General features: G+C 44.7%; 6 protein-coding genes and 1 non-coding gene across 8 annotated transcripts in view; 4 read left to right on the forward strand and 3 right to left on the reverse strand.

The window, feature by feature from the left end:
- The window catches only part of snw1 (SNW domain containing 1), a 14,019-nt gene extending 6,495 nt beyond the window's left edge, over positions 1-7,524 (forward strand). The window contains exons 8-13 of the mRNA XM_036976210.1: positions 103-219; positions 425-569; positions 1,757-1,859; positions 2,423-2,540; positions 3,561-3,724; positions 6,593-7,524. Coding sequence (XP_036832105.1) covers positions 103-219; positions 425-569; positions 1,757-1,859; positions 2,423-2,540; positions 3,561-3,724; positions 6,593-6,785 — 840 coding nt within the window. The 3' untranslated portion in view covers positions 6,786-7,524. The remainder of the gene's footprint in view (positions 1-102; positions 220-424; positions 570-1,756; positions 1,860-2,422; positions 2,541-3,560; positions 3,725-6,592) is intronic.
- A 20,967-nt stretch (positions 7,525-28,491) lies between these two features.
- Positions 28,492-66,755, forward strand: LOC110517371 (serine palmitoyltransferase 2-like). Its single transcript, XM_036976211.1, has 12 exons — positions 28,492-28,757; positions 35,205-35,399; positions 36,874-37,028; positions 37,776-37,924; positions 38,609-38,733; positions 49,021-49,114; positions 49,596-49,701; positions 51,373-51,592; positions 52,219-52,345; positions 58,660-58,795; positions 59,066-59,195; positions 62,716-66,755. The coding sequence occupies exons 1-12, from the start codon at positions 28,599-28,601 to the stop codon at positions 62,866-62,868; spliced, it is 1,749 nt and encodes a 582-aa protein (XP_036832106.1). The 5' UTR covers positions 28,492-28,598; the 3' UTR covers positions 62,869-66,755.
- A 7,876-nt stretch (positions 66,756-74,631) lies between these two features.
- On the reverse strand, positions 74,632-85,762 carry LOC110521093 (isthmin-2-like). The gene is made up of 4 exons (XM_036976479.1): positions 85,736-85,762; positions 85,186-85,480; positions 77,030-77,239; positions 74,632-75,743 (listed from the first exon to the last, which is right to left on the reverse strand). Exons 1-4 carry the CDS (start codon positions 85,760-85,762, stop codon positions 75,226-75,228), a joined length of 1,050 nt encoding a protein of 349 aa, XP_036832374.1. The 3' UTR covers positions 74,632-75,225.
- Positions 85,763-88,968: 3,206 nt separating this feature from the next.
- Positions 88,969-95,089, reverse strand: LOC110521094 (isthmin-2-like). The gene is made up of 2 exons (XM_021598515.2): positions 94,524-95,089; positions 88,969-89,229 (listed from the first exon to the last, which is right to left on the reverse strand). The coding sequence occupies exons 1-2, from the start codon at positions 94,653-94,655 to the stop codon at positions 88,969-88,971; spliced, it is 393 nt and encodes a 130-aa protein (XP_021454190.2). The 5' UTR covers positions 94,656-95,089.
- A 16,553-nt stretch (positions 95,090-111,642) lies between these two features.
- trnat-ugu lies at positions 111,643-111,714 on the reverse strand. The gene has a single exon. It is a non-coding gene; the product is annotated as a tRNA-Thr (tRNA).
- LOC110522567 (cholesterol 24-hydroxylase) lies at positions 111,655-123,964 on the forward strand. Its single transcript, XM_021601024.2, has 15 exons — positions 111,655-112,207; positions 112,453-112,527; positions 112,646-112,727; positions 112,911-112,984; positions 113,240-113,326; positions 113,636-113,774; positions 114,113-114,226; positions 115,727-115,889; positions 116,128-116,193; positions 116,288-116,360; positions 118,883-118,967; positions 121,405-121,515; positions 122,496-122,584; positions 122,662-122,728; positions 122,839-123,964. The coding sequence occupies exons 1-15, from the start codon at positions 112,059-112,061 to the stop codon at positions 122,992-122,994; spliced, it is 1,530 nt and encodes a 509-aa protein (XP_021456699.2). The 5' UTR covers positions 111,655-112,058; the 3' UTR covers positions 122,995-123,964.
- A 778-nt stretch (positions 123,965-124,742) lies between these two features.
- The window catches only part of LOC110522568 (coiled-coil domain-containing protein 85C-A), a 117,763-nt gene continuing 98,326 nt past the window's right edge, over positions 124,743-144,179 (forward strand). The window contains exon 1 of one of the 2 annotated variants that reach the window (XM_021601026.2): positions 124,743-126,322. In XM_021601026.2, coding sequence (XP_021456701.2) covers positions 125,584-126,322 — 739 coding nt within the window. In that variant the 5' untranslated portion in view covers positions 124,743-125,583. The remainder of the gene's footprint in view (positions 126,323-144,179) is intronic. The other variant, XM_021601025.2, reaches the window with a different exon arrangement.

Raw genomic sequence — 144,179 nt, forward strand, 5'->3', positions numbered from 1 at the left:
CTGGAGGCACTGGTGAATTCAAGAGACATTTATCTTTGTTTGGGGCCCAGAGCGATAACGTTGGAAGCCCATCTCCTTGCGTTCTGTGATTGGTCTCCCTAGGGTTACACCATCCCACTGGACAAGCGTCTGGCTGCGGATGGTAGAGGACTGCAGACCGTTCACATCAACGAGAACTTTGCCAAACTGGCCGAGGCGCTCTACATTGCTGACAGAAAGGTAAACAGTCTGTGGGTTTGGATCTTGGTGTTCGTCCTGTGCCGTAGCAACTTCTCAGAGCCTCTCTGAAATAATGTTTTGGTTGTGAATGGTCTTCTTTTTGTCCATTTCAAATCCAACTACAGTTCTGTGTGATATGGATTTCCGAGTGATTCTGTCGCCATGAAAATCCTATTCTGTGTTCTCTCTTTGTTGTTGTGTTTAGGCCAGAGAGGCTGTGGAAATGAGAGCCCAGGTGGAGAAGAAGATGGCCCAGAAAGAGAAGGAGAAGAAGGAGGAGAAGCTCAGAGAGCTGGCTCAAATGGCCCGAGACCGCAGGGCAGGGATCAAAGGTCACGGAGGGGACAAAGGTCAGTTCACCACCCTCTTCCTTCTTTAATTCTACCCTAACCACAGATCTAGGATCAGATCATCTGTTTATGATTTCATGTTTTCCTGTACAAGGACTGTAATGAGTTGCAAAGTATCAAAGTTTTGGTTATCATGGTCACAAATCCCTGATAAGTACATTTGAAATGAAATATACTGACGGTGTTTAACCAAATGCAGCATTTAGAAACACTGAGTCTTGACCAAGTAGCTCTGTGCATGCAGAGGGAGGACTAGACTCAGCTGTCGTTTATGAGTGAGCCTCCTGGTAACCCCCTTGCTCCCTCTCTCCCCTGCACTGTCCCACTCTCTCGTTCCCTGTTTCTTCTCTATCTCTCCTCCTGGTACTGTCCCACTCTCTCATTCCCTGTTTCTTCTCCCTCTCTCCTCCTGCACTGTCCCACTCTCATTCCCTGTTTCTTCTCCCTCTCTCCTCCTGCACTGTCCCACTGTCTCATTCCCTGTTTCTTCTCTCTCTCTCCTCCTGCACTGTCCCACTCTCTCATTCCCTGTTTCTTCTCTATCTCTCCTCCTGTACTGTCCCACTCTCTCATTCCCTGTTTCTTCTCCCTCTCTCCTCCTGTACTGTCCCACTCTCTCATTCCCTGTTTATTCTCCCTCTCTCCTCCTGTACTGTCCCACTCTCTCCTCCTGTACTGTCCCACTCTCTCATTCCCTGTTTCTTCTCCCTCTCTCCTCCTGCACTGTCCCACTCTCTCATTCCCTGTTTCTTCTCCCCCTCTCCTCCTGCACTGTCCCACTCTCTCATTCCCTGTTTCTTCTCCTTCTCTCATTCCCTGTTTCTTCTCCATCTGTCCTCCTGCACTATCCCACTCTCTCATTCCCTGTTTCTTCTCCTTCTCTCATTCCCTGTTTCTTCTCCCTCTCTCCTCCTGCACTGTCCCACTCTCTCATTCCCTGTTTCTTCTCCTTCTCTCATTCCCTGTTTCTTCTCCCTCTCTCCTCCTGTACTGTCCCACTCTCTCATTCCCTGTTTCTTCTCCATATCTCCTCCTGGTACTGTCCCACTCTCTCATTCCCTGTTTCTTCTCCTTCTCTCATTCTCTGTTTCTTCTCCTTCTCTCCCTCTGCACTGTCCCACTCTCTCCATCCCCTGTACATTCTCCATCTGTATTTCTCCCTCCTCCCTCCGTCTCTCCTGTGGCAGGTGGAGAGGACGGTGAGGCCAGAGAGCGTGACGAGATCCGTCATGACAGGAGGAAAGAGAGACAGCACGACAGGAACATCTCCAGAGCTGCCCCTGATAAGAGGTACAATCATTTTTAACAACGCAACACACAAACATACACACACCATTACATACACACACCATTGCTCCAGTCACACACCATTACATACACACGCCATTACATACACACACCAGTACTACAGTCACACACCATTGCTCTAGCCACACACCCGACACACTGACTTTACACACACACAGCGGAATCATTCATGTTGTGTAAGAAACGTTGAATGAATGCAGCTCACCACAGCAGAACCCAGCCCTGACCCCTTGTCTGTCTGCTACGACTGCAGGGAAACAACGAGGGGGGGGGGGGGAGACACCAACAGCGACTACTTAACCTTGCCGGCGCGTCTGCTGGACGTGATTATCTGCAGATTTGTAGAGATTGGGGATGATGAAGTTATGATACCGTAATGTGCCCTGGTGTTATAGTGTGTGTGGTTTGGAGCAGAGACTAATTCCACACAAAGCTACAGAGGTTGGGTGCGCTAGTTTTTAGCTCGCAGGCTACCTTCCATTGTAGTACTTTTAAATGAATGTCTCCTTCTTCCTCAACTGTCTCTGGTGTGTTTCCATCGTCAGGTCGAAGCTGCAGAGAGACCAGGACAGAGATGTCAGTGAGCTGATCGCTCTGGGCCAGCCCAACCCTAGAGCCTCCAGCGAGGCTCAGTACGACCAGAGACTGTTTAACCAGAGCAAGGTGAGATGGAGCGCACACACACACACACTAGTGATGCGCAGGTTGACCCATAACCTGCCGTCCCCATGGTTATATCCACAGGCGGGTGGGGTTAGGGTCCTGAAATATTGTATGGCTGAAGGAAGGTAGAATGAAGACAAAACAATACCGTAACAAATTCATTCATCTATAATTCTTGTGCAATTTATATCTATAGGCTACATTGAGGTTTTTCTTTCATTATTTTAGTCTGTCTGACGTTAGTGTGTAATCCTAGGCTTTAGGGCCTAACTGGACTTGTGCCAAATACGCACAAATGCTTTTGGGAACGAGCAGAAAAAGCTTTAGTCGAACCACGGGGGGGGGGTGGGGGGAAGCAATATTTGAGTTTTAAGTTTTATTCAATAAGAGGAAACTGAAATGGAGAGTTGAAAATAAAGAGAAGAGAGGTGCAGAAAAGTAATGTCTGTGAAACATTAGGTGAAGTGGTAACACAGGATGATGGCAGTGCTGGCTAGGTTATAACTAGGTTATGTGTGATGATTGTGAGGCGCTATACAAATTGGACAGTCACCAGATGGGCACTTCAAACAGGCCCATGACACATCAAGAGAACTGTAGCCTACTGTTCAGATGGGTTGAATGGAAACTGAAATCTGGACACTGACTGTAGCTCTGTAAACTCTCACATAGCCTCAACATCAACTCCTGCTGAATTAAGCATTTCATGCAGTAAAATGATACACCAAATGTGGGCTACATTTTGACTGGGGAACAGGATGGAGAAATATGGTTTACTTCTTGAGAAAAAGTGAATGTGCAGTTAGGGACCGTCTGTAAAAGTTGATCTTTATCAGCATCATAAAAGCTATTTTAGTATTTAAACCACTTAAAATATGGATCCAAGCAGAACAGAAATGTTATCATAAACAAGTTGGGTTGTTTTCACTGGTTTTTATTTCCTTACAGCCGGTCAAACTAATTTAGTTTGGACATTTTTCACAGAAAATCTTACATACTTTCTCCCCCCCCCTCCCCCAGGGTATGGACAGTGGTTTTGCAGGTGGGGAGGATGAGATGTACAACGTGTACGACCAGCCGTTCAGGAGAGGCAGCGATATGGCCCAGAACATCTACAGGCCCACCAAGAGCTCTGACAAGGACATGTATGGAGACGACCTGGACACACTCATGCAGAGCAGCAAGTACGCAAGGCCATCTGTTATGTTACCCCTCTGTATTTATGATATACTGTTAGATATATATATTTTTTTATATTTATTTATTTAACTAGGCAAGTCAGTTGAGGACAAATTCTTATTTTCAATAATGATGGCCTTGGAACTGTGGGTTAACTGCCTGTTCAGGGGCAGAACGACAGATTTGTACCATGTCAACCTTCCGGTTACTAGTCCAACGCTCTAACCACTAGGCTACCCTGCCGCCATATACACACACACACACACACACGTACAAGGACATGTCTTGAAATGACTGGGACATCTAGCTGGGCGATATGGAGAAGAAAATCCATATCGCGGTAAATGACCTGAATTGATAAGTTCAACATTTAGGTTTTATTAGGCACCAGTGGTGACATCTAGTGTTACTGGAGTCCAACACCATAACCTAACAGACATTACAGACTAAATACAATTACATACAATTAAAAACATGAACATGTCGTGTGTTTTTGCATCTATCAGTTCCACATACACATCAGTACAGACGCACAACAAGTAGATCACACAACAAGTAGGTCACACTTCAGTACAGACACAAACCAAGTAGGTCACACGTCAGTACAGACACAAAACCAGTAGGTCACATGTCAGTACAGACACACAATGAGTAGATCACACGTCAGTACAGACACACAACCAGTAGGTCACATGGGGGAGAGGAATTGTGCCGTGGGGTGTTGCTTTATTTGTTTTTTAAACCAGGTTTGCTGTTCATTTGCGCTACATAAGATGGACTCATGGCTCTGGGTAACACTGTATGTTTCCTTGAATTTGTTCTGGACCTGGGGACTGGTGGTGGCATGTCTGGTGGGCTGTGTGTGTGTCAGCGCTGTTGACTAATGCAAACCATTTGGAATTTCCAACACATTAATGTTTCTTATTCAAATAAGTCATGCAGTCAGTCTATTCTCAACTCCGAGCCAAGAGAGTCGGTCTCTTCTCAACTCCGAGCCAAGAGAGTCGGTCTCTTCTCAACTCCGAGCCAAGAGAGTCGGTCTCTTCTCAACTCCGAGCCAAGAGAGTCGGTCTCTTCTCAACTCCGAGCCAAGAGAGTCGGTCTCTTCTCAACTCCGAGCCAAGAGAGTCGGTCTCTTCTCAACTCCGAGCCAAGAGAGTCGGTCTCTTCTCAACTCCGAGCCAAGAGAGTCGGTCTCTTCTCAACTCCGAGCCAAGAGAGTCGGTCTCTTCTCAACTCCGAGCCAAGAGAGTCGGTCTCTTCTCAACTCCGAGCCAAGAGAGTCGGTCTCTTCTCAACTCCGAGCCAAGAGAGTCGGTCTCTTCTCAACTCCGAGCCAAGAGAGTCGGTCTCTTCTCAACTCCGAGCCAAGAGAGTCGGTCTCTTCTCAACTCCGAGCCAAGAGAGTCGGTCTCTTCTCAACTCCGAGCCAAGAGAGTCGGTCTCTTCTCAACTCCGAGCCAAGAGAGTCGGTCTCTTCTCAACTCCGAGCCAAGAGAGTCGGTCTCTTCTCAACTCCGAGCCAAGAGAGTCGGTCTCTTCTCAACTCCGAGCCAAGAGAGTCGGTCTCTTCTCAACTCCGAGCCAAGAGAGTCGGTCTCTTCTCAACTCCGAGCCAAGAGAGCCGGTCTCTTCTCAACTCCGAGCCAAGAGAGTCGGTCTCTTCTCAACTCCGAGCCAAGAGAGTCGGTCTCTTCTCAACTCCGAGCCAAGAGAGTCGGTCTCTTCTCAACTCCGAGCCAAGAGAGTCGGTCTCTTCTCAACTCCGAGCCAAGAGAGTCGGTCTCTTCTCAACTCCGAGCCAAGAGAGTCGGTCTCTTCTCAACTCCGAGCCAAGAGAGTCGGTCTCTTCTCAACTCCGAGCCAAGAGAGTCGGTCTCTTCTCAACTCCGAGCCAAGAGAGCCGGTCTCTTCTCAACTCCGAGCCAAGAGAGCCGGTCTCTTCTCAACTCCGAGCCAAGAGAGCCGGTCTCTTCTCAACTCCGAGCCAAGAGAGCCGGTCTCTTCTCAACTCCGAGCCAAGAGAGCCGGTCGCTTCTCAACTCCGAGCCAAGAGAGCCGGTCGCTTCTCAACTCCGAGCCAAGAGAGACTGGCTGCATAGTATTTCTATCAGCCCTCTGGTTACAATGAAGAGCAAAACGTGTCGGGGAAGGTGCTGCTTCCTCTCTGGGAGAGACGTATGGAGAGAGACACAGTCCACTGCTGATAGATATAAACACACTGCCAGAACGCTCCAGTCTGTAGGTACTATAGTGATCTTTCCCTAAGTGGAGTGTGCAGTTCTTACCAGAGGTCGACCGTATAGTGTGTATACCAGAGCAGAATGTCTGTACTTCATCTGCACCATCCCTACCCTGATGTCCACAGCGTCTCCTCAGACAGTCTACCATAGTTTCACTGGCTGCTTTATGTGATTGGTTTCTTTACTGGGCTACAGATAACAGGTCACTTTTAACAGGGACTGATGGTGGAATGTGATACGAGCTATAGGTTGATAAACCCTATGGAACAGTCTATCAGTGGTAAATTCAACCTGCCCTTATTATGTTTGAAATGTGGAGACATTAGACCTTTGAAAGTTAAATGGAAATCACTTCAAAGGATGAATTGTTTAATGCATTTATTTTCTCAGCACTGCACTTCATATGGGTCATACCAAGTCCTCTGTACTTACCAGAATTCAACAACCAACCATGTTTGAGTAATGTTTTTGAGTGAACACGATCTATTTCCAAATGATTCAACTTCCCTTACCTCTGTCCCCTCCCGTCTACACCCCAGGGTTGTAGGGAACTAAAGGAACTTATAATCCTTCTCGACGAGAGCACGTTTTTTTGCCCAGCACTAATGCAACTGATTCCTCCCCTTCCAGGTTTGTTCCGGACCGTGAGTTCTCTGGTACGGACCACGGTCCTCGTCGTGACGGCCCTGTCCAGTTTGAGGAGGATCCGTTCGGTCTGGACAAGTTTTTAGAGGAGGCGAAGCAACACGGCGGCTCCAAGAGACCCTCCACCAGTAGAGGCTCCAAGGACTACGACCACGACAAGAAACGCAGGAAGGAGTGAGAGCACGGAGCAAGATACCCAGTCTGGTGGCATGGGAGGGTAGCGTTCAGTAGGCACAAAAATGGCTGCGACTGTTTTTGAAACAAGTTTCCACCTGAGACGACAAGTCTGATAATGGGGTAGCGTTCATTTGGCACAAAATCTCCAAAAACATTTGAAAAGTAGGAGTTGCCATTTTAGCGTGTTTTAGTTCATTTTCCTTTGTTTTAAACTTTGACACAGTGTTCTGCTTTTGTGCCCACTGAATGCGACCCAGGGTTTTGGGTTTTGGGGGGGGGGGGGTTTGGCTGGGACAGTACAGATATCCGTTTGTCTCGTCTGTTTGGCTGAAACCCCAAGGAACTAGCAGGGATTGTTCTTCACATCTATGTTGATGATGACTTTTTTTTTCTATTTTCTTTACACCATCCCTTAATCTTTACATGGAACAGAGTCTCGCCTGTGAAGTGTTTTTAAAGTAAAGCCCCCATAGTTGTATTAAGCAATGTTATTATGACTTGTTTTGTTAAATTCTCTTTGATCTAGCAGCATTCCTGTGCTTTGAGTTTGAATCCCGATCTTAAGTGATCTAGTCTATTGTATCTTGATAATAATTACACAAACTCTGTTACGGCTGGAATAGTGTAACCCTACTCTGTTAACACTGAATACACTTCAACTAGTGGATTGAAAGTGTCTCGTATTTTTTTTTTTTTTTTTAGGTTTGTGCTAATAAACATAAAACCAGTGTGATTCTACAGTGCTATCCAATTTTATTTTGTCACATGCTTTGTAAAAGCACAGGTGTAGACTAACAGTGAAAATGCTTACTTTCAGACCCTTCTCAACAATGTAGAGAGAAATATTTAAAGATTTAATAACACAATGAATAAATACACAGGGTACCAGTACTGAGTCAATGTGCAGAGGTACGAGGTAATGGAGGTAGATACAGTGCCTTCAAAAATATTCATCCCCCTTGTCATTTTTCCTGTTTTGATGCATTACAACCTAATTTAAACAGATTTTTATTTCGATTTCATGTAATGGACATACACAAAATAGTCAAAATGGGTGAAGTAAAATGAAAAAAATGACTTGTTTAAATGTTTTTTTAAAAAGGAGAAGTGGTGTGTGCATATCTAGTCACCCCCTTTGCTATGAAACCCCTAAATAAGATCTGGTGCCACCAATTACCTTCAGAAGTCACATAATTAGTTAGATTGAACACAGGTGGACTTTATTTAAGTGTCACATGATCTCAATATACACCTGTTCTGAAAAGCCCCAGAGTCTACAACACCACAAAGCAAGGGGCATCATGAAGACCAAGGAGCTCTTGAAACAGGTCTGGGACGAAGTTGTGAAGTACATACAGTTGAAGTCGGATGTTTACAAACACCTTAGCCAAATACATTTAAACTCTGTTTTTCACAATTCCTGACATTTAAACCTAGTAAAAAAAAAAAAAATCCCTGTTTTAGGTCAGTTAGGATCACCACTTTTGTTTTCAGAATGTGAAATGTCAGAATACAAGTAGAGTTATTTCAGCTTTTATTCACATTCACATTTTTTTTCACATTCCCAGTGGGTCAGAAGTTTACATACACTCAATTAGTATTTGGTAGCATTGCTTTTAAATTGTTTAACTTGGGTCAAATGTTTTGGGTAGCTTCCCACAATAAGTTGGGTGAATTTTGGCCCATTCTTCCTGACAGAGCTGGTGTAACTGAGTCAGGTTTGTAGGCCTCCTTGCTCGCGCACACTTTTTCAGTTCTGTCCACAAATGTTCTATGTGACTGAGGTCAGCGCTTTGTGATTTCCACTCCAAAACCTTGACTTTGTTGACGTTAAGCCATTTTTACCAGAAGTTTGGAAGTATGCTTTGGGTCATTGTCCATTTGGAAGACCCATTTGCGACCAAGCTTTAACTAACAGACCCATGTCTTGATGTTGCTTCAATATATCCACGTAATTTTCCTTCCTCTTGATGCATCTATTTTGTGAAGTGCACCAGTCCCTCCTGCAGCAAAGCACCCACACAACATGATGCTGCCACCCCTGTGCTTCACAGTTGGGATGGTGTTCTCAGGCTTGCAAGCCTCCCCCTTTTTCCTTCAAACATAACGATGGTCATTATGGCCAAACAGTTCTATTTTTGTTTCATCAGACAAGAGGACATTCCTCCAAAAAGAGCGATCTTTGTCCCTATGTGCAGTTGCAAACCATAGTCTGGCTTTTTTATGGTGGTTTTAGAGTAGTGGCTTCATCCTTGCTGAGCAGCCTTTCAGGTTATGAAGATTTAGGACACGCTTTACTGTGGATATTGATACTTTTGTGCCCGTTTCCTCCAGCATCTTCACAAGGTCCTTTTCTGTTGTTCTGTGATTAATTTGCACTTTTCGCACCAAAGTACATTCATCTCTAGGAGACAGAACACGTCTCCTTCCTGTGCGGTATGACGGCTGCCTGGTCCCATGGTGTTTATACTTCCGTACTATTGTTTGTACAGATGAACGTGGTACCTTCAGGCATTTGGAATGAACCAGACTTGTGGAGGGCTACAATTTTTTTTCATGAGGTCTTGGTTTCTTTTGATTTTCCCCATGATGTCAAGCAAAGAGGCACTGAATAGACCTCCAATTGACTCAAATGATGTCGATTAGCCTATCAGAAGCTTCTAAAGCCATGTCATAATTTTCTGGAATTTTCCAAGCTGTTTAAAGGCACAGTCAACTTAGTGTACTTAGTGTAACTTCTGACCCACTGGAATTGAAATACGGTGAGTTATAAGTGAAATAACCAGTCTGTAAACAATTATTGGAAAAATTACTTGTGTCAACGCACAAAGTAGATGTCCTAACCGAATTGCCAAAACTATAGTTTGTTAACAAGAAATTTGTGGAGTGGTTGAAAAACTAGTTTTAATGACTCCAATCTAAGTGTATGTAAACTTCCAACTTCAACTGTGTCAGGGTTTGGTTCTAAAAAAATATCAGAAGCTTTGAACATCCCATGGAGCACCATTAAATCCTTTATTAAAAAATGGAAAGAACATGGGACCACAACAAACCTGCCAAGAGAGGGCTGCCCACCAAAACTCATGCAAGGAGGATATTAATCAGAGGCAACAAAGAGACCAAAGATAACCCTGAAGGAGCTGCAAAGCTCCACAGCGGAGATTGGAGTATCTATCCATAGGACCACTTTAGCCGTACACTACACAGAGCTGGGAATTACAGAAGAGTGTCCAGAAAAAAGCCATTGCTTACAGAAAAAAAATCTGCAAACACGTTTGGTGTTCACCAAACGGCATGTGGGAGACTCCCCAAACATATGGAAGAAGGTACTCTGGTCAGATGAGAGTAAAACTGAGATTTTTGGCCATCAAGGGAAACGCTATATCTGGTGCAAACCCAACACCTCACATCACCCCGAGAACACCATCCCCACAGTGAAGCATGGTGGTGGCAATATCATGCTGTGGGGATGTTTTTCATCGGCAGGGACTGGGAAACTAGTCAGAATTGAAGGAATGATGGATGGCGCTAAATACAGGGAAATTCTTGAGGCAAACCTGTTTCAGTCTTCCAGAGATTTGAGACTGGGACGGAGGTTCACCATTCCGCAGAACAATGACCCTAAGCATACTGCTAAAGCAACACACGAGTGGTTTAAGGGGAAACATTTAAATGTCTTGGAATGGCCTAGTCAAATCCCAGACCTCAATCCAGTTGAGAATATGTAGTATGACTTAAAGATTACTGTGCACCAGCAGAACCCATCCAACTTGAAGGAGCTGGAGCAGTTTTGCCTTGAAGAATGGGCGAAAATCCCAGTGGCTAGATGTGCCAAGTTTATAGAGACATACCCCAAGAGACTTGCAGCTGTAATTGCGGCAAAAGGTGGCTCTACACATTATTGACTTTGGGGGGTGAATAGCTAGCTATACATGTTCAAGTTCTGTTTTTTTTGTGTTTTTTTTTTCAAGGTAAAAAATGTTTTGCATCGTCAAAGTGGTAGACATGTTGTGTAAATCAAATGAAACAATACCCAAAAAAGACATTTTAATTCCAGGTTGTAAGGCAGCATTTTTCCTATTTTGTTAAGGGGGTGAATACTTTTGCAAGCCACTGTATGTACATATAGGTAGGGGTGAAGTGACTCGGCTTCAGTTCAAATAATATACCAGCAGCAGTGTATGTGATGATTCAAAATAGTTTAGGGCTGACCCTAATTAGTTGATTGTTTGGTCGATAGGCTGTTGGTCGACCAAGATTTCTTTAGTTGAGCAGTAGCAGATGTAAAAGACACCTGTCTGATTGGCTCCTGTCTGAGTGGACTGATCCGTTGTGGAGGCCGTGGGAATGGCACAGTCCATCACTCTAAGACGTGCTACTGAAATTGTTGTTATAACAGTTGTTATTTGTAGGGCCAAGTACCCCAAGACAGTTGTTATTTGTAAGGACATGTACCTCAAGACAGTTGTTGTTTGTAAGGACATGTACCTCAAGACAGTTGTTGTTTGTAAGGTCATGTACCTCAAGACAGTTGTTATTTGTCAGGACATGTACCTCAAGAGAGTTGTTATTTGTAAGGACATGTACCTCAAGGGAGTTGTTATTTGTAAGGACATGTACCTCAAGAGAGTTGTTATTTGTAAGGACATGTACCTCAAGCTTTTGCACCATGTCTTTCTCATAACCTTGGTAGGCTTCACTTTTTGTTTTCTACCTGCATTGTCAATCTCTTAGGAACAAAACACACATAGTTCAACTACCATCACTTCAATCTGGCCCCTCGAGTTCCTACTCTGACAGAGCGAGAAACAAACACTTAATTCTGGCCCCTAGAGTTCCTACTCCGACAGAGCGAGAAACAAACACTTCAATCTGGCCCCTCGAGTTCCTACTCTGACAGAGAGAGAAACAAACACTTCAATTGGGCCCCAGGAGTTCCTACTCCGACAGAGAGAGAAACAAACACTTCATTCTGGCCCCTAGAGTTCCTACTCCGACAGAGAGAGAAACAAACACTTCATTCTGGCCCCTAGAGTTCCTACTCCGACAGAGCGAGAAACAAACACTTCAATCTGGCCCCTAGAGTTCCTACTCCAACAGAGAGAGAAACAAACACTTCAATCTGGCCCCTAGAGTTCCTACTCCGACAGAGCGAGAAACAAACACTTCAATCTGGCCACTAGAGTTCCTACTCCGACAGAGCGAGAAACAAACACTTCAATCTGGCCCCTCGAGTTCCTACTCTGACAGAGAGAGAAACAAACACTTCAATTGGGCCCCAGGAGTTCCTACTCCGACAGAGCGAGAAACAAACACTTCAATCTGGCCCCTCGAGTTCCTACTCTGACAGAGAGAGAAACAAACACTTCAAATGGGCCCCTCGAGTTCCTACTCTGACAGAGAGAGAAACAAACACTTCAATTGGGCCCCAGGAGTTCCTACTCCGACAGAGAGAGAAACAAACACTTCATTCTGGCCCCTAGAGTTCCTACTCCGACAGAGAGAGAAACAAACACTTCATTCTGGCCCCTAGAGTTCCTACTCCGACAGAGCGAGAAACAAACACTTCAATCTGGCCCCTAGAGTTCCTACTCCGACAGAGAGAGAAACAAACACTTCAATCTGGCCACTAGAGTTCCTACTCTGACAGAGTGAGAAACAAACACTTCATTCTGGCCCCTAGAGTTCCTACTCCGACAGAGCGAGAAACAAACACTTCAATCTGGCCCCTAGAGTTCCTACTCCGACAGAGAGAGAAACAAACACTTCAATCTGGCCCCTAGAGTTCCTACTCCGACAGAGCGAGAAACAAACACTTCAATCTGGCCACTAGAGTTCCTACTCCGACAAGGAGAGAAACAAACACTTCAATCTGGCCCCTCGAGTTCCTACTCTGACAGAGAGAGAAACAAACACTTCAATTGGGCCCCAAGAGTTCCTACTCTGACAGGGAGAGAAACAAACACTTAAATTGGGCCCCAGGAGTTCCTACTCCGACAGAGCGAGAAACAAACACTTCAATCTGGCCCCTCGAGTTCCTACTCCGACAGAGCGAGAAACAAACACTTCAATCTGGCCCCTCGAGTTCCTACTCCGACAGAGAGAGAAACAAACACTTCAATCTTGCCCCTAGAGTTCCTACTCCGACAGAGCGAGAAACAAACACTTCAATCTGGCCACTAGAGTTCCTACTCCGACAGAGCGAAACACCTGATAGAGGTAATAGTGACAGGATGCCAGGTATACTGGCCTTGCCTCAGTGGTAGACTATTCTTTTCTGGAGTCCCTTTATTATGGGCCCCATGCCGATTCTCTGATAGACAGTTTTCACACTCCACTCCACACTGTGCCTCTTCAAGGCTTCACCGCCTATCTCTAGTCATAGCTGTTATGTTGCCATCAGAATTAATTTCCCTCCCACAGTGAGAGGTCAGGCTAAATGGGAAGCACATACACACACACACTCCCTGTCAACCCATGAAGCCTTTCAAGCAAAGTGTGTGCGTGTGTGTGCGCGTGCGTGTGTGCGCGCGCGTGTGTGTGTGTGCGCGCGTGTGTGAGTGCGTGCGTGTTAGCTTGTCCACACAGCCCCTCGGGCACTGGAGAACAATGAAGCTTGACTCGCTCCATAGGAAAATGCTGTTTTATTTTGCATTGACCTTTGTCATGTGGAGAGGAGTGAAGCCGGTGATTGTAATCCAATAGCATCTCAGCAGGAGGTGCTTTTCAGATCGTGGTGGAGACTCACTGTAATGGTGTCAGACGAGCAGTGGCGTGAGAGAATCAATCCACAGTATGACGAATCAATATCTGTTGTTACTGGTCTGATGCAAGACTGCATCTTTTAGTCATTCAGTGTTGTCTCTGTAGTCTGTAGTCTGTAGTGTCTAGTCTGTAGTGTGTAATCTGTAGTCGGTAGTGTGTAGTATGTAGTGTCTAGTTGGAGTGTGTAGTCTGTAGTGTGTAGTATGTAGTGTGTTATCTGTAGTGTGTAGTGTGTAATCTGTAGTGTCTAGTCTGTAGTGTGTAGTATCTAGTCTGTAGTGTGTAATCTGTAGTGTGTAGTCTGTAGTGTCTAGTGTGTAATCTGTAGTGTGTAGTGTCTAGTGTGTAATCTGTAGTGTGTAGTATGTAGTGTGTAATCTGTAGTATAGTCTGTAGTGTGTAATATGTAGTGTGTAGTCTGTATTGTCTAGTGTGTAATCTGTAGTGTGTAGTGTCTAGTGTGTAATCTGTAGTGTCAAGTGTAATCTGTAGTGTGTAGTATGTAGTGTGTAGTGTGTAATCTGTAGTGTGTAGTGTTTAGTAAATAGTGTGTAATCTGTAGTGTGTAGTGTTTAGTAAATAGTGTGTAATCTGTAGTGTCTAGTCTGTAGTGTGTGATCTGTACTGTCTAGTGTGTAGTATGTAGTGTGTAATCTGTAGTGTCTAGGGTGTAGAGTGTGGTATGTAGTCTGTAGTGTCTAGTCAGTAGTATGTAGTGTGTGGCATGTAGTCTGTAGTGTGTAGTCTGTAGTGTGTAATCTGTAGTCTGTAGTGTGTAATCTGTAGCATGTAGTCTAGTGTGCAGTGTGTGTACTCTTTGTAGTGTACACTCTGTAGTCTGCAGAGCGTGGTCTGCAGTGTGTAGTCTGTAGTGTGTAATCTGTAGCATGTAGTCTAGTGTGCAGTGTGTGTACTCTTTGTAGTGTACACTCTGTAGTCTGCAGAGCGTGGTCTGCAGTGTGTGGTCTGCAGTGTGTAGTCTGCAGTGTGTGGTCTGCAGTGTGTGGTCTGCAGTGTGTAGTCTGCAGTGTGTAGTCTGCAGTGTGTAGTCTGTAGTGTGTGGTCTGCAGTGTGTAGTCTGTAGTGTGTAATCTGTAGCATGTAGTCTAGTGTGTAGTATGTAGTGTGCAGTGTGTGTACTCTTCAGTGTGTAGTCTGCAGTGTGTGGTCTGCAGTGTGTAGTCTGCAGTGTGTTGTCTGTGCGGTCCGTAGTCTGTAGTGTGTAGTATGTGTAGTCTGCAGTGTGTAGTCTGTGCGGTCTGTAGTCTGCAGTGTGTGGTCTGCAGTGTGTGGTCTGCAGTGTGTGGTCTGCAGTGTGTAGTCTGCAGTGTGTAGTCTGCAGTGTGTAGTCTGTAGTGTGTGGTCTGCAGTGTGTAGTCTGTAGTGTGTAATCTGTAGCATGTAGTCTAGTGTGTAGTATGTAGTGTGCAGTGTGTGTGTACTCTTCAGTGTGTAGTCTGCAGTGTGTGGTCTGCAGTGTGTAGTCTGCAGTGTGTTGTCTGTGCGGTCCGTAGTCTGTAGTGTGTAGTATGTGTAGTCTGCAGTGTGTAGTCTGTGCGGTCTGTAGTCTGCAGTGTGTGGTCTGCAGTGTGTGGTCTGCAGTGTGTGGTCTGCAGTGTGTAGTCTGCAGTGTGTAGTCTGTAGTGTGTGGTCTGCAGTGTGTAGTCTGTAGCATGTAGTCTAGTGTGTAGTATGTAGTGTGCAGTGTGTGTGTACTCTTCAGTGTGTAGTCTGCAGTGTGTGGTCTGCAGTGTGTAGTCTGCAGTGTGTTGTCTGTGCGGTCCGTAGTCTGTAGTGTGTAGTATGTGTGGTCTGCAGTGTGTAGTCTGCAGAGTGTGGTCTGCAGTGTGTAGTCTGCAGTGTGTTGTCTGTAGTGTGTAGTATGTTTACTCTTCAGTGTGTAGTCTGCAGAGTGTGGTCTGCAGTGTGTAGTCTGCAGTGTGTTGTCTGTGCGGTCTGTAGTGTGTAGTATGTTTACTCTTCAGTGTGTAGTCTGCAGTGTGTAGTCTGCAGAGTGTGGTCTGCAGTGTGTAGTCTGCAGTGTGTTGTCTGTGCGGTCCGTAGTCTGTAGTGTGTAGTATGTGTGGTCTGCAGTGTGTAGTCTGCAGTGTGTTGTCTGTGCGGTCTGTAGTCTGTAGTGTGTAGTATGTGCGGTCTATAGTGTGTAGTCTGCAGTGTGTAGTATGTGCGGTCTATAGTGTGTAGTCTGCAGTGTGTAGTATGTGCGGTCTATAGTGTGTAGTCTGCAGTGTGTAGTATGTGCGGTCTATAGTGTGTAGTGTGTAGTGTGTGGTGTGTAGTCTGCAGTCTGTAGTGTGTAGTGTCTAATATTGCTCGTATGGTCTCTTTGGAGGTTTTGGTTGTTTGAACTGATAGAACCGAGAGCTTTACTGACAAAGTACCTGACTTTCGGGGTGAGGGCCCAGAGTTTTTTTGGGGGGGTCAAGCCATACGGTAGGGAAAGACTCCTGGCCCTAAGTAAACACGTTTTTTAACTTCCGGAGCACCCCATTCTGTATGATGCTGTAGTCTGCAAATTCAATTGAGCTTTTAGAAGCATAACCCTACCACAGCCACCCTCAACGTATTCTTTCAGTTCTCAGTTGAGCTTTGACCATTATTGTTGAGACCGTGAGGTGTATTTAATTTTCTCGGACAGCTTGATAATGGCTCTTCACTAGTCTGTTGTTCTGGCTGTGAATGTGGAACAGTGGAAGATGAATGAGTTTCTTAAGAAAAGGAAATTGGTTCTTTGGTCCAGCTTTTGTGTGGCTTTGAACACAAACAGCTAAACACTATTGTGTCCTTCCATAATGGAATCTTCAGTGTGCAGACGGAACACGATTGATAGGTGTTTATCTCCGTTGCAGAATGGAACAACCCCCGGACAGAAACAATATTGCGTTGTACAGAAAATCTATCTTTCACACTTTTCAATTCATGGGGCGTTTTTCTAGTTATTTGTTATTATCTATGTGTTTTTGTGATATTTTCCTTCCCTGTCAGGAAAGACAAAGCAATGAGTCTCAGTGATGAATGGGTGTGCTCTGTGCCCCTTTTACCTGTTGAAAGTTCTGGACAAAGATCCCAGCAGACTGATGGCTTGTTGTTCCACTGCTTATAAGGTTGTGCTGTACTTATAAGGTCATGCTGAGTCACTCTTTATTTTTATAGAACTGCCTACTCTTATGAGTCAGTCTGAGTATTTTGATTCTGATGTGAGTGACGCAGGCAAATCCAGATTTAGGCATCTGTTCAAAATACTCTGTGAGAATCTCAATTGCGTACTCCTCGTATCCTCTCTCCTTGCCTCCTTCTCAAACCCCAGTGTATGAGAAAGCCAGAGTTTCCAGCCCCTCTGACCTTCTCCTCCAATGGGGTTTGAGAAGGAGGCAAGGAGAGAGGACACGAGGAACATGCAATTGAGATTCTCCCCATCATGCCAATCTAATATTCCTCACCCATTCACTATTCCAGGTTACCTGTCTTGCATCGTTTCCTCATCACAACAGACTGGTGGAGTCTGGGGGTCTTGACTTGACACTCATTTGGTAGTCATTCCAGACCAACATTCATATATCTTGAGATTTGTCTATGGCTCGTGAGAATACTCATTGGATGACTGAGCAGTCCCGTCAGTGGGTGTGTAGCAGACGCAGAGGCTAGCCTCTGAATCCTGGAGAGCTGCAGACACACAGTAGTCTCCTCTCCTCAGCAGCTGCCCACTGTGTTTTTCCACTGAGGAAAAGCCTAATCATTATGCAAGACAAGTTTACTCATCACGCAAGCATGGTTCTCAAACCACATCTGCTGCACTGAGGCTAGCCTCTGAATCCCGGAGAGCTGTTCTCCTGTTCTTTCCCTCTCCTCTCTCCTCAGTCGTGGCTCCCCTTCCCAAGTATGACAGAGAGCTCAGAGTATAATCCATTATAAGAAGGTTTAGACAGGCGTAAAAACTCCCTAATGGTTGTGTCAGTCAGAGACCGGCCCCCGCCTAGCAGTCACACACACACACACACACACACACATAGTTGCTGAGAGAGGCATGGCTTCCTGGAATTCAATGTTTAGCACACTGACAGCTCTGGAATGTGTTGTGATGTGTGATTGAGTGACAGCTGGGACAAAGTCTTAATTTAATAAAAGACCAAGTGTCTTAGTGTGTGGCCAAATGGCTCATAGTAGTTTCCTGTGGTTGTTGCTGTTCTGGTGGTTGATCTTGTCTAGGTGTCTAGGTTGATCATTTCTCCCTTTTGCTTTCCCTCCCTCTGTTTTCTTTCTCTCACACACACACGTTCACACAGAGAGGTCAATCATAATAGGTTATGACTCGGCAGTGTCCTGTCTTCATTATACCATTTACCACGCACATATTGTGATGTCATATTGTGCTAGAGCTAAATAATAGGTTGTTTCTGTCCAAGACCTGAGATTTCTCTGGATTTTTATTTTTATTTTATCTCAACCTTCTAAAACTATAACGTTGAGATATTATGCATCTATCTCATTATTGGGAGTCACCTTGGCCATCAGGGTGATTGGTGTTACTTAGGATCAGGGGCTCAACTTTCACTGGGGACGGGGACGAGGGACATGAAATTGCATTTTTGTCCCCCCCGCCAGTTTTATCATTGGAATGTGATACAAAATGAGGCAACGGTGTGCTTTAGGACCATGTGGACGCCTCCGAGCGGGTCGGGTCGACTGTTTGGAGTGTTTGATCCGACTGGATAAAATAAAAGTTATGTTCCCCCCCCCTACCCCCCACTTCTAAAATCAAATTTGCGCCCCTGTTTAGGATTATAAATAAACAGTGAACCTAGTCATTTTTTACTAATCAGACTGCATTATAGATCTCAGTTCATCATTTTGTTAAGGACATGGCTTGGTCTGTAGTATGGCAAATGTTTAGTTTATTAATTCGACCATTTCAACAACAAAATAACAAGCACACATAAAACTTGAAAAAAACCATACATGCACATGAATAAAATCATGGAGGATAACACACAATGCATTCTGGGACTTATTTCCATTGTTAAATCATGGAGGATAACACACAATACAGTCTGGGACTTATTTCCATTGTTAAATCGTGGAGGATAACACACAATACAGTCTGGGACTTATTAGCAGTAGTGTAAAGTACTTACAGTTGAAGTCGGAAGTTTACATACACCTTAGCCAAATACATTTAAACTCTATTTTTCACAATTCCTGACATTTAATACAGGTAAAAATTCATTGTCTTAGGTCAGTTAGGATCACCACTTTATTTTAAGAATGTGAAATGTCAGAATAATAGTAGAGAGTGATTTAATTCAGCTTTTAATTATTTCATTACATTCCCAGTGGGTCAGAAGTTTACATACACTCAATTAGTATTTGGTAGCGTTCCCTTTAAATTGTTTAACTTGGGAAATATGTTTTGGGTATCCCTTCACAAGCTTCCCACAATAAATTGGGTGAATTTTGGCCCATTCCTCCTGACGCTCTGTCAGGACGCTCTGTGGTGTAACTGAGTCAGGTTTGTAGGCTTCATTGCTCGCACACACTTTTTCATTTCTTCCCACAAATGTGCTATAGGATGGAGGTCAGGGCTTTGTGATGGCCACTCCAATACCTTGACTTTGTTGTCCTTAAGCCATTTTGCCACAACTTTGGAAGTATATTTGTGGTCATTGTCCAATTGGAAGACCCATTTGCGACCAAGCTTTAACTTCCTGACTGATGTCTTGAGCTGTTGCTTCAATATATCCACATAATTTTCTTGCCTCGTGATGCCATCTATTTTGTGAAGTGCACCAGTCCCTCTTGCAGCAAAGCACCCCCACAACATGATGCTGCCACCCCCGTGCTTCATGGTTGGGATGGGGTCTTCGGCTTGCAAGCCTCCCCCTTTTTCCTCCAAACATAACGATGGTCATTATGGCCAAACAGTTCTATTTTTGTTTCATCAGACCAGAGGACATTTCTCCAAAAAGTATGATCTTTGTCCCCATGTGCAGTTGCAAACCGTAGTCTGGCTTTTTTATGGTGGTTTTGGAGCAGTGGCTTCTTCCTTGCTGAGCGGCCTTTCAGGTTATGTCGATATAAGACTTGTTTTACTGTGGATGTAGATACTTTTGTACCTGTTTCCTTCAGCTTCTTCACAAGGTCCTTTGCTGTTGTTCTGGGATTGATTTGCACTTTTCTCACCAAAGTACGTTCATCTCTAGGAGACAGAACACGTTACCTTCCTGAACGGTATGACGGCTGCGTGGTCCCATGGTGTTTATACTTGCATACTGTTGTTTGTAGAGATGAACGTGGTACCTTCAAGTGTTTGGAAATCCCAAGGATGAACCAGACTTGTGGAGGTCTACATTTTTTTTCATGAGGTCTTGGCTGATTAATTTAGATTTTCCCATGATGTCAAGCAAAGAGGTACTGAGTTTGAAGGTAGGCCTTGAAATACATCCACAGGTACACCTCCAATTGACTCAAATTATTTCAATTAGCCTATCAGAAGCTTCTAAAGCCATGTCATAATTTTCTTGAATTTTCCAAGCTGTTTAAAGGCACAGTCAACTTAGTGTGTGTAAACTTCTGACCCACTGGAATTGTGATACAGTGAGTTATAAGTGAAATAATTTGTCTGTAAACAATTGTTGGAAAAATTACTTGTGTTTTGCACAAAGTAGATGTCCTAACCGACTTTCCAAAACTATAAATTGTTAACAAGAAATTTGTGGAGTGGTTGAAAAACTCGTTTTAATGATTCCAACCTAGGTGTATGTAAACTTCCGACTTCATCTGTAAGTAAGAATACTTTCAATTACTACTTATGTAGTTTTGGGGGGTATCTGTACTTTACTATTTATATTTTTGATAACTTTTACTTCACTACATTCTGAAAGAAAATATTGTACATTTTAAAAACAAGAAAATGGTGCCATCTGCTTTGCTTCAAATAAGGAATTTGAAATGATTTATTTAAGTATATTTTTAGCAATTCCATTTACTTTTGATACTTAACTATACTTAACTATATTTAAAACCAACCACTGTTTCCACCACTGTGTGTGTGTGTTGTTTAAAAACACTGTTTCCACCACTGTGTGTGCGTGTGTTGTTTAAAAACACTGTTTCCCAACAGGCTGTCTGGGGTGTATAGGGAGAGATTGATGCCCCAGGATGATTTCATTAGATCACATCTACAGTAGTGAAACAACTACACAGGCTGTGAATACATCATCTGGAGAAGGGGAGGAAAGGGGAGCCATCAATTGAATGTAACTCACAGGCAACACCATTCAATACAATTCCAACGATGTGTTTACCTGTCAGAGGAGACACACAATAATTCAGTTGTTGTTCCTATATGGGTATTTAATATGAGTTGATGCATTTTCACGATTACAGACACATCTGTCCATGTCATATTGTGGAGATTGGTTTGCAGGGATTTAACTTTGCAGGAAATGATTGTGATGTACCCTGAGTGTACAAAACATTAAGAACACGTGCTCTGAATTCAGACTATCCAGGTGAAAGCTATGATCCCTTATTGATCTCACTTGTTAAATCCACTTCAATCAGTGTAGATGAAGGGGGGAGGAGACAGGTTAAAGATGAAGGGGAGGAGACAGGTTAAATATGAAGGGGAGGAGACAGGTTAAAGATGAAGGGGATGAGACAGGTTAAAGATGAAGGGGAGGAGACAGGTTAAAGATGAAGGGGAGGAGACAGGTTAAAGATGAAGGGGAGGAGACAGGTTAAAGATGAAGGGGAGGAGACAGGTTAAAGATGAAGGGGAGGAGACAGGTTAAAGATGAAGGGGATGAGACAGGTTAAAGATGAAGGAGATGAGACAGGGTTAAAGATGAAGGGGAGGAGACAGGTTAAAAATGAAGGGGAGGAGACAGGTTAAAAATGAAGGGGAGGAGACAGGTTAAAAATGAAGGGGAGGAGACAGGTTAAAAATGAAGGGGAGGAGACAGGTTAAAAATGAAGGGGAGGAGTCAGGTTAAAGATGAAGGGGAGGAGACAGGTTAAAGATGAAGGGGAGGAGTCAGGTTAAAGAATACTTTTTAAGCCTTGAGACAGTTGAGACATGGCTTCTGTATGTGCCATTCAGAGGGTGAATCGGCAGGATATTTAAGTCCCTTAGAACAGGGTATGGTAGTAGGTGCCAGGCGCACCGGTTTGTGTCAAGAACTTTAACGCTACTGGGTATTTCAGGCTCAAAAGTGTCCCGTGTGTATCAAGAATGGTCCTCCACCCAAGGGACATTCAGCCAACTTGACACGTCCGTGGAAACTATTGGAGTCAACATGGGCCAGCATCCCTGTGCAATGCTTTCGACACCTTGTAGAGTCGATGCCCCGATGAATTGAGGCTCGTCTGAGGAAAAAAGGGGTGTCGGTGCAACTCAATATTAGGAAGGTGTTCTTACCTAAGTGGCTCGTCTGCAACAACGACATTGGCTACCTGTATCTATGTATCTATGTATTCAATTGTATAGAGATAACAGATACATGAAAGTGTTTTACCACAGGCAAAATCAATCTATGCTGTTACAGTACTGGTTGTTTTGGCTGTGTCTGCAGTACATCTGATCACAAAAACTATTACAGCAAATGCATACCTCTGTGGGGAAAAAAAGTAACAAGTAATTGAACGATGTGTGTTGTGATTTCATATGTCATTTTTTTCTTCCAATAAATAATCTGCCCGGAGAAGATAATATTGTTCAGAAACACAATATCAATTCAATCAGATTTGATTCAATAACCAATCAGGTCAGGTCTAAATCTATTTGGTGAAACAACCTTGTGACTTACAATGTGTCATCCATTAGATCCCTTGCCTTCTCCCACTTAACCCTGTCCTAGATCCTATTAAAGCTTTACAGTCTGCTATTAAGAAAAGATCTAAGGCTGTTGACCAAAATGGCACCCTATTCCCTTGACAGTGCACTCCTTCTTTAAACAGGGCCAGCTCATAGGGCTCTGGTCAATGGTAGTACCATTTTGAGACGCCCACTATTCATCTTAACAACCTCTATGCACGTTGGCAGAGCTAGTGGACATAACACAGTGAAGGTATATAACCTTGAATAGGGTACAGAAGCATAAAAGTCTCCCGTTGAAAATCGATTGGACAGAGAATCAATTGGTTTGATGTTGTCAGGATATAAATGTCTTGATCTCAGAGTTCACATTGAGTTAGGTCAGAACATTGCTGTTGTACATTGAGGTATACTGTATAACCAACAGCGGTATTAAACCAAAGAGCTTAATATTTGGCGATATGATCTTCTCCGCTGTTTCTATGGTCCCACAGCGCCATCTAGGAGGGTGAGAGGAGTAGTGAAACACCTATACACAACCCTGTTCAATCAAACTTGGATGTATTGATATTCTCCAAACACAGTTACTAGTTCTATTGCCCCCACAGGTTAGTGTTGTGTTCTATTTAGCCTGTGGCTAACCTCATAGTCCACTTGAGAGAGTATCCTGTGCCAAGAAAGCAAGTGTGTGTTTCTAACGTTTAATAATACTGCAGGGTGAAGACTCATGTCGCTCTACACTGAGTGTACAAAACATTAAGAACACCTTCTCTTTCCATTGACATAGACTGACCAGGTGAAAGTTCTGATCCCTTATTGATGTCACCTGTTAAATCCGCTTCAATCAATGTAGATGAAGGGCAGGAGACAGCATAGCTGCGGGAAGTAGTTTGGGGGTTGGGTAGGCGGTGGTGCTGAAAAGTTGTTTTGCCCACTGTACAGATGGCTATGTCGGCCCGCTAAAACAGGACTGGTAAAGGCCTAGTGCACTAGTTTTGTCGCAAAAAATTATAAAAAGAAAAATGTTTTGTTTGTTTCTTCCGATTTTTCAGGGGGTTCTGTGTCTTTTATACTGATAAGTTCAACAGGTGCCATTAATACAGGTAACGAGTGGAGGACAGAGGAGCCTCTTAAAGAAGAAGTTACAGGTCTGTGAGAGACAGAAATCATGCTTGTTTGTAGGTGACCAAACACTTATTTTCCACCATAATTTGCAAATAAATTCATTAAAAATCCTACAATGTGATTTTCTGGATTTTTTTTCGTCATTTTGTCTGTCATAGTGGAAGTGTACCTATGATGAAAATTACAGGCCTCTCTCATCTTTTTAAGTGGGAGAACTTGCACAATTGGTGGCTGACTAAATACTTTTTTGCCCCACTGTATATATGGGGCATAATAATCTCAGCTCTGTAGATTTTGCTGCGAAGATACAGAATCAATAGATCATTTATTCTGGTATTTCCCCTATGCAGTTTGTTTCTGGTCACAGGTTCAGGAATGTTTAAAAAATCACAACATGCATGTAAAATTAACCTTACACTGTTGGGTGATTTGGAAAGCCATAGTCAGTCAATAAATAATATAATAATACTCGTAGGAAAGATGTTCATCTTTAGCTCACAATCTGTGGATACTATACAATTAGAAAGGTTAAAAAATGTATGTAAAACATCACAGTGCAATTGAAAAATATATGGCACATGGAAACCAAACGAGGGTGGTCTATGGTGTTAGGTGAGGTGGGCTGAGAGGTTGAGGAGTGATCTATGGCGATAAATGGGATGGGCTGAGGGGGCGGCATTAAAGAGCTGAGGTCTATGGTGGTAGGTGGGATGGGTTGAGAGTGGCTGAGGGGGCGGGATTAAAGAGCTGAGGACTATGGTGATAGGAGGGATGGGCTGAGAGTGACTGAGGGGGAGGGATTAAAGAGCTGAGGTCTATGGTGATAGGTGGGATGGGCTGAGAGTGGCTGAGGGGTGGGTTTAAAGAGCTGAGGTCTATGGTGATAGGTGGGATGGGCTGAGAGTGGCTGAGGGGTGGGTTTAAAGAGCTGAGGTCTATGGTGATAGGTGGGATGGGCTGAGAGTGGCTGAGGGGTGGGATTAAAGAGCTGAGGTCTATGGTGATAGGTGGGATGGGCTGAGAGTGATTGAGGGGGAGGGATTAAAGAGCTGAGGTCTATGGTGATAGGTGGGATGGGCTGAGAGTGATTGAGGGGGAGGGATTAAAGAGCTGAGGTCTATGGTGATAGGTGGGATGGGCTGAGAGTGATTGAGGGGGAGGGATTAAAGAGCTGAGGTCTATGGTGATAGGTGGGATGGGCTGAGAGTGGCTGAGGGTTGGTCTATGGTGATAGGTGGGATGGGCTGAGAGTGGCTGAGGGGGAGGGATTAAAGAGCTGAGGTCTATGGTGATAGGTGGGATGGGCTGAGAGTGGCTGAGGGTTGGTCTATGGTGATAGGTGGGATGGGCTGAGAGTGGCTGAGGGGGAGGGATTAAAGAGCTGAGGTCTATGGTGATAGGTGGGATGGGCTGAGAGTGGCTGAGGGGGAGGGATTAAAGAGCTGAGGTCCATGGTGATAGGTGGGATGGGCTGAGAGTGGCTGAGGGGTGGGTTTAAAGAGCTGAGGTCTATGGTGATAGGTGGGATGGGCTGAGAGAGACTGAGGGGGAGGGATTAAAGAGCTGAGGTCTATGGTGATAGGTGGGATGGGCTGAGAGTGGCTGAGGGTTGGGATTAAAGAGCTGAGGTCTATGGTGATAGGTGGGATGGACTGAGAGTGGCTGAGGGGGAGGGATTAAAGAGCTGAGGTCTATGGTGAGAGGTGGGATGGGCTGAGAGTGACTGAGGGGGAGGGATTAAAGAGCTGAGGTCTATGGTGATAGGTGGGATTAAAGAGTTTATGTTCAGTCATGTATTATTATGTGACTGCTTTATATAAAAGTACCATGTATGTAAAATGTATGTATATGTAGTAGATTAGCTGTTTAAAATCAAAAATATATATTTGTCCTCTGAAGAGGTGGGATGTGTTAATAAAAAACACAAAATGATAAACTTGATGTAACTGTGGGACGCAGGGATGTTCATATGGTGTTCTTACTGTTTTGAAGAAAAGGGGGGTGAGGGGGTGCAACTCAATATTAGGAAGGCGTTTTTCATGTTTTGTACACTCAGTGTATATCTAAAGGCTGTTGGAGCATGCTGTCTACTGTTTGGAGTGGTTGTAGTCTATTTTGGGTATTAACAGTGGTGTGTGTGTCGGTGCATGCGTGAATGCGCGTGTGTGTACATGTGTAGTGTGCACGAACATGTTGACCAAACAGGGAGAGATGCGTTAACATGACCTGGAAGGCTTTTAAGAGACGAATTAGGCTCGATTTGAAAATGTGGTCGATCGGAGGCCCAATATGGATGGTGTGACGCAATTGCGAAGCCTCGGGAGGCCAGATTGACCTCTGGTACAGCTTCCGCCGTGCCCCTCTCAAATTTTGTAACAATGTAGATGACTCCGTATACCTCCGTATTGACTTGATTGGTTGACAGGTAGGTAAGGGCGGGAGGTCCTGTATACACACAAACTCACTTTCTTGACAACTTCCTTCACAACAGCCGGTGGTGTATCGTACTCACAGTAAATAAAATACTTTAAACTACTACTTAAGTTGTTTTTTGGGGGTATCTGTACTTTACTTTACTATTTATATATCTTTTTTTACTTTTTATTTTACTTCACTTACATTCCTAAAGAAAATAATGTACTTTTAATTCTATACATTTTCCCAGACACCCAAAAGTACTTGTTACATTTTGAATTGTTAAGCAGGACAGGAAAATTGTCCATTTTCTATTAAGGTATCTTTATTTTTACTCAAGTATGACACCGCTGACAACAGCTCTGCGCTGCTCGACGAAGCGAAAGAAGTATTAATGCCCTTTCTTCTGCAGAGGCCATATCCCCATAAACGCTGCACGGCCAATGCAGATGTCAGATTGACCATGCAGCGCCTTCAGCGCTCTATTTAAAATATAAATATATAAATACACTTGTTTGTTGTTGTTTTTTTGGAGGGGGGGGGGGGGGCTGCACTTGACCTCAGGATAACAAGGACTATTGTTTTATGTTCTCTCCGTGACATTGACTGCAAGGATCAGGAGTGTTATTTCCTTCTACTCCAGGAATGTTTCAGCTGGCAATTCCAACCAAAGCACAGGCTATGACGACTACGTTTGTTATCTTCCACTTCTTGCACTGGGAGGTACAAGAGGAAATGACTGGTAGATAAATGAAATAGCGTTATGCGATAAGGTTACCTTTTATTATTAAGGTTACCTATATTATGAAGTGTTTACGAATGACTATCACACAATTTTAAACAACAAATTATAGCTGTTTAAAAAGGTTTTAAAGCTTTAGCGAGCGGGATATTGTGTAGGTGAAGAAAGGCCCACTGAAAGAGGAGCAGATAAGGATCAGGTTACTGTTTCAGGCCCCGGGCCAGTCATTGCTGCAGTATTTTGCTATGTGGCAGTATGATGCTGTGTGGCAGTATGTTGCTGTGTGGCAGTGTGTTGCTGTGTGGCAGTATGATGCTGTGTGGCAGTATGTTGCTGTGTGGCAGTATTTTGCTGTGTGGCAGTATGTTGCTGTGTGGCAGTATGTTGCTGTGTGGCAGTATGTTGCTGTGTGGCAGTATGTTGCTGTGTGGCAGTATTTTGCTATGTGGCAGCATGATGCTGTGTGGCAGTATGATGCTGTGTGGCAGTATTTTGCTATGTGGCAGTATGATGCTGTGTGGCAGTATGATGCTGTGTGGCAGTATGTTGCTGTGTGGCAGTATTTTGCTATGTGGCAGTATGTTGCTGTGTGGCAGTATTTTGCTATGTGGCAGTATGTTGCTGTGTGGCAGTATTTTGCTATGTGGCAGTATGATGCTGGGTGGCAGTATGTTGCTGTGTGGCAGTATGTTGCTGTGTGGCAGTATGTTGCTGTGTGGCAGTATTTTGCTGTGTGACAGTATTTTGCTGTGTGGCAGTATGTTGCTGTGTGGCAGTATGTTGCTGTGTGACAGTATGTTGCTGTGTGGCAGTATTTTGCTGTGTGACAGTATTTTGCTGTGTGGCAGTATTTTGCTGTGTGACAGTATTTTGCTGTGTGGCAGTATGTTGCTGTGTGGCAGTATTTTGCTGTGTGGCAGTATGTTGCTGTGTGGCAGTATGTTGCTGTGTGGCAGTATTTTGCTGTGTGACAGTATTTTGCTGTGTGACAGTATTTTGCTGTGTGGCAGTATGTTGCTGTGTGGCAGTATTTTGCTGTGTGGCAGTATGTTGCTGTGTGGCAGTATGTTGCTGTGTGGCAGTATTTTGCTGTGTTTTGCTGTGTGACAGTATTTTGCTGTGTGGCAGTATTTTGCTGTGTGGCAGTATGTTGCTGTGTGGCAGTATTTTGCTGTGTGACAGTATTTTGCTGTGTGACAGTATTTTGCTATGTTTGTGTTCAACAGTAGGCTATTACTCGGGTAATTCATCAAAAAAAGGTATAATGTGCAATTGATTCTACGTCCCAAATGGCACCCTAGTCCCTATATAGTGACCTACTTTTCATCAGAGGCCTATGGGTCCTAGTCAAAAGTAGTGCCCTACATAGGGGATAGGGTGCTATTTGGGATATATTTAATTGGTTTAGACTAGGTATCTTGTAGACTGGGTGGGTGAGGAAACATGTTCTGTAATCTTGGAGGATTGTAAATCGATTAACTGTAAACATTAAACAGGTGGCGTTAAGTCATGAACGCTGGAGATGATGTCATTGTATTCAGTTTCCCAAAAATACTATTTTCACAAACATCCTATTCAGGGACATCTGGCTCAGTGGGTGGGTGTAAGGAAAATCGTCTCCTTAGACTGTTTTCCTGTAGGCCATGGCACATGACCAAAGTCCTTTACTCACAAGTGAGGTGATACTTCACTGGAAAAAAATCGTAAACCCATGCAAAAGGTTACTACAGGCTCTTTCGATGGTCATTTACATGGCTAATTCCGGATTTATTCAGTTTTACATGACGTCATAAACTCCTCATTGGTCGCTGAAAGTTAACAGGGGCGTGTATTTCCGGTAATCTCATATTGTGTATTTGCAGTTTCTCCAGAAAACAGAGAGAAGAGAGGTCCCGGTCACGTAAGTATACAAACCTGGATATTCGGGCGAATAAATGCCACCAAGTATGACCAAGAGCTCGGCGAATAAACTGACAAATGGAGATGTTTTCCACCGGACATCCAACGGTAAGACATCATCGAGAAGGAACGGTTTCGTGAAGAATCATTGCTTGTTCCAACAACCGCAACAGAAGAATCGGCGCCCGAGTGAGGTGAGGCCCACCCGTTAACACTACTGCTACTACCGCTCGATGAGAAGAGGGAATGACCATTAGGATATCCGTCAACAATATAGATTGAATGAACACAGCGCAATAAAATGTAGCGACTTATTCCAACTATGTTGATCTGTCGCTTTTTTAAACTGGTATTGAAGTTGAGTCATTGTAACAAGTTTGATAGGGTGTGACGAAGTGATTAAGCCTCAATGTGTTGACTGAATTATAATCATTATTTATCGTGTCTGTTTTGTGAAAATGTGTCTTGCATCTCAACACAGCAAAGCATCACCACATAGCTACATCAATTATATATATATATATATATATATATAAGTTACAAACAACTACATCGGCAACACATGTGGTTACAGATAACAGTTCGTATGGTGGAGGGAGCCGTTATTTATTCAATTGACATATACTGGTGGGGATGAATGATTTCTGGGCTCAGGTGGTTCTGTAAAGATGGACTCTGTATCGGCGGGGTGATGGTAGCAGGTACTCCTGGTTGAGTGGGTGTGTCGGGTCGGTCTCGCTCCTGCCCTCACAACTAGTTTTTGTCTTAGATGGATTTTTTACATTAAGAATGAGTCTGTTTTCTTTGCACCATTCTGTGAAGTGTGTTATTTCTGTCCTGTAGTCATCCTGGACCCCTCGATTAGACTGAAGAATAGGCTATGGGTGTTAGACAGCGCAATCATAGGCTGCTATGCTTTCACTGTGTAGGTTATTTAGTTTACAAACTAATTAACAATCAGCCACATGCTAGACTCATTTTCACCATTGTTTTCCCAAAACTCACTTTTAAAGGAATCATTTACGACATAAAGTCACTCTTATAAACTCCAAACTCCTATCCGGATTTTAAATGATCAAATAACATTTTATTGGTGGCGTGCACGTGTTTAGCAGATGTTATTTGCTGGTTTAGTGAAATGCTTGTGTTTCTAGCTCCGACAGTGCAGTAATTTCTAATGAATAATATCTAACAATTGCACATATACTCAATACACACATCTAAGAATGATGAATATATAAATATATGGATGAGCAATGTCAGAACGACAGCCTAAGATTCAGTAGAATATAATACAGTATATACATATGAGATGAGAAATGTAAGATATGTGAACATTATTAAAGTGACTAGTGTTTAATAAATTGAAGTGGCCAGTGATTCCAAGTATATGTATCTAGGCAGCAGCCTCTAATGTGCTAGTGATGGCTATTTAACAGTCTGATGGCCTTGAGATAGAAGCTGTTTTTCAGTCTCGGTCCCAGCTTTGATGCACCTGTACTGACCTCGCCTTCTGGATGATAGCGGGATGAACAGGCAGTGGCTCGGGTGGTTGTTGTCCTTGATGATCTTTTTGGCCTTCCTGTGACATCGGGTGCTGTTGGTGTCCTGGAGGGCAGGTCGTTTTCCCCTGGTGATGTGTTGCGGGTGGTGCAGTTGCCAAACCAGGCGGTGATACAGCCCGACAGGATGCTCTCAATTGTGCATCTGTAAGAGTTTGTGAAGGTCTTAGGTGACAAGCCACATTTTCTTCACCCTCCTGAGGTTTGCGAGGCGCTTGTTGCTTCTTCTTCACCACACTGTCTGTGTGGGTGGACCATTTCAGTGTGTCAGTGATGTGTACGCCAAGGAACTTGAAGCTTTCCACCTTCTCCACTGCGGTCCTGCCGATGTGGATAGGGGGGTGCTCCCTCTGCTGTTTCCTGAAGTCCACGATCATCTCCTTTGTTTTGTTGACGTTGAGTGAGAGGTTATTTTCCTGGCACCACACTCCCAGATCCCTCACCTCCTTGCTGTAGGCCGTCTTGTCATTGTTGGTGATCAAGCCTTTGTGGAACCCCAGTGTTGAGGAGTGAAGGTGGAAAATACGTCTTGTGTCTGAGCCGTTGAATTGCGACTCCTCTTTGTCTCTGTACTGACCTTTTGCCTGTTTGATTGCCTTACGGAGGGAATAACTACACTGTTTGTATTCGGCCATATTCCCAGTCACCTTGCCATGGTTAAATGCGGTGGTTCCTGCTTTCAGTTTTGTCCAAATGCTGCCATCTATCCACGGTTTCTGGTTAGGGTAGGTTTTAATAGTCACAGTGGATACAACATCTCCTATATACTTCCTGATATACTCAGTTACCGTATCAGTATATACGCTGATGTTATTTGCTAAAGCTACCAGGATCATTTCCCAGTCCGCGTGATCAATCTTGAAGCGTGGATTCCGATTGGTCAGACCAGTGTTGAATAGTCCTTAGCACGGGTACTTCCTGTTTGAGTTTCTGCCTATAGGAAGGGAGGAGCAAAATTAAGTCGTGGGGGCCTTGTAAGCGTCCCGGAAGTTGGAGTAGCAATGGTCGAGTATTTTAGCAGTGCGAGTACTACAGTCTGTGAGAACTTCGGCAGCCTTTTTCTCAAATTTTCTTTGTTAAAATCCTCAACCATAATGCGGCCTCACGATATGTGGTTTCCAGTTTGCATAACATGACGATTAGATTTTTTTTAGGATCCCCCAATTAGCCAAAGCCAATGGTGACAGCTAGTCTTACTGGGGTCCAAACACCATAACCTAAAAGACTAAACATTTAAACACGTGAACATGTAGTTTGCGCGTTGTAGAAGTTCTGCTGACACTGACACTACCATGCAGAGTACATGTCAGAACGGGGAGGCTGGGCAGTTGGTTGTGCAACGCAACTGCAGAGGAGTACTTTGTCTCCCAGGCAACACACACATGACCCAACACAAGCCTCCCCCTGGGGATAATGGCTGCTGGCTATAGGAAGTGGTCCTTGCGAGGGTTGAATGTCTCTGAGGACAGAAGGAGAGAGGATGAGGAAAATGGACACTGACAGCTAGGCTTTGATATGTTGGGAGCTTTGGGTGGTTGGACACACACTTGAGGCTACTGCGGAATTCTAAATTGAATCGTTTTTCCTATACCCCTCGGGCAATGTAGATATGAAAGGGTTGTATAGAAACCAAACAACATGGTAATAACATACAGTGGGGCAAAAAAGTATTTAGTCAGCCACCAATTGTGCAAGTTCTCCCACTTAAAAAGATGAGAGGCCTGTAATTTTCATCATAGGTACACTTCAACTATGACAGACAAAATTAGAAAAAAAAATCCCGAAAATCACATTGTAGGATTTTTAATGAATTTATTTGCCCCTTTAACAGTTTGTTGCTCTCAACTCAAACGTGATCTTTGTTGAGCTAGTGATGCCGATAATACAACAGTACCCTCCTTATCCTCCTTGGTTGATAATCCTGGTGTTGTATGTATTAAAAAGATGAGAGGCCTGTAATTTTCATCATAGGTACACTTCAACTATGACAGACAAAATTAGAAAAAAAAATCCCGAAAATCACATTGTAGGATTTTTAATGAATTTATTTGCCCCTTTAACAGTTTGTTGCTCTCAACTCAAACGTGATCTTTGTTGAGCTAGTGATGCCGATAATACAACAGTACCCTCCTTATCCTCCTTGGTTGATAATCCTGGTGTTGTATCACCGTGGAGAGTTTAATAAAGATTAGGTTTAGGAGTGGCAAAAATTGAGAGCCTAGGCATTCGCTTTGTTGGCATTGCCCTCTAATAGACCTCTTTATCCAGCTCATGTGACAGAGACACGTCCTGGATGTGTGGAACTCCTCTCTTTTCATGGAACAGGAAACACCCTATTAGATCCCTATACTGTAGACTACTGTTCCTCACACGACAGTTGGTCTTCGGGCGGTTGCTAATGCACAGCTATAAAATGTGTTCAGATATGATCTGTCTGGTTTTTGTAGTCTGTGGTAGTGGCTGGAGGGCCTAGGTCACTAACTGGTCCCTCTGAACATATATTTGACTTTAAACATTTCTCTTTGTGTTTTCAGTTCGCTTGAAGGTCTAGTTGTTAGCTGTCAGACCTGTATGTGGTGTAGTTTAGAGGGCTATTTCATCATCACGTTCGTCCCTTATGGGAGAATGACTCTGGGATCAGTTTGATTGGTTCTGAGCTGCATTGAGCACGTAGTCCACACGCTCACCCACCATAAAGGTAGAGAGAGGCATGACTGGGTCACATGTGGTTGCTAAGCAGCCAGGGTTTAATGGGTGACCAGGCTGACTGACTTTAGGTCATTTGATTTGAGAGTTTAGTTTTCAACACAATAAGCCACAGTTCAGCCTCAATGAAAACCCTCTGGGTAGCCCTCTGAGCCCACAGTCCAGGTGATCTGGTTTTGCAAGAGGGATCAAAAACACTGTCCTTGTATTCAGGGATCTGTTTTGTCCCACTGTTTTTAACAAACCATCTTTATTCAAAGGATCTAAGCTGCATGCATAGAGTTGAAGTTGGAAGTTTACATACACTTGGGATGGAGTCATTTAAAATTCGTATTTCAACCACTCCACAAATATCTTGTTAACAAACTTGTTTTGGCAAGTCGGTTAGGACATCTACTTTGTGCATGACACAAGTAATTTTTCCAACAATTGTTTACAGACAGATTATTTCACTTATAATTCACTATCACAATTCCAGTGGATCAGAAGTTTGCATACACTAAGTTGACTGAGCCTTTAAACAGCTTGGAAAAATCAAGAAAATGATGTCATGGCTTTAGAAGCTTTTGATAGGCTAATTGACATCATTTGAGTCAATTGGAGGTGTGCCTGTGGATGTATTTCAAGGCCTACCTTCAAACTCAGTGCCTCTTTGCTGGTCATCATGGGAAAATCAAAAGAAATCAGCCAAGACCTCAGAAAAAAATTGTAGATCTCCACAAGTCTGGTTCATCGTTGGGAGCCATTTCCAAATGCCTGAAGGTACCACGTTCATCTGTACAAGCAATAGTACGCAATTATAAACACCTTGGGACCACGCAGCTGTCATACCGTTCAGGAAGGAGACGCCTTCTGTCTCCAAGCGATGAACGTACTTTGGTGTGAAAAGTGCAAATCAATCCCAGAACAACAGCAAAGGACCTTGTGAAGATGCTGGAGGAAACGGGTACAAAAGTATCTATATCCACAGTAAAACGAGTCCTATATCGACATAACCTGAAAGGCTGCTCAGCAAGGAAGAAGCCACTGCTCCAAAACCGCCATAAAAAATCCAGACTACGATTTGCAACTGCACATGGGGACAAAGATCACACTTTTTGGTGCAATGTCCTCTGGTCTGATGAAACAAAAATAGAACTGTTTGGCCATAATGACCATCGTTATATTTGGAGGAAAAGGGGGAGGCTTGCAAGCCGAAGAACACCATCCCAACCGCGAAGCACGGGGGTGGCAGCATCATGTTGTGGGGGTGCTTTGCTGCAAGAGGGACTGGTGCACTTCACAAAATAGATGGCATCATGAGGAAGGAAAAATGATGTGGTTATATTAAAGCAACATTTCAAGACATCAGTTTCAAGTTAAAGCTTGGTTGCAAATGAGTCTTCCAAATGGACAATGACCGCAAGCATACTTCCCAATGTTTGGCAAAATTGCTTAAGGACAACAGTCAAGGTATTGGAGTGGCCATCACAAAACCTTGACCTCAATCCTATAGAAAATGTGTTAGCAGAACTGAAAAAGCTTGTGTGAGCAAGGAGGCCTACAAACCTGACTCAGTTACACCAGCTCTGTCAGGAGGAATGGGCTACATGAAATGTTTGACCCAAGTTCAACAATTTAAAGGCAATGCTACCAAATACTAAATGAATGTATGTAAACTTCTAACCCACTGAGAATGTGATGAAAGAAATAAAAGCTGAAATAAATCACTCTCTCTACTATTATTCTGACATTTCACATTCTTAAATTGGTGATCCTAACTGACCTAAAACTGAATTTTTATCTGGATTCAATTGAGTGTAAATATATTTGGCGAAGGTGTATGTAAACTTCAGACTGTCTCAAATATTCTGCATGTTTCTATAGAGCAAACAGATTAGGCCTGACTAAAAGTAAACCATGACCTTGTAAGGAGAGTCAGATACAGTATGTCTGCTGCGTTTCACACTTCTGTATCCTTGTTATATGTAGATTCGTTTCACACTTCTGTATTTGTGCTATGTAGATTTGTTTCACACTTCTGTATTTGTGCTATGTAGATTAGTTTCACACTTCTGTATTTGTGCTATGTAGATTAGTTTCACACTTCTGTGATCAATAGCTCATTTTATTCACTCAAATGCCATTTTGTTGATCTTTTCTCAGCTTGGGTGTGTCCCATGGGACAGACTGCAATGGTGCAACCACCATTATTAACCTGTGATGTCTGCAGAAAAGTCTAACATTAGAACAGACTAGGCTACCCAACAAATGGTGTTTCCAATGCTCCCTCTTTTGCATGACCAAAATTGCATTTAAAAGATGGACACCAACTCCCTTCCAGTCAGCAACACAACAATCTTCTGTTTGTCTGTGTATTTTCTTCTTCTCCAGAACAACCATGTTGTTCGTAACGCCAGCCTGTACAACAAAGAGTTTGTGGAGCAGTTTGAGGAGACTCCTCTGCTTGTGGCGGTTCTCACATACGTGGGCTATGGGATCCTGACCATCTTCGGGTACCTGCGGGACTTCCTCCGGCACTGGGGCATGGAGAAGTGCCATGTAGCCAGAGAAAGGGAAGAGCAGAAGGTAAGAGATGCAGATTAGTTTTTCCTTGGAGGCTATTCACTTTTTTCTGTTTAGCTCCTGTCTTGGATGGGTGTTTGTTCTTGCTGACAGATCTAGAATGGGATTACCCCGCCCCTGAATGGGATTACCCCGCCCCTGAATGGGATTACCCCGCCCCTGAATGGGATTACCCCGCCCCTGAATGGGATTACCCCGCCCCTGAATGGGATTACCCCACCCCTGATTTATTTTATTTTACCATTAACCTCTCTGGGATGCTAGTGGCCTGGCCAAAAGCCAGGGGAAGTGCAGAGCGCCAAATTCAAATAAATGACTATAAAAATCAAACTTTCATTAAGTCAATCATGCAATATACAGTGCCTTGCGAAAGTATTCGGCCCCCTTGAACTTTGCGACCTTTTGCCACATTTCAGGCTTCAAACATAAAGATATAAAACTGTATTTTTTGGTGAAGAATCAACAATCAACACAATCATGAAGTGGAATGACATTTATTGGATATTTCAAACTTTTTTAACAAATCAAAAACTGAAAAATTGGGCGTGCAAAATTATTCAAACAGTACACTTGAAGTGACCCTCGTTCAAGATGGCCGTACCTCTTCATTACACAAAGGAATAACCTCAACCAATTTCTAAAGACTGTTTACATCCAATGGAAGCGATAGGAATTGCAAGAAGGTCCCCTAGAAATCTGGATTCCCAATGAAAACCCATTGAAAAGAAAGTGACCTAAAAAAAAAATGAAATCTGAATTGTTTGTCCTCGGCGTTTCGTCTGATTCAAACAGTTTTAGAAACTGCAGAGTGTTTTCTATTCAAATCTACTAATAATATGCATATCTTCTGGGGATGAGTAGCAGGCAGTTGAATTTGGGCATGCATTTCATCCGGACATGAAAATACTGCCCCCTGTCACCAAGAAGTTAAGGGTTTGGAGAAATAGCTGACCCTGTGTCAGTGGTTACTGGTTAGGGGCAACTTCTGTCTACCTTCCTTCATTGCCATTCATTAATTGCTTCTGCTTTAAAACGCCCCTCTAAAACCCCTCTCTAAAACGGTTTTATGATGTAGGCTGTTACAGTGCTAATATTTACTCTGGTGCTGTGTGAATAGGGTGTGAAATATGCCTGAACAATACAGGCGTGTAACATGGGAAGGTGTGAAAGTGATTTCTCCATTCACATTCCACTACAGCTTTAGCGTTTTCAAAACCTGTTTTCTGTAAACCGCAATGCTCAGTGCAACCGCTGTGCCAAACCAGTTGTCCTGAAGCTGTAAAAGAGACGCACCTATTCCTGTGAGAAATGCGCTTCGTCTATAAACACACTCTTTCTGGCAACAGCTAGTGCACACCAAATGCTTTTGAACAGTTAGGTCAAACGATTTCTTTGAAAGCTTGTGTGTTTGCATAAATTCAGACCCGTGGTATTGATTGCAACAATGACTGACAAGTCTGTCTCTTGTGTTTTCTAGGACTTTGTTCCACTGTACCAGGACTTTGAGAACTTCTACACCCGGAATCTATACATGCGTATCCGTGACAACTGGAACAGGCCGATCTGCAGTGTTCCAGGAGCCAAGATGGACCTGTTGGAGAGGGCCTCCAAAGACTACAACTGGACCTTCCAGTGAGTGGCCCATCCCAACCATAATAACTCTGTTACAGTTTGTATTTGGTACTGTACACTCTGGACCTGGCTTTTGTGAGATAACTAGCCATGGCTTTTACAGGGAGTAGATGGGTCTGTGTGAGAACTGGACCTGGCTTTTACAGGGAGTAGATGGGTCTGTGTGAGAACTAGGCAAGTCAGTTAAGAACAAATTCTTATTTTCAATGATGGCCTAGGAACAGTTCAGGGGCAGAATGACAGATTTGTACCTTGTCAGCTCGGAGATTCGAACTTGCAACCTTTCCGTTGCAACACTCTAACCACTAGGCTACGCTGCTGTCCCAAATGTCATGGCCCCTCTATCACCTACAGGTCATTGCCCTACTTACAATGATAAGAGAGGAAAGTCTATCTGGGGACGAACGTGATGTGTAGAAACCAACAGATATCTGTCACGTATCGTTGCGTGGTAATGGTTAACCTCATTCACTCTTTGCTAGGCATGATATGCTGTTGTCACAACTGCATGTAAGTGTTAGGGAACCCGTCAAGAACAAGTTGAAAACAAAACCTGATGTTATTGTCAACACGATAGCTACTCTTGCTGCTTGTCAAAATTCACAAGTACAGTTTAAAACCAAAAAAAAACAGAAGCCTTGGTTTGGTGTGTTTAGCGTTATCAGAAGGTTTTAAAATACAGGACAACGTAAGATCAGACTTCCTCCAACAGTAGTTCTGTCTCGTCAGAGCTGTCTCTCTACCCAGACACACAGGCAAGGTGGTGAAAGACGTGATCAACATGGGTTCATATAACTACCTGGGCTTTGCTGAGAACACTGGGAGGTGTGCCGACGCTGCCACAGAGTCCACCCACCACTATGGCGTTGGAGTGGGTAGCACCCGCTATGAGATGGGTAAGACATGGCTATATAATCACCTTCTTGTTGGGGACGAGGGACGTTTTGTTTTTAAACACTCTGTGGACCGCAGGTAGAGCATGTTGCTTACAACGCCAGGATAGTGGGTTCGATTCCCGGTACCACCAGTACCTAAAATGTATGCACACGTGACTGGTAAATCGCATGGATAAACTTATCTTCTAAATGGCTGTTATTTAAAAGGAAGCGCTGATACACAACGTTGGTAAAATATCCACTGCAGACAACCTTCTGGGGACAAACTGGCCCAGTCATTCTGTTGTTGGGCTTGGTTGTGCCGTCTACTTCAGTCGTTTTGCCATTTTTAAAGGAAACAAGAAATAAAAAGTCCTCTGTTGTCATGTACCCCACAATGACAGAGCACGGAATAGAACGACAGGTTGGACATTAACATTCTAGTCAAGTCGTCCTCCATGCGTCGTTCATGTGCAGGCCTTTATGTGCAAGGAAGCTGTTGTTCTGAGGTAGTGCATCTTTGTGTTGTTGTATTGAGTTAAAAATGGATAGTGATGTTGATTTAGAGCATCACTGTAACTGAGCTGGATCCCAGTGAGTTTTAGTACATCTGTATTGATGTCATGCACACTTTATGTTGACACGAACACTTGTTAAAGTAAGACATCCTTTTTGTTTCCATCTTTCTGTTCCTGCTGTGTCCAGGTAACCTGGACATCCATGAGGAGTTGGAACAGCTGGTTGCTAGGTTCCTGGGGGTGGAGTCATCTATGGCCTTTGGGATGGGCTTCGCTACCAACTCCATGAACATTCCGGCTCTGGCTGGAAAGGTAGGGATAACAATATATATTTATTTCTCACATGCTTCATAAACAACAGGTAAATGGTTACTTACGCGTCCTTATCTAACAATGTATAATTAAAGATGCATTAAAACAGAGAAATAGTGACACAAGCATTAAATACACAGTGAATAACGAATACAAATATTAAGTTCATATAACATGGCTGTTTTACAGGGAGTATATAATATAACATGGCTGTTTTACAGGGAGTAGAATATAATATAACATGGCTGTTTTACAGGGAGGATATAATATAACATGGCTGTTTTACAGGGAGTATATAATATAACATGGCTGTTTTACAGGGAGTATATAATATAACATGGCTGTTTTACAGGGAGTATATAATATAACATGGCTGTTTTACAGGGAGTAGATAATATAACATGGCTGTTTTACAGGGAGGATATAATATAACATGGCTGTATACAGGGAGGATATAATATAACATGGCTGTTTTACAGGGAGTATATAATATAACATGGCTGTTTTACAGGGAGTATATAATATAACATGGCTGTATACAGGGAGTATATAATATAACATGGCTGTTTTACAGGGAGTATATAATATAACATGGCTGTATACAGGGAGTATATAATATAACATGGCTGTATACAGGGAGTATATAATATAACATGGCTGTATACAGGGAGTATATAATATAACATGGCTGTATACAGGGAGTATATAATATAACATGGCTGTTTTACAGGGAGTATATAATATAACATGGCTGTTTTACAGGGAGTATATAATATAACATGGCTGTATACAGGGAGTATATAATATAACATGGCTGTTTTACAGGGAGTATATAATATAACATGGCTGTTTTACAGGGAGTATATAATATAACATGGCTGTTTTACAGGGAGTAGAATATAATATAACATGGCTGTTTTACAGGGAGTAGAATATAATATAACATGGCTGTTTTACAGGGAGTAGAATATAACATGGCTGTTTTACAGGGAGTATATAATATAACATGGCTGTTTTACAGGGAGTAGAATATAATATAACATGGCTGTTTTACAGGGAGTAGAATATAACATGGCTGTTTTACAGGGAGTATATAATATAACATGGCTGTTTTACAGGGAGTAGAATATAACATGGCTGTTTTACAGGAAGTATATAATATAACATGGCTGTTTACAGGGAGTAGAATATAATATAACATGGCTGTTTTACAGGGAGTATATAATATAACATGGCTGTTTTACAGGGAGTAGAATATAACATGGCTGTATACAGGGAGGATATAATATAACATGGCTGTTTTACAGGGAGTAGAATATAACATGGCTGTTTTACAGGAAGTATATAATATAACATGGCTGTTTACAGGGAGTAGAATATAATATAACATGGCTGTTTTACAGGGAGTATATAATATAACATGGCTGTTTTACAGGGAGTATATAATATAACATGGCTGTTTTACAGGGAGTAGAATATAACATGGCTGTATACAGGGAGGATATAATATAACATGGCTGTTTTTACAGGGAGTAGAATATAACATGGCTGTTTTTACAGGGAGGATATAATATAACATGGCTGTTTTACAGGGAGTATATAATATAACATGGCTGTTTTACAGGGAGTATATATTATAACATGGCTGTTTTACAGGGAGTAGAATATAATATAACATGGCTGTTTTACAGGGAGTATATATTATAACATGGCTGTTTTACAGGGAGTATATAATATAACATGGCTGTATACAGGGAGTATATAATATAACATGGCTGTTTTACAGGGAGTATATAATATAACATGGCTGTTTTACAGGGAGTAGAATATAATATAACATGGCTGTTTTACAGGGAGTATATAATATAACATGGCTGTTTTACAGGGAGTATATAATATAACATGGCTGTATACAGGGAGTATATAATATAACATGGCTGTATACAGGGAGTATATAATATAACATGGCTGTATACAGGGAGTATATAATATAACATGGCCGTTTTACAGGGAGTATATAATATAACATGGCTGTTTTACAGGGAGTAGAATATAACATGGCTGTTTTTACAGGGAGTATAGAATATAACATGGCTGTTTTACAGGGAGTATATAATATAACATGGCTGTTTTACAGGGAGTAGAATATAATATAACATGGCTGTTTTACAGGGAGTATATAATATAACATGGCTGTTTTACAGGGAGTATATAATATAACATGGCTGTATACAGGGAGTATATAATATAACATGGCTGTATACAGGGAGTATATAATATAACATGGCTGTTTTACAGGGAGTAGAATATAACATGGCTGTTTTTACAGGGAGTATAGAATATAACATGGCTGTTTTACAGGGAGTATATAATATAACATGGCTGTTTTACAGGGAGTAGAATATAACATGGCTGTTTTACAGGGAGTATATAATATAACATGGCTGTATACAGGGAGTATATAATATAACATGGCTGTTTTACAGGGAGTATATAATATAACATGGCTGTTTTACAGGGAGTAGAATATAATATAACATGGCTGTTTTACAGGGAGGATATAATATAACATGGCTGTTTTACAGGGAGTATATAATATAACATGGCTGTTTTTACAGGGAGTATAGAATATAACATGGCTGTTTTACAGGGAGTATATAATATAACATGGCTGTATACAGGGAGGATATAATATAACATGGCTGTATACAGGGAGTATATAATATAACATGGCTGTTTAACAGGGAGTAGAATATAACATGGCTGTTTTACAGGGAGTATATAATATAACATGGCTGTTTACAGGAAGTATATAATATAACATGGCTGTTTTACAGGGAGTATATAATATAACATGGCTGTTTTACAGGGAGTATATAATATAACATGGCTGTTTTACAGGGAGTATATAATATAACATGGCTGTTTTTACAGGGAGTATATAATATAACATGGCTGTTTTACAGGGAGTAGAATATAACATGGCTGTTTTACAGGGAGTAGAATATAACATGGCTGTTTTACAGGGAGTATATAATATAACATGGCTGTATACAGGGAGTATATAATATAACATGGCTGTTTTACAGGGAGTATATAATATAACATGGCTGTATACAGGGAGGATATAATATAACATGGCTGTATACAGGGAGTATATAATATAACATGGCTGTTTAACAGGGAGTAGAATATAACATGGCTGTTTTACAGGGAGTATATAATATAACATGGCTGTTTACAGGAAGTATATAATATAACATGGCTGTTTTACAGGGAGTATATAATATAACATGGCTGTTTTACAGGGAGTATATAATATAACATGGCTGTTTTACAGGGAGTATATAATATAACATGGCTGTTTTTACAGGGAGTATATAATATAACATGGCTGTTTTACAGGGAGTAGAATATAACATGGCTGTTTTACAGGGAGTAGAATATAACATGGCTGTTTTACAGGGAGTATATAATATAACATGGCTGTTTTACAGGGAGTATAGAATATAACATGGCTGTATACAGGGAGTAGAATATAACATGGCTGTTTTACAGGGAGTAGAATATAACATGGCTGTTTTACAGGGAGTATATAATATAACATGGCTGTTTTACAGGGAGGATGTAATATAACATGGCTGTTTTACAGGGAGGATGTAATATAACATGGCTGTTTTACAGGAAGTATATAATATAACATGGCTGTTTTACAGGGAGTAGAATATAACATGGCTGTATACAGGGAGGATGTAATATAACATGGCTGTTTTACAGGGAGTATATAATATAACATGGCTGTATACAGGAAGTATATAATATAACATGGCTGTTTTACAGGAAGTATATAATATAATATAACATGGCTGTTTTACAGGGAGTATATAATATAACATGGCTGTTTTACAGGGAGTATATAATATAACATGGCTGTTTTACAGGGAGTAGAATATAACATGGCTGTTTTACAGGGAGTATATAATATAACATGGCTGTATACAGGGAGTATATAATATAACATGGCTGTTTTACAGGGAGTATAGAATATAACATGGCTGTTTTACAGGAAGTATATAATATAACATGGCTGTTTTACAGGGAGTATATAATATAACATGGCTGTATACAGGGAGTATATAATATTACATGGCTGTTTTACAGGGAGGATGTAATATAACATGGCTGTTTTACAGGAAGTATATAATATAACATGGCTGTTTTACAGGGAGTAGAATATAACATGGCTGTATACAGGGAGGATGTAATATAACATGGCTGTTTTACAGGGAGTATATAATATAACATGGCTGTATACAGGAAGTATATAATATAACATGGCTGTATACAGGGAGGATATAATATAATATAACATGGCTGTTTTACAGGGAGTATAGAATATAACATGGCTGTTTTACAGGAAGTATATAATATAACATGGCTGTTTTACAGGGAGTATATAATATAACATGGCTGTATACAGGGAGTATATAATATTACATGGCTGTTTTACAGGGAGGATGTAATATAACATGGCTGTTTTACAGGAAGTATATAATATAACATGGCTGTTTTACAGGGAGTAGAATATAACATGGCTGTATACAGGGAGGATGTAATATAACATGGCTGTTTTACAGGGAGTATATAATATAACATGGCTGTATACAGGGAGTAGAATATAACATGGCTGTATACAGGGAGTATAATATAACATGGCTGTATACAGGGAGTATATAATATAACATGGCTGTTTTACAGGGAGTAGAATATAACATGGCTGTATACAGGGAGTATAATATAACATGGCTGTATACAGGGAGTATATAATATAACATGGCTGTTTTTACAGGAAGTAGAATATAACATGGCTGTTTTTACAGGGAGTATATAATATAACATGGCTGTTTTACAGGAAGTAGAATATAACATGGCTGTATACAGGGAGGATATAATATAACATGGCTGTTTTTACAGGGAGTATATAATATAACATGGCTGTTTTACAGGAAGTAGAATATAACATGGCTGTATACAGGGAGGATATAATATAACATGGCTGTTTTTACAGGGAGTAGAATATAACATGGCTGTTTTTACAGGGAGGATATAATATAACATGGCTGTTTTACAGGGAGTATATAATATAACATGGCTGTTTTACAGGGAGTATATAATATAACATGGCTGTTTTACAGGGAGTATAGAATATAACATGGCTGTTTTTACAGGGAGGATATAATATAACATGGCTGTATACAGGGAGTATATAATATAACATGGCTGTTTTACAGGGAGTATATAATATAACATGGCTGTTTTACAGGGAGTAGAATATAACATGGCTGTATACAGGGAGTATATAATATAACATGGCTGTTTTACAGGGAGTATATAATATAACATGGCTGTTTTACAGGGAGTATATAATATAACATGGCTGTATACAGGGAGTATATAATATAACATGGCTGTTTTACAGGGAGTAGAATATAATATAACATGGCTGTTTTACAGGGAGTATATATTATAACATGGCTGTTTTACAGGGAGTAGAATATAATATAACATGGCTGTTTTACAGGGAGTATATATTATAACATGGCTGTTTTACAGGCAGTAGGATATAATATAACATGGCTGTTTTACAGGGAGTAGAATATAACATGGCTGTATACAGGGAGGATGTAATATAACATGGCTGTTTTACAGGGAGTATATAATATAACATGGCTGTTTTACAGGAAGTATATAATATAACATGGCTGTTTTACAGGCAGTAGGATATAATATAACATGGCTGTTTTACAGGGAGTATATAATATAACATGGCTGTATACAGGGAGTATATAATATAACATGGCTGTATACAGGGAGTATATAATATAACATGGCTGTATACAGGGAGTATATAATATAACATGGCTGTATACAGGGAGTATATAATATAACATGGCTGTTTTACAGGGAGTATATAATATAACATGGCTGTTTTACAGGGAGTATATAATATAACATGGCTGTTTTACAGGGAGTAGAATATAATATAACATGGCTGTTTTACAGGGAGTAGAATATAATATAACATGGCTGTTTTACAGGGAGTATATAATATAACATGGCTGTTTTACAGGGAGTATATAATATAACATGGCTGTTTTACAGGGAGTATATAATATAACATGGCTGTTTTACAGGGAGTATATAATATAACATGGCTGTATACAGGGAGTATATAATATAACATGGCTGTTTTACAGGGAGTATAGAATATAACATGGCTGTTTTACAGGGAGTATATAATATAACATGGCTGTTTTACAGGGAGTATATAATATAACATGGCCGTTTTACAGGGAGTATATAATATAACATGGCTGTTTTACAGGGAGTATATAACATGGCTGTTTTACAGGGAGTATATAATATAACATGGCTGTTTTACAGGGAGTATATAATATAACATGGCTGTTTTACAGGGAGTAGAATATAACATGGCTGTTTTACAGGGAGTATATAATATAACATGGCTGTTTTACAGGGAGTATATAATATAACATGGCTGTTTTACAGGGAGTATATAATATAACATGGCTGTTTTACAGGGAGTATATAATATAACATGGCTGTTTTACAGGGAGTATATAATATAACATGGCCGTTTTACAGGGAGTATATAATATAACATGGCTGTTTTACAGGGAGTAGAATATAACATGGCTGTTTTACAGGGAGTATATAATATAACATGGCTGTTTTACAGGGAGTAGAATATAACATGGCTGTATACAGGGAGTATATAATATTACATGGCTGTATACAGGGAGTAGAATATAACATGGCTGTATACAGGGAGGATATAATATAACATGGCTGTTTTACAGGAAGTAGAATATAACATGGCTGTATACAGGAAGTATATAATATAACATGGCTGTATACAGGGAGTATATAATATTACATGGCTGTATACAGGGAGTAGAATATAACATGGCTGTTTTACAGGGAGTATATAATATAACATGGCTGTATACAGGGAGTAGAATATAACATGGCTGTATACAGGAAGTAGAATATAACATGGCTGTTTTACAGGAAGTATGTACAGGGCGTCCCACGGGATTCCTGACCCCTTCCATCAGCTCACTCTCGCGCCTCTCTCTAGTCGGCGCCGTCACTAGGCTACCTCAGATACCAACCTGCATCAGTAGGCTAAATGAGGAAGCCTTCAGTAGAGGATTTGAAACGTTGTAGCCAAGGACCCATCATTAACATTAGAGCAACGTTTTATCTACATTTGATGGAGTCGTCTGTAACAGGAAAGGAACCAGAACAGGGCTTGTTAAAAAGGCTGTGGTTTAATCAAATAGGCTGCCAACCAGAGAGAGGGACAAGCAGCCTGAAGCCGCATCGCTGTTCTGCTCCTAACAACTTTACCATCAGGCCCAGTAGTTTGTTTATTTAACTAAAACCCCTGCTGTCTGAGGTGAGGAGGGAAATGAACATAGATTGACTTATGCAGTCCTGCCACTCAGGTTTTATGATCTGTTAATGTGTGCTCGGCTGTAGGCTACAGATTTCTGCAGTGCTGAGCAGACAGTCCTGTTGGGGGTGTCTGTCCTCATCTTTCAGCCTTAACCAATCTACATTACAGAGACGTAGGCCTACAGTCAGTGCATTTAACTAAGATATAGGTAAAACGACCACATAAGTCGCAATTTGCATTTCTGAAATTATTTTCAATACTTCCTAATCAAACACAATGGTCTACATATTTCTGCGTGCAAAAATGAGCACGGGACCGGAGTGATTATTTTTATCTGGAAGGGACAGGAATGTTCCGGGGTTATAGAACTGTTGTGTGATCAGGAAAGACTGGACAAGAATGTTCTGGGGTTATAGAACTGTTGTGTGATCAGGAAAGACTGGACAGGAATGGATTTGAACTCCTGTGTCAACCTGTACTATGCACTATCCTCTGTAGTGGCTTGTGATTGGAGGATAGGCAGTTGCCATACTAGCCAGTGATGCAGCCGGTCAAGACGCTCTCAGTGGTACAGCTGTAGAACTTTGTGAGGATCTGAGGGCCCATGCTGAATCTGTTCAGCCTCGTGAGGGGAAAAAAGCGTTGTTGTTTCCTCTTCACGACTGGGTTGCTGTGTGGGGACCATAATATGTCCTTATTGGTGTGGACATTGAGGAACTGGAAGCTCTCGACCTGCTCCACTACAGCCTTTTTGATTTTAAATAAGGGCGTGGCTCGGCCCTCCGTTTCCTGGTGTCCACGATCAGCGAATTTGTCTTGCTGAGGTTGAGGGAGAGGTTGTTGTCCTGGCACCACACTGTCAGGTCTCTGACCTCCCTATAGGCTGTCTCATCGTCACTGGTGATCAGGCCCACCACCGTCTTCTGCAACCTTAATGGAGTCGTGCGCGGCCGTGGGTGAACAGGGAGTACAGGAGGGGACTGAGCACGCACCACTAAGGGGCCCCGTGTTGAGGTTCCGCATGGGGGATGTTTTGTTGCCTACCCCCACCACCTGGGGGCAGCCGATCAGGAAGTCGGGAATCCAGTTGCAGAAGGAAGTGTTCAGTCCCAGGGTCCTTAGCTTAGTGATGAGCTTTGAGGGCTCTATGGTGTTGAACGCTGAGCTGTAGTCAATGAACAGCATTCTCACTTAGGTGTGTTTTCCTTTTGTCCAGGTGTGAAAGGGCAGTGTGGGGTGCAAAATAGATTGTCTCGTCTGTGGATTTGTTTGGGCGGTTATGTGACTTGGATTGGGTCCATTCAATGTTTGCAGACTCCAAGAAGAGTCTGCGTTACAACTTCAGCTTTAAGCACTAAGTGATTTTGTCTCTCTCTGACCCAGACAAAGTGGTCTTGTTTCAATTCTACAAAATGATTTAGTTAAGAGGTAAATCCGGCTGAGCATATCACACCGAGATGAAACCACAATGGCTGGATTCGTTTGACTGTCACCGTTCATTTTCCTTCTCCCAAGCTCAGCTCACTCGCTCAGAGGAAGAGATAATCGATTCTTTGTCTGGATAGGCCAGAAAATGTGACACGTCACTTCTTATGCAAATGTAGGGTCTGAAACCTGACACTTGGAAACAGAGAGCAGACAGCTGGGGCTTTTTGGCATTATAAGGCAAGGGACACTACGGGGTTCACAGAGAGCTTTCAACACTAACATGTCATTCGGAATCAGTCCAGAACTGCTCAAAGTTCCCCATATGGGGGTTCACGCCGCTCCAAAACCCTCTAGTTTCCTCAGTGTGTTTTCAAAACATTGAGAAACGGGTCGTGAATCATCATAATGCCTGAAAGGCCTTGAGTTATTAGGATAGGAAGCTCTCTCTCTCTCCGACCCCTCTCTCTCCCTCCGACCCCTCTCTCTCCCTCCGACCCCTCTCTCTCCCTCCGACCCCTCTCTCTCCCTCCGACCCCTCTCTCTCCCTCCGACCCCTCTCTCTCCCTCCGACCCCTCTCTCTCCCTCCGACCCCTCTCTCTCCCTCCGACCCCTCTCTCTCCCTCCGACCCCTCTCTCTCCCTCCGACCCCTCTCTCTCCCTCTGACCCCTCTCTCTCTCTGACCACCCGTCTCTCTTCCCACCCCTCTCTCTGCCCACTCCCATCTCTCTGCCCCTCTCTCTCTCTCTCCACCCCCATCTCTCTGCCCCTCTCTCTCTCTCCACCCCCATCTCTCCGCCCCTCTCTCTCTGCCCACTCCCATCTCTCTGCCCACTCCCATTTCTCTCCACCCCCATCTCTCCGCCCCTCTCTCTCTCCACCCCCATCTCACTGCCCCTCTCTCTCTATCCACCCCCTACTCTCTCTGACTCATATAATCCTTTACTTCTCTTCCTCTAAGTTTTGTTTTGACAAAAAGTAAAATAGAAGTCTCTGACTGGCAGGCGTGTGGTTGTCCTCGTGAAAGTTGTCAAGACACTTCCTGTCTTGACAGACGTACACATTAAGGAGAGGCGAAGGACCATTCACATGATCCTGACAGACTTCCTCCTCCTCGCCTCTCCTTGGAAATGACGTCATTGCGTAATGCACTCATTCTGCTCAATCGTTCAATCACTAGATGATGGAATTGTGTAACTTGTCTTGTGGTAACTATACAATGGCTGTGGTGTGATGTCTGAGGTGTCATTGACTGTGAGACTGCGTCTGTGACCCCCCCCCCCCCCATTCAGGGAGACTGTCCTGTATACCACTTTAGTGTGTCAGTGTTTTTGTATTGCGATGTAAATACATGATATTATTTTGTTGTAATTCCAGGGCTGTTTGATCCTGAGTGATGAGTTAAACCATGCCTCTCTGGTGCTGGGCGCTCGGCTGTCTGGATCCATCATCAGAGTCTTCAAGCACAACAGTGAGTCATTTAGTGTTGTCCAAGACGACCATGTTCGATCACCATCTATCTATTACCTCAGCCAGCTCTCTACAGTAAACTTCCAGATCTCTGTCTAGCTGTTTGTTTGTCTTATATTAGAGTCTGAGCACATGTAAGCCATGTCACCGTCCATCCCCGGCCTCCTCTACACCATCTACTGTTCCTCCCGATCCAGTTAGACGTGACTCTGTAGTTAGGTTTCAGGTAGTAATGCAAATCTGTATATTTCGTGCCAGTGTTTTTTGTTTTCTCTCATTGCTCCTTCTGGCATTCTATTTTAGACTGACAAGACGGAGGAGATGTGATGGATAAACACATTTCTTCACTCGAAGACTGGCTGCCACTCGGTGTTAGCCAGCCATCTTGTTTTTGTCTTGCTTTGGGATCCAATGTCTAAACATTCAGGTGCTTAGGCTGCATTATTCAGACCCTTTTCTATGCTCTGTGTGTGTCTCTGTAGATATGGTGAGTCTAGAGAAGCTGTTGAGAGACGCCATCGTCCACGGCCAGCCCAGAACACGCAGGCCCTGGAAGAAGATCCTCATACTGGTCGAAGGAATATACAGGTACTGTACCTTTTTAAGAGGTATCGTATGATATCACATGTACAGCTATCATCTGCATTTATTTTTCTGAGTTTTCTTATTAAACGTTAATTAATGAATTCCAATAAATAATGGAAATAACCCCAGCTGAATCAGACGCTCACAATACATTTTAGAAAGTCTCCCCGCAGACTCGGCACGGCCTAGTCGTACAGAAAGGCTCCCCGCAGACTCGGCACGGCCTAGTCGTACAGAAAGTCTCCCTGCAGGCACGGCCTAGTCGTACAGAAAGTCTCCCTGCAGGCACGGCCTAGTCATACAGAAAGGCTCCCCGCAGACTCGGCACGGCCTAGTCGTACAGAAAGGCTCCCCGCAGACTCGGCACGGCCTAGTCGTACAGAAAGGCTCCCCGCAGACTCGGCACGGCCTAGTCGTACAGAAAGTCTCCCTGCAGGCACGGCCTAGTCGTACAGAAAGTCTCCCTGTAGGCACGGCCTAGTCATACAGAAAGGCTCCCCGCAGACTCGGCACGGCCTAGTCATACAGAAAGGCTCCCCGCAGACTCGGCACGGCCTAGTCGTACAGAAAGGCTCCCCGCAGACTCGGCACGGCCTAGTCATACAGAAAGGCTCCCCGCAGACTCGGCACGGCCTAGTCATACAGAAAGGCTCCCCGCAGACTCGGCACGGCCTAGTCGTACAGAAAAGCTCCCCGCAGACTCGGCACGGCCTAGTCGTACAGAAATGCTCCCCGCAGACTCGGCACGGCCTAGTCGTACAGAAAGGCTCCCCGCAGACTCGGCACGGCCTAGTCGTACAGAAAGGCTCCCCGCAGATTCGGCACGGCCTAGTCGTACAGAAAGGCTCCCCGCAGACTCGGCACGGCTTAGTCGTACAGAAAGGCTCCCTGCAGACTCGGCACGGCCTAGTCGTACAGAAAGGCTCCCTGCAGACTCGGCACGGCCTAGTCGTACAGAAAGGCTCCCTGCAGGCACGGCCTAGTCGTACAGAAAGGCTCCCTGCAGGCACGGCCTAGTCGTACAGAAAATCTCCCTGCAGGCACGGCCTAGTCGTACAGAAAGTCTCCCTGCAGGCACGGCCTAGTCGTACAGAAAGGCTCCCTGCAGGCACGGCCTAGTCGTACAGAAAGGCTCCCTGCAGGCACGGCCTAGTCGTACAGAAAGGCTCCCCGCAGACTCGGCACGGCCTAGTCGTACAGAAAGGCTCCCTGCAGGCACGGCCTAGTCGTACAGAAAGGCTCCCCGCAGACTCGGCACGGCCTAGTCTTTACGAAGAAGTGGGCATAAATATAGTGCGACTTCAGTTCTTTGTCATGTACTTAGTGTAAAGGTCAACCTATCCGTTCTGTTCAGTGTGTATCTGGTGAAGCTGCCTGTCCCTGATCAGTTCACTAAATGTGTCGTTAGAACGGTCTGACACACCCTGAGTGATCTAGAGAAACACTGTCACTGACTTCTCACAGCAAATGAAGATCAAAAAGAAACACACTGTTTACGTTGTTTTAGATTGCAGGGAGATGTTCACGTCTTAGTACGGCTGTGTGGTCATTTACCAGACCCAACAGTTGATCCACAGAATATTTGTAGTGTGTGTGTGCTGTGCGTTCATGTCATGTATGTGTGTGTCTGTCTCTCCTCCCTCCACGTCTCACCATTATCCTCTCCATCTTCAGTATGGAAGGATCCATCGTGCGTCTGCCTGAGGTGATAGCCCTGAAGAAGCGCTACAAGGCCTTTCTCTACCTGGACGAGGCCCACAGCATCGGGGCACTAGGACCTCGTGGTGGAGGGGTGGTCGACTACTTTGCTCTGGACCCCAAAGATGTTGACATCATGATGGGAACGTTCACTAAGAGCTTTGGTGCTGCTGGAGGGTATATCGGAGGAAAGAAGGTGAGTCTGCTGTCTGATAGAGGTTAAAGGGCAGGGGAGGTCATTATGGGAGTTTTTACCCAGAGCTTTAGTGTTGCTGGAGGGTATATCGGAGGAAAGAAGGTGAGCCGGCTGTCTCCAAAGGCAGAAACCTGAGTTCCAGCTTTTTTCCTCATGTTCCCATTCCGTTAAGTGAATGAATACTAGACTAGGAAGTATGGCTAAGCAACGCCAAAAGATCTGCGATTAGGAGAAATGCTCTTGACGGGGTGCCAAGACCTCTGAAGCAGCCATCAGTGCTGGAAACTAGAGCTAGGTGCAGGGCTCCCTCCCTTCTAACACTGAAACTGCCCTGGGTGTTCATACACAGATAATCGCCACTGGCATGAGTCATGACATGTATATTACGAGTCGAAGCCTTTGTTTTCAGGGATGGTTACTGATACAGTTTACTGAAAAAGTTTCGGTGTGGCGGTTTCGTCATCAACAGGACAACCCGGTTTCATCATTGCCCAATGATATGAGACATTTCCCACAGTACTTAGTGAAACCAGATTTCCATGGCTCAGTTGGAGCATGTTTAATTTCTGAATAGATCCCATACTGTCTACATTAGAATGACAATGGTCTCTTCTGTTCCCCCGTAGGAGTTGATAGACTACCTGCGGTCCCACTCCCACAGTGCTATCTACGCCACCTCCATGTCTCCTCCTGTGTCCCAACAGATCATCACTTCTATGAAGATTATCATGGGGGAGGACGGTACCACTCTGGGTGAGTTTACACAGCCAGCCTCCCTCAGCTGCAGCTGGGAGGAAACACACTGTGTAGCTGAAATAGAACTAGTTATTATCCCAAATCCTGCAATCATTAACACATATCAAGAAGCTGATTTAAACAGCACGATCATTACACAGGTGCACCTTGTGCTGGGGAAAATAAAAGGCCTCTCTAAAATGTGCTGTTTTGTCACAAAACACAATGTCACAGATGTTTTCGGTTTTGAGGGAGTTTGCAATTGGCATGCTGACTGCAGGAATGTCCACCAGAGCAGTTTCCAGATAATTTAATGTCCATTTCTCGACCATAAGCCTCCTCCAACTTCATTTTCGGAGAATTTGTCAGTACGTACAACCGACCTCACAGCCGCAGACCACGTGTAATCACGCCAGCCCAGGACCTCAACATCCGGCTTCTTCACCTGAGGGATCGTCAGGGAGGGGTGTTGAGGAGTATTTCTGTTTTAAAATAAAACCCTTTTGTGGGGAAAAACTCATTCTGATTGGCTGGGCCTGGCTCCACAGTGGGTGGGTCTAAGCCCTCCCAGGCTTTACCCGTGGCTGTGCCCCTGCCCAGTCATGTGAAATCCATAGATTAGGGCCAAATGAATGTATTTAAATTCAATGATTTCCTTAAATGATCTCTAATTCAGCAAAATATTTGAAATTGTTCCATTATATTTTGGTTCAGTATACTGCACATGCAGCGCATTCGGAAAGTATTCAGACCCCTTGACTTTTTCCACATTTTGTTACATTACAGCCTTATTCTAAAATAGATTTTAAATCCTCATCAATCAACACACAATCCCCCGAAATGACAAAGCGAAAACAGTTTATTAAAAATCAACAGAAATACCTTATTTACACAAGTATTCAGACCCTTTGCTACGAGACTTAATTGAGCTCAGGTGAATCCTGTTTGTATTGATCATCCTTGAGATGTTTCTACAACTTGATTGGAGTCAACCTGTGGTAAATTCAATTGATTGGCCATGATTTGAAAAGGCACACACCTGTCTATATAAGGTCCCACAGTTGACAGCGCATGTCAGAGTAAAAACCAAGCCATGATTGTGTTGAGGCATAGTTCTGGGGAAGGGTACCAAAACATTTCTACAGCATTGAAGGTGCCCAAGAACAGTGGCCTCCATCATTCTTAAATGGAAGAAGTGTGTAACCACCAAGACTCTTCCTAGAGCTGGCCGCCCGGCCAAACTGAGCAATCAGGGGAGAAGGGCCTTGGTCCGGGAGATGACCAAGAACCCAGTGGTCACTCTAACAGAGCTCTAGAGTTCCTCTGTGGAGATGAGAGAACCTTCCAGAAGGACAACCATCTCTGCAGCACAAATCAGGCCTTTATGGTTGAATGGCCAGAGGGAAGCCACTCCTCAATAAAAGGCACATGACAGCCCACTTGGAGTTTGCCAATTGTGACATAAAGACTCTCAGACCAAGAGAAACAAGATTCTCTGGTCTGATGAAACCAAGATTGAAATCTTTGGCCTGAATGCCAAGCGTCACATCTGGAGGAAACCTGGCACCATCCCTACGGTGAAGCATGGTGGTGGCAGCATCATGCAGTGGGGATATTTTTCAGTGGCAGGGACTCGGAGATCAGTCAGGATCGAGGGAAAGATGAACAGAGAAAAGTGCAGAGAGATCCTTGATGAAAACCTGCTTCAGAGCGCTCAGAGCCTCAGACTGGGGTGAAGGTTAACCTTCCAACAGGACAACAACCCTAAGCACACAGCAAGGCAATGCAGGAGTGGCTTCGGGACAAGTATCTGAATATCCTTGAGTGGCCCAGCCAGAGTCCAGACTTGAACCCGATCGAAGATCTCTGGAGAGACCTGAAAATAGCTGTGCAGTGACGCTCCCCATCCAACCTGACAGAGCTTGAAAAAAATGTCCATCTGTTTTTGCTTTGTCATTATAGGGTATTGTGTGTAGATTGGTCTGGGGGGGGGGGGGGGGGGGGGGGTTTTAATCAATTTTAGAACAAGGCTGTAACGTAACAAAATGTGGAATAAGTCAAGGGGTCTGAATACTTTCCGAATGCGCTGTATCAACTACTGCTGAACATTAACTACGGTATTGGCACTGACCCTGTAAAACCTGATTCCATCATCAATACTTAATCATCAGGAGTTGAATCTGCTCCAAAGGGTTGATGATGATGGCTATCTATACACAAGGTTTTCACTTGGGTTAGGCTGTGCCTGGTACAGCACAGTGCCATTACCACCAGTAACCACAAGGTGACAGTACAGACCTGGAAAGCATTACTGACTTCTGATTAAATTAATTGATTCTTGCTCACAGAAAAACTGAAGGAAAAACACAGTTTATATTGATAAAAAAAATATGGACTTAAAATACAATTAGCTGTGTGTGGATTCTTCCAAATTAAAACTTAATACGAATATAAAATTCCATAGCTGTTGAGTCCTCTGGTTGACCTGTACTTAAAAACTAGTGAAAGTTGGGTCTCCTGTCTGGTCCATCTGTAGAACACAATCTCCTCTCTTCAACCTGAGTGCTGTCATCAGGTGCTGTGGAGTTGACGGTCACTCCTACACACACTGTACAGAAAACATCTGGAACCAGCTCAGCCCATCCAGAGTGTATCTATCCCCCTCTCGTTAGCACCAGGCTGGGTTAAAACCTCCAGTCAGTCCCCTGCTTCCCTCAGGGCTCTCAGTGATTGAAGCCTGTGAACTGGTAGTATGGACTTTCCCCACATGGCTTCATGGCTTTCAGATGTCTGTGTGTGTGTGTGTGTGTGTGTGTACAAAGCGACGTGCCACTGTGGATTAGAGTTCTCTCAGGAGTTCACTATGCTCAACACACACACACACACACACAGACACAGCCTAAACCCAGCGAGGGTCCGGGTCACTCCAGGATTATGTTATTCTGACAGGGAGGTTCCTCCTGTTCCTACCTAGATAGTTGCAAAAAAACACAGATCTCGGCTCAGATTACCCTATAGTCAAACTTAACAGTAACAACTGGAGGATGAAAACATATCTGATCCTGTACCAGTGGATTGGGACATAGTAGTACAGAACTGATGTCTCTGCACCACTATCTCAATGGTCCAGACCAGTCTCTGACAGACACAAAGACATGGAAATGGCTGATCTCACAGTCTTGACCTAATCACTTGATAGTTTTCTCAGGAAAGAGGAATGTTGGCAGTTTTATTGTTCAAAGCCTCATATGTGTTGGAAATTCAAGCCTTTGAAGTTACTGCCATGGCTAGGTCGCTAGGAGAGGTAGTGAGGCTAGGTCGCTAGGGGGGGTAGTTGAGGCTAGGTCGCTAGGAGGGGTAGTTGAGGCTAGGTCGCTAGGGGGGGTAGTTGAGGCTAGGTCGCTAGGAGGGGTAGTTGAGGCTAGGTCGCTAGGAGGGGTAGTTGAGGCTAGGTCGCTAGGAGGGGTAGTTGAGGCTAGGTCGCTAGGAGGGGTAGTTGAGGCTAGGTCGCTAGGAGGGGTAGTTGAGGCTAGGTCGCTAGGAGGGGTAGTTGAGGCTAGGTCGCTAGGAGGGGTAGTTGAGGCTAGGTCGCTAGGAGGGGTAGTTGAGGCTAGGTCGCTAGGAGGGGTAGTTGAGGCTAGGTCGCTAGGAGGGGTAGTTGAGGCTAGGTCGCTAGGAGGGGTTGTTGAGGCTAGGTCGCTAGGAGGGGTAGTTGAGGCTAGGTCGCTAGGAGGGGTAGTGAGGCTGAATGTTTTGGCCATAGTGTTGAGTGACTGGGTTTCACATCTCGGGGAACTAACACGAGTCTTCAGATCTCAGCCAAGGTTACCCATCATACTCTCATTACACAACCAGAATGACTTTCTCTGGTTTGTAGCTAAAGTCAATTGTATGCATAGGACAGACAACTAAAATGCATATTTCATCTCTGGATGGGACGGGGAACAGTTACATATTTCATCTCTGGATGGGATGGGGAACAGTTACATATTTAATATCTGGATGGGATGGGGAACAGTTACATATTTAATCTCTGGATGGGATGGGGAACAGTTACATATTTAATCTCTGGATGGGACGGGGAACAGTTACATATTTAATCTCTGGATGGGATGGGGAACAGTTACATATTTAATCTCTGGATGGGACGGGGAACAGTTACATATTTCATCTCTGGATGGGATGGGGAACAGTTACATATTTAATCTCTGGATGGGATGGGGAACAGTTACATATTTAATCTCTGGATGGGATGGGGAACAGTTACATATTTCATCTCTGGATGGGATGGGGAACAGTTACATATTTAATCTCTGGATGGGACGGGGAACAGTTACATATTTAATCTCTGGATGGGATGGGGAACAGTTACATATTTAATCTCTGGATGGGATGGGGAACAGTTACATATTTAATCTCTGGATGGGATGGGGAACAGTTACATATTTAATCTCTGGATGGGACGGGGAACAGTTACATATTTAATCTCTGGATGGGATGGGGAACAGTTACATATTTAATATCTGGATGGGACGGGGAACAGTTACATATTTAATCTCTGGATGGGACGGGGAACAGTTACATATTTAATCTCTGGATGGGACGGGGAACAGTTACATATTTCATCTCTGGATGGGATGGGGAACAGTTACATATTTAATATCTGGATGGGATGGGGAACAGTTACATATTTAATCTGGATGGGACGGGGAACAGTTACATATTTCATCTCTGGATGGGATGGGGAACAGTTTATTACAGATTTCATCTCTGGATGGGATGGGGAACAGTTTATTACAGATTTCATCTCTGGATGGGATGGGGAACAGTTACATATTTCATCTCTGGATGGGATGGGGAACAGTTTATTACAGATTTCATCTCTGGATGGGATGGGGAACAGTTACATATTTAATCTCTGGATGGGATGGGGAACAGTTTATTACAGATTTCATCTCTGGATGGGATGGGGAACATTTTATTACAGATTTCATCTCTGGATGGGACGGGGAACAGTTACATATTTAATCTCTGGATGGGATGGAGAACAGTTTATTACAGATTTCATCTCTGGATGGGATGGGGAACAGTTTATTACAGATTTCATCTCTGGATGGGATGGGGAACAGTTACATATTTAATCTCTGGATGGGATGGGGAACAGTTTATTACAGATTTCATCTCTGGATGGGACGGGGAACAGTTACATATTTAATCTCTGGATGGGACGGGGAACAGTTACATATTTAATCTCTGGATGGGATGGGGAACAGTTACATATTTAATCTCTGGATGGGACGGGGAACAGTTACATATTTAATCTCTGGATGGGATGGGGAACAGTTACATATTTAATCTCTGGATGGGACGGGGAACAGTTACATATTTCATCTCTGGATGGGATGGGGAACAGTTTATTACAGATTTCATCTCTGGATGGGATGGGGAACAGTTACATATTTCATCTCTGGATGGGATGGGGAACGGTATTACAGATTTAATCTCTGGATGGGATGGGGAACAGTTTATTACAGATTTCATCTCTGGGTGGGATGGGGAACAATTTATTACAGATTTCATCTCTGGGTGGGATGGGGAACAGTTTATTACAGATTTCATCTCTGGATGGGATGGGGAACGGTATTACAGATTTAATCTCTGGATGGGATGGGGAACAGTTACATATTTAATCTCTGGATGGGATGGGGAACAGTTTATTACAGATTTCATCTCTGGATGGGATGGGGAACAGTCAGGACATCAATTTAAAAGGAATGTGAAACAAGTGGGAAACAATCCCTCCTGAGAATACCCCCTCCTTTTTTTCAGCGTATATCACTCTTCAGTTCTCGCAGAATGGTTCTGAATTCCCAGGCTCAAGTAAAAAATAAGTCTGTGTGAATTGAATATCAGACTTGTTGTGTCTTGGGTACCTTTGAAGCTGTATGTTTCTGTCTCAAAATGAAATGGCAGATACTGGAGCTTTTTTCTCATGTTGCTGAAGTCACCCACTACCCACTACCCATGCCTAGTGAACAGGCAGGTACTAGGCTCTAAGGCCTAAGAGAGGTCGCCCGTGTGCCAGCCTGGTTCTGCTCTCTTGCCAGCTCCTCATGGGATTGGCAATGGAGTAGTAACAAACTAAAACCCATCAGGTGACAAGGGGAGGGTCTGGAATAGAGGGCGTGGCCAATAGTCCTTTAAAGGGTGTGGTTTACCTGTTTAATTGTTTTACTGGTTAATGGTTGTAATCACTAATGGTTTAACAGGTTTTTTCTAATGGGTTTACAGGTTAATGGATTAAATAGAGAATGGTTTCATTGTGTTTCCAGGTGTGGTTCGTCTGAGGCAGCTGTCAGAGAACACTACGTATTTCAGGAGGAAACTCAGAGAGATGGGCTTCATCATCTATGGCAACGATGACTCTCCTGTTGTACCCATGATGCTCTACATGCCCGCCAAGATAGGGTAGGTCTGGTAATGGCTAGTTAGAGATGTTTACCAGAACACAAACAAAACACCAAGATAGACTAGGTTTTATCAGTCCGCCGCGTAACACCTTGGTCAACTTGCACAGTTTTAGACTAAATAACCACGGTGAACATGGTCAGATTGTTTCTGTTCACTTTCCTCTGACACGATCAATATGGCATTCCTCAGTCAGTCACAGAATAAGCAGATTGTTCACACATTGGTCACATGTTCTCTAACCCTGCTCTGTGATTGGTTTTCTCTCAGGGCGTTCGGTAGGGAGATGTTGAAGAGGAACATTGGGACGGTGGTGGTTGGCTTTCCGGCAACGCCCATCATAGAGTCCAGGGCCAGGTTCTGTGTGTCTGCTGCCCACACCAGAGATATTTTGGACACGGTGAGACAACCAATCACGGACTAGAGTCATGGCGTCCCCCCCATGGCGTCCTCTCTATCCTGCATCTTGTCTGTCTGTCACTCACTCAATAGGATATTTTGTCTCTCTCACTCAATAGGGTTTGTGTTCATCACTAGTTATATTCTATTCAAGTCTCTGTGATGTTAGTATGGGATGGAAGGAGAAGAAACTGCATTTGAGTATTGAGATGCACCTCAAGTCTCTGTGGTCCTAGAATTTGGTCCAGTTCAATTGATGGGAACGTTGAATATAAGTTGTATATCAGTGGTTGGATTGTATGGTGAAGACAGCGTCATCCCTTTTAATAGCTGAAAGAATCTCTCCACATCTCTTCAAAGCGGTGGGACTGACTGACTGACACTTCCCCAGTGTTGAGTCAGTCGAGCCTGGCTTCTGACTTTCATGGCTGATGTGCTGCTGGTGTGGAAGACAGGAAAGGCATTTCAATATGTGCTTTATTAGATATATGTGCTTTATTAGATATATGTGCTTTATTAGATATATGTGCTTTATTAGATATATGTGCTTTATTAGATATAGGTGCTTTATTAGATATATGTGCTTTATTAGATATAGGTGCTTTATTAGATATATGTGCTTTATTAGATATATGTGCTTTATTAGATATATGTGCTTTATTAGATATAGGTGCTTTATTAGATATATGTGCTTTATTAGATATATGTGCTTTATTAGATATAGGTGCTTTATTAGATATATGTGCTTTATTAGATATATGTGCTTTATTAGATATAGGTGCTTTATTAGATATATGTGCTTTATTAGATATAGGTGCTTTATTAGATATATGTGCTTTATTAGATATATGTGCTTTATTAGATATAGGTGCTTTATTAGATATAGGTGCTTTATTAGATATATGTGCTTTATTAGATATATGTGCTTTATTAGATATAGGTGCTTTATTAGATATAGGTGCTTTATTAGATATAGGTGCTTTATTAGATATAGGTGCTTTATTAGATATATGTGCTTTATTAGATATATGTGCTTTATTAGATATATGTGCTTTATTAGATATATGTGCTTTATTAGATATATGTGCTTTATTAGATATATGTGCTTTATTAGATATATGTGCTTTATTAGATATATGTGCTTTATTAGATATATGTGCTTTATTAGATATATGTGCTTTATTAGATATATGTGCTTTATTAGATATATGTGCTTTATTAGATATAGGTGCTTTATTAGATATAGGTGCTTTATTAGATATATGTGCTTTATTAGATATATGTGCTTTATTAGATATAGGTGCTTTATTAGATATAGGTGCTTTATTAGATATAGGTGCTTTATTAGATATATGTGCTTTATTAGATATATGTGCTTTATTAGATATATGTGCTTTATTAGATATATGTGCTTTATTAGATATATGTGCTTTATTAGATATAGGTGCTTTATTAGATATATGTGCTTTATTAGATATATGTGCTTTATTAGATATAGGTGCTTTATTAGATATATGTGCTTTATTAGATATATGTGCTTTATTAGATATAGGTGCTTTATTAGATATAGGTGCTTTATTAGATATATGTGCTTTATTAGATATAGGTGCTTTATTAGATATATGTGCTTTATTAGATATAGGTGCTTTATTAGATATATGTGCTTTATTAGATATATGTGCTTTATTAGATATAGGTGCTTTATTAGATATATGTGCTTTATTAGATATATGTGCTTTATTAGATATAGGTGCTTTATTAGATATAGGTGCTTTATTAGATATAGGTGCTTTATTAGATATAGGTGCTTTATTAGATATAGGTGCTTTATTAGATATATGTGCTTTATTAGATATAGGTGCTTTATTAGATATATGTGCTTTATTAGATATATGTGCTTTATTAGATATAGGTGCTTTATTAGATATAGGTGCTTTATTAGATATAGGTGCTTTATTAGATATAGGTGCTTTATTAGATATATGTGCTTTATTAGATATATGTGCTTTATTAGATATATGTGCTTTATTAGATATATGTGCTTTATTAGATATAGGTGCTTTATTAGATATAGGTGCTTTATTAGATATAGGTGCTTTATTAGATATAGGTGCTTTATTAGATATATGTGCTTTATTAGATATATGTGCTTTATTAGATATATGTGCTTTATTAGATATAGGTGCTTTATTAGATATAGGTGCTTTATTAGATATAGGTGCTTTATTAGATATAGGTGCTTTATTAGATATATGTGCTTTATTAGATATAGGTGCTTTATTAGATATAGGTGCTTTATTAGATATAGGTGCTTTATTAGATATAGGTGCTTTATTAGATATATGTGCTTTATTAGATATATGTGCTTTATTAGATATAGGTGCTTTATTAGATATATGTGCTTTATTAGATATATGTGCTTTATTAGATATAGGTGCTTTATTAGATATAGGTGCTTTATTAGATATAGGTGCTTTATTAGATATATGTGCTTTATTAGATATATGTGCTTTATTAGATATATGTGCTTTATTAGATATATGTGCTTTATTAGATATAGGTGCTTTATTAGATATAGGTGCTTTATTAGATATAGGTGCTTTATTAGATATAGGTGCTTTATTAGATATATGTGCTTTATTAGATATAGGTGCTTTATTAGATATATGTGCTTTATTAGATATATGTGCTTTATTAGATATATGTGCTTTATTAGATATAGGTGCTTTATTAGAGAGGGTGAGAGGGTTCAGAAAATATTTTCCTTTCAAATACTTAAACTGGGCTCAATAGAGTTTGCCTGGCGCAATGGAACCAACAATCGTCCCATAATTACACCCAGGCAGGTTCAATCACGTCTACAACATGTTTTGGGAGAACACCTATTGTTTGAACCCAGGTGTGGGTGGAAGAGACCTGGAAGGATGACAGCACAGGCCATTTACTATGGTGGATCAGCGAGCTCAGACACTTTTATTTAAGGAGTGTTGTCTGACCTAGGACAGTCCATCTTTTTGATGAGTGGGTCAACAGACACTTTTTCCTCTCTTTACAAAGTTCAGAAAAGGTATGAAACAAAGAAAGTGGAGGAAGATAGATTGTTTCCAAGGGGGTTGCGGACCGATGGTATTGCAGGGCAGATAAAGTCTCCTGGGGTAAGTGGTGTAGTTTTAGCTCTAGTTGTGTATTCTTTGTTCACCCTTACGCAAATGGCCCCCATTTATCTTCATTAACAGTTTGATCAGGTGAATTTCAGGGTTCAGCAACCCTCACAATGCTGTAAGAAACCCCCCCCCCCCCCCCATCTCAATCTCCTGGGTCAGCAGGAAATGCTCCTGCTTCTTATGCTCAACATTCTGCTGTTGATCTTGATGTTGTATAGCTTCTCATTTCTCCACAGTAGAGGATCCTGCTTCTGAGACCAAATGGAATCCATCCAGCTCTCTCTCTTTCATGTTGATGTTGAGTAGCTTCTCATTTCTCCACTTGTTGTTTAATCTTCTCTCCTGTCTTCTCCCCAGGCGTTGGAGGCCATCAGTGAGGTAGGAGATATATTACAGCTGAAGTATTCTAGACACCAGAGACGTCCTCATCTCCCCTCCTCCCTGGGTTCATGGTCCTCTGAGGAGAGTCTGCTCCAGGAGCCCAGCCACATCAAGCCTTCTGTCATGTAACTAACTGAAATTGCCTACACTGGTGTAGGGTCAAGTTGCCTCTAGATGCTGATCTTGTCAGTTTAGTATTTTTCCTCACTAATAGTTGTTGTTAGGATTGGGGGATGGAAAGCTGATCCTAGATCTGTACCTAAGTGAAACTTCACCAGGTCTGAACAGTCACCATGTGCCCAGAGGGTTTTCATAATGCATCTTAACTTATTGTGACTTCATTTTTTTTTTTGAGTTTGTACCTTAATGTTGAGTCTTAAATATGTCTTTGTGCATTATGGGGTCTTCCAATGCAATAATAACAAGATTACATTGACATTGTAGTAATTTCGAAGACTCTCTTATCCAGAGCCACTTACTGGAGCACCTTGCTCAACGGCACATTGACAGCTGTTTCACTGATTCGGCTCAGGGATTCGAACCAGCTACCTTTTTTAGCTTACAGGCCCAACACTTTAAACCAATAGGCTACCTGCTGCGGTTCTTACATGCATTTTCAGCTTTTAAGATAGATAGGTTTTAATATTAAAATATACAGTACCACTTGTTTGGTTATACCAATGGTTGGTTACTGGCCGGAGTTATGTAACAGACAAAGTAAATAAATAATATCTATCATTCCTTACGTTAGTAGAGCACTGTTGATATGGGTAAAATACCCCATCCCCACCTAAATATAGGCCTTCATATCACATGGGGTACATCAAGTGTCAACCTTTTTATTTTATTTAACTTAAACCTTTCCACTCTAATCAGTGTTTTATACTTGAATATTGTCATTGGGTCCTTTCTCTAACCAAATATATGTATTGTACATTATCTACTGTTTATACTGTAAATTAACATGTCAACATCTTCTTTGACTTAACATCGTAGCTAGTCACCAATCACAGAGCTGCTTTCCATGAGTAGTCCTAGCTCTCTCTGTAATCTACGTATCACACCTGGCTCATGTTCATTAGGGCACGTCTCTGCCAAAACAAGCATTTCTTATTGGACAAGCCCTGGTAGTCCCTCCCAGTTTCAGTTAGTTTTTGTTCCATTTTGTGCCTAATGAACACGACTTTGTTCCAAAAAGATCTGTTGAGATATTTAGAATAGTAGGGGGGGGATCCCTTTGAAGAGCCGACCATGTGGTGAATGTTTTTTTTTATTTTCTATCATCTTTTTCAGCCTTTAATATTTAGTGTTCTTTACACCTGTGCTGGAATAACTTGAACTCATATGTCTTAAACAGAGTCTTTAACGTATCCATGAATGAAGATGCTCTAATACTGCTATAGGATAAATAAGAGCCAGGTCGTGTTGTGTGTTTCTTAGGATCGGCTTCCTGGAATAGAAAATACATATATTTCAATGGAGATTCTTGCCTTCATCTGTGTGCGGGAAACTGCCCGTTACTGAAGACACATGTCATGTGAATATCTAACGGTATATCTAAACCTAAGTGCTTATACTATTATTAAACAACCCAGCGCTGATGTCTTCTTCCTGAACAATGACACGCTGGGTGTAATGTAACCACACTGTCTATCTGTACGTATGACCATGCTGCATCCTAACCATGCTTCTCTGATGTACAGATATGTCCTTATTCGGAAAACACTTCCTATGGATACCCTCTTTATAAGGTATTATAAGTGCATCCATAATGCCTTATGAGCTATGCATTATAATGCCTTATGATCTATGTATAATGCCTTATGAGCTATGTATAATGCATTATAATGCCTTATGAGCTATGTATATTGCATTATAATGCCTTATGAGCTATGTATATTGCATTATAATGCCTTATGAGCTATGTATATTGCATTATAATGCCTTATGAGCTATGTATATTGCATTATAATGCCTTATGAGCTATGTATATTGCATTATAATGCCTTATGTATATTGCATTATAATGCCTTATGTATATTGCATTATAATGCCTTATGTATATTGCATTATAATGCCTTATGAGCTATGAATATTGCATTATAATGCCTTATGAGCTATGTATATTGCATTATAATGCCTTATGTATATTGCATTATAATGCCTTATGAGCTATGAATATTGCATTATAATGCCTTATGAGCTATGTATAATGCACAAAATAGGTTTAATACAGGACGTTTTTCTATTTATTGCAAATTCCCTATAGTATTTCAATCTGCCTTGTTTTGGGGAAGATGTTTCTAATATAGTATCTCTGTGGGTTGCAGCTCTATGTTCTACAGCAGTTCTTCTAAATTCCATTTAAAGTCAGCCATTTCAGGAAGTTACATTTCATGGAATTTCAGTTTGGAAATGTTTATTCAGAAAATTCAGAAAACTATTAGAATTGACCTCCTGAATTGACTTGATTTGTAATGGAATTGACCCCCAACCCTGTTCCAGAGTACCTATGTACGTGTGTTTTTAATAACTGACATGTCTTCAGTGCTAGTACTACTGATGGGCATTGGAAATGCAAAGATGATGTAGCCTCACTGAAACGACAGGCTTTACTGCTGGCTAACGACAGGCTTTACGGCTGGCTAACGACAGGCTTTACGGCTGGCTAACGACAGGCTTTACGGTTGGCTAACGGCTGGCTTTACGGCTGGCTAACGGCTGGCTTTACGGCTGGCTAACGACAGGCTTTACGGCTGGCTAACGACAGGCTTTACGGCTGGCTAACGACAGGCTTTACGGCTGGCTAACGGCAGGCTTTACGGCTGGCTAACGACAGGCTTTACGGCTGGCTAACGGCTGGCTTTACGGCTGGCTAACGACAGGCTTTACGGCTGGCTAACGGCAGACTTAACGGCTGGCTAACGACAGGCTTTACGGCTGGCTAACGAATGCTTGGTTTGAAGGAAGCGTCTTTTTACCGCCGACTGTCTCACAATGATTCTTCTTATCTGATATGGCATTCCAGAATTAGCTGATTTTGTTTTGGCTGGCTTGTATATTTATTTTATTTGTGTAAATTATATATTTGATTTTCAATGGGACAACCTATGGGTCATTTCAAGTGTAATATTGTGATAAGTCAAATATCCGGTTTGTAGTTGAGGTGTGTGAGTGTAGAAATGTATCGAACAGAACTGAGGCTAGCACTGTGATCATTCCACCACTACAAGCTCCTTTTAAACTATCTCTTGACATTTTAAAGTGTCTAGAATTTGTTTAACAGTAAAACTGAAACCTTGTTGATTCTGCATTGTATTTAGTTCAAGCTGGGTGGGCCCATGTAGTTAGTCTCTCTTGGTCCCGAATGGCACTCTTTTTTTCCTATAGTGTACTACTTTTAACCACAGCCTTAGTCAAAAGTAGTGCACTATAAAGGCAATGGGGCACAATTTGGGATGCCTGCTCCGTATCCTGTTCCCATCTCTATTGAGACAGGATGTGATTGCTCATATCCAGCAACATGATCTCAGGAAAGCTTTTTACATTTCTACAAAGCAAATAACATTTAGCTTCATATGTCATTAATCACTGGCCCATTTTTTTTTTAAAGCAAATGTGTTTTTAAAATGAAAAGATTAAAAAGTTCTTTGATGTAAAATGACATTGTTTAACCAGCAATGGGAGAGATTTGTGAACTGACCTACTATGTACGCGGCTGTATAAATCCTGTATGTTATCAGTAGGCTTTTAGCCTTGGCAAGTTCAATGTTTGGAGATAGTTAGGGTTGAAAGATAAACCATTTGAGGTTTTTGAAGCAATGGTGTGTGTTAAACCGTGCTGTTGGAAACGGTGCTGAGATTAAATCTGTCTTTGTTTGTATCAAGCTCTAGGTTAGATTTGTCTTTTGGCCAAGGTCTATACACATACGCACGATGTGTAATGTCATCTATCGGAAAGTCTTTACAGAATGAATACCATTAAATGACTTACAACCTGTTTGTATCTTAAAGAAGACATCTCTTGATTTATTCTGTTTTATTTGTTACACACACTATTAAATGTATCTATCACTATGACTAACACCAACACCTGTATTTCTATTGAAAATGATAGAACAAATGATTGTGTGTATCCTTCTCATTGTTGAGTTAAGCAAATATATGCATCTCTCATTGAAAAAACACCTACCTGTATGATTCAACATATCCTATTTAACATTGTTAGTCCGTCCCAAAAATGTCTCCAGTCTTTTTTGTTCTTTCCTTGAGCTGATTATTTTTGAAATACCCCCCCCCCCTCCCCTCCTCTGTTCTGTCTTAACAGCTGTGGCTATTTATCTATTATTCTGAGAACAAATGTGTTCACGATCTGTCTAGATGCATTCCACACAGAACTAATTTGTAGTCAATTTAGAACTGTACAACTCACTGTAGATGCGCCCGCTTCGATGGGGCCAGAAGCCATGCTTTGTTACGATTCTGAATGGCAACAATGCAAGAAGCTGTCGTGTGGGGAATTGTAGGTGGCTCTTTTCGTCTAGTTTTTATCTTGTTCGACAACTCAGACATGCGTCGCATGTGGCAAGGACTACAGACGATCACACCCAAACAATACAAATGCAGCTGTGTGGTGCCCACTGAAGCCTTCCTCCCAGCCAAACTTAACACATTCTGTGCTCGCTTCGAAGGCAGACAATACTGAGCCATTCAGGAAGACTCCCGCTGCTCTTGACGTCTAGGTGCTTTCGCTATCCAATGCTTATGTGAGGAAAACGCTCAAAAGAGTGAATACTCACGAAGCCGCTGGCACCCAGAGTGTGTGCTGACCAGCTTGCAGGCATATTCTCCGCTATCTTCTCAGACCCAATCAAATTAGCCTACCGCTCCAACAGAACCATGGAAGATGCCATTTCCATCACACGGTCGTAACACATCTGGACAAGAGGAACACCTATGTGAGAATGCTGTTCATTGACTACAGTTCAGCATTCAACACTATTGTTCCCTCCAAGCTCAGAGCCCTGGGTCTGGATACCACCCTCTGTAACGGGATCCTGAACTTCCTGAAGGGCAGACCACAGGCTGAGGATTGGCAACAACCCCTCCACATGGACTCTTAATACAGGGTTGGTGACGACACCATGGTTGTAGGCCTGATAACCAACAATGATGAGTCAGCCTATAGGGGGGAGGTAAGTGAACTGTCATAGTGGTGTCATAACAACAACCTCTCCATCAATGTCAAACAGAAAGCAGGGGGGGACATGCCCCAATCCACATCAATAGAGCGTCACAAGTTAAGTTCTGACCCTAGTTGTGCACCGACAACATCACCACTCTTGTCGAGAGGGTAAAACAGCATCTCTACTCAGCATGCCACATCGGGTCCTCTCCAAATACTACCGCTCCACCATCCCATCCAGGACATCACTGGTGCCCCCCCCCTATCCAGGACATCGCCGGAACCGTACCTCCCCCCATCCAGGACATCGCCGGAACCGTACCTCCCCCCCATCCAGGACATCACTGGAATCGTGCCCCCCCCCAATCCAGGGCATCACTGGTACCGTGCCCCCCCCCCCCCCCCCCCCCCCCCCCCATCCAGGACATCACTGGAATCGTGCCCCCCCCAAACCAGGGCATCACTGGTACCGTGCCCCCCCCAATCCAGGGCATCACTGGTACTGTGCCCCCCCCCCCCCCCCCCCAATCCAGGGCATCACTGGTACCGTGCCCCCCCCCTTCACCCCCCCATCCAGGACATCGCCGGAACCATGCCCCCCCCATCCAGGACATCGCCGGAATTGTGCCCCCCCCCCCCAATCCAGGGCATCACTGGTATCTCCCCCCCATCCAGGACATCACTGGAAACGTCTCCCCCCCATCCAGGACATCACTGGAAACGGTATCATCAAGGACCCCCATACACCCCGGCCACGAGCTGTTCTCTACCTTAACCGTCGGGCAGATGGTATCGGAGCATGAGGTCTGATACCGACAGGCTCAGAGACAGTTTCTATCTAAAAGGTACATTATTTCCTTTAGGAATGTAGTGAAGTACAGGTCATAAACAGTTCAAAATATAAATGATAAAGTACAGATACCCCCAAAAACTACTAAATAGTACTTTAAAGTATTTTTGCTTAAGTACTTTACACCACTGCCTGTGAGGGTATATGGACAGACATGATTATACAGTAGAACAACCCTGAAAACAGATTGATGGCCTTGATGCTGTTTGTGAACCATAGAATCATGAATCAATGGAGATGTGATGTTTCCTTCCCAACCTGTAGCATCTTGCTTCCACAACACTATCATGGTTATAGGTTTGCCGTGTGCATCCCTGCCAGTTGATAATGCCCTGAATTAAGACCGAGAGCTGAGTCCCTGTGATTTCTATAGTAACTAATAGGTAAGAATGTATGTCTAAGAAGTGTTAGTTCTGCCGGGTTCTCCAAATCTGTGTTGAACTGTAAAAACAAATTGATGTCATCTGTAGAACGCCGTTGATGAAGAAAATTGAGTCAACATCCGAATCCTGTTGATCCATGGTGTTTAAGCTAATCTAATAATGTAAGCAGTTTGAACACACTTGAGTAAAATTCTAGTAAAATTACACATTATATCCATGTGTGATTGAATCGGGGTGCAAAGATAAATCCAGATTCCTATTAATCCACACAGTGATGACGTCACAAATTCCGACTACCTTTTGAGGGATACACATCAGTGATTCTATACTTGAGAAACACACTGTCAAATTGAACTTGTCAATGAAGTTCATAAGCTTGACTGATACACATCTGAAGCTTCTAATGTGTCCCAGAATGAACTTTTATTTTCAAAGAAACCTTGTCTCCAGTGTAGATCTCATCTCAATGTTCTACTCCATCATTTTCCAATTTCCCCCCCCCCCCTTCCTAACAAAATCAACATCCACAGACAAGTTCCTCTTTGATCCAATCCCTTTGTTTGCATCCAACACTGGAGATAGAGGAGCTCGCTCCGGGAAATAAACACGTCAAAAAAACATTCTGCCTGTTCTAATATGGAGGAAGTTTCAGTCTGTTTTGTCTCCAATTGAAAGCAGATTGCTGCTCTACACGTGCTAAAGCTGGGGATCATTCAATCTCTATGGGTCAGCATCTCTATGGGTTCAGCAGCATCTCTATGGGTTCAGCAGCATCTCTATGGGTTCAGCTTTGTAAGATCAGTCAGCGGTCCTGGTACATCAAATGGAAAAACAAAGTCGGCTTCTCTCCTTGGCTGTCTAGCTGGAACCCTGAGAGAGATACCGAGGGCGTCCTTCACTGATCAGGTTCTTGTGAAAACATTACATTTGGTAATGATGCTACTCTGAGTAAAAACACAGGCCTGTCAAAGTTCGCTAATGTGTTTCCTGTTGTGTTTTTGTAATGTAGTGGATGAGTAGAGGCTTAGTGGGAGTTGAGGTGAAGTCAGCCACACAGAGAAACAGAACATTGTACATTAATCGTTTTGCTACTTTACATTTTGTTCTGAACTGCATTTTGTTCATGTGACAAACACACTTTGATTTGACATCAATGTGTGTAAACTGGACTGAATAAGTGTAACTTCAGACCGTCCCCTCGCCCATACCTGGGCGCAAACCAGAGACCCTCTGCACACATCAACAACAGTCACCCACGAAGCATCGTTACCCATCGCTCCACAACAACCGCGGCCCTTGCAGAGCAAGGGGAACCACTACTTCAAGGTCTCAGAGCAAGTGACGTCACCGATTGAAACGCTATTTAGCGCTGCACCACCGCTAACTAGCTAGCCGTTTCACATCCGTTACATAAGGACACCTTCAAACGAGCCAGAAAATGTCTTTATATTAATCGTTGTATTTGTCACGACATTTTTTCACTGAAATACAATAAAAAATATCAAAGGATATACAGACACTTGATATAGTCACTGTTGGGAGTGGTCCTGTCGTGCCGACGTCACCGTGGCGCCAGTGTCTGTCCGTAGTAGAGTTGCAACATTCCTGAAACTTCCTGAATTCCTGAAAATCCCGGTTGAAGAATTCCAGGTTGGATGATTCCTCTCGCAGCATTTCTGATTCCAGAAATTCTCAGCATTTCAGAGAAACCTGGGAAAGTTGTCAGATTTTTTTGCAACCTTAGTCCGTAATAGTGCACCATGTGGGTTTTAGAAAACGGACAATAAATACTGTACAATGCGGTAGTAACACTAGTTTAGGAAATCACAAAAGATCAACCATGCTTTTAAACAGAAACTCACATGATAACATACTTTACAAATGAACAATGCAGCATTTCTGCCAAGTCATCCCTTCACAATTATAATATATAAACGTGGGTATATATGCTTACACACCATCGTTTGTGGTTTTTATACATTAAATAAAAGGCCTTCTTTACATGTCATTCCAAAACTAGATTTCCCGATAAAGGTTTGGAGCGTAAACATTAAGACTATAGGTGTTCCCTCTATAATGAAGCCTTTGCCAATACAACACAGCAACGCAAAAAGCTATTTAAATGGAATTACATTAATTGAAAGACTACATTAAAGACTACATGCCAAATAACGCACAAAGAGAGTAATTTTAAGTGTATTTATCCACTACCCATTTTCCTCTGCAGTTTCCATTTCCCTAACATGTACCATTTATGTGAATGAGCATTCTGAACCACTGGGTCCCGATACTTCTCCACTGTTGAGGTACATGTAAAAATGGACTATATTCTCTAACAACTTGAGTTCCCCTGAGAAAACTGTAGAAACATACATGATTGAAGGTTATCAAGCTGTCATTGTTGAGACTGTGGATCATAAATTCAGTCCAGACCAGATCACGCCACCTTGTAAGAACATCTGGTATGCATGTTATCATGAATTACCATGAATTGCTGGAGGTTGTTGTTCTTGTTTGTCAAGATCTTTAGACCCAATTCTCTCCTCAGCCATAAATATATATTTTAAAGAAGAATCGCTCAAATTCATGCACGTTAGTGCAACGATATGTAGATTCCTCGCCAGTCCCTATCACATCTGAAGTATATTCTCTTAGCAGCATCGTTAAGACTTTTCAATTGGCCAAGACATGTTCCGTCTCACCATTCCCCTCTTCAAAATAAGATTTACCACAGTATCAAACATCTCACATAGCAAAATCATACAAGGAAGTACGTTAACCATACTTATGTTGCTCTGTTCAGCAGTGTTGGGATTTGTTACTCGAAAAGGTTGTATTACTAGTTACATTTAACAAAAGTAACACGTTCCGTTACAATATTACTTTGTGTTACCTTCATTAAAAAAATCTCAATCTCACAATTAGTTGGACTTTCGAAGGGAGAAAGGCGAGCTGCTCACGCTACCAAAAATAGGCTACTTACTAACTCAGGTTGGAGCTGCTTTAGTCTAAAGCTAGTCTAAAGGTGCTGTGCTATCATGTGGGCTACTTAATTAGCCATGTAGACTGTCAGCCAAACGTCTCTACAAACGTCTCTATAATTTCATTGAAAATCTTTCTCTCGAGCCGCCAGTTATGGTTATAGAGCGCAAGTAGGCTACACGGACCCATAATGATGTATAGAGGACACACCTGCCAGTAGACGGGAAAACAGCCCTCTAAGGGCGTTTCTATGGACAGCAGCTGTCATGACATTTCGACAAAACAGGCTTCTCCGCTGCTCGACAACTAAATGAGGAAACGACTCGAGATCGGATCACGGAAACACGTGGCCGGTAGAGATGTGATTCTGAAAGTAACGCATGCGTTGTTTGACAAAGTAAATGTAATAATACACTATATATACAGAAGTATGTGGACACCCCTTCAAATGAATGGATTTGGCTATTGCAGCACTTACTGACAGGTGTCTAAAATCTCCATAGACAAACATTGGCAGTAGAATGGCGTTACTGAAGAGCTCAGTGACTTTCAACGTGGGACCATCAAAGGATGCCACCTTTCCAACAAGTCAGTTCATCAAATTTCTTCCCTGCTAGAGCTGCCCCGGTCAACTGTAAGAGCTGTTATTGTGAAGTGGTCTAGGAGCAACAATGGCTCAGCTGCAAAGTGAAAGCTCACAGACAGGACCACCAAGTGCTGAAGCGCATAGCGTTTATAAATTGTTTGTCCTCGGTTGTAACATTCACTACCGAGTTCCAAACTGCCTCTGGAAGCAACATCAGCACAATAACTGTTCGTCAGGAGCTAAATGAAATGGGTTTCCATGGCCGAGCAACCGCACACAAGCCTAAAATCACAATGCACAAGGCCAAGCGTGGGTTGGAGTGGTGTAAAGCTCGCTGCCATTGAACTCTGGAGCATTGGCAACACGTTCTCTGGAGTATTGAATCACGGTTCACCATCTGGCAGTCTGACATACTGCCCCAATGTATAGTGCCAACTGTAAAGTTTGGTGGAGGAGGAATAATGGTCTGTGGCTGTTTTTCATGGTTCAGGCTAGGCCCCTTAGTACCAGTGAAGGGACCTCGGCGTTACTCTGGACCCTGATCTCTCTTTTGATGAACATATCAAGACTGTTTCAAGGACAGCTTTTTTCCATCTACGTAACATTGCAAAAATCTGAAACTTTCTGTTAAAAAATGATGCAGAAAAATGTATCCTTTTGTTACTTCTAGGTTAGACTACTGCAATGCTCTACTTTCCGGCTACCCGGATAAAGCACTAAATAAACTTCTGTTAGTGCTAAACACGGCTGCTAGAATCCTGACTAGAACCAAAAAATGTGATCTACACTGGCTTCCTGTCAAGGCAAGGGCTGATTTCAAGGTTTTACTGCTAACCTACAAAGCATTACATGGGCTTGCTCCTACCTATCTCTCTCTCTGATTTGGTCCTGCCATACATACGTACGCTACGGTCACAAGACGCAGGCCTCCTAACTGTCCCTAGAATTTCTAAGCAAACAGCTGGAGGCAGGGCTTTCTCCAATATAGCAAAATTTTTATGGAATGGTCTGCCTACCCATGTGAGAGACGCAGACTCAGTCTCAACCTTTTAAGTCTTTAGGACCATGCCTCAGGACTACCTGGCCTGATGACTCCTTGTTGTCCCCAGTCCACCTGGCCGTGCTGCTGCTCCAGATTCAACTGTTCTGCCTGCGGCTATGGAACCCTGACCTGTTCACCGGACGTGCCAGACCTGCTGTTTTCAACTCTCTAGAGACTGCAGGAGCGGTAGAGATACTCTGAATGATCGGCTATGAAAAGCCAACTGACATTTATTCCTGAGGTGCTGACCTGTTGCACCCTTGACAACCACTGTGATTATTATTATTTGACCCTGCAGGTCATCTATGAACATTTGAACATCTTGGCCATGTTCTGTTACAATCTCCACCCGGCACAGTCAGTAGAGGACTGGCCATCCCTCATAGCCTGGTTCCTCTCTAGGTTTCTTCCTAGGTTCTGGCCTTTCTAGGGAGTTTTTCCTAGCCACCGTGCTTCTACACCTGCATTGCTTGCTGTTTGGGGTTTACCAGCTGATGTAAGAAGGGCTTTATAAATACATTTGATTTGATTTGAAATCTTAACGCTACAGCATACAATGACATTCTAGACGATTCTGTCTAAGGCCCAATTCTGGGGAAGGCCCTTTCCTGTTTCAACATGACAATGCCCCCATGCACAAAACGAGGTTCATACAGAAATGGTTTGTTGAGATAGGTATGGAAGAACTTGACTGGCCTGCACAGAGCCCTGACGTCAACCCCATTGAACACCTGTGGGATGAATTGGAACGCCAACTGTGAGCCAGGCCTAATCGCCCAACATCAGCTTCCGACCTCACTAATGCTCTTGTGGCTGAATGGAAGCAATGTTACAACATCTAGTGGAAAGCCTTCCCAGAAGAGTAGAGGCTGTTATAGCAGCAAAGGGGGGGACCAAGTCCATATTAATGCCAATGATTTTGGAGTGAGATGTTCGATGAGCAGGTGTCCACATACTTTTGGTAATGTCATGTATTACCCAATTTGAAAAAGTACCGCGTTACTTTACTCCATTACTCATAAAAGTAATCTGATTATATAACATGTTACTTTTGTAACGCGTTACCCCCAACACTGATGGTCAGTCACACAGACAGAGCTCCTACAACACCAACAGGCTAGATGACAACGTCATGCTTACATGCACACAGGAGTGTGGACAGACATCGAGAGAGCTGGGAATCTTACTGGATGCAAAACACATCGGCAGGACTGCATCTCTTTTTTTTTTGTTCAGTTCAATGAAGTTCAATTATTTTCTGTTGGGCCTGGTCGCATGATGTTTAATGTGCCAAATCCTAACTTGAGATTAACTTGCACCTTCAACTTCACAATCCCCAAACTTCCTATTGACTTTAATGCAATGCAAAACATCCCTGCTTTCTTTTCTCAAGTTATGATTGGACCCCACTGTTCTGGCACATTCTGGGTAATGTAGTTTTGGCAACTGCCTGCGTTCTCAGTACTCCCGGGCCTCCTCCAGCTCGTTCATGAACACGTCCTGGTGGGGGTTCTCCGGGCAGACCAGGCCGTTGTTGGGCGGTCGCAGCGCGTGGAAATGGCTCCAGTCCCCTTTACACAGGATCCAGGGCAGCACGTCCACCTTGAAGTGGAGCTCCGGTGAGAACTCTGTGCTGATCAGATTGGGCGTTCCCGCACCCTTCCCCCGCGTGATCAGATGGTCGCGGTTGTCGTAGCAACAGTGCTGGGCGGCGAGCGTGGCGACGTCGCCGGAGAGGGCCGAGCGGATGCAAGTCCTCGCTGAGGGTTTGTAGATGTCCAGGCGTTCTTTAGGGCCGCTGGCGTCGCGCCAATGGAACGTCCGGTCGTGTCCCTCGTCGAAGACGCTGACCACGGTGTCGGCGGTGGCCGAGGGGTAAGTGCAGGGGCAGCTGGGTAGTTCTAACAGGACCTGGTTGAGGTATCTCTGGAGGAAGTTGCTCTTACAGTTCAGCCACTTCTCACAGGTGTCCACGTCTAAAGGGAGAGCAGAGGGAGGCCATTGTGTCAATTACCATCTAATTACATAGTTATTTCTGCTCTGTTCTGCCCTGTTCTGTTCTGTTCTGCCCTGTCCTACTCTGTTCTGTCCTGCTCTGTTCTGTCCTACTCTGTTCTGTCCTGCTCTTTTCAGTTCTGTTCTGCCCTGCTCTTTTCAGTTCTGTTCTGCCCTGTCCTACTCTGTTCTGCCCTGCTCTTTTCAGTTCTGTTCTGCCCTGTCCTACTCTGTTCTGCCCTGCTCTTTTCAGTTCTGTTCTGCCCTGTCCTACTCTGTTCTGCCCTGCTCTTTTCAGTTCTGTTCTGCCCTGTCCTACTCTGTTCTGCTGTGGTCTACAGGGATGAATAAAGCTGCCTCTGTTCTGCTCTGTTCTGCTCTGCTCTGTTCTGTTCTGTTCTGCTCTGTTCTGCCCTGCTCTGTTCTGCCCTGCTCTGTTCTGCTCTGCTCTGCTCTGTTCTGCCCTGCTCTGTTCTGCTCTGCTCTGTTCTGTTCTGTTCTGTTCTGCCCTGCTCTGTTCTGTTCTGCTCTGTTCCACCCTGCTCTGTTCTGCTCTGTTCTGCCCTGCTCTTTTCAGTTCTGTTCTGCCCTGTCCTACTCTGTTCTGCCCTGCTCTTTTCAGTTCTGTTCTGCCCTGTCCTACTCTGTTCTGCCCTGCTCTTTTCAGTTCTGTTCTGCCCTGTCCTACTCTGTTCTGCTGTGGTCTACAGGGATGAATAAAGCTGCCTCTGTTCTGCTCTGTTCTGCTCTGCTCTGTTCTGTTCTGTTCTGCTCTGTTCTGCCCTGCTCTGTTCTGCCCTGCTCTGTTCTGCTCTGCTCTGCTCTGTTCTGCCCTGCTCTGTTCTGCTCTGCTCTGTTCTGCTCTGCTCTGTTCTGTTCTGCTCTGTTCCGCCCTGCTCTGTTCTGCTCTGTTCTGTTCTGTTCTGTTCTGCTCTACTCTGTTCTGTTCTGCTCTGCTCTGTTCCGCCCTGCTCTGTTCTGCTCTGTTCTGTTCTGTTCTGTTCTGCTCTACTCTGTTCTGTTCTGCTCTGCTCTGTTCCGCCCTGCTCTGCTCTACTCTGTTCTGTTCCGCCCTGCTCTGTTCTGCTCTGTTCTGTTCCGCCCTGCTCTGTTCTGCTCTGTTCTGTTCCGCCCTGCTCTGTTCTGCTCTGTTCTGTTCCGCCCTGCTCTGTTCTGCTCTGTTCTGTTCCGCCCTGCTCTGTTCTGCTCTGTTCTGTTATATATATATTTTTCCCAGGTGTAAATTGATAAAGTGTATTCAACGTACCTGTGCCAAAAGGTTCAGTGCCGTTCTCCATCTCGAAGGGGAAAGCTTCAGCCACAGTGTTGACATCGTCTGGACAAGGCTCCATGTCACATTTGGAGGCCTCTGTCAGGGTGCAGGAGTAACCACAGGACCGTATCCTTTTCCTCTCTCCATGACCACAGGTGACAGAGCACGGAGACCAGGCACTCCACTCCTCCGTCTCCTCCTTCTCTGTGGGGGGAAAAAACAAAACTCATGATATTAAATGATAATGCATTTAGATGTATAGTGTTTCTCCTATTTAAGCTGTTTTACATTTTATGGAGGTAACACACACACACACTTCTCCCCCATCACACGATTACTCTCTATTCAGTAAGAGATGAATTTCTCTCCCAGCTGTGGGATTTCCTAACTAGGCTACATCCTAACTGTGTAGAACTCCAATTAGAAGCATTTGGCTGGTTCACCACCTGTGCTTAACAAGCTATCAAGGAAAAGGAAAAGAACTTGAAAGGGTTCATTAGTAGTACTACTTATGTTGTTTTTGGGGGGAATATCTGTACTTTACTATTTATATTTTTGATTACTTTTACTTCACTACATTCTGAAAGAAAATAATGTACTTTTTACTCCATACATTTTCCCTGACAGCCACAAGTTCTCGTTACATTATGAATGCTTAGCAGGACAGGAAAATGGTCCAATTCACAGACTTATCAAGAGAACATCCCTGCTCATCCCTTCTGCCTCTGGTCTGGAGGACTCACTAAACAGAGAACATCCCTGCTCATCCCTTCTGCCTCTGGTCTGGAGGACTCACTAAACAGGGAACATCCCTGCTCATCACTTCTGCCTCTGGTCTGGAGGACTCACTAAACAGAGAACATCCCTGCTCATCCCTTCTGCCTCTGGTCTGGAGGACTCACTAAACAGAGAACATCCCTGCTCATCCCTTCGTCCTCTGGTCTGGAGGACTCACTAAACAGGGAACATCCCTGCTCATCCCTTCTGCCTCTGGTCTGGAGGACTCACTAAACAGAGAACATCCCTGCTCATCCCTTCTGCCTCTGGTCTGGAGGACTCACTAAATAGAGAACATCCCTGCTCATCCCTTCTGCCTCTGGTCTGGAGGACTCACTAAACAGAGAACATCCCTGCTCATCCCTTCTGCCTCTGGTCTGGAGGACTCACTAAACAGAGAACATCCCTGCTCATCCCTTCTGCCTCTGGTCTGGAGGACTCACTAAACAGAGAACATCCCTGCTCATCCCTTCTGCCTCTGGTCTGGAGGACTCACTAAACAGAGAACATCCCTGCTCATCCCTTCTGCCTCTGGTCTGGAGGACTCACTAAACAGAGAACATCCCTGCTCATCCCTTCTGCCTCTGGTCTGGAGGACTCACTAAACAGAGAACATCCCTGCTCATCCCTTCTGCCTCTGGTCTGGAGGACTCACTAAACAGAGAACATCCCTGCTCATCCCTTCTGCCTCTGGTCTGGAGGACTCACTAAACAGAGAACATCCCTGCTCATCCCTTCTGCCTCTGGTCTGGAGGACTCACTAAACAGAGAACATCCCTGCTCATCCCTTCTGCCTCTGGTCTGGAGGACTCACTAAACAGAGAACATCCCTGCTCATCCCTTCTGCCTCTGGTCTGGAGGACTCACTAAACAGAGAACATCCCTGCTCATCCCTTCTGCCTCTGGTCTGGAGGACTCACTAAACAGAGAACATCCCTGCTCATCCCTTCTGCCTCTGGTCTGGAGGACTCACTAAACAGAGAACATCCCTGCTCATCCCTTCTGCCTCTGGTCTGGAGGACTCACTCAACACAAATACTTCATTTGTGAATGATGTCAGTGTGCCCCTGGCTATCCGTAAATGTAAAAAACAAGAAAATTGTGCCGTCTAGTTTGACTAATATAAGGAGTTTGAAATGTTTTATACTTTTACTTTTGATACTTAAGTATATTTAAAATCAAATACTTTTAGACTTTTAAGTAGTATTTTACTGGGTGGCTTTTACTTGAGTCATTTTCTGTTAAGGTATCTTTACTTTTACTAAAATAGTGTTTTACTGGGTAACTTGAACTTTTAGTTGAGTCATTTTCTGTTAAGGTATCTTTACTTTTACTCAAATATGACAATTGGGTACTTTTTCCACCACTGTAGTAAACAGTACTGCTGAGAAACAAAGCTAGATTTGGTTTAGATGCATTTACTGCACTGACGTAGGAGCCAGAAGCTAGACTGTAGACATTACAAGGATAAGTAAATAACCTCTTAAAACTCCATCTAATCCCTTAACATCCACATTACTAAAAGTGTAAAGTGAATTTACAGGAAATTCTATTTTATAATTGTTTCCATGACAGAAAAATCAAAATCCATAACGAGGCTTTTCTATGTACAGTTGAATGCTCCTCTGGTCTAACCTTTCTCCTCTGGTCTAACCTTCAGCCTATCTGCCTTCTGAAAAGTTTGAGTCTGGTGTTTAATGATACTGAACATGTCCGCCCTCGATTACCGACGAGATGAGGTGGGTGCAGAAATTGCAGCTTTGGCGGAGGCGCAGCTTTGTCCTTTGTGGCACAGCCAGCTCACCATACGGCCAGAACACAGGAATAGACGCTTCTCAGGAGCATTTAAATTACAGAAGAGAAGCCCCAACGTTACGCTAGTCTGACTGACATGCTTTATGTTCACTAAAAACCTTCAGATCGGATCACTTCATAAACATTGTTGCCCTGTTCCTAGATCACATGCACCTCATTTAGAGACGTTCAATGTTGATGCATGTGTACATACTGTCTGCACACAGCTACATGCTCACAGTTGTCTACATGGATGAATAGAGCTGCCTGGCTCTGCTGTGGTCTACAGGGATGAGTAAAGCTGCCTGGCTCCGCTGTGGTCTACAGGGATGAATAGAGCTGCCTGGCTCTGCTGTGGTCTACAGGGATGAATAGAGCTGCCTGGCTCTGCTGTGGTCTACAGGGATGAATAGAGCTGCCTGGCTCTGCTGTGGTCTACAGGGATGAATAGAGCTGCCTGGCTCTGCTGTGGTCTACAGGGATGAATAGAGCTGCCTGGCTCTGCTGTGGTCTACAGGGATGAATAGAGCTGCCTGGCTCCGCTGTGGTCTACAGGGATGAGTAAAGCTGTCTGGATCTGCTGTGGTCTACAGGGATGAATAGAGCTGCCTGGCTCTGCTGTGGTCTACAGGGATGAATAGAGCTGCCTGGCTCTGCTGTGGTCTACAGGGATGAGTAAAGCTGTCTGGCTCCGCTGTGGTCTACAGGGATGAGTAAAGCTGTCTGGCTCCGCTGTGGTCTACAGGGATGAATAGAGCTGCCTGGATCTGCTGTGGTCTACAGGGATGAATATAGCTGTCTGGCTCCGCTGTGGTCTACAGGGATGAATAGAGCTGCCTGGCTCTGCTGTGGTCTACAGGGATGAATAGAGCTGCCTGGCTCCGCTGTGGTCTACAGGGATGAGTAAAGCTGCCTGGATCTGCTGTGGTCTACAGGGATGAGTAAAGCTGCCTGGATCTGCTGTGGTCTACAGGGATGAATAGAGCTGCCTGGCTCTGCTGTGGTCTACAGGGATGAATAGAGCTGCCTGGCTCTGCTGTGGTCTACAGGGATGAATAGAGCTGCCTGGCTCTGCTGTGGTCTACAGGGATGAATAGAGCTGCCTGGCTCTGCTGTGGTCTACAGGGATGAATAGAGCTGCCTGGCTCTGCTGTGGTCTACAGGGATGAATAGAGCTGCCTGGCTCCGCTGTGGTCTACAGGGATGAGTAAAGCTGTCTGGATCTGCTGTGGTCTACAGGGATGAATAGAGCTGCCTGGCTCTGCTGTGGTCTACAGGGATGAATAGAGCTGCCTGGCTCTGCTGTGGTCTACAGGGATGAGTAAAGCTGTCTGGCTCCGCTGTGGTCTACAGGGATGAGTAAAGCTGTCTGGCTCCGCTGTGGTCTACAGGGATGAATAGAGCTGCCTGGATCTGCTGTGGTCTACAGGGATGAATATAGCTGTCTGGCTCCGCTGTGGTCTACAGGGATGAATAGAGCTGCCTGGCTCTGCTGTGGTCTACAGGGATGAATAGAGCTGCCTGGCTCCGCTGTGGTCTACAGGGATGAGTAAAGCTGCCTGGATCTGCTGTGGTCTACAGGGATGAGTAAAGCTGCCTGGATCTGCTGTGGTCTACAGGGATGAATAGAGCTGCCTGGCTCTGCTGTGGTCTACAGGGATGAATAGAGCTGCCTGGCTCTGCTGTGGTCTACAGGGATGAATAGAGCTGCCTGGCTCTGCTGTGGTCTACAGGGATGAATAGAGCTGCCTGGCTCTGCTGTGGTCTACAGGGATGAATAGAGCTACCTGGCTCTGCTGTGGTCTACAGGGATGAATAGAGCTGCCTGGCTCTGCTGTGGTCTACAGGGATGAATAGAGCTGCCTGGCTCCGCTGTGGTCTACAGGGATGAATAGAGCTGCCTGGCTCTGCTGTGGTCTACAGGGATGAATAGAGCTGCCTGGATCTGCTGTGGTCTACAGGGATGAATAGAGCTGCCTGGCTCTGCTGTGGTCTACAGGGATGAATAGAGCTGCCTGGATCTGCTGTGGTCTACAGGGAGGAATAGAGCTGCCTGGCTCTGCTGTGGTCTACAGGGATGAATAGAGCTGCCTGGCTCCGCTGTGGTCTACAGGGATGAATAGAGCTGCCTGGCTCTGCTGTGGTCTACAGGGATGAATAGAGCTGCCTGGCTCCGCTGTGGTCTACAGGGATGAGTAAAGCTGCCTGGATCTGCTGTGGTCTACAGGGATGAATAGAGCTGCCTGGCTCTGCTGTGGTCTACAGGGATGAATAGAGCTGCCTGGCTCCGCTGTGGTCTACAGGGATGAGTAAAGCTGCCTGGATCTGCTGTGGTCTACAGGGATGAATAGAGCTGCCTGGCTCTGCTGTGGTCTACAGGGAGGAATAGAGCTGCCTGGCTCTGCTGTGGTCTACAGGGAGGAATAGAGCTGCCTGGATCTGCTGTGTTTTACAGGGATGAATAGAGCTGTCTGGCTCCGCTGTGGTCTACAGGGATGAGTAAAGCTGCCTGGCTCCGCTGTGGTCTACAGGGATGAATAGAGCTGCCTGGCTCCGCTGTGGTCTACAGGGATGAATAGAGCTGCCTGGCTCTGCTGTGGTCTACAGGGATGAATAGAGCTGCCTGGATCTGCTGTGGTCTACAGGGATGAATATAGCTGCCTGGCTCTGCTGTGGTCTACAGGGATGAATAGAGCTGCCTGGATCTGCTGTGGTCTACAGGGATGAATAGAGCTGCCTGGATCTGCTGTGGTCTACAGGGATGAATAGAGCTGCCTGGATCTGCTGTGGTCTACAGGGATGAGTAAAGCTGCCTGGATCTGCTGTGGTCTACAGGGATGAATAGAGCTGCCTGGATCTGCTGTGGTCTACAGGGATGAATAGAGCTGCCTGGCTCCGCTGTGGTCTACAGGGATGAATAGAGCTGCCTGGATCTGCTGTGGTCTACAGGGATGAATAGAGCTGCCTGGATCTGCTGTGGTCTACAGGGATGAATAAAGCTGCCTGGATCTGCTGTGGTCTACAGGGATGAATAGAGCTGCCTGGCTCTGCTGTGGTCTACAGGGATGAATAAAGCTGTCTGGCTCCGCTGTGGTCTACAGGGAGGAATAGAGCTGCCTGGCTCCGCTGTGGTCTACAGGGATGAATAGAGCTGCCTGGCTCTGCTGTGGTCTACAGGGATGAATAGAGCTGCCTGGATCTGCTGTGGTCTACAGGGATGAATAGAACTGCCTGGCTCCGCTGTGGTCTACAGGGATGAATAGAGCTGCCTGGCTCTGCTGTGGTCTACAGGGATGAATAGAGCTGCCTGGCTCTGCTGTGGTCTACAGGGATGAATAGAGCTGCCTGGCTCTGCTGTGGTCTACAGGGATGAATAGAGCTGCCTGGATCTGCTGTGGTCTACAGGGATGGATAGAGCTGCCTGGATCTGCTGTGGTCTACAGGGATGAATAGAGCTGCCTGGATCTGCTGTGGTCTACAGGGATGAATAGAGCTGCCTGGCTCTGCTGTGGTCTACAGGGATGAATAGAGCTGCCTGGATCTGCTGTGGTCTACAGGGATGAGTAAAGCTGTCTGGCTCTGCTGTGGTCTACAGGGATGAATAGAGCTGCCTGGCTCTGCTGTGGTCTACAGGGAGGAATAAAGCTGTCTGGCTCCGCTGTGGTCTACAGGGAGGAATAGAGCTGCCTGGCTCCGCTGTGGTCTACAGGGATGAGTAAAGCTGCCTGGATCTGCTGTGGTCTACAGGGATGAATAGAGCTGCCTGGCTCCGCTGTGGTCTACAGGGATGAGTAAAGCTGCCTGGATCTGCTGTGGTCTACAGGGATGAGTAAAGCTGCCTGGATCTGCTGTGGTCTACAGGGATGAATAGAGCTGCCTGGCTCTGCTATGGTCTACAGGGATGAGTAAAGCTGCCTGGATCTGCTGTGGTCTACAGGGATGAATAGAGCTGCCTGGCTCTGCTGTGGTCTACAGGGATGAGTAAAGCTGCCTGGCTCCGCTGTGGTCTACAGGGATGAATAAAGCTGCCTGGATCTGCTGTGGTCTACAGGGATGAATAGAGCTGCCTGGCTCTGCTGTGGTCTACAGGGATGAGTAAAGCTGCCTGGATCTGCTGTGGTCTACAGGGATGAGTAAAGCTGTCTGGATCTGCTGTGGTCTACAGGGATGAGTAAAGCTGCCTGGATCTGCTGTGGTCTACAGGGATGAGTAAAGCTGCCTGGATCTGCTGTGGTCTACAGGGATGAATAGAGCTGCCTGGCTCTGCTGTGGTCTACAGGGATGAATAAAGCTGCCTGCCTGTGCAGCCAGAAGGCACTATGCTCTTTTCCCATCATGCACAGGGAGAAAACTGACTGAGAACTAAGAGAAACAAAAAACAATAGAGGCGTAAATGTTATCCACGTCCCTGAAAGCCCCCAAATTCTTGAACAGGCTCAAAAGGCCTTGCCGCCTAGGGCCCAAGGCAGAGGGCCGAGTCGGGGTCTGGGGGGCCCGGAGGGGGGATGAAAGACCCAGCCGAATGGCCCCTGTCATCCCCTGTTCCCAATCTGCCCTCTAATTATACACAAGCAGTGGGCTGTTTTGTCCATCCGGGGGAACAGGCTCATGTTGCCATTAGCGAGCGCATCAGGCCCATCTTCAAAAGACAGCAGGCCTCCACAGCGAGCTGCAAGTTGGGACCCAGTGTCCACTTCAAAGGCTGGAGCTCCACAATGGCCTGACGGTCGAGTGCTCGCAGAGCATAGCTCTCTCGCTCGCTCAGTCAGTCCAGCCCTGCTGCCCTGCCACAGTCCTCAGTCAGTACAGCCCTGCCACAGTCCTCAGTCAGTACAGCCCTGCCACAGTCCTCAGTCAGTACAGCCCTGCCGCCCTGCCACAGTCCTCAGTCAGTACAGCCCTGCCACTCTGCCACAGTCCTCAGTCAGTACAGCCCTGCCACAGTCCTCAGTCAGTACAGCCCTGCCGCCCTGCCACAGTCCTCAGTCAGTACAGCCCTGCCACAGTCCTCAGTCAGTACAGCCCTGCCACCCTGCCACAGTCCTCAGTCAGTACAGCCCTGCCGCCATGCTGCAGTCCTCAGTCAGTACAGCCCTGCCACCCTGCCACAGTCCTCAGTCAGTACAGCCCTGCCACAGTCCTCAGTCAGTACAGCCCTGCCACAGTCCTCAGTCAGTACATTCCCCGACACCCTGCTGCAGTCCTCAGTCCCTTCTCTCTCTCTCTCTCTCTCTCTCTCTCTCTCTCTCTCTCTCTCTCTCTCTCTCTCTCTCTCTCCATCCTCTCTCTCTCCATCCTCTCTCTCCCTCTGTCTCTGTCTTTCTCTCTGTCTATCAACCTTTTTGGTAACGAATCACTTATTGACATTTTTCTTAATCCTGTGAATGTTTGTTTCTCTTTGTTTCTCACTATTTCAAAACAATAATATTCTCAACTTTTGTAGGCCATTTTATAATGATCCACTACTCGGAGGCATGCAAAAGTGGATCAGAGATCACTGTTCTTTTCTATTATTTTTTTTACAAATTTGTCCTGCTATACAGACACTGTGCCACTTAGCGAACAAAGGAAAGCCTCACCATAGTAGCTCTGTGTGGCGTCCCAACCCTCGTTCCAGCGACTGCTAGGGAGGGGCTCTTCGCTAACATACTCCAACAGGTAATCTTCCTCGACTTCCTCTTCCTCTCCAGTTTCCTCCTCCTGCACTGAGCGGCCCGTCCCATCCTCGCTGGAGTCAGCGTCTGTGTATCCCCAGAACAGAGGCCAGAACAGCTTCTTACCCCCCAGCCAGCCTTCAGAGGACGAGGGGATCCAGTCCTTTATCAGATCCATCTCTAAGTCCATGTTAGGGTCGTCCACCACCTCAATGGTCACCTGGGAGGGAGGAAAGCAGAGTGAATCATTTAGAGAACCATTGTGGAAGCATGATATTGATATTGATTCTGTGGACACGCTAAGATAGCTACAACTAGTCCTATATGATCACAAACTATATGATCACAAAGTCTGCCAAAACTAAAATGTTGAACACTTACTTCACAAAAATACATACTTTTAATAGGAGGATGCACACAAAACTTAACATCTAAATGTTACTGGAAAGCCACAATGTAAGCAAGAGATGTTTACCAAATTCACTGACGACACATAAAACATACCTTTCAGAAGTATCAAGGGATTTACATGCCTAATTTCTGGCTCTGACTTAACCAGTCAGTCAGAAGATCCCACGTGTAACCCGTCAGACATGAGATGATCCGTGAGCACTCAGTCAGAAGATCCCACGCGTAACCAGTCAGACATGAGGTGATCCGTGAGCACTCAGTCAGAAGATCCCACGCGTAACCAGTCAGATATGAGATGATCCGTGAGCACTCAGTCAGAAGATCCCACGTGTAACCAGTCAGACATGAGATGATCCGTGAGCACTCCGTTAGAAGATCCCACGCGTAACCAGTCAGACATGAGATGATCCGTGAGCACTCAGTCAGAAGATCCCACGCGTAACCAGTCAGACATGAGATGATCCGTGAGCACTCAGTCAGAAGATCCCACGCGTAACCAGTCAGACATGAGATGATCCGTGAGCACTCAGTCAGAAGATCCCACGTGTAACCAGTCAGACATGAGATGATCCGTGAGCACTCCGTTAGAAGATCCCACGCGTAACCAGTCAGACATGAGATGATCCGTGAGCACTCAGTCAGAAGATCCCACGCGTAACAACATCTCATTACACTGGCAGGCCACTACTGTATGACTCAACCTGTACGTTAGCTCACTCCCATAGTAGTTGTCAGCACCAGGCAACACGGAGAGACCATAAGAGGGTAAAGCCTGCATGGGGTCATTACATCCAGCTCCAGCTAACCACATCCTGAACTGCCCTGAGTCGACCAGTAGATGGAACTAACTACTGTGGGATTGAGATGAGTTCAACGAAAGGACATACTGAAGACATTGAGGCTAATCGCTGGAGGAATCACAGGAAAGGACATACTGAAGACATTGAGGCTAATCGCTGGAGGAATCACAGGAAAGGACATGCTGAAGACAATGAGGCTAATCGCTGGAGGAATCACAGGAAAGGACATACTGAAGACATTGAGGCTAATCGCTGGAGGAATCACAGGAAATGGAAGAAGTGAAGGGGAGGATTGGAACTATTTATTCAATGTGAAAGTAGTTACCGTCTTGTTCTGCTGAACTTGGCATTCATGCCAAGTAGAACCTCCTCACCACAGAATGGAATCAAGATAAAGGATCTCTATAATCACTGCTCTTCCCTGCTTTACCAGGGAGCAATGCATTGTTGGTAGAGCATATATATACAGTGCCTTGCGGAAGTATTCGGCCCCCTTGACCTTTGCGACCTTCTGCCACATATCAGGCTTCAAACATAAAGATATAAAACTGTATTTTTTTGTGAAGAATCAACAACAAGTGGGACACAATCATGAAGTGGAACGACATTTATTGGATATTTAAAACTTTTTTAACAAATCAAAAACTGAAAAATTGGGCGTGCAAAATTATTCAGCCCCCTTAAGTTAATACTTTGTAGCGCCACCTTTTGCTGCGATTACAGCTGTAAGTCGCTTGGGGTATGTCTCTATCAGTTTTGCACATCGAGAGACTGACATTTTTTCCCATTCCTCCTTGCAAAACAGCTCGAGCTCAGTGAGGTTGGATGGAGAGCATTTGTGAACAGCAGTTTTCAGTTCTTTCCACAGATTCTCGATTGGATTCAGGTCTGGACTTTGACTTGGCCATTCTAACACCTGAATATGTTTATTTTTGAACCATTCCATTGTAGATTTTGCTTTATGTTTTGGATCATTGTCTTGTTGGAAGACAAATCTCCGTCCCAGTCTCAGGTCTTTTGCAGACTCCATCAGGTTTTCTTCCAGAATGGTCCTGTATTTGGCTCCATCCATCTTCCCATCAATTTTAACCATCTTCCCTGTCCCTGCTGAAGAAAAGCAGGCCCAAACCATGATGCTGCCACCACCATGTTTGACAGTGGGGATGGTGTGTTCAGCTGTGTTGCTTTTACGCCAAACATAACGTTTTGCATTGTTGCCAAAAAGTTCAATTTTGGTTTCATCTGACCAGATGTTTGGTGTGTCTCCCAGGTGGCTTGTGGCAAACTTTAAACAACACTTTTTATGGATATCTTTAAGAAATGGCTTTCTTCTTGCCACTCTTCCATAAAGGCCAGATTTGTGCAATATACGACTGATTGTTGTCCTATGGACAGAGTCTCCCACCTCAGCTGTAGATCTCTGCAGTTCATCCAGAGTGATCATGGGCCTCTTGGCTGCATCTCTGATCAGTCTTCTCCTTGTATGAGCTGAAAGTTTAGAGGGACGGCCAGGTCTTGGTAGATTTGCAGTGGTCTGAAACTCCTTCCATTTCAATATTATCGCTTGCACAGTGCTCCTTGGGATGTTTAAAGCTTGGGAAATCTTTTTGTATCCAAATCCGGCTTTAAACTTCTTCACAACAGTATCTCGGACCTGCCTGGTGTGTTCCTTGTTCTTCATGATGCTCTTTGCGCTTTTAACGGACCTCTGAGACTATCACAGTGCAGGTGCATTTATACAGAGACTTGATTACACACAGGTGGATTGTATTTATCATCATTAGTCATTTAGGTCAACATTGGATCATTCAGAGATCCTCACTGAACTTCTGGAGAGAGTTTGCTGCACTGAAAGTAAAGGGGCTGAATAATTTTGCACGCCCAATTTTTCAGTTTTTGATTTGTTAAAAAAGTTTAAAATATCCAATAAATGTCGTTCCACTTCATGATTGTGTCCCACTTGTTGTTGATTCTTCACAAAAAAATAAAGTTTTATATCTTTATGTTTGAAGCCTGAAATGTGGCAAAAGGTCGCAAAGTTCAAAGGGGCCGAATACTTTCGCAAGGCACTGTATATATATATATATATATATTTTTTTTTTACCTTTTTTAAATTTAACTAGGCAAGTCAGTTAAGAACAAATTATTGTTTACAATGACGGCCTACACCGGCCAAACCCGGACGACACTGAGCCAATTGTGTGCCGCCCTATGGAATTCCCAATCACAGCCGGTTGTGATACAGCCTGGATTCGAACCACTGTGTCTGTAATGACACCTCTAGCACTTCCAACACCAGGATTCTGGGTTTGATTCCCGGGACCAACCATATGTAAAATGTATGCATGCAGGACTGTAAGTCCCTTTGGATAAAAGTGTCTGCTAAATGTCATATATTATGTATATGTATTATTTATATTAGGCGGGCTTCCCCAGTACAAATGTAAATCGCTCTTGAGGGGCTAGAAAAACATCATAAAAATACTATCAATATTCGTCACCACACCTGGATGTTGGGGTTCTGCGAGCTGATGTCTGCGTTGGCCAGCTCAGGGAAGTTCTTCAGGTCCAGAACGAAGGGCTTGATCTCCTCAGGCTCTGGCTGGGGCAGAACCCCTACGGAGCGGTGCTGGGAGTGGAACCACCTCCTCTTGTGGCGGTGCTCAGTGACAGGGGGGAGGAGGTTCTGGACCTGGTTCTGCTGCTCCAGGGCCTCCGGTCCATGATGGACCCCACTGATGGGCGGCTGATCACGAGCCTGAGGAAAAAGATAGGACACCTCAATTAATCATCATGACGAAACACAGTGGACTGGACCGCTCTGAAGACCTTGATGACATTAATCATAAACAATACACTGATTACTGGCTAGTTTAAGATACAAAGGTTACTTGCTTTAGCTATTTGCCCAGGAGAAACATTTGCACCATGCTATGACTTAGTGACAGAGCTCCTAGAAATCATTGGGGCAACAAATCAGCAGACCAACCAACCAAACCCCGTCCATCCGTCTGCTTCTCATTTATTTCCCACAGCAGCCAGAGCCCTGGCATCCAGGCCTTTGACAAAGAGGAGCCTGTGCCAGATTCTCTAGTTTTAATGAGAGCGCTTCGAAGTCGTGGGACCCCTGGGATGGTGGGCAGGCTGGCCCTGTGTTTCAATCTGCCGTGTCCTGCCATGCCCTAGGGCAGCAGGTAGCCTAGCGGTTAAGAGCGTTGGGCCAGTAACCGAAAGGTCGCTGGGTCAAATCCCCAAGCCTTGTGAAATGCACTTGATCCTAATTGCTACAGGAACTCACTCTGGATGAGAATGTCTGCTAATAACTCATGTAAAGAATGTGCAGCTACACTCAACAGACAGAAGCCATAGGTCTCCCTAAGGTCCTCCTCCCCCTGTCTCTCCCTGTCTCTCTCCCTCTGTTCCTCCCTCTGTCTCTCCCTCTTCTCCACCCTCTGTCTGCCTGTCTGTGACAAAGTGAACATCGTCTAGCTCTGACATTGCCGATAGCTACTTTATTGCGGAAAAATGTACTCACTATGACTGTGATACTGTATGTGGTTATCTCAACTAGCTATCTTAAGATGAATGCACTAGATTGTCAGTCGCTCTGAATAAGAGCGTCTCCTAAATGACTCAAATGTAAATGTCAACCATCCTTTAGATCAAGTTGCCACTAAAAATGTATCTAAGGTCAGGTAAGGGTCTTCTATTAATCAACACTTTTAATTCAGCCAGTATCTACAGTGGTAATAAATAGCCCAAACATCTGACAGGACTTCAGTAACTGAAGCAGTGCCAGTCTGAAATGTAGTGCAGTTTAAACCAAAATCTGGAGTGGTGACAAAACAGTTGGTTATGGGCCCGAGAACAGACTGTACTTTTTCAATGGCTGCAATTCTCCCATAAAAAAAGTCAGCCTGTTGGTCGGTCAGATCTGATCCATTTAGAGGTAACCCCTGTCAAACATTATTGACTCTTTACTGATGAGAGGAGGATCCTGAAGACTTCCTCTGGGTCTTGTCAGGTCCCTCTGAGAATTAGAGGATGGTCATTACACGCTTCCAAACACATTAGGACTTGTCTTCCTTCTTTGTTCTGTGTTTTGATTGGATCTGGTGTTCTGTGTTTTGATTGGATCTGGTGATCTATCATTTTGATTTGATTGGATCTGGTGATCTATCATTTTGATGTAATTGGATCTGGTGATCTATCATTTTGATTTAATTGGATCTGGTGATCTATCATTTTGATGTAATTGGACCTGGTGTTCTGTATTTTGATTTAATTATACCTGGTGTTCTGTATTTTGATTTAATTATACCTGGTGTTCTGTATTTTGATTTAATTGGACCTGGTGTTCTGTATTTTGATTTAATTATACCTGGTGTTCTGTATTTTGATTTAATTGGACCTGGTGTTCTGTATTTTGATTTAATTATACCTGGTGTTCTGTATTTTGATTTAATTATACCTGGTGTTCTGTATTTTGATTTAATTGGACCTGGTGTTCTGTATTTTGATTTAATTATACTTGGTGTTCTATATTTAAGCAATAAGGCCGGTGGAGGTGTGGTATATGGCCAATATACCACGGCCAAGGGCTGTTCTTAAGCACTACACAAGTGACTATGCATTGATAATAACGTATATAATAAAAGAGGGTGTGTGGGGGAGGGGCAATGCAAAAAGCCTGGGTGACCATTTAATTAGATGTTCAGGAGTCTTATGGCTTGGGGGTAGAAGCTGTTCAGAACCCTCTTGGACCTAGACTTGGCGCCCCAGTTCTGCTTACCCTGCAGTAGCAGAGAGAACAGTCTACAGACAATTTTTCCTCTGACACCGCCTGGTATTGAGGTCCTGGATGGCAGGAAGCTTGGCCCCAGTGATGTACTGGGCTGTAAGCATTACCCTCTGTAGTGCCTTGCAGTCGGAGGCCGAGCAGTTGCCATACCAGGCAGTGATGCAACCAGTCAGGATGCTTTCGATTGTGCAGCTGTATAACCTTTTGAGGATCTGAGGACCCATGCCAAATCTTTTCAGTCTCCTGACGGGGAATAGGTTTTGTCGTGCCCTCTTCACGACTGTCTTGGTGTGCTTGGACCATGCTAGTTTGTTGGTGATGTGGACACCGAGGAACCTGAAGCTCTCAACCAGCTCCACTACAGCCCTGTCAATGAGAATTGGGGCGTGCTCGGTCCTCCTTTTCCTGTAGTCCACAATCATCCCCTTTGTCTTGATCACGTTGAGGGAGAGCTTGTTGTCCTGGCACCATATTGCCAGGTCTCTGACCTCCTCCCTATAGGCTGTCTCGTCATTGTCGGTGATCAGGCCTACCACAGGGAGTACAGGAGGGGACTGAGCACGCACCCCTGAGGGGCCCCCGTGTTGAGGATCAGCGTGGCGGATGTGTTGTTACCTACCCTTACCACATGGGGGTGGCTCAGTCCCCTCCTGTACTCCCTGTTCACTCACGACTGCAAGGCCAGGCACGACTCCAACAAGATTGCCGATGATTCAACAGTGATCACCGACAATAGCGAGACTGCCTATAGGGAGTTCAGTTGCAGGGAGGTGTTTAGTCCCAGGGTCCTTAGCTTAGTGATGAGCTTTGAGGGAACTATGCTGTTGAACGCTGAGCTGTAGTTGCTCAGTGAATAGCATTCTCACATACATGTTCCTTTTGTCCAGGTGGGAAAGGCCAGTGTGGAGTGCAATAGAGATTGCATCATCTGTGAATCTGTTAAGGCGGTGTGCAAATTTAGGTGGGTCTAGGGTTTCTGGGATAATGGTGTCGATATGAGCCATGATCAGCCTTTCAAAGCACTTCATAGCTACAGACGTGAGGGCTACGGGTCGGTAGTCATTTAGGCAGGTTAACTTAGTGTACTTGGGCACAGGGACTATGGTGGTCTGCTTGAAACATGTTGGTATTACAGACTCAGACAGGGAGAGGTTGAAAATGTCAGTGAAGACACTTGCCAGTTGGTCAGCGTATGCTCACAGTACACGTCCTGGTAATCCATCTGGCCCTGCGGCCTTGTCAATGTTGACCTGTTTAAAGGTCTTACTCACATCGGCTGCGGAGAGCGTGATCTCACCGTCTTCCGGAACAGCTGGTGATCTCATGCATGTTTCAGTGTTATTTGCCTCGAAGCGAGTATAGAAGTAGTTTAGCTCATCTGGTAGGCTTGTGTCACTGGGCAGCTCTAGGATGTGCTTCCCTTTGTAGTCTGTAATGGTTTGCAAGCTCTGCCACATCCAACGTGCGTAAGAGGAGAGGAACACAGGCAGGTCAGGGCAGAGAGGGCAGGACAGGGCAGAGGGAAGGGCAGAGAGGGCAGGCAGGCGAGTGGTGTGACAGGAAGGCAGGCCTGATTTATGTGTCCACAGATATCAAAGGCCTCTACACTTGGCCCTTTCCAAACCATTACAGAATAACAATAAACTATGGGGTCCTTTGATCGCAAGCCTTGAAAGAGTGAGGAGGCAAGGAGAGGGAGGGAGAAGAAACAGATAGGTAGAGTGAACAGGTTTCAATATTTGTGAACCAGGCCATGCACACTCCACATTCTACACCCCTCCTCAGCCCCCCATGATATGGGGAAAACCAATAACACAGATGGCCAAAGTAAACAATCAACCAGCCTGACCTCTGACCTTATTCCAGTGTCAGAGAGATCTGCTGAGGGTTCCTTTAACCCTGCTGAGTTAGGGTAAAGTTTGGGTTAGGGTTATGTAAGCCCTTGCTATTGTCCCTCTTGCTCCTCTATTGTTCAAACCAGCCCCTCCTCTACCTGGTTAAACTGGCATCTACCAGGTAGGGTCACTGGTGCCCAAAACGCACACTCATTACCACCACCAGAATCACGACATGCTATCTCTCTCTTTCTGTCCCCTCTTTCTCTATTTCGCTTTCTCTCTAACTCTCTCCCTCTCCCTCTCTCTAACTCTCTCGCTCTGTCTCTCTCACTCTCCCCCTCTCTCCCTCTCTGTCTCTCTCACTCTCCCTCTCTCTACCTCTCTCCCTCTCTGTATCTCTCCCTCTCTGTCTCACTCTCTAACTCTCCCTCTCGGTGTCTATCCCTCTCTCTCTAAATCTCCCTCTCTCCCTCTCTGTCTCTCTCTCTAACTCTCTCCCTCTCCCTCTCTGTCTCTCTCTCTCTCTAACTCTCTCCCTCTCCCTCTCTGTCTCTCTCTCTCTAACTCTCTCACTCTCCCTCTCTGTCTCTCCCTCTCTGTCTCTCTCCCTCACTGTTTCTCTTTTGTTTGACATCCAACTGACATACATCATCAATCAGTTATAGACTATGGGCATCAGGACATCAACAGGGCATCCATTGAAGGAGACCCAGGGGAGAGAATGTACAGAGGAACGATTTCATAGAGCTCTGGAATCTGTCTGTTTAAACCTTTCCTCCATTCTTACATCTGATTTTGTTCATGGTGACCTTCAAGGCCCCTACACACACACACACCCATATATGTCCATGAGCCGCACAAACACCCACATGAGTTACTCTTACAGATAGATATGTGCTTCAAAGGGAATTCAGAAAGCCCATATGTTATAGCTGCTGTAGACGAGGAGGCTGTCTGTGTAATACTACGCTGCTCCGTGCAGCTCAGAACGACCTTCTCTCGATGCCTAGATATCTTACTATACATGGAGAAACGGCGAACAACCCTTTACCCCAAGGCCCTAGAGATTTCAGTGTAGCATAATGTTAGGCACAACATTATGATTTGATTTGGTTTGTTAGAAGGTTCACTTTTGTAACTGAAGTTAATTACAACTCAGAATATGTCATACACTCCAGTAGGTTTCACTGGCACGAGAACAGATCCTCTCTGTGGATAAATTTAAGTTCATTTCAATTTGAAGAGATAACTGACAAAAAATAAGCTATTATATTAGGCTATAGTGTAAAATATGTATTTAATTTCATAGAGGATAATATACATCAGCTCAATTCGTATCCAAATCCTGTGACATTTGGAACGTATTATTTACCTAAAATCTAGAAGAAAATGATTAAGAAAAAAGTTGCTTACCAACAAAAAAACACCATTGTGGCGTTTGTGGTGGTGTTTGTTGGGAAAGCTCATCACCAACACAACGAAAAGTACTAAAACGATGATAATTATCGTTAGACATCTCCCTCCGACTAGAAACATTTTCTCCATTGAAGTGACAACTAAAACCAAGTGGCAGTATTTGCGGTACTCAATCTATCACACGTATTCTTTCACTACAGTTATTTATTTTGCGAGATAAACTTGTTATTTTATCTCATCATTGGCGGTTGTTCTTTTCCGTGATTCGTTCCCGAGCAAGTCACGTATTGAACCAGCCAGAAGAAAGTCACTCATTCAACCAACAGCTTCAGAGTCGTCTTCTTGATAGAGATGCGCTCTAATGTCTGGTGGAAAAATCCATATCCCGCTGCCGCACTAGGACGCAACTGATTTCTCCTTTCGCTGTCTGCCTCCCTGTATTGCGCGTCTAGGTCAATGTGCGCTCTTCAATCTTCGCGTTAAAACTAGACCAACTTGGACTATAGTGCCAAGGATGCATTGAGTGCCACGTGCAGACCACGCACTCCCTCTGTCCGCACCGGTGAACGGTTTATTGAACTAGGTTAAAAGAGTTGGCTACATTTCGCTATGGTTGGGTGGATGTTTTCTACTAATACATTCACATCTGGAGTTGAAAATAGCCTGTATGCGTTTGATCTCGGATCCATTGTCCAATGAAGGTCCCTTAGCCACGTGTTGTCCCTGAATGAGTATGCTGCAGCTCTGATTCAGAAGGAAACCTGTTACCACTCTCTGACTTCATATGTTCACAGCTTCTACACTGTTGTTTGGTAGAAAAGTAATGCTCACGAATCAATGGGGGTGTCTCTCTCAGGGATCCACTTTTCCAAATGGAGGGGATTGAAGAGCCATTTTAGAGAAGTTGTGATCTCCACACAGAAATTACTGGTAATGGGCATGGACATAAAGGGAGAGGAGACCAGTAGACTATTACATGGATAAAAAGCCAGCCAACACATTAGCCTGAAAGGTGTCTCATGTCAATAAGAGATGCCAGCCAACACATTAGCCTGAAAGGTGTCTCATGTCAATAAGAGATGCCAGCCAACACATTAGCCTGAAAGGTGTCTCATGTCAATAAGAGATACCAGCCAACACATTAGCCTGAAAGGTGCCTCATGTCAATAAGAGATACCAGCCAACACATTAGCCTGAAAGGTGCCTCATGTCAATAAGAGATACCAGCCAACACATTAGCCTGAAAGGTGTCTCATGTCAATAAGACATGCCAGCCAACACATTAGCCTGAAAGGTGTCTCATGTCAATAAGAGATGCCAGCCAACACATTAGCCTGAAAGGTTTCTCATGTCAATAAGAGATACCAGCCAACACATTAGCCTGAAAGGTGTCTCATGTCAATAAGAGATGTGTCAAGGTGCTGACAGAACAGCTGATGCCTACTTTTACACCATGTAAAGAGATGGTGTGTGAATGCAAACTTCATGACAGTGTAGGGTAGGCTATAGTGTACTCCACACAAAGGCCTATTTTTTAAATACATGTTTGCTATTTGAATATACACTGAGTATACCAAACATTAAGAAACCCTTCCTAGTATTGAGTTACACACCCACACACATACAGTTGGATGTCCTTGCGATGGTAGACAAATATTGATACACGGGAAACTGTTGAGTGTGAAAAACCCAGCAGTGTTGCAGTTCTTGACACACTCAAACTGGTGCGCCTGGCACCTACTACCATACCCCGTTCAAAGGCACTTAAATATTTTGTCTTGTCCGTTCACCCTCTGAATGGCACAATTACACAATCCATGTCTTCATTTACAGTATTTACTTGTTTTATTGAACCTTTAACTAGGCAAGTCAGTTAAGAACACATTCTTAAGTACGATGGTGGCCGAGGAACAGTGGGTTAACTGTCTTGTTCAGGGAACAGAACAACAGATCTTGACCTTGTCAGCTCTGGGATTTGATCTTGAAACCTTTCGGTCACTGGCCCTACGCTCTAACCACTAGGCTACCTGCCGCCCCAAATTGTCTCAAGGCTTAAAAATCCTTCTTTATCCCGTCTCCTCCCCTTCATCTACACTGATTGAAGTGGATTTAACAAATTATGTATTTCAGAGGATGACCTTTGGAGTGTTTCCATGAAAGCCAGTACTTTTACCCAGAGCCCAGGTTTTAGCCACAACCTAAGACTGTCTGAGGGGGCTCTGAGTGGTACGCTACACTATGCCTTATTCATAGCCCACGGCCCGGCCCACGGCCAGCTCTAGGTGGTTACAGTCCAGTTTACTCTGCTCGGCTGACAGGAACAGGAGACTTCCTCAGGATGTAGTGCACCACAGTGGACCAGGACCAGCAAACAGCACTGTGGTATGGACACCACACACACACACACACACACACACACACACACACACACACACACACACACACACACACACACACACAAATACGCACATGCATGGAAGCACACACACACAAACATGCACACGTACGCAGGCACACACACAAACACGTACACACACGCTCATAGCCCTCCACCACTACACTCCAGATATTGCTATATCGCCCACAGAGTCCCCAACCCACACTGTGGTCCACATATGAGAGCGACACACTGGCCACACACAGACATGCACAGAGGAATGCATACACGCACAAGATCAATGAATCACATTGATGCCATTAGAATCTCATAGATTATCTTGAATATGACACAAGAGACGGTGACTCAGAAGGCCTTGTTTCAGAGTGATCCGTAACCCCAGGAGAACTGTAAACATCTGTGACTCAGAAGGCCTTGTGTCAGAGTGATCCGTAACCCCAGGAGACCTGTAAACATCTGTGACTCAGAAGGCCTTGTTTCAGAGTGATCCGTAACCCCAGGAGACCTGTAAACATCTGTGACTCAGAAGGCCTTGTTTCAGAGTGATCCGTAACCCCAGGAGACCTGTAAACATCTGTGACTCAGAAGGCCTTGTTTCAGAGTGATCCGTAACCCCAGGAGACCTTTAAACATCTGTGACTCAGAAGGCCTTGTTTCAGAGTGATCCGTAACCCCAGGAGACCTGTAAACATCTGTGACTCAGAAGGCCTTGTTTCAGAGTGATCCGTAACCCCAGGAGAACTGTAAACATCTGTGACTCAGAAGGCCTTGTTTCAGAGTGATCCGTAACCCCAGGAGAACTGTAAACATCTGTGACTCAGAAGGCCTTGTTTCAGAGTGATCCGTAACCCCAGGAGAACTGTAAACATCTGTGACTCAGAAGGCCTTGTTTCAGAGTGATCCGTAACCCCAGGAGAACTGTAAACATCTGTGACTCAGAAGGCCTTGTTTCAGAGTGATCCGTAACCCCAGGAGACCTGTAAACATCTGTGACTCAGAAGGCCTTGTTTCAGAGTGATCCGTAACCCCAGGAGAACTGTAAACATCAGTGACTCAGAAGGCCTTGTTTCAGAGTGATCCGTAACCCCAGGAGAACTGTAAACATCTGTGACTCAGAAGGCCTTGTTTCAGAGTGATCCGTAACCCCAGGAGAACTGTAAACATCTGTGACTCAGAAGGCCTTGTTTCAGAGTGATCCGTAACCCCAGGAGACCTGTAAACATCTGTGACTCAGAAGGCCTTGTTTCAGAGTGATCCGTAACCCCAGGAGACTTGTAAACATCTGTGACTCAGAAGGCCTTGTTTCAGAGTGATCCGTAACCCCAGGAGACCTGTAAACATCTGTGACTCAGAAGGCCTTGTTTCAGAGTGATCCGTAACCCCAGGAGACCTGTAAACATCTGTGACTCAGAAGGCCTTGTTTCAGAGTGATCCGTAACCCCAGGAGAACTGTAAACATCTGTGTGCCTCTGAGGTGGTCCCCGTGATTTACATGCAATTAACAAACAAACATAGTGTCACACACAGATTAACAGATGGACAGGAAGAAGACAGGACGTTTTATTGTGTTTACATCCATTACCATTTTATTTTGTGGCACAGGTTCATTTGACATGCACTTATGTCTTAATTGTGTAAATTCTAAATCAGTTGTGTAGCTTGTTGTGGTAATCAAATGATACCTACAGTGGGGCAAAAAAAAGTATTTAGTCAGCCACCAATTGTGCAAGTTCTCCCACTTAAAAAAGATGAGAGAGGCCTGTAATTTTCATCATGGGTACACTTCAACTATGAGAGACAAAATGAGGGAAAAAAATCCAGAAAATCACATTGTAGGATTTTTAATGAATTTATTTGCAAATTATGGTGGAAAATAAGTATTTGGTCACCTACAAACAAGCAAGATTTCTGGCTCTCACAGACCTGTAACTTCTTCTTTAAGAGGCTCCTCTGTCCTCCACTCGTTACCTGTATTAATGGCACCTGTTTGAACTTGTTATCAGTATAAAAGACACCTGTCCACAACCTCAAACAGTCACACTCCAAACTCCACTATGGCCAAGACCAAACAGTTGTCAAAGGACACCAGAAACAAAATTGTAGACCTGTACCAGGCTGGGAAGACTGAATCTGCAATAGGTAAGCAGCTTGGTTTGAAGAAATCACCTGTGGGAGCAATTATTAGGAAATGGAAGACATACAAGACCACTGATAATCTCCCTCGATCTGGGGCTCCACGCAAGACCTCTCACCGTGGGGTCAAAATGATCACAAGAACGTTGAGCAAAAATCCCAGAACCACACGGGGGGACCTAGTGAATGACCTGCAGAGAGCTAGGACCAAAGTAACAAAGCCTACCATCAGTAACACACTACGCCGCCAGGGACTCAAATCCTGCAGTGCCAGACGTGTCCCCCTGCTTAAGCCAGTACATGTCCAGGCCCGTCTGAAGTTTGCTAGAGAGCATTTGGATGATCCAGAAGAAGACTGGGAGAATGTCATATGGTCAGATGAAACCAAAATATAACTTTTTGGTAAAAACTCAACTCGTCGTGTTTGGAGGACAAAGAATGCTGAGTTGCATCCAAAGAACACCATACCTACTGTGAAGCATGGGGGTGTAAACATCATGCTTTGGGGCTGTTTTTCTGCAAAGGGACCAGGACGACTGATCTGTGTAAAGGAAAGAATGAATGGAGCCATGTATCGTGAGATTTTGAGTGAAATCCTCCTTCCATCAGCAAGGGCATTGAAGATGAAACATGGCTGGGTCTTTCAGCATGACAATGATCCCAAACACACTGCCCGGGCAACGAAGGAGTGGCTTCATAAGAAGCATTTCAAGGTCCTGGAGTGGCCTAGCCAGTCTCCAGATCTCAACCCCATATAAAATCTTTGGAGGGAGTTGAAAGTCCGTGTTGCCCAGCAACAGCCCCAAAACATTACTGCTCTAGAGGAGATCTGCATGGAGGAATGGGCCAAAATACCAGCAACAGTGTGTGAAAACCTTGTGAAGACTTACAGAAAACGTTTGACCTCTGTCATTGCCAACAAAGGCTAATTAACAAAGTATTGAGAAACTTTTGTTATTGACCAAATACTTATTTTCCACCATAATTTGCAAATAAATTCATTAAAAATCCTACAATGTGATTTTCTGGATTTTTTTTCTCATTTTGTCGGTCATAGTTGAAGTGTACCTATGATGAAAATTACAGGCCTCTCTCATCTTTTTAAGTGGGAGAACTTGCACAATTGGTGGCTGACTAAATACTTTTTTGCCCCACTGTGTATAGCTTACTCACGACAATGGAGTGATTCCAAAACATTATTTTAGCTACAGTGATCCCAATACGGGACAGAAATATAGTTTCAACTCCACCCCCAGAAAATAAAATAAATTCTTCACAGGATTCAGACTGGTTTGTTTAATTGCTGTTTTCCAGGGGTAGACTTAGTTTCAGTCTCTCTGTCAGTCTGTCTCTGTCTTTCTTTCTCTGTCTGTGTCTCTCTGTCTCGCTCTCCCTCATCATTCTCTCTCCTTCTCTCTCCCCTGCTTATCTCCCCCCCCCCCTCTCTCTCTCTGTCTGTTGGTAGGATAATGTAACTCACAAGACAAGACAACAGAATACCCTTCAACATGAGTCTCAGCCCCAGCCTTGCCTGAAGCAGAGAAGCTAGCCTAGTGATGCTACTGGGACATCAGTGAGCCAGCCATAATAATAAAAACATCAAACAGCCTCCTAGCCTCTGGCGCTTACAGCCTTACCCTGAGCCAAGGATCAGAACCAGTCCTTTTTTCCTCTGTAAATAACGAAAGCAGAGTACTACTGAAGTTATTGTGAACAGTATGTACAGGTATGAAGTGGTCATAGAGGAGGATGAGATGTAGTAGTTGAAGGTGAAGTCCTTTTGGATTTAATTTGATCTACCCAGTAGACCATATGGGCAAACATTGATGTTTCACAGTTTCTCAAAAAGGTGAAATCTGCTGTCTCTAATTTGCTACATTTGACATGAATGTCCCCTTTATGGGAGGTCATGAAGGCTTTATAACACATTGATAAATGGTTATAACTCATTGGTTAATCTCATCTACCAGCCAGTTCTCTCTCAATCAAGCCTAAGGATGAGGTTACTCATTGCTTGAAATTGTGTGATTACAAAACTGACCTTAGATCTTTAAGAGCAATTGCATTTTATTCCCTAGCTTTGGTTACTGTATCACCAAGTACATGTTGCTCTGTCCGGAGTCTCCCTGAAGTACCCCCTAATGTACAGTTTACCAGTAAGCCTATGTTCTCACCTGAAGTACCCCCTAATGTGCAGTTTACCTATAAGCCTATGTTCTCACCTGAAGTACCCCCTAATGTACAGTTTACCTATAAGCCTATGTTCTCACCTGAAGTACCCCCTAATGTACAGTTTACCTATAAGCCTATGTTATCACCTCTAGTACCCCCTAATGTACAGTTTACCTATAAGCCTATGTTATCACCTCTAGTACCCCCTAATGTACAGTTTACCTATAAGCCTATGTTATCACCTCTAGTACCCCCTAATGTACAGTTTACCTATAAGCCTATGTTATCACCTCTAGTACCCCCTAATATACAGTTTACCTATAAGCCTATGTTATCACCTCTAGTACCCCCTAATGTACAGTTTACCTATAAGCCTATGTTATCACCTCTAGTACCCCCTAATATACAGTTTACCAGTAAGCCTATGTCCTCACCTGAAGTACACCCTAATGTACAGTTTACCTATAAGCCTATGTTGTCACCTGAAGTACCCCCCAATGTACAGTTTACCAGTAAGCCTATGTTCTCACGAGGCTTCCAAAGTGTCCCTTATAGAACTCAGGGGGGGGGGGGGGGGGGGGGGGGGGGGGCAAAGAACGGCCCGCCGGGCACTTCAATCCGGCCCGCAAGACATTTGTGTATTAAATATTATTGTATTTGAGTTACGACTTGCCACAAACTTAAAAGCCCAACAAAATATGTTTATTAAACAGTGTTCTACTCCAGACTCTGTAACTAAGTCAAGCTATGGCTGTGGCACATAAAATCACAAAGCATAGCAAGCCTTCTACTGAAGGGGAGTTTGTGAAAGAGTGTTTGTTGGAGACTGCTGGTATATTTTGTCCTGAGAGTAATAAAAAAACAATTGTAGAACATTTGCTCATCACGCAGAACCATCACCAGGCGCGTGGAAGTGATAGGTCAGTGATAGATCAAGCTATCACTAGCTAATCTCCAAGTTGAAGATAAAAAGCAGATGTCTTTGATCTGTTTTTCTATAGCACTGGATGAGAATACTGACATCAGAGACACCGCTCAACTTAGCATATTTGTCAGAGGAAAAAAGGAGAACTCTGAAATAACAGAGGAACTTCTTGCGATGGAATCAATTATGGAAACAACCAGGGCCTCTGATTTATATGACAGGGTGTCTGCCAGCTTGGGGAAAAAAATGAATCTACCTTGGCGCAAACTGACAAACGTCACAACAGATGGATCACCAAATCTAACCCGTAAAAACATTGGCCTACTAAAAAGAATACATGACAAAGTAGAAGAAGAACGCCCTAACTCGGCGGCTTTAATATTTCTTCACATCAGGAAGCCCCGTGTAAAAGTCTGTTAAAGCTGGAAAATGTTGGCAAAGTGGTTGTAAAACTTGTCAACTTTATACAGTCAAGGAGACTTATCCATCATCAGTTCAACTTTATACAGGCAAGGAGACTTATCCATCATCAGTTCAACTTTATACAGGCAAGGAGGCTTATCCATCGTCAGGTCAACTTTATACAGACAAGGAGGCTTATCCATCATCAGTTCAACTTTACACAGACAAGGAGACTTATCCATCATCAGGTCAACTTTACACAGACAAGGAGACTTATCCATCATCAGGTCAACTTTATACGGCAAGGAGACTTATCCATCATCAGTTCAACATTATACAGGCAAGGAGACTTATCCATCGTCAGGTCAACTTTATACAGGCAAGGAGGCTTATCCATCATCAGTTCAACTTTACACAGACAAGGAGACTTATCCATCATCAGGTCAACTTTATACGGCAAGGAGACTTATCCATCATCAGTTCAACATTATACAGGCAAGGAGACTTATCCATCATCAGTTCAACTTTATACAGACAAGGAGTCTTATCCATCATCAGTTCAACATTATACAGACAAGGAGACTTATCCATCATCAGTTCAACATTATACAGGCAAGGAGACTTATCCATCATCAGTTCAACATTATACAGGCAAGGAGACTTATCCATCATCAGTTCAACATTATACAGACAAGGAGTCTTATCCATCATCAGTTCAAGTTTATATAGGCAAGGAGGCTTATCCATCGTCAGCTCAAGTTTATACAGACAAGGAGACGTATCAATCATCAGTTCATTCAGCTGCTCAATGACACAGAGGCAGAACACCAGGACTTGTTGTACCATTCAAATGTGAACGGCTAAGCCTGGGGAAAGTGTTTCGTCCTGTGTGGGAGGGAAGCCAGGTATGTTCCTTGATACGGTTGGTAAAGCTGACGACTTCTCCGAATTGAAAGACACACAATTGCTGGGCGACTTTGCTTTCGGTGTGGACATACTGGGGCGTCTGAATGTGAAACTGCAGGGAGATTGTGTTTTCTGTATTTAACTGTATTCCAACGTGACACAGCATTACAAATGAGCAGCCGGTCTCTCGCTCATTTTCCGACACTGAACGCGCCCAAATCGCAGTGCCGCACTGAGACTAACAGTTTGATCGACCTGCATGCTGGGTTTTCCCGCCACTTCTCAGACTTCACCAGATTGAGACTGAGCTGGAGCTTGTATCATGGCCCTCTGTCTTTCGACAGTGAAAAAGCACCACCAGACACAATTGGAGCTCATCAACATCCAATGTGACAGTGCTTTGAAGGAGAAGTTAAGAAGGCCAGCATCCCGAAGTCGCCTCTTCACTGTTGACGTTGAGACTGGTGTTTTGCGGGTACTATTTAATGAAGCTGCCAGTTGAGGACTTGTTTGGCGTCTGTTTCTCAAACTAGACACTCTAATGTACTTGTCGTCTTGCTCAGTTGTGCACCAGGCCCTCCCACTCCTTTTTCAATTCTGGTTAGATCCAGTTTGCGCTGTTCTGTGAAGGGAGTAATATACAGCGTTTTATGAGATCTTCAGTTTCTTGGCAATTTCTCACATGGAATAACCTTAATTTCCCAGAACAGGAATAGACTGACAAGTTTCTGTCACGTCCTGACCTTAGTTCCTTTTTCATGTCTCTATTTTTGGTTTGGTCAGGGCGTGAGTTGGGGTGGGCATTCTATGTTTTTGTTCTATGTTTTGTATTTCTGTGTTTGGCCTGGTATGGTTCCCAATCAGAGTCTATCGTTGTCTCTGATTGAGAACCATACTTAGGTAGCCTGTTCCCACCTGTGTTTGTGGGTAGTTGTTTTCTGTTTTGTGTGTCTTCACCTTACAGAACTGTTTTGTTTCGTTCACTCTCTCTCTTTGTTGTTTTTTGGTTATTGCGGTGTTCAGTTTATTTATTAAAATTAACATGGACACTTACCACGCTGCGTTTTGGTTGGATTCTTTCTATTGCTCATCCGAGGAGGACAACGATCGTTACAGTTTCAGAAGAAAGTTATTTGTTTCTGGCCATTTTTAGTCTGTAATCAAACCCACAAATGCTGATGCTCCAGATACTCAACTAGTCTAAAAAGGCCAGTTTTATTGCTTCTTTAATCAGAACGACAGTTTTCAGCTGTGCTAACATAGTTGCAAAAGGGTTTTCTAATGATCAATTAGCCTTTTAAAATTATAAACTTGGATTAGCTAATATAACGTGCCATTGGAACACAGGAGTGATGGTTGCTGATAATGGGCCTCTATACGTGTAGTGTATGTAGATATTCCATAAAAAAATCAGCCATTTTCAGCTACAATAGTCATTTACAACATTAACAATGTCTACACTGTATTTCTGATCCATTTGATGTTATTTGAATGGACAAAAAATGTGCTTTTCTTTAAAAAAACAAGGACATTTCTAAGTGAACCCAAACTTTTGAACAGTAGAGTATATATTTAGAAGTTTGCATACTGTGACTAAGTTTGATTGAACTTTACAAGGGTAGAGATGCAGGAGCTGTGTGTGTTTTTGACTGTGTCTGATGTTATAAATGATATACATTTTGTGAAAAATCTGTTCACAAAAAACAAGGGTAGAGATGGTACAAGGGTAGAATTGTTCTGTTCATATGTACACCTACAGTACACAAGTAGTTGCGTGTCGATGTGAAAATGAATAAAGGCTTCACATGTTTTGTCATATATATATATACATATAGTATGTGGCCCTTCAATTGGTTTCAAAAACTCAATGTGCCCTTTGAGCCAAAAGGTCTGCCCACCCCTGTCCTAGGTACTAGTACCCCTAGTTTAGAATCACTGCCCTAACTAGCCCGTGGAAGTAAGGCAGTGCAAAGGCCCTCAGCTTGACATTAGGAAGGAAGGAATTTCCAAACGGAACAGAGACTGCCCCCTGCTGTTGGACATACATCAATACATCACTGAGCCGCGGGCCGCCTCTCAATAGTCTAGAGAGGCGTCCTCTGTTGGACATACATCAATACATCACTGAGCCGTGGGCCGCCTCTCAATAGTCTAGAGATGCGTCCTCTGTTGGACATACATCAATACATCACTGAGCCGTGGGCCGCCTCTCAATAGTCTAGAGATGCGTCCTCTGTTGGACATACATCAATACATCACTGAGCCGCGGGCCGCCTCTCAATAGCCTAGAGAGGCGTCCTCCTCTCCTGTCCTTTATTCATACTGATCTGAAAACACTGTACTTCTATTTCACCTGGACTGGCTGTTCTGTCTTCTGTCTGGATTATAGTTGTATTTACATGTCCAGTAGGACATGACGTAGGCAGGCTACAGGTTTGATTTCCAAGCAGATATCCTTTCTTCTGGAACAATGACAGACTTTATCTGATGCACTTTATTCCCTTGAAGAATCACAAATAGCAAAAACGTTCATTGATTTACGATGTTGGTCTGTGTCGCTGCTTCCTCCTTCTCTACGGTGAATTGCTATTCTGAACTCACTTGATATCCATTGATTCCCACAATTACCCTTGAATTACCCATAAGCCACTGGATATAAGGAGTATAATTGCATTTCTGAGGGATGCCCGCTCTGCTCTCCAATCGAGAGGGATAGATAGGGTTTTTTAGGCAGTGAAGAGAGGGTTTAGTTTGCTCTACAATTCTACGCCTGACTGGCATAACAATGATCCTATTTTGAGCCAGAGAAGGAATTTCCTGGCTCTTCATTGGAGCAGACTAGATCTCAACTCAATCTATGGGCAAAGAGAAATCACACACACACACTCATAGGCCTAACTGTGGATGAGAAGATATGGAGATGTAACTCGATTAGAAGTTCAGAGACATGGGACATTATAATTCAACCCTCTACTAGAGGGAAATGCATGAGCAGTTTTTACCGTATATGTGGCACATCAGTTAGGCCTAGGCTATATGGCATCCAGTATGTTCACATGAGTCATACTCTCTTGTCTCGTTTAAGTTGGAAGTTGGAACAAAGATTTTAAAAAAGCTCCTTGCAACTCAGGCTACAAGAGACTCAAAACTCTCGCATCTATCACTTCCATCTCTCAGACCTGTTATTGTGTTATATACATATTATAAACACAATTAGGCCTATTCATTTGTTATTGTAGACCCATGATAAAGCTTTTAGTTGACTGAAATGTTGACTAAATACATATTAAAATGAAGAAAGCTATACACATCTGTGCACTTGCGTGTTTGACCCAATTCAAACAAGGAATACATAGTTTCTGAACTTTTTTTAAACCATTATTTAACTTGGCAAGTCAGTTATGAACAAATTCTTATTTTACAATGATGGCCTACCCCGGCCAAACCCTCCCCTAATCCGGGCGACGCTGTGCCATTTGTGAGCCGCCCTATGGGACTCGCCCCCCGGGATCGAACCAGGGTCTGTAGTGACACCTCTAACACTAAGATGCAGGGCAGTAACATCGAAGCTGAACAGAGAAGACATTTCACACTTGGTTTAAACAATGGAAGCATAATTAGATTTATTTTTAGTTAACCTTTATTTAACCAGGAAAAGCCCATTGAGACCCATAGTCTCTTTTTCAAGGGAGACCTGGCCAAGAAGACAGACACAATCAATACATTACATCATTAAAACATACAGCAATACAATACAACAAGATCCAGACAAAAAAAAAGCATTTACACTCCACTTTAACAGTCTTCCATAATTAAAAAAAAGTAATTCAGTAGTGCTAACATATCTAGATGAAGCATGGATTGTAGATGATTCCATGTGTCTGGTGCACAAGAAGAGAAGGCAGTCTTGCCTAATACTGTGAATGTCCTGGGGACTTTAAGTAGCAACCACCTAGCAGACCGGGTATGGTAACTGCTGGTGGTGAAGGAGACCAGACTACAGAGGTAAAGAGGGAGTTTACCTGCTGGTGGTGAAGGAGACCAGACTACAGAGGTAAAGAGGGAGTTTACCTGCTGGTGGTGAAGGAGACCAGACTACAGAGGAAAAGAGGGAGTTTACCTGCTGGTGGTGAAGGAGACCAGACTACAGAGGTAAAGAGGGAGTTTACCTGCTGGTGGTGAAGGAGGCCAGACTACAGAGGTAAAGAGGGAGTTTACCTACTGGTGGTGAAGGAGACCAGACTACAGAGGTAAAGAGGGAGTTTACCTGCTGGTGGTGAAGGAGGCCAGACTACAAAGGGAGTTTACCTGCTGGTGGTGAAGGAGACCAGACTACAGAGGGAGTTTACCTGCTGGTGGTGGAGACCAGACTACAGAGGTAAAGAGGGAGTTTACCTGCTGTTGGTGAAGGAGACCAGACTACAGAGGGAGTTTACCTGCTGGTGGTGAAGGAGACCAGACTACAGAGGTAAAGAGGGAGTTTACCTGCTGGTGGTGAAGGAGGCCAGACTACAGAGGTAAAGAGGGAGTTTACCTACTGGTGGTGAAGGAGACCAGACTACAGAGGGAGTTTACCTGTTGGTGGTGAAGGAGGCCAGACTACAGAGGGAGTTTACCTGCTGGTGGTGAAGGAGACCAGACTACAGAGGGAGTTTACCTGCTGGTGGTGAAGGAGACCAGACTACAGAGGAAAAGAGGGAGTTTACCTGCTGGTGGTGAAGGAGACCAGACTACAGAGGGAGTTTACCTGTTGGTGGTGAAGGAGGCCAGACTACAGAGGGAGTTTACCTGCTGGTGGTGAAGGAGACCAGACTACAGAGGGAGTTTACCTGCTGGTGGTGAAGGAGACCAGACTACGGAGGGAGTTTACCTGCTGGTGGTGAAGGAGACCAGACTACAGAGGAAAAGAGGGAGTTTACCTGCTGGTGGTGAAGGAGACCAGACTACAGAGGGCGTTTACCTGCTGGTGGTGAAGGAGGCCAGACTACAGAGGTAAAGAGGGAGTTTACCTGCTGGTGGTGAAGGAGACCAGACTACAGAGGTAAAGAGGGAGTTTACCTGCTGGTGGTGAAGGAGACCAGACTACAGAGGGAGTTTACCTGCTGGTGGTGAAGGAGACCAGACTACAGAGGTAAAGAGGGAGTTTACCTGCTGGTGGTGAAGGAGACCAGACTACAGAGGGAGTTTACCTGTTGGTGGTGAAGGAGGCCAGACTACAGAGGGAGTTTACCTGCTGGTGGTGAAGGAGACCAGACTACAGAGGGAGTTCACCTGCTGGTGGTGAAGGAGACCAGACTACAGAGGAAAAGAGGGAGTTTACCTGCTGGTGGTGAAGGAGACCAGACTACAGAGGGAGTTTACCTGCTGGTGGTGAAGGAGACCAGACTACAGAGGAAAAGAGGGAGTTTACCTGCTGGTGGTGAAGGAGACCAGACTACAGAGGGAGTTTACCTGCTGGTGGTGAAGGAGGCCAGACTACAGAGGTAAAGAGGGAGTTTACCTGCTGGTGGTGAAGGAGACCAGACTACAGAGGTAAAGAGGGAGTTTACCTGCTGGTGGTGAAGGAGGCCAGACTACAAAGGGAGTTTACCTGCTGGTGGTGAAGGAGACCAGACTACAGAGGAAAAGAGGGAGTTTACCTGCTGGTGGTGAAGGAGGCCAGACTACAGAGGGAGTTTACCTGCTGGTGGTGAAGGAGACCAGACTACAGAGGAAAAGAGGGAGTTTACCTGCTGGTGGTGAAGGAGACCAGACTACAGAGGGAGTTTACCTGCTGGTGGTGAAGGAGACCAGACTACAGAGGTAAAGAGGGAGTTTACCTGCTGGTGGTGAAGGAGGCCAGACTACAGAGGTAAAGAGGGAGTTTACCTGCTGGTGGTGAAGGAGACCAGACTACAGAGGTAAAGAGGGAGTTTACCTGCTGGTGGTGAAGGAGGCCAGACTACAGAGGGAGTTTACCTGCTGGTGGTGAAGGAGACCAGACTACAGAGGGAGTTTACCTGCTGGTGGTGAAGGAGACCAGACTACAGAGGGAGTTTACCTGCTGGTGGTGAAGGAGACCAGACTACAGAGGGAGTTTACCTGCTGGTGGTGAAGGAGAACAGACTACAGAGGTAAAGAGGGAGTTTACCCAAAAGCGCTTTGTAGATGAACACATACAAATTGAACTTTTTGCGCATATAAAGTGAGGTCCAATCTACCATTTGGTACAATGTGCAAATGGTGGGTGAGTGACTTGGAATTTGTAATAAAGCATTATAAGCAGTCCAGTCTCTGTAAGACAGAGGAGGCTGCATGCATTAAATCAAATTGTATTGGTCACATACACATGGTTAGCAGATGTTATTGCGAGTGTAGCGAAATGCTTGTGCTTCTAGTTACGACAGCAATATCTAACAAGTAATATCTAACAATTCCACAACAAATACCTAATACAAACACATCTAACTAGAGGAATGGAATAAGAATATATAAACATAAATATATGGATGAGCAATGACAGAGCAGCATAGGCTAAGATGCAAAAGATAGTATTGCATACAACAAGTCACCGTAATCAATTACAGAGAGAGAAGTGGCCTGAACAAGCTTCTTTCTAGCCATAAGCTGGAAGCAAGCTTTATTATGAAAATAAAAACCCAATTTCAATGTAATAATTAGCGTCTGAGGGATCTCCACCCTTTAGCAGCGGGAGGACGTAAGCTGATTTCCAAATGCTGGTTATGGAATTGGTCAGGAGACTCAAGTTGAAAATGTGTGCCACAGGTTCAGTAATAACACCAGCTGCTATCTTTAAGAGGTAGGGGATCCAGGTTGTCTGGACCTGTAGACTTTTTAGTGTCTATTGCCTTTAGTGCTTTATTGACCTCAGCATAAGAAACAGGCTCAAGGTTAAAATGGTTTACATGAGGGCCTATATCATAGTTGACTGTAACAGAGCTGACATTAGAGGCCTGGGACCCACCATTATCAACAACTGAACCAACAGTTACAAAGAGCTTGTTAAAATCACCTACAATATCGGCTTTATCCTTCACTTCATTAGAATCCATCATTAAGTCAGGAAGGTCAGAAGCTGTATCCTTCACTTCATTAGAATCCATCATTAAGTCAGGAAGGTCAGAAGCTGTATCCTTCACTTCATTAGAATCCATCATTAAGTCAGGAAGGTCAGAGGCTTTATCCTTCACTTCATTAGAATCCATCATTAAGTCAGGAAGGTCAGAGGCTTTATCCTTCACTTCATTAGAATCCATCATTAAGTCAGGAAGGTCCGAGGAGACATTAGAACCTGACACTGATCTGATTAGCTTCCAGAACTTGGTAGGGTTGTTTAGGTTCTCTGTGACTGCATTTAGATAGACATCTGATTTGGACTTCCTGATCAATCCTGTACATTTGTTTCTTAGTGCTCTGAAGGAGGCCCAGTCAACAGAAGCATTTGTATGTCTAGCTTGAGCCCAAGAGACATTTCTCTTTCTAATTAATTATGCCAAGTTATCTGAAAACCAGGGATTGTCCCTTCCACTGATTCTAAATTTCTTCACAGGGGCATGCTTATCACAAATGGACACAAATTTCACATAAAAATAGTCCCAGGCAGTGTCAGCATCAATAATCAGACTTACTCTGTCTATATTATGGTACAGATCATGTGAGAACGCTTGCTCATCAAACGGTCTAAACTATATTTAAAAAATATTTGGCTTTGATCATTTATGTATTTATAACGCAAACAATTGCACAGTGAACACTGACATCATTTCCTTAGAATAATGTCCAATAGCGTTGATTTCTTAGGTGCTCTGATATTTGGTCTTGTAGGCGCATTAATTCATTGAGTGAGATTCAGAGAGTCACACAGGTCTTTAAAAGAGTCCGATACAGATGTAAGCATGTCCCAGTTCAAATCTCCTACAATAATGAATTCAGAGTAATTTAGCTTGTGCAGGACATCAGAAAGAGAGTGCGTCTCCCGAAGCCGAGCGCGGTCTGTAGCAGCCGACTGCAGTGATGTGGGAGTCGTTATATACGGTAAATCTAACTTGCATTCTTACACTTGCAGTCAACACGTGTTTAAAATTTCACCCATGGGGTTCAAATGTGTGCAAAATATATCAGATATTTATCTTCTACTCGTTCTCAGCATACCCGTGTGGCAGAAAATATATATTATATCTAGGCTCCAGCGAGGATCGAACTCGCGACCCCTGGTTTACAAGACCAGTGCTCTGCCACTGAGCTATAGAGCCAAATGCGTATTTTAGTAAGTACGTAGTTAGTCTTTAGTGTCTCTAGCTCCTGTTATACAGACAGCAAACCCCGGAAATTGGTCACGAACACAGTAAAACCATAAAGGCAGACAAGTCGACTACTAGTGCGCGTTCATATATCGGAACTAGGACACTCGGAAATGTCAATTTTGCTGATTCGTGAACGCGGCATGTGTATAACAACAACCATTTACCTAGTTATACATTTCCGAGTTTCGACTATGACGTGAACGCGGCATAGTACTACGGGTGACCAAATTCAGTCCAAAAGCAGACTACATACCCTGCTTGTAGGGTCACCGAGCTAGCTAGTCTACTGCAATATGGCATTTTTTCATTTCATTGCAGGTTGGATTGGTTATGTTCTTATGTGCCTACTTGCTTTGATTTTGATCGTATTTCTCTGTTTTTGTCTGTACATAAAATATATTCATTTGAAATATGATCACATACCGGGACCGCCAAGGGACAGGTAAGACATTATTATGTAACCTGAACATTTATTTTAAATACTGTAGCTGGAAGTTATTTTCAACTATGTATATTGAGTTACATAAGGATCAGAGAAACTAGAGAAAAGTTATCCTTAATAACCGCCAGGGGTCGCTGTTTCACCGGTCTTTTGCGTTTTCACTGAGTGAACTTGGTTGAAGGGATGGCTCAACATAACGTCCTTATTTGTCAGTTATGGAATAAACGTCTCTTGTTATCCCACAGTTTTATATTCGGACATTCCGCAATCCTGATGGAAGTTAGCAACGGTCGAGTTATCCACGACAAATTCCTGGAATGGTGAGCTGAATGCCATGGAGCAGTGGTGTTGGTGGCCAAGACACACACACACACACCAACCAAGTTGTCTTGGGACATTTTACATTCTATTTAGTGTAATCTATTGTGTCTTTGACAGGTCTAGGACATATGGACCGGTGTACCGTATCAACGGTATGCACATTGTGATGCTGTTTGTCACCTGCCCTGATACCACCAAGGTAAACCTGTGCCTGAATATTACACACATCTGGTTTAAGGGAAGCAGTTAAGCATCTGTCCATTTCTTTGTACTATTTTACAAAGAAAATACCCAGTCATTTCTGTCTGTTCTCTACCCTAAAATAAAGTGCCCATTCCATTTCCTCCACAAACTAAACAGACATTTTGCTTTTTCGCCACAGGAAGTGCTGATGTCATCAAAGTACCCCAAAGACTCACTGGTCTACAAGGGTCTTTTCAACCTGTTTGGACAGAGGTGATTCCTGAATATGTTGTGTGATTTATGCTATATCAACATATAACAATTACAGCCACCGACTTCGTACCATTACGTCTGTTTTTTTTATTGTGTTGACGTCTCGATCGGTACAATATTTTCCCATACATTCAATATGAATGCTGTCTGACTTACATTAAGCCACCTCCACATTACAACTGGACCCCTTGGTCATTGGCAAGTGGATTCAGTGTCAGGGTACAGTAAATACTCTGTTGTCCTGCTTTTCCGCAGGTTTCTGGGAAGTGGTCTGATTACGGCTCATAATCATGATGCGTGGTACAAACAGCGAAGGATCATGGACCCTGCCTTCAGCAGTCTGTAAGACACTTATCTATTTCACTTCAACAATCTATTGATCAATGGATCAGTCTGTCTGTCTGTCATTCAACCAATCCACCCACCCACCCACCCAACCACCCACCCACCCACCCACCCACCCACCCACCCACCCACCCACCCATCCAACCACCTATCCAACCACCCACCCACCCACCCACCCACCCACCCACCCACCCACCCACCCACCCACCCACCCACCCACCCACCCACCCACCCATCCAACCACCCACCCATCCAACCACCCACCCATCCATCCATCCATCCTTCCATCGTGCTGTGTATTGCCAGGTATCTACGTGGTCAGATGGGTGCGTTCAACGAGCGGGCAGAGCGTCTGATGGATAAACTGGCAGACATGGCTGACACCAACACAGCCGCCAACATGCACCAAATGTTCAACCTTGTGACCCTGGATATCATCACCAAGGTAACGAATGGTCATTCCTGTTACCCCCCAGATCAACCCACTACCCCTACCAGTTTAATATTTCACATAAAGCTGTCTTCATGACAAACAGGAGAACCAGTCAAAGTGACACATTTTCAGGTTATGACAATTGACTTACATGGTTATTATGCAAGCTACAGTGTAATCTAGCTATTAGGCAGCCAAGCCAGCGAGCTAGCCATTATAATGCATAACTAGGACTCAGAGTTGCTGCTGGTCAGGTATTATTATGACATGCTAATAAGCTTGATCTGAAACATGAACATAATAAATGTATCATCATCATCAATGTTGTTAATCGGTGTTTCTACCTGTAGGTGGCGTTTGGAGTGGATCTTGATCTGTTGAAGGAGAGTGACACTCCGTTCCCCAAAGCCATAGAGATGTGTCTGAAGGGAATGGTCCACTATGTCAGAGACGCCACCTTCCAGGTAAGTAGTGACATAATCTTGGTTAACCCAGAACAAAAATCTTGTGTAATTTGGTCAGCTGCGTTATAAATGGAGAGTTCCGGTGTGCGAATTCTCCACCTTTACTAAAGGACATTCTCAGCAAAGCCTCTCCCTTCTGATCCGTGTGAAGTGAAGCACCGCCTTTTCCCAATGCTGATACGTCCAAACAACCAGAGACGAGAAACCCAAACACCTGAACCACAGATAAAACATTGAGACAGATATTTCACTGGTGTATAAATGTGAAGCCTCCGCTTGGCGTTTCCACATTCTACACATTTGATTAAGTATTTGATCTTGTAAAATATTGGATTGTTTAGAAGGAGTGCAAAGGTGAATTTAGTTATTGCACATGCGCACTTCACAGAGTAGGCGTTCCCTAACGAAAATATGCAAAAAAAAATCTTTGCCTTAACTACTGCTTGTCATTATCCCATGCATCCCCATCCCTTCACAACAGATTATTTGGGTTTTACATCAGGTCGTCAGGGTAACGGAGGTGCAGGTGCTTGTTGTGATGTTACCCTCGTCCTGATGGTGCTAGGCCCTGGCTCTTCTCCATGTTGTTGGTCAGCATGTGGCATGAGGGGTGGGTGGGTATTATATTTGATGCTAGGGTCCTCAACCTCATGGTCAGGCCTGCTGTAGGCTGCTCGGTGAGCTTGGCCTCCCTCTTGACATGCTGTTCATCATTTTGTTTTGCTCTTGGCAGTCCCTGGCCATTTTGGATATCCATGCTGATCAAAGCTTAGCCAACTAGCTATAATTATTCAGCGCGCCGCTACCATAACTTAACAAAGCTAGCCCGTTACGAAGCCAACTAGCTAGCCAGTTATTATCTGTAGCTGTCTGCAAAAGTAAACCACTTTTTCCCCTCTCTGAAAAATAAATAAGGTACACAGAGGGGGGAAAAAGTGGTTTACATTTGCAGACAGCTACAGATAATAACTGGCCAGCTAGTTAGGTAATGAAGGCGGTACCTTATGACATTGAATGGCTAGGTGCCCAATCAGAATGCGTTCAAGGATTTTAACTACTAAATATGACAGCATTGCATCCTCCTTCCCTCCCCCCTCCTCAGATCATGAACGCACACACGGCATATAGCCTCTTTTCCCTGGTCTGAGCTACTGGCAAAACTGGCAAAACTGGCAAAACTGGCAAAACCGGGCAGGGTATTTCATATATAATTTGTTATGTTTATGGGGAAACAAAACTGGGGGGGGGGCACAAGTTCTATCAGTGGGGTCAATGTCCGGCTCTGCCACACCGTAGAGCCCTAGATGGCATCCTTAATGTATTTATTTTATAAGCACACGTACAGTCAAAACATTGGCACACTGAATCATCAACAGACAGATGTACTGCACCACAATGCTTCATAAACTGCATAGCATCAGTCCCTAGATGGCCTGTAAATATGGTGGAATTTCCTATTTCCCTAATCTAACAATTACATTTTGTTGAATGTCATATTAGCTCTACCCAAAGAACAAGAAGTTCATCAACGAGGTGAAAGCGTCCGTTCAGCTATTGCGTTCGACAGGCAGACGGTGGATCAACGAGAGGAAAATGGCCATCCAAAATGGCGAGGATGTCCCTAAAGATATCCTGACACAGATCCTCAAGACGGCTGGCAAAGGCACGTTGTAGTAGCCTGGTCCCAGATCTGTTTGTGCTGTCTTACCAACTCCTACCAATGTTGGCAAGAGTTGGCAAGACAAGACATCACAAACAGATCTGGGACCAGGCTAACATTGGAGACTTTTTACTTTGTGGCTCTGCATGTGACATTGTCAGCTAAAACAGTCATGTTATTGATGAGGTTCAGTAGCAGAATTGTCTCAATGCTGTAAACTTGTATATATTCATCATTTCAGAGGAAAACAAAGACAATGAAGATGAGGAGCTTATGCTGGACAACTTTGTGACGTTATTCGTTGCGGGTGGGTCTCCATGAAAACAATTCCACACACAATTCAAGATTCAGCAGCTGGAGTTACCTTAACAGCCTTTACCCTTTTGTCTTCCTCTTGAAAGGTCAAGAGACAACAGCCAATCAACTAGCTTTTGCTGTCATGGAACTGGGAAGGCTGCCTGAGATATTGGCCAAGTAGGTCTTATTATTTCATTTCATTTAACCTTTGTTTAACCAGAAAGGGCTCATTGAGATTTGAAATCTCTTTTTCAAAAGCATCCTGGCCAAGATAGGCAGCACCAAGTCATTACACAATTACAGACAGACAACATGAAAAACTACAAGTAATCTAGTAAAAACCATTTAATTCACAAGAGTATAACAAAATCATAAAACAGCAAATTGACAGGTGAAGGAATCAGTCTCAAAATCCTTCATCAGTGATTTAAAAACACCAATCAGGACACGTTCTTCCAGTTTAAAAGTATTTTGTAAGGCGTTCCAAGACGATGGCGCAGAGTACGTAAAAGCCCTTTTACCAAATTCAGTTCGGACATTTGTAACAGTTAGCAGGATAAAGTCCAGCGAACGAAGAGAGTACCCACCACATTTCTGAACAATAAAAATGGCCAAATAAAAAGGTAGTAAACCCAAAATGGCTTTGTAAATAAAAGTATACCAGTGACTGAGCCTACGAGTGACTAGAGAAGGCCAGCCAACCCTGGTATACAAAGTGCAGTGGTGCGTAAGGGTTTTGCAGTTTAAAATAAATCTCAAAGTGACATGGTAAAGGGTGTCAATTGATCTCAAACACTGAGCGGAAGCATTCATATATAAAATATCCCCATAGTCTAGTAAAGGCATACATGTAGCTGATACTGGCCTCCTTCTGGCTTCAAAAGATTCAATCCCAGCTTCAGCTTCAATGTTTTGTAAGTTGTTGAATATGCAATTTAAAAGAGAGGCCGTCATCAATTAAAATTCCAAGATATTTATATGACAGGTAGTAATAGGTGAAAGATTCAGAGATCTATTTATTGCTTTAGAAAACACCATTAGTTTAGTTTTGTCAGTATTGAGGATAAGCTTCAATTGACACAAGGTATGTTGAACAGTATAAAAATCAGTTTGCAAGTTCTGGAAAGCTTTGTGAGAGATGAAGCACAACAATAAAAACAGTATCATCAGCATAAAAGTGAAGTTGCGCATTTTGCACATTTTTGTCTGAATTATTGATATAAATAGCGAATAAGAGGGGACCAAGTACAGAGCCCTGGGGCACACCATTACAGACAGACAATTTAACAGACATAAACCCATCAAATTGAGTGCACTGAGTTCTATCAGACAGATAGTTAGCAAACCATGCAACTGCATGCTCCGAAAGACCTACACTCGACAATCTCTGCCTTTAGTATAGCATGATCAACTGTATCAAAAGCCTTAGAGAGATCAATAAAAAGTGAGACACAGTGCTGTTTTTTGTCAATGGCTTCAGTGATATAATTGAAAACCTTCATGGCTGCTGTAATTGTGCAATGCTTCTTCCTGAAGCACGATTGGTACATTGATAAAATAGAGTTAGTATATAAAAACTATTTTAGCTGTTCACTCACAAGGGTTTCAAGTATTTTCACCATAGGTGACAGCTTTGGGATTGACCTATAATTATTTACAAGAGTTGGATCTCCCCCTTTTAAAAGTGGTAGGACAAATGCTGATTTCCAGATTTTCGGAATGTCATTACATTCCAGGGTTAGATTGAACAGAGATGTAAGTGGTTCAGCTATGAAATCAGCTGCCAGATTTAAAATGCAGGGATCCAAAAGATCAGGACCTGCAGGCCTTCTCTGATCTAAGGATTTCAGGGCTTTATGTACATCCTGCACTGACAATGGCAAAAAGCTAAAAGTTTGACCAGCTCTCGCTGGTTCATCCACACAGGGTTGTACAGAGACACAGGACACTGAGTCAAACAGCCTACCAGATGATACAAAGTGCTCATTGAAACAATTCAGCATTTCAGTTTTGTCATATACAGCAACAGAGTCCTTCAAAACACATGACGGTAATTCATTAACATTACTGTTACCAGACAGACTTAATAGCCTTCCACAACTTTCCAGGGTCATTCAGGTTATCAGTGGTAACAGACATAAAATATTCAGACTTGGCCTTCCTGAGAAGAAAATAACACTTGTTTCGTAACTACCTAAAAATAAGCCAATCAGCATCAGAACATGATTTCCTTGCTTTAGCCCAGGCTAGATTACGGTCGTGAATAATACAAGACAGCTCAGAAGAAAACCATGGATTATCCCGACCTTTAACCCTGAACCTGCGGAATGGGGCATGTTTGTTTGTTTACTATTTGGAAAAAAACATAATGAAGGAATTTCCAGGCAGTTTCCACATCAGGAATAAGCTCAATTTTGCTTCAGTCAAAATAAAACAAATCATGAAAGAAAGCCTGCTCATTAAAACTCTTCAAATTTCTCTTACAAATAAAGCGTGGGTTTGTCTTAGTATTTCTAACAGCAACAACCGCACAATGGTCACTTACATCATTACAAAAAACACCAAATGTAGAATATTTGGAACATTTGTCAATATCAAATCAATCAGGGTAGATTTATCATACCTCTTTGTTTATTAATGATTTCCATAATAAAAAAAAATACTTTGGTTGAGTTTCTTGGTGTCTATAACTTCTCCAGTGCGAAGCAAGAAGTAGACGACGTCATCGGGGTGAAACAGGAAATCAGCTTTGAGGACCTGGGGAAAATGACCTACCTGTCTCAGGTACAGTGACTTAATTGCTAGGTTTTATACTATATTAACTGTAGTGACAGAATCATTAGATCACTTGTTTTGGTACTGCCCATATGTAGCTTGTTTTTGTTCGCAGGTTCAGGAATGGCTGAATAATTGCAACACTTAGTTGGAGCTAACTCTGGAAAAAGCATTGCTGGGGGATTTGAAAAGCCATCATCAATCGAACAATAATATATTAATACCCTTAGCAAAAATGTGTATCTTTAATTTACAATCTGTAGAAACTACGAGAATAAAAAGGTTCAGAACATTTGTGAAACATCACATCACAGTTGAAAAATATGTGGCAAATAGAAATCAAAACTGGATGGTCTTCAGAGATAGATAGGAGGGGTTGAGGGGAGCTAAAGGCTGGGACTGGATTGTCTTCAGAGATAGATGGGAGGGGTTGAGGGGAGCTGAAGGCTGGGACTGGATGGTCTTCAGAGATAGATTTGAGGGGAGCTAAAGGCTGGGACTGGATGGTCTTCAGAGATAGATGGGAGGGGTTGAGGGGAGCTAAAGGCTGGGACTGGATTGTCTTCAGAGATAGATGGGAGGGGTTGAGGGGAGCTAAAGGCTGGGACTGGATGGTCTTCAGAGATAGATGGGAGGGGTTGAGGGGAGCTAAAGGCTGGGACTGGATTGTCTTCAGAGATAGATGGGAGGGGTTGAGGGGAGCTAAAGGCTGGGACTGGATGGTCTTCAGAGATAGATGGGAGGGGTTGAGGGGAGCTGAAGGATGGGACTGGATGGTCTTCAGAGATAGATGGGAGGGGTTGAGGGTAGCTGAAGGCTGGGACTGGATGGTCTTCAGAGATAGATGGGAGAGGTTGAGGGGAGCTGAAGGATGGGACTGGATGGTCTTCAGAGATAGATGTGTGGGGGTGAGGGGAGCTGAAGGCTGGGACTGGATGGTCTTCAGAGATAGATGGGAGGGGTTGAGGGGAGCTGAAGGCTGGGACTGGATGGTCTTCAGAGATAGATTTGAGGGGAACTAAAGGCTGGGACTGGATGGTCTTCAGCGATAGATGGGAGGGGTTGAGGGGAGCTGAAGGCTGGGACCAAAAACAAACAAAAGATAGCTAATCTGAAATATACTGTCTGTGAAATGTATGTAGTATGTTGAATGTAGTATGTTGTATGTAGTATGTAGTATATAGTATGTAGTATGTAGTATATAGTATGTATAAACTGGAAGTGGAAGCCTAAGTATTGTTGTCCATTAGTTTACTCCAATTAGGGAAGGGGTGGTAGAGTTAGGGGAAAATAATACAAATCTGTATATAATGTAATAATATACACTATGTTCAAAAGTTTGGGGTCACTTACAAATGTCCTTGTTTTTGAAAGAAAATCATATTTTTTGTCCATTAAAATAACATCACATTGATCAGAAATACAGTGTAGACATTGTTAATGTTGTAAATGACTATTGTTATTTTTCCTATCTTAATATTTTATTTTTATTGTCCAGTCTGAGATATGGCTTTTTCTTTGCAACTCTGCTTAGAAGGCCAGCATCTCAGAGTCGCCTCTTCACTCTTGACGTTGAGACTGGTGATTTGAGGGTACTATTTAATGAAGCTGCTAGTTGAGGACTTGTGAGGCGTCTGTTTCTTAAACTGGACACTCCAATGTACTTGTTCTCTTGCTCAGTTGTGCACCGGGGCCTCCCACTCCTCTTTCTATTCTGGTTAGGGCCAGTTTGCGCTGTTCTGTGAAGGGAGTAGTACACAGCATTGCACGAGATCTTCAGTTTCTTGGCCATTTCTCGAATGAAATAGCCTTAATTTCTTAGAACAAAAATAGACTAATGAGTTTCAGAAGAAAGTTATTTGTTTCTGGCCATTTTTAGTCTGTAATCGAACCCACAAATGCTGATTCTCCAGATACTCAACTAGTCTAAAGAAGGCCAGTTTAATTGCTTCTTTAATCAGCACAACATTTTTCAGCTGTGCTAACATAATTGCAAAGGGTTTTCTAATGATCAATTAGCCTTTTAAAATTATAAACTTGGATTATCTAACACAACATGCCATTGGAACACCAGAGTGATGGTTGCTGATAAAGGGCCTCTGTACGCCTACTTAGATATTCCATTAAAAATCAGTAATTTCCAGCTACAATAGTCATTTACAACATTTACAATGTCTACACTGTATTTCTGATCAATTTGATGTCATTTTAATGAACAAAAAATGTGCTTTTCTTTAAAAAACAAGGACATTTCTAAGTGACCCCAAACTTTTGAACAGTAGTATATATAAGGTTTTCATCTGGGTCATCTGTGTACCAGATTGCCTCTTCTTGTATTAGTCCACCGAGCGAAAGCCAAAGCATTATCTCAGGGAGCTGACAAGTCCTCACGTCTAAGGCCAGGTAACTCAACATGTTGTGTTGGATAATCCATCTACCCCGTCAGGTGTTGAAGGAGACTCTGAGGTTGTATCCCACTGCTCCCGGTACGTCTCGCTTCATCCCCAATGACATCACCATCAACGGCATCCCCATCCCAGCAGGAGTCACATGCTTCGTGAGTTACCTCAACACCACTGTCAAGTGTTTTTGTAATATTTGTTCATATTGTGAAACATCACATCACAGTGGAAAAATATATATCAGCTAGAAATCAAAACTGAATGGTCTTCAGAGATAGATGGGAGGGGTTGAGGGGAGCTGAAGGATGGGACTGGATGGTCTTCAGAGATAGATGGGAGGGGTTGAGGGGAGCTGAAGGATGGGACTGGATGGTCTTCAGAGATAGATGGGAGGGGTTGAGGGGAGCTGAAGGATGGGACTGGATGGTCTTCAGAGATAGATGGGAGGGGTTGAGGGGAGCTGAAGGCTGGGGCTGGATGGTCTTCAGAGATAGATGGGAGGGGTTGAGGGGAGCAGAAGGATGGGACTGGATGGTCTTCAGAGATAGATGGGAGGGGTTGAGGGGAGCTGAAGGATGGGACTGGATGGTCTTCAGAGATAGATGGGAGGGGTTGAGGGGAGCTGAAGGCTGGGACTGGATGGTCTTCAGAGATAGATGGGAGGGGTTGAGGGGAGCTGAAGGATGGGACTGGATGGTCTTCAGAGATAGATTGAGAGAATGCAAAGAGTGTGCAAAGCTGTCATCAAGACAAAGGGTGGCTACTTTGAAAAATCTAAAATCTATTTTGATATGTTTAACACTTTTTTGGTTATTGTGGCGGCAGGTAGCCTAGTGTTTAGAGCGTATGTTGTACTTCAAAGTGTTAATGTTTTCACTATTATTCTACCATGTAGAAAATTGTAAAGAAAAATAAATAAAAAAAATCCTCAAATGAGTAGGTGTGTCCAAATGTCCAAACTATCTACAAAAAAAATAAGAATAAAAAATATTTGTTCATATTTACAAGGTTGTTTTTTCTTTTAGTCAGCACCTCACTGACTATTTTGGTGTGTCTCTACTGTACACTACTCTAACTGTTGTATCTGACGCTGTCTCACATATGTTACGTTTGCCCCGATCTTGTCTGTTCACAGTTCAATTCATATGTCTGTGGACGGTTGGATAAGTTCTTTGAGGAGCCGCTGAAGTTTGACCCAGAGAGGTTCCATCCGGACACTGCCAAGTAAGTGACCCAATATTGTTTATTGATTATGAGCTAACTGACATGATATGGATGCTGTGTTTGTTTCTGTCCTGAAGGCCCTATTACTGCTACTACCCCTTCGCCCTGGGACCACGCTCATGTCTGGGACAGAGCTTTGCACAGGTGAGACACACACACACACACACACAAACACACACACACACACACACACACACACACACGCACACACACACACACGCACGCTCACACCAGATTCCTTCTGTTGTTTGCAGATGGAGGCGAAAGTAGTGATGGCCAAGCTGCTCCAGAGGTTTGACTTCAGCCTGCTGCCTGGCCAGTCCTTTGACATCCTGGACACTGGCACTCTGAGACCAAAGAGCGGAGTGGTGTGTAGCATCAGACACCGAGGACAGACAGCCGCAGCCTGACTACTGGAATCTAGAGATGACTAGCCCTCGTCTGTCAACTCAACATTTTACCAATCTTGCGCATATATTTGCATAAATATAAATACAGCATGCAACTTTTCCAATGGATTTACTGAGTTATAGTTCATATAAGGAAATCAATCAATTGAAGTAAATTCATTATGCCCTAATTTATGGATTTTACATGACTGGGCAGGGGCGCAGCCATGGCTGGGCCTGGGAGGCCATAGGCCCACCCACTTGGGAGCTAGGCCCAGCCATTCAGAATAAGCTTTTGGTAGAGAAATTAACATTCAATTCTCTGGCAAAAGCTCTGGTGGACATTCCAGTAGTTGGTACGCCAATTGCACAATCCCTCAAAACTTGAGACATCTGTGGCATCTCGTGTTGTGTGACAAAACTACAAATTTTAGAGTGGCCTTTTATTGTCCCCAGAACAAGGTGCCCCTGTGTAATGATCATGCTGTTTAAGCAGCTTCTTGATATGCCACATCTGTCAGGTGGATGGATTATCTTGGCAAATGAGAAATTCTTACTAGCAGGGATATAAACACATTTTTTGCACCACATTTGAGAGAAATAAGCTTTCTGTGCGTATGGAACATTTCTGGGATCTTTTATTTCAGCTCATGAAACATGGAACCAACACTTTACATGTTGTGTTTATATTTTTATTCAATATACAGTACCTGTCAAAAGTTTGGACACACCTACTCATTCAATGGTTTTTCTTTATTTTTACTATTTTCTACATTGTAAAATAATATTGAATATTAGATAGATCTGTGAAATTCCGGTGAACTTTCGGTGAACTTTCGAATCAACATTATTACCTCAGTGCTTCTGTTTTAGTAAACGTAGCCGGTTTTAGGAGAATCATTTAGCCAAAATCACTGAGCCCCAGAAAAGAATAATAATTTTGTCCACAAGGTGTCGCTGTAAACCCGCGAAATAAAGACCATTCATGTTTTGCCACTTTCTTGTTTACACTCGTGACCTCTAGATGAGTGTCATTTTAAATACATGTTGCATGAATTGCTGTTGACTGAATTGCAAGTGGAAGAATTCTACTTAGAGTTTTATGATGGGTTGCATTGTGAAAACTCAATCAAGTGTAACATTTCTTTCCTCTGCCGCCTCAGCTTTGATGATTCAGTAATTAGTACAACGTTTGGAAACAGTGTATCCATTGTTTGAATTGGGTCAACATGCCAGGGCAAGGAAGTGTACACTAAAGCTATCATCATTTTCACATAGCAATTAAAAGGATTAAGACATTCTGCAGACTGAAAGCAGGAGATAGTGCTTTATTATAGTGCTGTAGGTTATTAGGCCAAACCATGTTTATAATATGTTTATAACACGATAATAACAGGTCACATAGCTATAAATGATGCATCTCGGTGCTAGAGGCGTCACTACAGACCCTGGTTCGATTCCAGGCTGTATCACAACCGGCCGTTGTTGGGAGTCCAATAGGGTGGTGCACAATTGGCCCGGCGTCGTTAGGGTTTGACCGGGGTCGGCCGTCATTGTAAATAAGAATTTGCTCTTATTAACTGACTTGCCTAGCTAAATAAAGTTTAAATTAAAAAAATGTTTTAAAAAATGAAGAATAGTGGTCTATTTTATAAATTATTCTGTTTTATCATTTATTGATACATGTATACATTTTTAATTATAAGAAAATAATGCATTTTCACGTCTTTCATAACGTGTGAAGTGAAGTTCCTTACTGGCCCTTTAAGAAGGCCGTGACATCCATTGCGTGGAGCAGGCACGATCAGGCCTGCCTCTTGATTGGCTGTCTTGATCGAGAGCTTCTTGAACCTTTTCAAACCAGAGTAAGCACTACAGTGAAACAGTGAAGGACCGTGCTAATTCCCAGCGAGCTCCGGTATTCACTCTGCTGCGGGTGCAGGCGCTCACCACTTCGGGGAAATAGGCTTATTTTTTAAAGAGCTCGAGCACTGTGTCGGTTGTAAAAGCCATTCGTTTCTGTTGTCTCGGAAATGCAACATGCGGCAATAGTAAATAGAGTGCTATTAATTCGTTTTTTATAAAAACGTTTCCAAACGCATATTTATTTTCGATTTGAAGCAGAATTGTTAATCATTTTTGATGATTTCTTTCATACGTGCATAACAGGATTTTCACATGCAACGTTGGAATGCGGAGGATTCCTCTGACAGTTCTCAGCGCGAGGGATACGTGATGGAGCTTTGATCGGTAAACATCCACTTGTTTTTTTGTCGGGATGTTACCAATATTTACACGTTATAGACACGATTTATGAACAAATGCAAAGATAAAGAATAATTGCAAATACCAAGCGCGAGTAATTTTTTCGAACGACAGGTGAGGGTGTACTGCATGTTGCCACTTCTGAATGGTTGACGTAGACAACATCGCATTTTCATTTGATTCATTCAACTTTTTGATCCGAGGTGCCACCTTTATTTCCGTATCATGTATTCACATTTCAATACAATTCCGCAATTGAGACTCGGTTAGTTTAGCCTAAACATCCAGCTTACTGACCTCCTGTTATATCTGACCGAGGAGAAAGCACAGACCGCGCTGGGAGACATGGCTAAAAACCTGCCGGAGGGACCCAAGGAGCCAGACCTGAATCAGCTACCGGATGAAGAGCTGCTGCGATGCGGCAAGGAGGAGCTGGTCAAGCGCCTACGGAGGCTGGACAACGAGAAGATGAACCTAATGATCGACCACGGCAACATGATGAAAGACGTTAACCGGAGGCTGCAGGTGCACCTGCACGAGATCCGCAACCTGAAGGAGATCAACCAGAAGCTCCAGGATGACAACAACGAGCTGCGCGAGCTCTGCTGCTTCCTGGATGACGACCGGCAGAAGGGCAAGAAGCTGTCCCGGGAGTGGCAACGGTTTGGCCGGTACTCCGCAAGTGCCATGTGGAAGGAGGTGGGTACCTACCAGCTAAAGCTCAAAGAGCTCGAGACCAACCAGGAGAGGGTGGTGCGGGAGAACATGGACCTGAAGGAGATCATCCTCATGCTGGATGAGGAGAGGAACGGAGTCGGTTCCCGGAGCTCCATAGACTCCCAGTCCAGCCTCACCAACCTGAATGGCGGGACTGGGACAGTTCGGGATGTCGGGGATGGCAGTAGTACCTCCAGCACTGGGAGCGCAGGTAGTCCCGACCACCACCACAACCACAACAGCCACAACCACATACACAAGCTGCCCGCGGAAAGGGAGGGCAAGCTGGGAGGCACCTTCCAGAGGAGGTCCATGGATGACCTGTCAGCACCACACCATCACAGGAGCATCCCTAATGGACTCTGTGGTAAGTCGAAGGTCCTACACCTGTTAAACCTGTTATACTCACCTGTCATTCACCTGTTATACTCACCTGTCATTCACCTGTTATACTCACCTGTCATTCACCTGTTATACTCACCTGTCATTCACCTGTTATACTCACCTGTCATACACCTGTTATACTCACCTGTCATACACCTGTTATACTCACCTGTCATTCACCTGTTATACTCACCTGTCATTCACCTGTTATACTCACCTGTCATACACCTGTTATACTCACCTGTCATACACCTGTTATACTCACCTGTCATTCACCTGTTATACTCACCTGTCATACACCTGTTATACTCACCTGTCATTCACGTGTTATACTCACCTGTCATTCACCTGTTATACTCACAGACATACCGTTCAGACAGACAGACATACCGTTCAGACAGACAGACATATCGTTCAGACAGACAGACATACCGTTCAGACAGACAGACATACCGTTCAGACAGACAGACATACCGTTCAGACATACAGGTCGCTCAGACAGACAGGCCATTCAGACAGACATACAGGTCGCTCAGACAGACAGGCCATTCAGACAGACAGTCCGTTCAGACAGACATACCATTCAGACAGACAGACATACCATTCAGACAGACAGACATACCGTTCAGACAGACAGACCGTTCAGACATACAGGTCATTCAGACAGACAGGTTGGTCAGACAGACAGACCGCTCAGACATACAATGTCATTCAGACAGACAGACAGGCCGTTCAAACAGACAGACATACTGTTCAGACATACAGGTCGCTCAGACAGACAGGCCATTCAGACAGACAGTCCGTTCAGACAGACGGACCGTTCAGACATACAGGCTGGCCAGACAGACAGACCGTTCAGACATACAGGCTGGTCAGACAGACAGACCGTTCAGACATACAGGCTGGTCAGACAGACAGGCTGGTCAGACAGACAGGCTGGTCAGACAGACAGACCGTTGAGACATACAGGCTGGTCAGACAGACAGACCGTTCAGACATACAGGCTGGTCAGACAGACAGACCTTTCAGACATACAGGCTGGTCAGACAGACAGACTGTTCAGACATACAGGCTGGTCAGACAGACAGACTGTTCAGACATACAGGCTCATCAGACAGACAGACCGTTCAGACAGACAGAACTACATCATAACACAAGAGACGTTGGACAGTGATGCTGTCAAGGCCTGAGTGGCCCTGCCTCTCTAGATGGATTCAGTCAAGGCCAGAGTGGCCCTGCCCCTCTAGATGGATTCAGTCAAGGCCTGAGTGGCCCTGCCCCTCTAGATGGATTCAGTCAAGGCCTGAGTGGCCCTGCCCCTCTAGATGGATTCAGTCAAGGCCTGAGTGGCCCTGCCCCTCTAGATGGATTCAGTCAAGGCCTGAGTGGCCCTGCCTCTCTAGATGGATTCAGTCAAGGCCAGAGTGGCCCTGCCCCTCTAGATGGATTCAGTCAAGGCCTGAGTGGCCCTGCCCCTCTAGATGGATTCAGTCAAGGCCTGAGTGGCCCTGCCTCTCTAGATGGATTCAGTCAAGGCCAGAGTGGCCCTGCCCCTCTAGATGGATTCAGTCAAGGCCTGAGTGGCCCTGCCCCTCTAGATGGATTCAGTCAAGGCCTGAGTGGCCCTGCCTCTCTAGATGGATTCAGTCAAGGCCAGAGTGGCCCTGCCCCTCTAGATGGATTCAGTCAAGGCCAGAGTGGCCCTGCCCCTCTAGATGGATTCAGTCAAGGCCTGAGTGGCCCTGCCTCTCTAGATGGATTCAGTCAAGGCCAGAGTGGCCCTGCCCCTCTAGATGGATTCAGTCAAGGCCTGAGTGGCCCTGCCTCTCTAGATGGATTCAGTCAAGGCCAGAGTCTGCCTGCCCCTCTAGATGGATTCAGTCAAGGCCTGAGAGGCCCTGCCCCTCTAGATGGATTCAGTCAAGGCCTGAGTGGCCCTGCCTCTCTAGATGGATTCAGTCAAGGCCTGAGTGGCCCTGCCCCTCTAGATGGATTCAGTCAAGGCCTGAGTGGCCCTGCCCCTCTAGATGGATTCAGTCAAGGCCTGAGTGGCCCTGCCTCTCTAGATGGATTCAGTCAAGGCCAGAGTGGCCCTGCCCCTCTAGATGGATTCAGTCAAGGCCTGAGTGGCCCTGCCCCTCTAGATGGATTCAGTCAAGGCCTGAGTGGCCCTGCCCCTCTAGATGGATTCAGTCAAGGCCTGAGTGGCCCTGCCTCTCTAGATGGATTCAGTCAAGGCCAGAGTGGCCCTGCCCCTCTAGATGGATTCAGTCAAGGCCAGAGTGGCCCTGCCCCTCTAGATGGATTCAGTCAAGGCCTGAGTGGCCCTGCCTCTCTAGATGGATTCAGTCAAGGCCAGAGTGGCCCTGCCCCTCTAGATGGATTCAGTCAAGGCCAGAGTGGCCCTGCCCCTCTAGATGGATTCAGTCAAGGCCTGAGTGGCCCTGCCTCTCTAGATGGATTCAGTCAAGGCCAGAGTGGCCCTGCCCCTCTAGATGGATTCAGTCAAGGCCAGAGTCTGCCTGCCCCTCTAGATGGATTCAGTCAAGGCCTGAGTGGCCCTGCCCCTCTAGATGGATTCAGTCAAGGCCTGAGTGGCCCTGCCCCTCTAGATGGATTCAGTCAAGGCCTGAGTGGCCCTGCCCCTCTAGATGGATTCAGTCAAGGCCTGAGTGGCCCTGCCCCTCTAGATGGATTCAGTCAAGGCCTGAGTGGCCCTGCCCCTCTAGATGGATTCAGTCAAGGCCTGAGTGGCCCTGCCCCTCTAGAATGATTCAGTCAAGGCCTGAGTGGCCCTGCCCCTCTAGATGGATTCAGTCAAGGCCTGAGTGGCCCTGCCCCTCTAGATGGATTCAGTCAAGGCCTGAGTGGCCCTGCCCCTCTAGATGGATTCAGTCAAGGCCTGAGTGGCCCTGCCCCTCTAGATGGATTCAGTCAAGGCCTGAGTGGCCCTGCCCCTCTAGATGGATTCAGTCAAGGCCTGAGTGGCCCTGCCTCTCTAGATGGATTCAGTCAAGGCCTGAGTGGCCCTGCCCCTCTAGATGGATTCAGTCAAGGCCTGAGTGGCCCTGTCCCTCTAGATGGATTCAGTCAAGGCCTGAGTGGCCCTGCCCCTCTAGATGGATTCAGTCAAGGCCTGAGTGGCCCTGCCCCTCTAGATGGATTCAGTCAAGGCCTGAGTGGCCCTGCCTCTCTAGATGGATTCAGTCAAGGCCTGAGTGGCCCTGCCCCTCTAGATGGATTCAGTCAAGGCCTGAGTGGCCCTGTCCCTCTAGATGGATTCAGTCAAGGCCTGAGTGGCCCTGCCCCTCTAGATGGATTCAGTCAAGGCCTGAGTGGCCCTGCCCCTCTAGATGGATTCAGTCAAGGCCAGAGTGGCCCTGCCCCTCTAGATGGATTCAGTCAAGGCCTGAGTGGCCCTGCCTCTCTAGATGGATTCAGTCAAGGCCAGAGTGGCCCTGCCCCTCTAGATGGATTCAGTCAAGGCCAGAGTGGCCCTGCCCCTCTAGATGGATTCAGTCAAGGCCTGAGTGGCCCTGCCTCTCTAGATGGATTCAGTCAAGGCCAGAGTGGCCCTGCCCCTCTAGATGGATTCAGTCAAGGCCAGAGTCTGCCTGCCCCTCTAGATGGATTCAGTCAAGGCCTGAGTGGCCCTGCCCCTCTAGATGGATTCAGTCAAGGCCTGAGTGGCCCTGCCCCTCTAGATGGATTCAGTCAAGGCCTGAGTGGCCCTGCCCCTCTAGATGGATTCAGTCAAGGCCTGAGTGGCCCTGCCCCTCTAGATGGATTCAGTCAAGGCCTGAGTGGCCCTGCCCCTCTAGATGGATTCAGTCAAGGCCTGAGTGGCCCTGCCCCTCTAGATGGATTCAGTCAAGGCCTGAGTGGCCCTGCCCCTCTAGATGGATTCAGTCAAGGCCTGAGTGGCCCTGCCCCTCTAGATGGATTCAGTCAAGGCCTGAGTGGCCCTGCCCCTCTAGATGGATTCAGTCAAGGCCTGAGTGGCCCTGCCCCTCTAGATGGATTCAGTCAAGGCCTGAGTGGCCCTGCCCCTCTAGATGGATTCAGTCAAGGCCTGAGTGGCCCTGCCTCTCTAGATGGATTCAGTCAAGGCCTGAGTGGCCCTGCCCCTCTAGATGGATTCAGTCAAGGCCTGAGTGGCCCTGCCCCTCTAGATGGATTCAGTCAAGGCCTGAGTGGCCCTGCCCCTCTAGATGGATTCAGTCAAGGCCTGAGTGGCCCTGCCCCTCTAGATGGATTCAGTCAAGGCCTGAGTGGCCCTGCCCCTCTAGATGGATTCAGTCAAGGCCTGAGTGGCCCTGCCCCTCTAGATGGATTCAGTCAAGGCCTGAGTGGCCCTGCCTCTCTAGATGGATTCAGTCAAGGCCTGAGTCTGCCTGCCCCTCTAGATGGATTCAGTCAAGGCCTGAGTGGCCCTGCCCCTCTAGATGGATTCAGTCAAGGCCTGAGTGGCCCTGCCCCTCTAGATGGATTCAGTCAAGGCCTGAGTGGCCCTGCCCCTCTAGATGGATTCAGTCAAGGCCTGAGTGGCCCTGCCCCTCTAGATGGATTCAGTCAAGGCCTGAGTGGCCCTGCCCCTCTAGATGGATTCAGTCAAGGCCTGAGTGGCCCTGCCCCTCTAGATGGATTCAGTCAAGGCCTGAGTGGCCCTGCCCCTCTAGATGGATTCAGTCAAGGCCTGAGTGGCCCTGCCCCTCTAGATGGATTCAGTCAAGGCCTGAGTGGCCCTGCCTCTCTAGATGGATTCAGTCAAGGCCTGAGTCTGCCTGCCCCTCTAGATGGATTCAGTCAAGGCCTGAGTGGCCCTGCCCCTCTAGATGGATTCAGTCAAGGCCTGAGTGGCCCTGCCCCTCTAGATGGATTCAGTCAAGGCCTGAGTGGCCCTGCCCCTCTAGATGGATTCAGTCAAGGCCTGAGTGGCCCTGCCCCTCTAGATGGATTCAGTCAAGGCCTGAGTGGCCCTGCCCCTCTAGATGGATTCAGTCAAGGCCTGAGTGGCCCTGCCTCTCTAGATGGATTCAGTCAAGGCCTGAGTGGCCCTGCCCCTCTAGATGGATTCAGTCAAGGCCTGAGTGGCCCTGCCCCTCTAGATGGATTCAGTCAAGGCCTGAGTGGCCCTGCCCCTCTAGATGGATTCAGTCAAGGTCTGAGTGGCCCTGCCCCTCTAGATGGATTCAGTCAAGGCCTGAGTGACCCTGCCCCTCTAGATGGATTCAGTCAAGGCCTGAGTGGCCCTGCCCCTCTAGATGGATTCAGTCAAGGCCTGAGTGGCCCTGCCCCTCTAGATGGATTCAGTCAAGGCCTGAGTGGCCCTGCCCCTCTAGATGGATTCAGTCAAGGCCTGAGTGGCCCTGCCCCTCTAGATGGATTCAGTCAAGGCCTGAGTGGCCCTGCCCCTCTAGATGGATTCAGTCAAGGCCTGAGTGGCCCTGCCCCTCTAGATGGATTCAGTCAAGGCCTGAGTGGCCCTGCCCCTCTAGATGGATTCAGTCAAGGCCTGAGTGGCCCTGCCCCTCTAGATGGATTCAGTCAAGGCCTGAGTGGCCCTGCCCCTCTAGATGGATTCAGTCAAGGCCTGAGTGGCCCTGCCTCTCTAGATGGATTCAGTCAAGGCCTGAGTCTGCCTGCCCCTCTAGATGGATTCAGTCAAGGCCTGAGTGGCCCTGCCCCTCTAGATGGATTCAGTCAAGGCCTGAGTGGCCCTGCCCCTCTAGATGGATTCAGTCAAGGCCTGAGTGGCCCTGCCCCTCTAGATGGATTCAGTCAAGGCCTGAGTGGCCCTGCCCCTCTAGATGGATTCAGTCAAGGCCTGAGTGGCCCTGCCCCTCTAGATGGATTCAGTCAAGGCCTGAGTGGCCCTGCCCCTCTAGATGGATTCAGTCAAGGCCTGAGTGGCCCTGCCCCTCTAGATGGATTCAGTCAAGGCCTGAGTCTACCTGCCCCTCTAGATGGATTCAGTCAAGGTCTGAGTGGCCCTGCCCCTCTAGATGGATTCAGTCAAGGCCTGAGTGACCCTGCCCCTCTAGATGGATTCAGTCAAGGCCTGAGTGGCCCTGCCCCTCTAGATGGATTCAGTCAAGGCCTGAGTGGCCCTGCCCCTCTAGATGGATTCAGTCAAGGCCTGAGTCTGCCTGCCCCTCTAGATGGATTCAGTCAAGGCCTGAGTGGCCCTGCCCCTCTAGATGGATTCAGTCAAGGCCTGAGTCTGCCTGCCCCTCTAGATGGATTCAGTCAAGGCCTGAGTGGCCCTGCCCCTCTAGATGGATTCAGTCAAGGCCTGAGTGGCCCTGCCCCTCTAGATGGATTCAGTCAAGGCCTGAGTGGCCCTGCCCCTCTAGATGGATTCAGTCAAGGCCTGAGTGGCCCTGCCCCTCTAGATGGATTCAGTCAAGGCCTGAGTGGCCCTGCCCCTCTAGATGGATTCAGTCAAGGCCTGAGTGGCCCTGCCCCTCTAGATGGATTCAGTCAAGGCCTGAGTGGCCCTGCCCCTCTAGATGGATTCAGTCAAGGCCTGAGTGGCCCTGCCCCTCTAGATGGATTCAGTCAAGGCCTGAGTGGCCCTGCCCCTCTAGAAGGATTCAGTCAAGGCCTGAGTGGCCCTGCCTCTCTAGATGGATTCAGTCAAGGCCTGAGTGGCCCTGCCCCTCTAGATGGATTCAGTCAAGGCCTGAGTGGCCCTGTCCCTCTAGATGGATTCAGTCAAGGCCTGAGTGGCCCTGCCCCTCTAGATGGATTCAGTCAAGGCCTGAGTGGCCCTGCCCCTCTAGATGGATTCAGTCAAGGCCTGAGTGGCCCTGCCCCTCTAGATGGATTCAGTCAAGGCGAGAGTGGCCCTGCCCCTCTAGATGGATTCAGTCAAGGCCTGAGTGGCCCTGCCCCTCTAGAAGGATTCAGTCAAGGCCTGAGTGGCCCTGCCTCTCTAGATGGATTCAGTCAAGGCCTGAGTGGCCCTGCCCCTCTAGATGGATTCAGTCAAGGCCTGAGTGGCCCTGTCCCTCTAGATGGATTCAGTCAAGGCCTGAGTGGCCCTGCCCCTCTAGATGGATTCAGTCAAGGCCTGAGTGGCCCTGCCCCTCTAGATGGATTCAGTCAAGGCCTGAGTGGCCCTGCCCCTCTAGATGGATTCAGTCAAGGCGAGAGTGGCCCTGCCCCTCTAGATGGATTCAGTCAAGGCCTGAGTGGCCCTGCCCCTCTAGATGGATTCAATCAAGGCCTGAGTTGCCCTGCCCCTCTAGATGGATTCAGTCAAGGCCTGAGTGGCCCTGCCCCTCTAGATGGATTCAGTCAAGGCCTGAGTGGCCCTGCCCCTCTAGATGGATTCAGTCAAGGCCTGAGTGGCCCTGCCCCTCTAGATGGATTCAGTCAAGGCCTGAGTGGCCCTGCCCCTCTAGATGGATTCAGTCAAGGCCTGAGTGGCCCTGCCCCTCTAGATGGATTCAGTCAAGGCCTGAGTGGCCCTGCCCCTCTAGATGGATTCAGTCAAGGCCTGAGTGGCCCTGCCCCTCTAGATGGATTCAGTCAAGGCCTGAGTGGCCCTGCCCCTCTAGATGGATTCAGTCAAGGCCTGAGTCTGCCTGCCCCTCTAGATGGATTCAGTCAAGGCCTGAGTGGCCCTGCCTCTCTAGATGGATTCAGTCAAGGCCTGAGTGGCCCTGCCTCTCTAGATGGATTCAGTCAAGGCCAGAGTGGCCCTGCCCCTCTAGATGGATTCAGTCAAGGTCTGAGTGGCCCTGCCCCTCTAGATGGATTCAGTCAAGGCCTGAGTGGCCCTGCCCCTCTAGATGGATTCAGTCAAGGCCTGAGTGGCCCTGCCCCTCTAGATGGATTCAGTCAAGGCCTGAGTGGCCCTGCCCCTCTAGATGGATTCAGTCAAGGCCTGAGTGGCCCTGCCCCTCTAGATGGATTCAGTCAAGGCCTGAGTGGCCCTGCCCCTCTAGATGGATTCAGTCAAGGCCTGAGTGGCCCTGCCCCTCTAGATGGATTCAGTCAAGGCCTGAGTGGCCCTGCCCCTCTAGATGGATTCAGTCAAGGCCTGAGTGGCCCTGCCCCTCTAGATGGATTCAGTCAAGGCCTGAGTGGCCCTGCCCCTCTAGATGGATTCAGTCAAGGCCTGAGTGGCCCTGCCCCTCTAGATGGATTCAGTCAAGGCCTGAGTGGCCCTGCCCCTCTAGATGGATTCAGTCAAGGCCTGAGTGGCCCTGCCCCTCTAGATGGATTCAGTCAAGGCCTGAGTCTGCCTGCCCCTCTAGATGGATTCAGTCAAGGCCTGAGTGGCCCTGCCCCTCTAGATGGATTCAGTCAAGGCCTGAGTGGCCCTGCCCCTCTAGATGGATTCAGTCAAGGCCTGAGTGGCCCTGCCCCTCTAGATGGATTCAGTCAAGGCCTGAGTGGCCCTGCCCCTCTAGATGGATTCAGTCAAGGCCTGAGTGGCCCTGCCCCTCTAGATGGATTCAGTCAAGGCCTGAGTGGTCCTGCCCCTCTAGATGGATTCAGTCAAGGCCTGAGTGGCCCTGCCCCTCTAGATGGATTCAGTCAAGGCCTGAGTGGCCCTGCCCCTCTAGATGGATTCAGTCAAGGCCTGAGTGGCCCTGCCCCTCTAGATGGATTCAGTCAAGGCCTGAGTGGCCCTGCCCCTCTAGATGGATTCAGTCAAGGCCTGAGTCTGCCTGCCCCTCTAGATGGATTCAGTCAAGGCCTGAGTGGCCCTGCCTCTCTAGATGGATTCAGTCAAGGCCTGAGTGGCCCTGCCTCTCTAGATGGATTCAGTCAAGGCCAGAGTGGCCCTGCCCCTCTAGATGGATTCAGTCAAGGCCCACACAGCAGTGGATCAACCAGCCTTATGACAGAGTCTGACCGACTGGCTTTTTGGTGGACAGACACCATATGTGTCACCATATGACAGAGTCTGACCGACTGGCTTTTTGGTGGACAGACACACCGCACCATATGTGTCACCAAATGACAGAGTCTGACCGACTGGCTTTTTGGTGGACAGACACCATATGTGTCACCATATGACTAAACTATTATTGTGGTTGTGGTTACCTCACTGTTGCTGTGTTTAAATCCTCCCTCATCCTGACATGAAGTCATGCCTGCAATGCTTATAACACACTCACACACTCACTGGATGCTTAAGTAGTGTCTTCAGTGTATCACAATCAGATTTATGTGTGGTGAATCAGGTCACTGAGTATCACGGCCCTGAAGGAAGAAGAGGAGACTATGTTAATTGCTTTTAGAAGGACTCCGGCAAATAGATTTTGGATGAGTTCACTGACTATCATTGTTGTCTTTGGCTGTCCTCCCTCTCGTTCTCTCTCTCTCTCTCTCTCTCTCTTTCTCTCTCTCTCTCTCTCTCTCATTCTCTCCCTCTCTCTCTCTCTCTCTCTCTCTCTCTCATTCTCTCCCGCTCTGTCTCTCTCTTTCTCTCTCTTTCTCTCTCTCTCGCTCTCTCTCATTATCTCGCTCTGTCTCTCTCTCTCTCTTTCTCTCTCTCTCGCTCTCTCTCATTATCTCGCTCTGTCTCTCGATTTGTCTCTCTCTCTCTCTCTCTCCTGTTAGGTTTCTAAACTACTTCCCTTCCATCTATAGCATTTCTTAATATTATTCAGATCCTGTGGTTTTGATGCTTCGTGATTGAGTATTGCTCTGTTCAAGTAGACTGTGATTTTGCTGTGATCTGATAGGGGTGTCAGTGGGCTGACTGTGAACGCTCTGAGAGACTCTGGGTTGAGGTCAGTGATAAAGTAGTCTACAGTACTACTGCCAAGAAATGAGCTATAGGTGTACCTACCATAGGAGTCCCCTCAAAGCCTACCATTGACTATGTACATACCCAGCGTTCAACAGAGCTGCAGAAGTTGTGACCCGTTTTTGTTGGTTATGTTGTCGTAGTTGTGCCTAGGGGGCCATATGGGGGAGGGAATTATTTCACCTCCAGGTAGGTGTTTGTCCCCCTGTGTGCTGAGGGTGTCAGGTTCTTGTCCAGTTCTGTCATTTAGGTCATCACAGACCTGGTCACCTGTCCCTGGGTCTGGAAAGGATTTACTTCCCCCTCCAGGATGGAGAAGTGTCTTCATTAAAGTATGGCGATTCTATAGGTAGCACACAGGAGGACATTTCTCCCTGTTGAAATCATTTCCTTTTGAATTTCTAGCCAACTGTAAAATGTTCCTGTTTTGATTAATTAGGCGACAGGTAGCCTAGTGGTTAGAGCGTTGGGTCAGTAACCGAAAGGTTGCAAGATCGAATCCCTGAGCTGACAAGGTAAAAAATCTGTTGTTCTGCCTCTGAACAAGGCAGTTAACCCACTGTTCCTGGGTCGTCATTGAAAATAAGAATTTGTTCTTTAACTGACTTGCCTAGTTAAATAAAGGTTAAAAAAATATATAAAATAAAACATGAATAGAGTGAGTTAGGACTGCTCTATACCAAATTAGCATACCCCCTGAGTCCCTTCCCTGTTTCACACCTGGTAGTTTGGTGGATGGGACTACCAGCCCTCTGTAACCAAGAGGGCAACCAGTGGGTCCATCTCCTCTATACCAGGTTTCTTGTAAGATGGCAGTGTCTGTATTTTCGATTTCTTTGGTGAAGTCCAGGTTCCTGCTCTTTAGGCCAAAGGCAGATGACCTCAGACCTGGGATATTCCAGGATGAGATGGTGAAGGCTTTGGGGTTCCATAAAGTGTCCAATGTTGCTGGTCGTGTGGTTTGGCCTCAGGCCAGTAAGTGTGAGCAGAGCCTGCTGAGCATCTGGTACATGCCATTGGCTTGGGCTAGTGTAAGAGTGGGGGTTTGGGCCTGTTTGCTCGCTCACGGCCTGGGCGTATCTGTGACTTCCATGTTGAGGCCCTCTTTGCGGGAGTCGGGGGCATTGGGTGGGCAGGAGGGGCATAGGTCTGATCTGAGGGGGCCTATATGGGGTGTGGTCATGGTTGTTTTGGGGGGGTATTGATTGTTTTGGAGTGGTGCTGTGGTCTGGATGTAGAAGTCTTTTCCTGGTAGACTCTCTCTCGCTCTCTCTCTTTTCTCTTTCTCCAGACCTGATGAGCCCAGGGCATTTCTCTAAACCTGTCTCTAGTGCTGTGTTGTGAGGTTGGAATAGGACAGATGGCCTGATAAGGAGGATTCCTTCACAGGCGACGCCTCCTGACCCTACACAGACCTCCCTCTCTCTTCCACTATGGCCTGCTTAGGATATATCTCTTTCTGCTCTCTCTCCCTCTCCCTCTCCCTCTTCCTCTCCCTCTCACTCTCCCTCTATGGCCTGCTTAGGATATCTCTATTTCTCTCCCTCCCTCTCCCTCTCCCTCTCTTCCACTATGGCCTGCTTAGGATATCTCTTTCTCTCTCCCCCTCCCTCTCCCACTCCCTCTCTTCCACTATGGCCTGCTTATGATATCTATATTTCTCTCCCTCTCCCTCTCCCTCTCCCTCTCCTCTCCCTCTCCCTCTCCCTCTCCCTCTCCCTCTCCCTGTCCCTGTCCCTGTCCCTGTCCCTGTCCCTGTCCCTGTCCCTGTCCCTGTCCCTGTCCCTCTCCCTCTCCCTCTCCCTCTCTTCCACTATGGCCTGCTTAGGATATCTCTCCCTCTCCCTCTCCCTCTCCCTCTCCCTCTCCCTCTCCCTCTCCCTCTCCCTCTCTTCCACTATGGCATGCTTAGGATATCTCTCCCTCTCCCTCTCCCTCTCTTCCACTATGGCCTGCTTAGGATATCTCTCCCTCTCCCTCTCTTCCACTATGGCCTGCTTAGGATATCTCTCCCTCTCCCTCTCTTCCACTATGGCCTGCTTAGGATATCTCTCCCTCTCCCTCTCCCTCTCCCTCTCCCTCTCCCTCTCCCTCTCCCTCTCCCTCTCTTCCACTATGGCCTGCTTAGGATATCTCTCCCTCTCCCTCTCTTCCACTATGGCCTGCTTAGGATATCTCTCCCTCTCCCTCTCTTCCACTATGGCATGCTTAGGATATCTCTCCCTCTCCCTCTCCCTCTCTTCCACTATGGCCTGCTTAGGATATCTCTCTTTCTCCCCCTCCCTCTCCCTCTGCTTAAGGGACTTTTGAAATGCATCAAGCGGACTAGAAATCAATGTCCCCGTCCTAAGACCTAAATACCCAGGCTTTAGCAGGCTGTTGGATGAAATACCATGATGAAATAGGATGCTAAGCCTGGTTTGAGCTGCATATCACCACCAATAACACACACACACACACACACACACACTGTTAACGGCATGATCTGTCTGTAGGACAAATAGAATCTGTTTCATGCTGTAACATACAAACAGACAGGCCGCCCATATCCAGACTCGGATTCCTTCATTCATTTTAGGAAGGCAACATAGGAGCACTTCTTGCAGGAAATTACGTTCTATATACACAGATGGTGTCTTTTGAGATTCCAGTGATTCTAGAATTTCCAAACCCTGAAGGTATATATACTGTATCCTAGCAGCATGCTAGCAAGCGGAACTGTTTTTAATCTGCACACAAACACATTTTTTTGGCCATGTTTGTGCATCATTGCGTAACAGCAATATTGTGTCTGCTTGTCTGCCTGTGGCGGAATGGGACAGGGTTGGGGCTGGGCGACCTCTCTAACCTGATATTTTGCTAGAAGTGATGCCTTTGCATGTCCCTGAACCTTCCTCATCACATCACACTGTCAGACAGAGGGCATTAGGGCAATCTACACAGATTGTCTGCTTGACTGGCATGGCCCATGTGTCAAGAAAAGGCTGACTACAGTGAGTAATTAATGTCAAGTCTAGTCTATTTGTGCTCTATCTGTACTGAAAACTCTGTCTGTACTGAAAACTCTGTCTGTACTGAAAACTCTGTCTGTACTGAAAACTTCGTACAGATAGAGACATATTTTTTTCATACAGAATCTCAGTCACTTAAAAAAAAAAAAAAAAAAACATTCAGGGAGCTGTCAGTTTATGGGAGATGTTCTTCCACAGATAGTTGATGATGCACAGCTGGTTGGTCGTCAGTCAGGGCTGATGGATGAGGGCTGATGGATGAGGTCTGATGGATGAAGTCCAAGGGGAACACATGTTACTTGCTGCCTGAATGTTGAGTTGTGTAGCTTCTCTCATGACGTCCAGATGCCAACGAGGCCTTGGGGACTTTAGTAGACAAACACGGAGGTGCTAAATGAGAGAACTGTGCCAGAATGGTAGGAGGGATGGAGAGATAGGGGAGGAGATAGGAGGAGAGATAGAGGAGAGATAGGAGGAGAGATAGGAGGAGAGATAGAAGAGAGATAGAGGAGAGATTAGAGGAGAGATAGGAGGAGAGATAGAGGAGAGATAGGAGGAGAGATAGGAGGAGAGATAGAGGAGAGATAGGAGGAGAGATAGAGGAGAGATAGAGGAGAGATAGGAGGAGAGATAGAGGAGAGATAGAGGAGAGCTAGAGGAGAGATAAAGGAGAGATAGAGGAGAGATAGGGGGAGAGATAGAGGAGAGATAGGAGGGGAGATAGGGGGAGAGATAGAGGAGAGATAGGGGGAGAGATAGGAGGAGAGATAGGGGGAGAGATAGAGGAGAGATAGGAGGGGAGAAGTGTGGGTAGAATATTCTAAACCTGGCTTGCTGTAAAATAAGGAATATAAATCACTTGTTATTTATTACCTTTGGTATTACAGCATATACTGTAGACCCTTTTTCACCACACACTGACGTCACGCACAGATGAGCGCGTCTCTTGACGGCAGTCAGAAAGTCATCTCCATCTGCACCCATTCAACATAACCTCGATGTACGTTTTTATTACAATGTTGTTTTGATTCTTGCTCTGTACAGTCGCTACGATTATATTATTATATTAGCAAAATAACTATTCTTGATGCAGCAGTTGTCAGCTAGAGGGCTAACGCTCATCGACATCGGCTGTAGCAAAAGCTAAAGAGACATTTTACTGGTTGACGTTGAAGTGTTTAAAAAAAACAACGTATAATGCAATTGATTTGCGATGATGACACAGACATTATATTAAGCAGGACATTCATATGAGCCTTAAACTCCCATTATAATGCAGAAGTGGTGTGAAATGCACTCATAAGCAACATGTACATAGAGGCTTTGTTTTGCTGACGTTCCATAAGAAATCCCCCATGTTCTGCCACCAACTTGCGTGCATCGCCCTCGTGAGCCAATGTCTGCAAACACATTGCCTCATGCACCTCAATGTCTACCCAATCATTGCTCTGTTCTGTTCTGCCCACCTCTCCACTCTTGGATTCTCCCACATTGCCCTCCACACATTTTTGGCTCCTCTTTCACAAAAGAGAGCGATGGGCACGAGACATAGAAGTAAACAAAAGGCCTTCAAAGAGGCTTGGTTGTGGGGAGTTGGCTGGGAGGTGTTGGGGGGTTAGGCTGGGGAGAGGTGGGGTTACGCTGAGGTGAAGTAGTGGGTTGGCTCGGTTGGGGTGTTGGGGGGTAGGCTGGGGAGAGGTGGGGTTACGCTGAGGTGAAGTAGTGGGTTGGCTCGGTTGGGGTGTTGGGGGGTAGGCTGGGGAGAGGTGGGGTTACGCTGAGGTGAAGTAGTGCGTTGGCTCGGTTGGGGTGTTGGGGGGTAGGCTGGGGAGAGGTGGGGTTACGCTGAGGTGAAGTAGTGGGTTGGCTCGGTTGGGGTGTTGGGGGGTTAGGCTGGGGAGAGGTGGGGTTACGCTGAGGTGAAGTAGTGGGTTGGCTCGGTTGGGGTGTTGGGGGGTAGGCTGGGGAGAGGTGGGGTTACGCTGAGGTGAAGTAGTGGGTTGGCTCGGTTGGGGTGTTGGGGGGTAGGCTGGGGAGAGGTGGGGTTACGCTGAGGTGAAGTAGTGGGTTGGCTCGGTTGGGGTGTTGGGGAGAGGTGGGGTTACGCTGAGGTGAAGTAGTGGGTTGGCTCGGTTTGGGTGTTGGGGGGTAGGCTGGGGAGAGGTGGGGTTACGCTGAGGTGAAGTAGTGGATTGGCTCGGTTGGGGTGTTGGGGGGTAGGCTGGGGAGAGGTGGGGTTACGCTGAGGTGAAGTAGTGGGTTGGCTCGGTTGGGGTGTTGGGGGGTAGGCTGGGGAGAGGTGGGGTTACGCTGAGGTGAAGTAGTGGGTTGGCACGGTTGGGGTGTTGGGGGGTAGGCTGGGGAGAGGTGGGGTTACGCTGAGGTGAAGTAGTGGGTTGGCTCGGTTGGGGTGTTGGGGAGAGGTGGGGTTACGCTGAGGTGAAATAGTGCGTTGGCTCGGTTGGGGTGTTGGGGGGTAGGCTGGAGGAGGCGAGACAGGAGTATAGTTTCTGGGGCATCCCACTGTCAGTGTAATGGTTTGCTGACACCTCTCTCCCCTTGGGGATAACTAGCTCTATACAGAAACAGTCTTAAAGTGTAGCTTTCTAAGCCTGGAGAGATGGAGGAATGCATACCGCATAGTCCTAACATTTACAAGTGGTAAAACACCAAGGAATGATTTACATGCATCTTGCTTCCAGACCTCTGTGTGATTGGATGGGTTTTTGAAGATCATTGATTGGATGGGTTAATAAAGATCATTGATTGGACGGGTTTTTGAAGATCATTGATTGGATGGGTTATTAAAGATCAATGGTTGGATGGGTTATTGAAGATCATTGATTGATTGAAGCCTGAACTGAAACTATGCCTGAAACTGTACTTCCTATACATTAGATGTACCTATGTATACAGCCATGTTGTTTTACATCCAGGAGCCAGTGCATTAATCTACAACCATCCACATACTGTAAACTGATCTAAGTGCATGCTGGCTAGGATAGCTGATGACGTCAAGCGTTGATTGGATCCTGAACAGAAACTATACAGCCTTTAGTCATGTTATATTGTGTGTGTCTGTGTGTATAGTACAGCAGCCACTTGTGTTCTATTTCCAGGAGCCACTGTCTGCATTCACTTATATCATTGGTGGTCTGGAATCTGGAATGGGATTCAACCCACGGCTCTGAAAAATGATGTATTTGAGTTGCATGTTTACAGTATGACTTGCATTGCATTGCAGAGGCTTGACTCTGTGTATGTTTGTGTGTGTGTGTGTTCGCGTGTCTGTGTGTGTGCTTCTGTTTGTCTGACTACAGTTCTCCTATTCTACAGTCTGTTTTGTGTTAAACTGAGGCTCCAGACCTGATGAGCCCAGGGCATTTCTCTAAACCTGTCTCTAGTGCTGTGTTGTGAGGTTGGAATAGGACAGATGGCCTGATAAGGAGGATTCCTTCACAGGCGACGCCTCCTGACCCTACACAGATCGTTTTTGTGAATTCTTGTTTGGTGAGCAGACCCCAGACCTCACAACCATAAAGGGCATTGGGTTCTATAACTGATTCAAGTATTTTTAGCCAGATCCTAATTGGTATGTCAAATGTTACAGTTGAAGTTGGAAGTTTACATACACTTAGATTGGAGTCATTAAAACTCGTTTTTCAACCACTCCACAAATTTCTGGGTAACAAACTGTAGTTTTGGCATGTCTACTTTGTGCATGACACAAGTAATTTTTCCAACAATTGTTTAGACAGATTATTTCACTTATAATTCACTGTATCATAATTCCAGTGGGTCAAAAGTGTTTTGTTTGTTTGTCAATTAAGGTGTGCAGGGTGAATATGTGGTCTGTTGTACGGTAAAGTACTGAGCAAATATCAAATTTACCACATTGTTTTCACTGAGGAAATGTACGAGTCTACTGATAATGATAATTCAGAGGATTTTCCCAAGGTTGCTGTTGACGCATATCCCACAGTAGTTATTGGGGTCAAATTTGTCTCCACTTTTGTGGAATTGCACTGTCCAATTTACAGTAGTTATTGCAGTGAAAGAATATCATGCTATTGTTTGAGGAGAGTGCACATTTATGAACTTGAAAATGTATGAATAAACCAATTAGACACATTTGTGCAGTCTTGATACAACATTTTGAACAGAAATGGAATGGGTCATTGGATCAGTCTAAAACTTTGCACATGCACTGCTGCCATCTAGTGGTCAAAGTCTAAATTGCACCTGGGCTGGAATAATACATTATGACCTTTCTCTTGCATTTCAAAGATGATGGTACAAAAAAAAATACAAAAAACTGCATGTTTTTTTCTTTGTATTATCTTTTACCATGTCTAATGTGTTATATTCTCCTACATTCCTTTTACATTTCCACAAACTTCAAAGTGTTTCCTTTCAAATGGTATCAAGAATATGCATATCCTTGCTTCAGGGCCTGAGCTACAGGCAGTTAGATTTGTGTATGTCATTTTAGGGGAAAATTTAAAAAAAGGGGCGGATCCTTCAGAGGTTACTAAGTGAAACGTTTTGTCCAGGAAGTTGTCTAAAAGGGATTGAGGTTATTGTTGCCTAATTGTTTTTTGGTAGATTTCCACACTACTTTCCTTCCATCTATAGCATTTCTTAATATTATTCAGATCCTTTGGTTTTGATGCCTCATGATTGAGTATTGCTCTGTTCAAGTTCACTATGATTTTGCTGTGATCTGATAGGAGTTTTAGTGGGCTGACTGTAAACGCTCTGAGAGACTCTGGGTTGAGGTCAGTGATAAAGTAGTCTACAGTACTACGGCCAAGCTATAGGTGTACCTACCGTTGGAGTCCCCTCGAAGCCTACCATTGACTATGTACATACCCAGTGTGTGACAGAGCTGCAGGAGTTGTGACCCATTTTATTTATTATTATTTAAAAAAAAAAATTTTTGCCCTTTTTCGTGGTATCCAATTGTAGTAGCTACTATCTTGTCTCATTGCTACAACTCCCGTACGGGCACGGGAGAGAATGTCATGCGTCCTCCGATACACAACCCAACCAGCCGT

This window comes from Oncorhynchus mykiss, chromosome 4 (genome assembly GCF_013265735.2).
Source record: "Oncorhynchus mykiss isolate Arlee chromosome 4, USDA_OmykA_1.1, whole genome shotgun sequence".
Classification (NCBI taxonomy): Eukaryota; Metazoa; Chordata; class Actinopteri; order Salmoniformes; family Salmonidae; genus Oncorhynchus; species Oncorhynchus mykiss.

Coding starts and splice junctions, on each gene's coding strand:
- LOC110521093 (XM_036976479.1), bottom strand. CDS start 85,762: ATGTTTTATGTGTCGTCAGTGAATTTG. Junction 85,481..85,735: donor ATGTGTCGTCAGTGAATTTG/GTAAACATCTCT, acceptor CCTCCCTCCCAG/GTGACCATTGAGGTGGTGGA. Junction 77,240..85,185: donor CGCCACACAGAGCTACTATG/GTGAGGCTTTCC, acceptor TTCCCCCCACAG/AGAAGGAGGAGACGGAGGAG.
- LOC110521094 (XM_021598515.2), bottom strand. CDS start 94,655: ATGGAGAAAATGTTTCTAGTCGGAGGGAGATGTCTAACGATAATTATC. Junction 89,230..94,523: donor ACAATGGTGTTTTTTTGTTG/GTAAGCAACTTT, acceptor CTTTTTCCTCAG/GCTCGTGATCAGCCGCCCAT.
- LOC110517371 (XM_036976211.1), top strand. CDS start 28,599: ATGCCACCAAGTATGACCAAGAGCTCGGCGAATAAACTGACAAATGGA. Junction 37,029..37,775: donor GACTACAACTGGACCTTCCA/GTGAGTGGCCCA, acceptor CTCTCTACCCAG/ACACACAGGCAAGGTGGTGA. Junction 52,346..58,659: donor GGAGGACGGTACCACTCTGG/GTGAGTTTACAC, acceptor TTGTGTTTCCAG/GTGTGGTTCGTCTGAGGCAG.
- LOC110522567 (XM_021601024.2), top strand. CDS start 112,059: ATGGCATTTTTTCATTTCATTGCAGGTTGGATTGGTTATGTTCTTATG. Junction 112,528..112,645: donor CACGACAAATTCCTGGAATG/GTGAGCTGAATG, acceptor TGTCTTTGACAG/GTCTAGGACATATGGACCGG. Junction 115,890..116,127: donor CCTCAAGACGGCTGGCAAAG/GCACGTTGTAGT, acceptor TCATCATTTCAG/AGGAAAACAAAGACAATGAA.